This window comes from Achroia grisella, unplaced genomic scaffold (assembly GCF_030625045.1).
Source record: "Achroia grisella isolate CSIRO2021 unplaced genomic scaffold, CSIRO_AGI_Agris_v1 utg783, whole genome shotgun sequence".
Classification (NCBI taxonomy): Eukaryota; Metazoa; Arthropoda; class Insecta; order Lepidoptera; family Pyralidae; genus Achroia; species Achroia grisella.
In genome coordinates this window covers 402,323-524,218 of record NW_026713023.1, presented here as the reverse complement: position 1 = coordinate 524,218, position 121,896 = coordinate 402,323, and the positions used below count along the sequence as shown (strand labels likewise).

Below are 121,896 nucleotides of genomic sequence, written 5' to 3'. Positions count from 1 at the left end.
ACATTTTAGTGAGCATGACTACTCAAAACACTAGACTACGTCAAAGCTACTTACAATTGCCATCTGATAGTTATAGTATTCACATTTTACATAAGAATGCATGCGGCAATCAATACAAAAACCGCTACGCTTTCATGTTTCTAAAATCAATCAATTAAATCAAGAAAGCAATGAGAAAATTAAATTATAACGTTGTATGCTAATAAACTAGTTATTTACTTGAAATAAAACTTTAGGGTTTGTATATGTAATGTTTGCATATAAAATATGATTAAAGGTTACCAGTGTATTTACACTTTTACTGAACAAACAGAGTTGTTTAGTACTGAAAATATTGTGTGGAAGCCATCAATTACTTTCAGTGCACTTATAGCTTTGATCTTTTCCTAATTATTATTATTAAGTTTTAAAGTGGTTGAATTTTGCGTAGAGTGTTTTTATACGTTATTTCTAATTTACCATTTATTTTAAGTTTTTTAAACTCTATTCATCGAGACCAATCTAATGAGTCCAAACATGATATTTCTGCTGTAAGTTTTCGAAGAGTATGTTCATCATCTGATAATACTGGTGCCAGTATGAAGTCAAGGTTAACAGATAGATAGATAACTAATTACTCTTATTTCGTCAAAATCTTTAGATTACGTACAATAAATTCATAATATTGCTACCTATTCGAATCAAAACAAGTATTTTAGGTACTTCATGTACTAGTATATAAATTCATCAACACACAAGTAAATGATTTTTTAAATATATTCAGAGCCAAAAAGTTTTTGTGCATTTAAAAAAATTTGCTGATACGGAGTCACTATTGCAGGAAATTGTTGAAAAAATATATATCGAGTACAGGTACTATCGACGAATACTTTATCTAGGGAACACGCGGGAACGCGGAACGGCAACATGTTGCCGTTCCGCCACGATACCGTTATAGTGGTAGAAAGAGATAGACAGTGGAACCAGCAAATGTATCTACGGGTCGTGGCTGGATCAACAAAGTGTACAACTAAGTGCGCGTATATATATATATATATATATACACTTGTCTTTAATTCAAAGGAAATATAAATAATGAACACATCACATTTAAAACAGTAATAAGTACGTAATATTATCACATTATCAAACAGTAACTACGTAATATTATCACATGGTAACAGCACGTATTATGGCAAAAATAAACATCGGCTGATTTGAAAAGATTTATTATAGTAATAATAGTAATCTCAGGACAATTCACACAGCTTCATCTAGACCCAAGTTAAGCTAGCTGAACATTGTGTTATGGGTACCAGATAACTGATACAAATACAAAGATTTTTTTCGTAAATTAATATATATTATCTATACATAGAAAACACCCAGACCGTTACAAACAATCATACTCATGAATACAAATGTTTGCAGCGTGCGAGGAATCGAACCCTCGACCACCAAGCAGGAATCAAAGCGGTGTACTAGCTAAATCGCTAGACTACCGACAACTAGCTGTACACGCGACTTCGTTCGCGTGGAATGTAACTTCTTATATTTTAGTAAAATAAAGTTAAATTACACACGGACGAAATCCCGTGTACAGCTAGTCATCAATAAAAAAAAAACACGTAGGTATCTCTAATATATTATACATATATTCCCGCGACTTCGTCCGCGTGGTTGTTAACTTTATTTTTCTAAAATAAAAGTAGCCTAAGTTACTCCTTATTACATCAGCTACCTGTCAAAAAAGATCCCATTAAAATCGGTCCAGCTATTTCAGAGATTAGCCGGAACAAACAGACAGACAGACAGACAAAAATTGTATAAAAATAAATTTTAGTATATGTACCGTATTTATATTCATATGCAAGTAGTAAAAAACGGTTATTTCAATATTACAAACAACATGCTTCAACATTCTCAAGTACCACAAAAAAGATGTTTTTTCTATCAAATAAACCGTTTTTATTAAAAACAATCTGGGAACAGCGACTTCGTCCGCGTGGAATTTAACTTTATTTTTCTAAAATAAAAGTAGCCTAAGTTACTCCTTATAAATCAGCTACCTGCCAAAAAAAGTACCGTCAAAATCGGTCCAGCCATTTCAGAGATTAGCCGGAACAAACAGACCGATAGACAGACAGACAAAAATTATAAAAATTGTTATTTTGGTATATGTACCTTATATATATTCATATGCATGTAGTAAAAAACGGTTATTTCAATATTACAAACAGACACTCCAATTTTTATTAAATGTATAGATGTATAGATTATTATTTATTTATTTATTCATCCAAAATAATACAAATTGTGTAGGATAACGTAATAGTAACATTACAGTAAAATTTTGTCACCAACATAATAGCAACTTAAATATTAAATCTCGGTATATCTATAGACTATCTGGCCCCAGCGACTTCGTCCGCGTGAAATTTTATTTTATTTTTCTAAAATAACAGTAGCGTAAGTTACTCCTTATTACATCAGCTACTTGCCAAAAAAAGTCCCGTCAAAATCGGTCCAGCTATTTCAGAGATTAGCCGGAACAAACAGACAGACAGACAGACAAAACTTGTAAAATATGTTATTTTGGTGTATGTACCGTATTTATATTCATATGCAAGTAGTAAAAAACGGTTATTTCAATATTACAAACAGACACTCCAATTTTATTTACATGTATAGATGTATAGATTAAAAAAAAAGTAACAGTCATAAGGCTAGTCGTATGCCTAATATATATAATAATGTAATAAATTCATTTAAACAGAAATTGCGGCAACATTATTTAAATTTGTAACTTTTTTACTGTCCTTCTCCTTTTTTCACATCTTTCTGTTATATCCCTATAGTTCTCTCTATATTTTCTGTTTTTCTTACTTTCAATTTGAGACTGTACTTATAATTTGATTATCGGATCATTATGTATTTATTTATACATTTATGGGTTATATATTTATGTATGTATATTGTTATTTTTTTATAGAAATGTATATTTTGCTTTGTATTTATATATCTTTTTTTGACATTTCTTATTTATATTAGTGCACCGCCAATAATCTTTCGCTGCACCACTCATGGTTGCCTGGTAAATAACGCGGCAAAATATTAAGTCCGCCACATGTACAAATTTGTTTGTGCATTAAAGTTAAAGAAATAAAAAAAATACAATACTGTTTAATGAAAATGCGTATTGTCTAGTGCTTAGAGATGTATCAAAATAAGGTCAACAAAAAAGTCTATGATGGTATATGTCTATCTCTCTAACCAACAATAACCATTTTTTATCTTTTACATTTTACGGGAATTTTTTTTATCGTATGTTTAAAATCATGTAAACTATGTTATTATGTCATATATCTAAAGAAATAATAATATTTTATAGTGACATATCACTATAAAATACCAAAAATATATAATGTTGAATCAGGTGTTATAAGGTCAAAGGTCGATGCACCCCGCGTATTTGATAAATAGTGCTTCTCTGGATGTCTTTAAGAGAAAATGGCAGTATGTACGTGTATATGTACAAGTCCTTAAGTGTTAAGTTTTTCAAATGTACAATAAAGAATAAATATTTTTAAGTTCAGTACTTACGTACATTAATATAATACCTACTTTTTACTTGTATCTATTGTTATCAAAATTAAATTATAAGTTCTTAACTTGACCACGACTATATACCCTCTCTTGGCGCCAAAACGAGTGAAAAAATGAACAATAACGCAGTACCTATAGAGTGGAGCAAGTGCTTATTCAGTTTTATTCAACTATTTAGTCCCTCCACCGTTACAATGAATGAAGATATTACAATGTATGTAGCATTGCGAATATAAAATATCTAGATTAGGTATAATAAATTCATAATTGATAGGCCGTTACGGTATCAGAGCCAAAAAGTCTTCTTTCTTTATTTATGTACTGTTAGATGCGACATCGACTTTGTTTTATACTACACTATGTAATGATTGATATACAAAATAAATAAAATATCTGAGGTTTAGACAAAAATTCAAAAGGTTTTATTTTGAAAAAGTATTTTGAATAGTATTTTGCATTTAGTATTTGAAATACAAAACACAAAACTATTTTTGTTTTTAGAGTGACATTTCTATGAATTCACTGTCGATAGCGAGCGGTGCGATGGAAAAAGATAACCGTTTATAAAAATATAATAAATAGCCCTGGACAATTAACACAGACTGATAGTGAACTGATATAAATAGATATTTTTATATTGTAAATACATATATAATATACATATAAAACACCCAGACCGATGAAAACAATCGATGACCGATGAGTACAAATGTTTGCACCGTGCGAGAAATCGAACCCGCGACCATCGGATGTAAAGCGGTGTGACCACCGAGGCAGTCGACATATATAAATAATGTTATGAATTTAATTTGTTCTAATTTGTTTGTGTGCGCGGGGTGCGGTGTACGGTCCCCCCTGCTTCCCCCCCCCCTCCACCGTTGCTGGAGCTTGCATGTATGGAGCATTGCGAATATAAAATATCTAGATTAGTAAATTAATAAATTCATAATTGATAGACCGTTACGGTATCTATATATATTCGGATTAAAATAAGTATCGCAGTAAGGACCAGTATATAAAGTGATCAACATAATTAATTGATTTTTGAAATATATATACAGAGACAAAAAGTCTTTGTGTATTCAAAAAATATCTAATTTGTTTGTGTGCGCGGGGTGCGGTGTACGGTGCTCCCCCCTGCAACGGTGGAGTTACTATGTATGGAGCATTGCGAATATAAAATATCTACATTAGTAAATTAATAAATTCATAATTGATAGACCGTTACGGTATCTGTATATATTCGGATGAAAGTAAGTATTGCAGTAAGGACGAGTATATAAAGTGATCAACATAATTAATTGATTTTTGAAATATATTCAGAGCCAAAAAGTCTTTGTGTATACCAAAAATTTAGCCGTTCGGAGCCAGTCATGCACGAATTATTAGTAAAAAAAGTGTCGAGTATATCGTACTATCGACGAATATATATGGCCACATCGCAAAATAGAATGCGACGTTGCCATACCGCCTGAGATATACGCAATAGGAGTCAAGTTATTCAGTGCAAAAGGTGGAATCAGCAAGTGTTTAGGTTGTGGCGTGATCAACAAAGTGCCCAAAGAGGTGTTTATATATATATATATATATATATATAATAATTATTATGAATTAGGCTCATATAGGTTATTTTATAATAGTTATGTATCATACAATTATATTATTAGAATTATTTGAATATCAATAAAATCTACATGTTTTTCTTAAAAAGAGCAATAGTCAGCTTTCCGTATTGAATTGCAGCAACAGCAGGCTAGAAATAGTGATTATTCAAAGGTATATTATAGTTTAAAATAATTTATTTAATTTCTCAATAACATTTGCAGATGTATTAAGTACCTTGTTATAATTTAATATTCTTAAGCTGATTCGATCGAGTATCCAACATAAGAATTAGATACGTTTAGTTATTGGGTAGGTAGGCATTTCCACTTAACATAATGTACTTACTATGGATAAAAATATTCATTCGGGTATTTTTAAAACTATTACAAAGCCGAAAGAAAAATTATATATATATGATTAAATGAAACCTTTGACTATTTAATAAGTTAATAATATTTAAATAACATTGTGTCATTAAAGCACGGAACCTACTTTAGACAACAAAATAACTAAGTAGAAACTAAACGAAAATTATTTCCAACATAATTATATAAAAAGAAACTAGTGCTACCATCTATGAGAGAGTAGGGTACAAATCGAATCACTTTATTCCTATGATTATTATAAAACATTATAAGTATATCGTGCATACATGTTTTGTATATAGTAGTTTATTTTGAGAATATAATATGCCCTAAATCAGAAAGTATGTATACTGGTAATTATAACATAATGGTGCCATCTATCGGAACAAGTTGTTACTTGTCAATATAATGGCTGTATGAGCACAGTTCCCTTTGCTTTTGCTAAAAAGGATAAACAGTACCAAAAAAAAAAAAAACACAAAATAAACTTCAACCGCGACCGTTGAATGTTTTATTTTGTAATATTCGTCTTATTTAATATTTGAGCGATATAACTGAATTACACAAATATGAGTTGCTTAACTGATATAAGTGATGATGAATTCGTGCCGTTCCTTCATAGTTTACAAGTGGATACATTCAAGAAATCATTTGAATGGATGTTGAATGATCCCGCATTTGCTGGAGTTTTGAGGTGGCTGTACAAGAATTTGGATAATAACAATGTCTTGAGTCGAGGAGAACTGCACAGGTATTCCTTATCTAATAATATTTTGACAACTATTGGAGAATAAATAAGTTATTTCGTACTTTTCAGTCACTAACACACTTAAAAGCAGTAGTCGTTAATAAAAGTAATAACAGTTTTTCAGTAATTGCTTATCATAAGAGAATTCTCGTACGTGTACGAGTTATTGATTTATGGATACTTTTACTGCAGTCAAAATTAGGTCTCTTTTTATCAAGATATTACCACCTATGCCATTGGATTGACTGGAAGAGATCACTTCTCTCTTCTTTGTCGCTAAAATATTTTATTACTTATTATTATTATTATTTTATTTTCTTAGGGCAATAATGATAAACGATAAGATGATAAAATATATTAATAAAAAAATAGTAATTTCTACCTATTTCTGGAGCAAAGCTTGATTAAAGTGTGCAAGACACCTTAGTCCTCTACAATGGCAATATATGAGTGGTATCATGAAAGTAACAAAAGAATGTGATGTAGTGTTATTCATGTGTATAAGTGACAGTTACCATCAGGTGGACAGTTGCGAGACACAACAAGAGTTTGAGTTGCTAGTTACACAGCTTGTGAGAATAACAATTATATTATAAAAGCAATTTAGAAATACAGCAAGTTTTACATTCCTATTGACAAAAACAATGTAATAAGTTGGTTGCTCTACATGCCTGTCCATTTATCATTATTGGAATTTTAATATTACAGATGTAATATTAAAAATAATAATGACCTTTTAATTATTAATAATTTTTAGGTTTATAACATATTTATCATGTACATGACAAAAAATATGTTACAGATATACAGCTATTGAAAAAAAAGGCCTACTCCTCACTCCTGAAGACTTAGAGGTATCTATTAATTCTATATTGGAAGAATTTCCTGGTATCTGTTTACCAGGAGATAATGAGAGTAAAGAAGATGTCAAAATGGACATTGATATGCAGATAGAGAGACTAAACTTATTGGAAAAACAAATTGTAGTTGTTGAAGAGTTGGTGAAGCAAAATGAGTAAGTTTATTTTTAATGGTATATATATTTTTTATTATGGCTGCTAATGGAATGGTGCATCCGTCTGTCCAGCGGCTCACCATGGTATGGCCGTGTGCTATATGGTAGACCACAGAGGCTGTCAAATCATCAATTATATATCAGTAGTATCATAAGCCTAATGACAAGGGGAATACCAATATCTCTTTGTTTGTATTTGATTTTAGATAAAATCCTACTTATAGTTGTCCAATATCAGGTTATATTTTATTTTAATTTATTTAGGCCATAGTTTATATGACAGAATAATACATTTTACACAATATCGAAAAGTATATATTATATACTCACTAAAACACATATTTTTCAAAGAACAAATCACACTGACCAGAATGACATCTATTGATATTTTTTTACAAAGTGCCCACTTTAGTACATAACAGTATACATATATAAAGTTTATCACAAGGTACAATAATAATATATATATGTGATTTATTGTTCTTTTTATCTGGTTCTGCCATAATGTTTTTTTCTTTTATTCACTGTTCACAGTCATCACATTATTGGCCCATTTTCCTACCATATGTCCATTCATCTCTTTTCAGCCTTTCTCTGCCCTTATAACCAACCACATATGTAACACCTTCCTTAAAAAATTGTTAACCATTTCTCCTAAAGAAATAAATTTCACTGTATTTTAGATGTGAACTTCAATACTTCAGTTATATTTATTGATGTATTCTTCTCTTCTTTTGATTCATAAAGTGCAATAACATAGATAATTATAAATTTGTAAGTCATTCAACAATATCTCTTACATTTCAGGATTACAAAAGAAGAACTTAGTTTGGAAGTGACCAAGCTTCATGCTGTTGAGCAGCAGTGTACAGAAGATGAGTCCTCAGCTGCTGAGGAGTGTCTTCAGTTGTCCGAGGAGGTGGAGAATATGACTGAAGGTGTGATTGACACAATAGCAGATTCATTAGAATTGTACAGCAATTGTCATATGGATAAGGTTGGTATTGTCATATTGCGATGACAGGAGTGGTGGGGAGAGCAAATACACAGTAGAACAAATACCCATAATACAATCTCTGCTTAGTTTTGATTTAGATGGCGCTGTGTGAATTGTCCAGGGATTCTATAATATTTGTTAGTCCTTAAGGTATAATATATATAATAATAACATTGTTATATAACATTAAGTTGCCAAATAAATGAATATTTTTTTTTTCTGTGACCATCTTGCCAGTCTCTCATGGAAGACTATGAACAGATGTGTAAGAGTTGAGTCGTGGTAGAGTGTGGTTCCCAACAGAATCATTGTCTCTTTAGGTGGTCCAGATTAGTCATCGGGTTTCAGTAATCTACGCCTTTTAAGGCGACTTATGTTGTCGGGGACTATCAGTTGGTTCGCCAACGCAATAAGGATAATTTCCTAATGTATCACCAATACAAAGCAGCAATGTTTGCAAAATAAAATCTTAATAATATTACATATGTGAAAGTTTGTGAGTATGATGTTTGTTACTCTCTCACGCAAAAAGTACTGAACGGATTTTGATAAAACTTTACAGTAATATAGCTTATATATCAGAATAATACATAGGCTATAACTTAAAAAATATATAATGTAAATAGTGTAAGTGTGATGCAGATGAAGTTGCGCGGGTTAACTAGTATAATACAATATAATATTATTTTCAGGATGTAGCCCGGAAGTTTTTCACGTTCGGTCCATTTGAATCATATAGACAGTCGCAAGCATTGTTCAGATCGCATTTCGATATATACACTTCTAAGAAGTTTAACAAAAAGCAAAAGAATGCGATCACAGATGAAGATATACAAATAGCCTTAACAGAAGCTAAGAGTATGGAACAGAAGTTAGTAAACATCTTACATAGTATGAAATACAAAAAATAGTATATGTAAAAATTATTTTCCTAATTTAATAGTATGTAGTATCAAGACACGCGGTAGCGTGTCAAGCCGAGTTAGATCTTAGGCTACAGTATATTATCCTAAGTTATAAGAAGAAATGATATTATATATTGTTATAAATACATTTCAGGACATACCATTGAACTTGGCACCCATTTAGATCTCACCTCTTTTGTTGTAGAAGTCAACAATCAAGGCATATATCATAATATTAAACTCGGCTATCATTTCACATTTATGTTTTTGATGGGATATAAATATTGTAAAACGGAGTACTGTGTTTTATGTGTGAATTAAAATACTGTCTAAAGTAATATATATAAACATGTACATATTTAGTAAGAAGATAAGAGAGAACTAATTCTTTTTTTTTTTATATAAAACATGGTGTACCTTAATGTTAAGGGGAGTAATTCTCACTTACTTTCTTTCTTTTTTTTTTACTCTCAAATTTGAGTAATTGATTGTTTTAGTACTAAAATAATTCCAATTGTTTTAGACTTATAGCGGCGACGCAGTTTTACATTGACACGAAGGCTGAACTTGCAGGCGAACAAGCGAAATTAGCTCTTATCGCTAACTACAATAATGTTCATCGTAGCCAAGTAAAGTAAGTCTGCGTATTTTCATTATTTTTGAGCACAATGATTCAACATGTCAAAATTCAATTCCTAACATTTTATTTACCAATGAAAGTCATCCTAAGAGCTGGTAATTATCTAATACTAGCTGACCCGCGCAACTCATTATATTTCGCCCAATTTACATATTTTTTAAGCTACACTACTGTAAAGTTTCGTCAAAATCCGTTCAGTAGTTTTCGCATAAATAGTAACAAACATCCATCCATACTCATAAACTTTTTCGTTTATAATATTATACATTTTTATAAATTTTTACTTATGTAAAAATAAAAAAATGTCTTTCCACGTTTTATGTATTTTTATTGAGTTCCCGCGTAAACTTAGTAGTGATCATTGCAGTTGAAGCAATGCCGAAATATAAGGAACTCAATAAAAGTGAAACGTGATAAGATTCCGTGATTATTTTTAACTTTTACGTGCAAATAATGACCGCATCATATTTAAATATGTATATATAATATGGGCCAATATTTTTATTTAAATAATATTAAGTTGTTTGAAACAAATAAATAAAAAAATGTCCCATACTTCGGATTTTTCAATAGACATTTTCGTCTTTAAAATATTAAATATGGATATTATATTTGTCACTAGCTCGGCCATAGTGGAAGCACAAAGTGCCATAGACTTGCTGTTACAAGAGGAATCAATACTGGACCAGCAGATACCGGAGGCCATCAATTATTTCGCGAAGTCCCGGACTCGACTCGTCCTAGAAACCGCAGCGCAATCCGCGCTGGCTGTCAGAGAGTATGTTAGATTTTATTTAATTGGCAGTCGTTATTCCTGTCCTATAATTTTAACTAAAACAGCTTATAAAGTAAGCTGTTTGGCGGCTGCAATAGGTAGCTACACACGCAAGTGTACACACGCAGCCTTGTCTTTAATCATAGTTAAGACAAAATCTGTCACAAGACAAGTCAGCCAGTTTTTGATAAATTCAAATTTATATAGCACATTTTATTTAGATTAGATGCTTAGTATTTGCGATCGCAATATAGCCCTATACTTTATTTAAAAATAAAATTTTAAAAATTCAAATTTCGAATGTCAGGCACAGAACATCGATGTTATTTTATATGCAATTTTGCACTCCTTCTCGAACATTCCGTGGCGTCATTATTAAAATCTGTGTACAATACATTCAAAATATTCTTTTTATTCAATTTAAAACAAATCAACCACTGCAATATTCCTACAGCAAACACTTAGTAACTCCTTAAATGTAGTATTAATGTTATGAACATGGCTATTCTTTGGAAATAAGTGAAGATTTTCGGGTACATATAGAATATGTGAGCAAACATATATAGCGACACATAGGGGAGAATATTTACTTCTTTCAATTTCTTTCTTAATGAGTCACAACTCCATACAGTAAATCAATGTCAGACGGGGCTTCAGCTAATTTGCAACAGTTACTAGATAAAATATAATTTCCAAATTTACAGACAAATCCACAATGATATAACATACTTATTGGAGACGACGCAGCAAGCTTTGTCGTTGGACCGGCTTCTATACTGCGCACTGAGATACGAGCTTCGAACTCTGGAAGAACTACTGCAGTTTTCTGCCCAACTGCGACAGTATGTCGTTAGCGAAGGCGAAGCTATTGCTACTAGGATTGTAAGTTTGAGTCTGAAATAGCTAATTTATGTGCCACTAAAACTGCTACCGCATAAAATGCCTTCCTTGAATCTTTCATAAGGATAAAATTACACGCAAAAGTTCATTAACATTTGTGATCCTAGAACGTGTATCTATTTACATCAATGTACAAATTTCTTTAAATTTACGTAATATCTTATTCAAAACAATCTTCAGTCTAATTTTTATCATGAAGTCTAGAACTGCATTAAGTCCTATACTAGAACGTGCATCTAAAGCTGCACTATCTCCTACCACGTTTGGCTGAGCAGGGAGTGAAACACAAGCGGTGAAGGTAAGTGTTGACGAAGGGGCTCCCTAAACTAAACATCATGCTACGATAAATAGGACGGAGTTGCAGTTATAAATGTTGCAAAAACAGTGAAAATGTAATTCGTGAAACTGTGTGGGTTATGTAGTATAGTGTAGTGAGTTTAAAACTGGTGCTGTTCCTTTGCAGGAGTCAATGACCAGTATACGTGAAGAGCAAGAAGCTTGCGAAAGAAAACTTGAGACATCAGATGTACTTCTCGACACGCTGTGCAAAATATTGGGTGTACAGTCAACCACAGATGCACTGTTACTTGTTAAAGCGTACAGTGAGATATATAGGAGTATTGTAGAGCTGAAAGATAATATTAACGAACGTTTTGAAGATAAAGAGGCTGCTTTGCTCGAATTGTAAGTTTTCTGAATATTTTAAAATTAGATTTTGTGTGTCGTTCTACTTGCGATAATATAGATTTTTTCTATCAATTAATAGTGTACTATACAGAAGTATAATTTTTATAATGAATTTTGCATAAATTTTGCTTTATAAAAGTCACTGGCTGATTGACAACAATTGCCAGCAATCTATTGCAGCCATTTAGGAGTTTACTTACTTTCCTGTGGTCTCAGTTTGATTTCTGCACATTATTAACTTATATTAGTTTTGGCCACGTTTTCTGCGTGTATAATGGAGGTTTTGTAAAAAAAGAATGAATGAAATTATTTTTATCTTTTGCTTATTACTCGTAGTACAAACTGTTATTAGTTAGCGTTTAGTCACTTGTCCAGTAGAAATATTAATAATCTTTTTTCATTTAAACTTAATATAAACACTTGAGTAATATTTTTTTATTCTACCACTCATTCGTCACAAGAGTAACAAAAATTTGCGTGTTGCTCGTTTAAATAAATGTTGTTTAGCATCCCTATTTTTAGATTCTGTGTGAAAACATGCTGCAAATTTTACAAAAGTAAAGAAGTATAATAATTATTTGAGTAACAAAATGAATCTGACATAGTTATCAGACCAGTCCCCTGTCAGACGGATTATATTTTTAAGATTTTGTATAAATAGTATTTTTATTTATAAATACGCAGTAAATCATCAACGAGACAAATCCGTGAATACATTTGGAATGGTTGTACCAAACAACCACACTGTCAGGATACCCTGGTCGCCTCGTTGATGCACCAACTCGAGCAGAAGATGGACCAGGTCAACCAGATGGTGGCTGATGCTAGCAAGGCTTTCACCTCTGTTAAGGTAAGATGTAGACTCAAATAGTAAATATTTTAAGGAAGGTGTTTCATATGAATGTGGATGGATATAAGGGCAGAGGAAGGCCAAAAGAGAGATGGATGGACTATGTGAAAGATGATATGGTAAGAAAGGGAGTAAGTAACGAGATGTCTGCGAACAGGGATGAATGGAAGAGAAAAACATATTACGACGACCCCAAACAAAAATGATTGTATTGTATATTATTTGTAAGTGACTATTTTTTGGAAATAAATTTATCATTTAAGTAGTCGTACATACATAATATTTTCATATATATATTGAGAGGGATATATATTGTTTGAACGTTTTCAATGTATATTATGTATGTATTTAAAGTCAGTATATTACCCATAACACAAACTCTGCTTATCTTGGGACTAGATGGCGCTTTGTGAATTGTTCAAGGCTATTATTATTAATCTGAGTCAATCTGCCTATTATGGCATATAGATGCTCCCGTTCTGAAATGTGACGAATCGTCTTATATTATTATTTATATCATATTTTTTAGATTTAATAGTTGACTTCATGAAAAGTGGTAACTGTCATCCAACTATATGAATACCACATCATCATATATGCATGATTATAGTTGCCATTTTAACTGCCTGTTTTGATATTACATTTTTGATTGTTACAGAACGGAGACAAGAACCAGATGAGGAAGTTATGGCAATGGTTCCTAGCAGACCCCAATAAGCTGTTAACAGCATTAGGATTCTCCAATGTCAAGAGCTGATAACTAACAAGTTATAAGTTGTTTTTCGTATAGTCAACTTTTTTTCTCTATTTATTTAGGAGCTTAGGATGACAACAGTGAGAATGTTAGCTCCGTTTTGATTTTTAAATTAATTACATATTTTATATTTAAAATACATCTCGACTACTCTAAATACAAATATTACACTTTTATCCACAAATTTAAAATTTCTGATTAAATTCTTAGTGAGTTAATAAGTTACTAAGTATTTTATAAGTTAGTAAGTTAGTTAAGTTACTTAGAAAGTTATCAACTCTTGATGTCTCAAAATGTATAGTAATATTTTTTAATACAACAGCAATAATAAAAAGTTAAATAAATGCAATGTTTATTTATTTATTCATTTGCATTACATACCATAATGTTACAGCCGAACGTGAATGGTTGACATAATATTATTATAACAAAACTAGGAACCCTGATGGGTGCAACAACTTACGATGAAAAAGAATGGCCTCTTGAGAGAATAATTATTTTGTTCAATTTATTTTTTGACATATATTGTCATTTTGTTTGCTCATTTGTTCGCTAGTTTGGGAGTCAGAACTGCATCAAACTATATTGATAAAGGTTTAAATAAATAATATTATTTATTTTAGCCATTTAGCTAATACCACAAAAATATTTTTTCGGTATAATTGATATACTTCTATTGTACTACAGATATTCTATTTTTATTAAAACTATATTGATCTTGATATGAATATCAATATTATATAATATGATAATGAAGATCAATATATTTTTTAAAAGTATAAGCACATATCTTTTTTTTAATTCTCTTTCAAACCATCATGTTGATCTTTTAGTAGGAAGACTCAAATAAAACCAAGGTAATTATAAAAAAAAAGTTTTATATATTATTTAATCAATAATTAGAAACCTACCTACTTATGTAACAAAGTATAAAATTCTCTAAAATAAATACTAAAAATGATCACAACAATTGTACAGTCGATGAAACTATGTTCAAACTTATTGCATTGACTATACATACATAACCTAGTAAATTTTACATGTAAAAACACCTTTGCATTCTCTTCCAAATGAGAATATTTTTCACTCTCATCTTATATAATGGTCATATTCTGTCATCATCATCATCCCACTGCAGGACAAGAACATAAGCAATATGAATATATCACGCACCTAATGCAATACTGAATTAACTAAAAAATTATTGATTTTAGAAAATCCACTCTGAAGTTTTAATTTTAAGAAGAGTTTATCGTTATAATATTATAATATAGTTATTTGTCAGTATTCATCCTATCTCTATTCAGAGCACTTGTGTGATTACGTTGACATTTGTTGGCTTATCTTATGGATAAAATTACATCGAGTTTAGTTGTTCTAAAACATTTTTATACTAGGATGTTTTGTAAGGAGGTGGATAAGGGATATATAATCACAAAACCTAATTACAAATATTTTTTTTTTTTTTAGTTAATTGGGTATTGTCATGTTTGCGATATATGCATATTAGTTACCCAAAGTGAATATTCTGGTATCTATTTTAGTCCAGGTTCACGGACAGCACTACTGTTTGCACCGTGATTCAAATGTAATAAAAAAATTAAACAGCTACAGTTATTATCTTATAGAAATCCAGCCTCTATAGCGTCCATAGTGTTTTTAAACACGTTGCAATAAATAAACAATTACTGTAATGGGATCGTTTCGAGATATATTTGTTAATAAATATTTTTTTAGTAATCGGAATAGAAAACAATGTAATGGTTGTATTCTTTGTGCCATCATTTATTTTCACACCAAATATTAAGATCAGAAGTTCATTAGTTAAAAAGTTACCGACAGATAGAAGGACAGACAATGGGCCAAAAATAGGCAAATTTGTTTTTAACTTATTGAAGAAATTAAATAAGTGGTCAATACTATATTTTAATGTATTTAGGTTATATATATATATTATATAATATTATTTAGGTTAATGTTTGAAAAATAAATAAATAAATAAACAAACTGAAGAATGGCCAGAGGTAGAGCACCTGCACGAGACTGATGCCATTCGAGATGCCGTCAAGCGAAATATACACTCAGCCATCTACTTTGTACAAAATAGAGATACCTCAAGAAGTGTATTTGGTGGTCACGACCAGACCTTGAGGAATCGACTAAGATGGAAAAGATAATAAGTTTTTTTTCTGTACATTCATAGTGCTAAAATAGTTGTTAAAGATGTCTAGGATTGCTTTATATAGATGCTTTACAAAATGAGTCCCGAGTGTCCCAAAATTAGTCCCAAGTGGGACGGGGCGGTTTCCTCATCAGAGTATCCTCGGGTGCTATGTGTATGGGATTGTTGAAGTCCACCTCTATATTGTCCGGTATGACGTCATAGTAGGTCACATGCTCGCTGCCGTTGTCTGAAAATTAAAAAGTTAAAAGACATTATAAATCAATAAATATTTCTTTATTTGCTTTATTGATCAACTACCTGGTCCGGGCAACTTCGCCTGCATCACACATACTTGACATGTATCATTATAGCCTATGTGTTATTCTAAATTATAAGGTATGTTACTGTAAAGTTTCATCAAAATCCGTTCAGTAGTTTCTGTGTGAAAGAGTAACAAACATCCATACATTCAAATATATCTATCAGTTGTCTACCCATAACGCAAGCTCTGCTTAGCTGGGACTAGATGGGTTATGGCTAGCAATGTACCATATCAGGTTGCCCTCCATGCGGTTACCCATGGAATTGGTGATAAATTCCTAGTGAATTTACCAGGATGGGCTAACTGACCTGACCTCATGTTCATCCTATCATCCTCAACTGGTGCCCCACCAGCGTAAAACGTTGGCCCAGGCGGGTGCATCATTCCATTATAATCCTTAAAAAACCCCATTGCTAGCAATGTACCAAGTCAAGTTGACCTCCACGTGGTGATCCTGACCTCATACTCATCTACACTGGTGCCTCGCCAGGGTACTTATAGCACAGGTGGGTGCACCATTCCAATATCATCCAATAAAAAAACCCAACCCCTTACTAGCAAGCAATGTACAGGTTGACCTCCACGTGGATCCCTTTGCAAACCATCGATATAAATCCTTGGTAAATTTACCACGATGGGTCATCTGACTTGACCTCATACACATCTTATCTCTCCCAGTGTAAAAAGTAAGCACAGGCGGGTGCAATATTCTATTTTTATCCATTAAAAAAAATATTTGTGCTATACAACTCACTTGTAAGATTAAGTCTTGCGATCAAGTCCTCTAGATGGCGCTGTTCCAGTGTCGCCTTCACTGTGATCCTGTCGCGGTGAAGACTGCGCCGGTGTCGTGACGTCACACGTCTCATGCTCGTACTGATGCTGCTACTCGAGCTGGTACTACTTCGGCCCAGCAGTGGTAATGTGAACACCATCTCGGATAGGGGAGTATTGTCAGGACCAAATTCCTGTTAAAAAATGTAACTGGATTGGCAAAATAATTAAACGTGATGGTAGGTGGCAACCGTCGCCTTTATATGTTAACAGCATTAAGGATATCATGTGATGATGTGACAACCGTGCTACCACTCGTTCGTTGCTGGAAATAAACATGTCATATGAATAACGTCCGTGACTCACCAAGCATTTGCCGCTGATGCAGTACGAGGAGTTATTCTTCCCGCAGGCGGTGCCGAGCGGGAACTGGCCCTCAAGTGTCGAATACACATGTCATATGAACATGTTCTTCTCGCAGGCAATAACGAGCGGGAACCAGCCCTCGGGTGTCGAACACTTATGTCATATGAACATGTTCTTCTCGCAGGCAATAACGAGCGTCGCAAGAAGAGATGCAGATAATCTTTCAAATTTTATAAAGTTTGTCGAAAACTCATTCATATAAACAGAATGGGTCGATAAAATTTTACATTACTCATCAGTCAACATTTCACTTGCTACGCTGACGCAGTACGTTAAAACACATTCTTCCCCACGGGATCAAAGTGTGAGCGATGGTACCAGCCAGATTCGTGTCCGTTGATCCGTAAAATGTAGAAAACAGTATTTGTGCCTTTGACATCCTCTGTGTTCGTCCTGGCACGCGATGCGGCATGGACGGTCTGGGTCCTCTGCAAGAAGAGATGCAGATAATAATAAATAATTGGGATTAGATGATGCTGTGTGAAATGCTTAAGACATTATTGTTATCTATAAAAAAAACTAAATTACTTACCAAGTGCAGGTGATATCTGCATCCCTAAGCCGGACAGTCTCCTCACCCTCTCTTTGTATTTGCTGCACACCATTGTCGCGTACTGGTAAGGTGTCTTGCGATGAGTGCAGCCCTGTACATTTTATAAAAGGTAAGTGCCTAATATTTCCCCCGCACCTACTTCCGAAACTTAGATAATATCATCCCTTCCCCCACCTTCGGAAACTTGGATGATAACATAAAAGGTAACTGCCTAAAATAATTTCCTGTCCCCCCTCCCGAAATTTGGACGATATCATAAAAGGTATGTGCCTACCATTTCCTTCCCCCCCTTCCGAAACTTGGATGATAAGATAAAAGGTAACTGCCTAAAATTTCCTTCCCCTCCCCTTCATAAACTTGGATGATATCATAAAAGATAAGTGTCTGAGATTTCCTTCCTTACCCCCTCTTGAATCTTGAATGATGTCATAAAAGGTAAGAGCCTTACATTTCCTACAGGTTATACAGGTTTAAAATTGTCGGCCTCCGTGATCTAGCGGTTTAGCCACTAACTACCTGGCTGATTAATCCATTGGGATATAAAGAAGATGGATCTGTCAAATTACGATGATTACTGCTGAAATGCATGGCATCTCAAGCTTAGGAACCCCACATAACGGGAAGAGGCGAGGATGAAGAACAAGAATGAATAAGCTATGGCGCTGTGTGAATTTACCAGGTTTATTAGTTTTTTTGTAATGGTTGAAGAATTTACCAGATGTCGGGCTGGCACAGTTGTATGCTGCAGGAGTTCTGGGAGGCAGAACGCAGGAGCAGGGTTATCTCTTTTTTATTGAATGAATAACTTACCAGATCGGGCCTGGTGGTGTCGGGCCGGCACAGCTGTATGCTGGCGGAGTTCCTGGAGGAGGACCGCACGAGTCGCACACCAGCTCCGGGCCACACGCAGTGGTAGTGGCAGCCGCTCGTCGGCCGCCACTGGGAGCCCACGGCACGACGCCACGTGCCTGACGTTTTTGTACTGTCCACACATTAACTAGTTTCAGAATACGAGTCACAACTATACTTATCGTTAGCTACCGTTACTTAACCAAATTTGTGCTTAGCTGCTCATAAAATGCGGTTACTAAAGGTTATCTGACGCGATAAAGAAAAAGGTTGAAAAAAGTCTGTCTTTTTATTATGTAGTGTTTTTTCAATCTCTATGCTAACTACTACATAGAGAACTACTCGAATGTTGTTGGCCGCAGCTGGCATTACAGCTTGAATGGACAATAGGGGCGAGTGCAGATGGCATTACCAATGCGCGAAAGGACTTATGGAGCGGCTGAAGGCCAATTTCCGCCTGACGGATACGATTTTAGTCTGAGGGCACGGCTAGGGTTCGAACCTCGACTCAGGTCGTTGTAAATTCAATCACCGTTAAAGCGATACTTCATTCGTGTTATCCTACAAAGTAAATTAAAGTATAAAGTGCAGTACTTACGAGGTGGTGTGCGGTGTAGCAGTTTGTAACTGTAAGGCTTCCCATTCGCATTCGCTGGGCTTCAATGTGAACTCGTTGTCAGTACTTGAGGAGCATGTGAATTTCTGTAAGTATTTAATAATATTTTATAACTCGAAAGATAAAACTGACTGCCCATCTGACGATAAGTTGTAACCATGTTGCTCCTGGAACCGTACACACGTTATCCCTCCACTGTACATACAAAGCCTAAAAATGTATATTTACCTACGGGAATTTAATGAACTTAATATATTTTCGTTTTTTGTCACAATCGTTCGACTTCGTCCGAAAGACGAAACAATTGTGGCAAGAAACGACTAAGACGACGACGACGACAAGGACGAGGAAACAAAAAACGACAGGGTGAGTATTGTAGGTTAGTTACAGCGTCCGTCCATAACAAAATATTAGCGCAAAATGAACAAAAGTTTTTAAAATAACTTACAAGCAAAGTTTAACTTTATTAGAATATTACCTGGCAGACTCCGGAGATGCAGAACATAGGTGATGACCGCGAACAAGCAGTCCCATCGGGGAGGGTCCAGCCGCGAGATTTGTAGCCACCTCCTCTTGTATCGCACCATACTGCGCACGCGCTGCTCACATCTAAATGGTATTTTTAAATTCTTGAATATAGCACTAGAAAGATATGTAATCTCCCATTTTGTAGTGCCGGCCATTTTTGATTTACAATGATGATTATTTTACCGTCAGAAATAAAGGAGCACATGATATTACAAATCAATTGGACAATTCTTCTTCTCATTCAATACGTTCTTCACATAACGGTAGTGGCCGTTATGTAGTGGGGTATGAGGTTGGTGTCAGCCGTCGTACGACAGATCACCATTTGTGCCACTGACTGCCATTCTGGTACACTCATGGAGTGGCCTCTTGTTGTATTGACTTGGTCGGTCCATCACATGGGTGATCGTCCACGGGGTCTAGTACCTTCAATTCTACCTTGTAATACAGGGCTTCATGGATCGTTTCTTCGTGAGACGTGACCGAATTGTGTTATTGTTGATAGATGCCGTGTAAAGCCGAGTTCTTTGAATAGAAATTAAAAAATCATTTATTCATCTAGGACATTTTAGCCGCTTATGAACGTCAAATTTTTACATTATAATTTTATTTTTTCCCTACCGTCGTACAGAAAATATTGTCCTAAATTCGGTCTATGATACCCCAAGCATTCTTCTCCAGCACCACATTTCCAGAGCGTCTATCTTTTTCTTCTCGATTTCACGCAGAGTCCACGTCTCCGCGCCGAACAGAAACATGGGGAACACAAGTGTACGGACTGATCTAGTTTTTATATTCTTTGTTATTTTTAGGTTCCTCCATATTTTTATCAAGGTATCCATAGCACTTCTTGCCATGGTCATACGCCTCTTGACATCTTTAATTGGGCAATAGAGGAGTGTAAAATTTGAATGACTAGGTACATTTAATTTAAGCTATAGCATGGCTATGGTAACCTGTAATTTCACTGGTATAACTTTCAGGGTGGGCCGTTCAAATCAAAACCAACCCGTTTAGGTTAGAAATAGTTAAGACAGATATTGGGCACATCTCAGAGGACTTTATTATGATTATTATTAAATATCACACTGCTGAGCCATGTTTATAAGTTGTTTTCGAGAGTCATCACGAATCGTCTCGCGCGCAGGTTTGACGACTTCCAGCCTCCCGAACAAGCCGGGTTCCGAAAACACTCACCATCTGTATTCATACGCTGCGGCAGGTAATTCAGAAGACCGAAGAATACAACCTGCCACTTTGATTGGCGTTTGTGGACTATGAAAAAGCCTTTGATTCGATCGAGACGTGGGCTGTGCTACAGTCTCTCCAGCGGTGCCAAATTGACTATCGATATATCGAAGCGTTGAAATGTTTGTATGAAAACGCCACTATGTCATTCGCCTCCACGACCAGAATTGTTATCCAACTGAAAAAGGCGATTTATAATAAATTTTATTATTATAAACTAAGCTGTGGACTGGAGCGGGCGCAACATTAACGGCGAGTACATCAATCACCTTCGATTTGCCGACGATATCGTGGTCATTCTGATGGAAGACCTTAGCAAAATTATTGTAAAGTTTCACAAGGAGTTAAAATGAACATGGACAAGACGAAAATTATGTCAAACGTCCATGTCGTACCTGCTCCCGTAAAAATCGGAGATTCTACACTCGAAATTGTCGATCACTACGTATACTTAGGGCAAACTATCCAGCTAGGTAGATCCAATTTCGAGAAAGAGGTCAATCGTCGAATCCAACTCGGATGGGCAGCGTTCGGGAAGCTCCGATACATCTTTTCGTCCAAATTTCCGCAGTGTCTCAAGACGAAGGTTTACGACCAATGTGTGTTGCCAGTTATGACTTACGGAACAGAGACGTGGTCGCTAACTATCAACAAGCTCAGAGTCACTCAGAGGGCAATGGAGAGGGCTATGCTCGGAGTTTCTCTGCGTGATCAAATTAGAAATGAGGAGATCCGCAGAAGAACCAAAGTGACCGACATAGCCCGAAGAATTGCGACTTTGAAGTGGCAATGGGCAGGGCACATAGCTCGTAGGACAGATGGCCGTTGGGGCAGTAAAGTCCTCGAGTGACGACCACGGACCGAAAGACGCAGCGTGGGAAGGCCTCCAGCAAGGTGGACCGACGATCTGGTCAAGATCGCGGGAAGGCATTGGATGCGAGCAGCGCAGGACCGATCGTCGTGGAGATCTTTGGGGGAGGCCTATGTCCAGCAGTGGACGTCTTCCAGGCTGCGATGATGATGATATTAAATATCTCCATCAACCCTGTCTTGAATTACAGTCGTAATCATTTTAAAACACTCACCATCTGTATCAATCCTTTGCAGACCGGTACCAATGAGGTCAGGGTCCACTTCTCGAGCTCTGGAGCATATTTCATCGGCGAACTCCCTAACAGTCATTCGTGGCACGTTGTTACACTGAAAATTTATAATAAATTAGTATTATTATAAACTAACTGTGTCTGCAATTTCATCCGCCTGAATTTTATATCCTATGTGTTATTCTGATGTGTAAGCTATATTATTGTAAAGTTTCATTAAATTCCATTCAATAGTTTTTGCTAGAAAAAGTAACAAACTGAATGTTTGTTACTTTCTAGCAGAAACTATACTTCGATCCATCCACACTCATAAACTTCCGCGTTTAATTTTTAAGTAAGATTTATATTGATGATGATAATAACTGCAAGTAAACTGTCGGTATATTTAATTGATGTCAGATGTTTTTTAGGATAATTATTTTTAGGATCCTGAAATGTATTTATAACATATATATATTTTTTGTGGAAAATGGAATGGTGCATCCACGCTGGCATAACACCAGTGGAGGATAATATATTGTCAGCCAGTTAGGTCATTGTTACAGGGAATTTATCACGATGGTTTCTCATGGAGGTACCAATTATTACATTCCGATGGCTCAGTTACTCACTAACAATCCCCATAAAATATTGATTAGATATAATATATCTATATATTATATTTTAATATATATATATTATAATATTATCATTATATATTAAAATTAAACAATAGGTGTTTAATTCTTCATTATTTGCTTCTTCCTTATCCCATTCTTAATGTGACGTAATATGTTTTTCTCTTCCATTCCTCCCTGTTCGCAGTCATATCCTTAGTTACTCCCTTTCTTACCATATCATTTTTCACACCTTTCTGTCCATCCATCTATTTTTCCTTCCTCTACCCTTATAACCATTCATATGTAAATGTTATCTTCATTCCTACGCATTAGATGCCCAAACTACGACAGATGATTATACTTTAATCTCTCTGACAACGGCGCCACTTTCATACTTCGTCTAATGTATTCATACTTTATCTTATCCGTTTCGGTGTTTAATTCTTATTCAAAGAAAATAAGGAAATAATAATTGTTTACATTATTAAGTACGTTATTTTCATGTATAAATAAATAAATACAATATTTATTACCTGATCTGCGTGACATGTTTGATATTTCTTGTCGTGTCCCGAACAGTAGTTATTCGTGTTGTCGTGTCTGTAAATAAAATTTAAATTAATAACACACCTAAATTAATGATATACCTATGGTCTGTTAAGAATCTGACGACCACGATGGTTTAATGGTTTGGCACCCCGGTTTGCATCCAGCGGTCGCGGGTTCAATAAGTAAAAAAACTCGATTAAAGTTTGTCCATAGGATAAGCCAACTAAAATCAATCTAAAAGAACCTATCTTCAGATCATTCGTAGGAATAATCCAAAATAGTGTATAAACAGTTCTGGTACATACCTATCTATATTATTATTATTATTAATTATTAATATTATAAAGCTAAAGAGTTTGAACGCGCTAATCTTAGGAACTACAGCTTCGTATTGGAAAATTCTTTTTGTATTGGATATAAATTTGTCAAGGAAGCTTTAAGCTATATAACATTACGCTATAACCAATAGGAGCGGAGCTGCAATGAAAAATATTGCAAAAGGTGGGGAAGTGAAATGCAGACGAAGTCACGGGTCAGCTAGTGTAAAGATAGTACGATACCTGGGCCTGGTGCACCGCCGGGTGGCAACGGCAACTCCAGTAGCAGCAGGTGCTCGGCGTTCGTCCAACAAACACGCGGACGCGCACTCCGACCACCGTGACCATCGTGACCACCGCCCTGAAGCCTCCACACCACCAGCACAAGACCCGCCGCGGCAGTACTACACCACGTATATTCATCTTAATCTTAATCCTTATTAAAATTTTAAAGGTAAAAGTAGGGATGTTTGTTACGCTTTCACGTAAAAACTACTGAACCGATCATCATGAAATTTTGTACACATGTTCTTGGAGGTATTAGAATGAACATATCATACTTTTTATTTAAAAAAAAAACACAAAAGTCTTTTTATAAAAAACCAAAAAATAAGATATCGTCATTTTGTTGAACATAGCATATTTTTTATTTAAAAAAAAAAATATTTTTTTTTATAGAAAAACAAAAAATAAGATATTGTCATTTTGTTGCAGGTATTAGAATGAACATAAGATACTATTTATTAAAAAAAAACAAAAGTTTTTTTTATAAAAAACCAAAAAATAAGATATCGTCATTTTGTTGAAGGTCATTTTGTTGAACATAGCATATTTTTTATTTAAAAAAAAAAATTTTTTTTTAATAAAAAACAAAAAATAAGATATTGTCATTTTGTTGCAGGTATTAGAATGAACATAAGATACTTTTTATTAACACGTTGACGGACAGTAGGAACAAGCGAAGTTCGAAAATTGACACTATATGTTTTTGTGATTTTTAGAATGTTAGAAGTATAGTTTTACTCTTTCTGCTTAAATAAACTTATATATTATATATTATATTATATATATAATATATATTTATCATTTACATTATCATTATTTATTTATATTTCAAATGTAAAACCAAAAAATAAAGTAAACAGTATAACCTATAGTATCGTTAACCTAACCTAAAATGCTAAATTTTGTTTTTTTATTTCTGTTTAAAGTATAAAATGAATAATAAACAAATACATACCAGTATAGTTATATAAATAATAATAAATCGAATGTGCATAATGAATCTGCAACTCGTATAACAGGTGAAATATGAACTTCAACCTAAAAAAATGTTTTCAAAACACGACACTATGCTTCTACGTAAAAAGTAATTTGTGCTGCTATAGCCGTAGTGTCTAAAAACGACCGTTTCGTTTTGGACGGCTATAGTTGTTTTTTGACGACTATAGCCGCAATTGTCCGTCAACGTGTTAAAAAAATAACAAAAGTTTTTTTTATAAAAAACCAAAAAATAAGATATCGTCATTTTGTGGGAGGTATTAGAATGAACATACATAGGATACTTTTTATTAAAAAAAAAAACACAAAATTTTTTTTATAAAAAACCAAAAAATAAGATATCGTCATTTTGTTGGAGGTATTAGAATGAACATAGGATACTTTTTAATAAAAAAAAAATTTTTATAAGAAACAAAAAAATTAGAATGAATATAGGATACTTTTTATTAAAAAAAAAACAAATATTTTTTTATAAAAAAACATAAAAATAAAATATCGTCATTTTGTTGGAATTAGAATGAACATAGGATACTTTTTTATTAAAAAAAAAACACAAAAATAAAAAACCAAAAAATAAGATATCGTCATTTTGTTGGAGGTATTAGAATGAACATAGGATACTTTTTATTAAAAAAAAAACCCAAAAGTTTTTTTTATAAAAAACCAAAAAATAAGATATCGTCATTTTGTTGGAGGTATTAGAATGAACATAGGATACTTTTTATTAAAAAAAAAACACAAAAGTTTTTTTTATAAAAAACCAAAAAATAAGATATCGTCATTTTGTTGGAGGTATTAGAATGAACATAGGATACTTTTTATTAAAAAAAAAACCCAAAAGTTTTTTTTATAAAAAACCAAAAAATAAGATATCGTCATTTTGTTGGAGGTATTAGAATGAACATAGGATACTTTTTATTAAAAAAAAAAACACAAAAGTTTTTTTTATAAAAAACCAAAAAATAAGATATCGTCATTTTGTTGGAGGTATTAGAATGAACATAGGATACTTTTTATTAAAAAAAAACCCAAAAGTTTTTTTTATAAAAAACCAAAAAATAAGATATCGTCATTTTGTTGGAGGTATTAGAATGAACATAGGATACTTTTTATTAAAAAAAAAATCCAAAAGTTTTTTTTATAAAAACCAAAAAATAAGATATCGTCATTTTGTTGGAGGTATTAGAATGAACATAGGATACTTTTTATTAAAAAAAAACCCAAAAGTTTTTTTTATAAAAACCAAAAAATAAGCTATCGTCATTTTGCTACTTGAGCGCCATCTAGCAGCCAGTATTGAAGTTAGAAGTCAATTATAACTCAGCGCCATCTAGCACCAATCAATGCGAGCGAAGCCGCGGGTAAAAGCTAGTAATATTATAAATGCGAAAGTTTGTATGTATGGATGCTTGTTACTCTTTCACGCAAAAACAACTGAACAGATTTTGATGAAACTTTACAGTATTATAGCTTATATATCAGTATAACGTATAGGCTATAAACTTCATGCAGGTTAAAAACGCGAGCACAGCCAGAATAATATAAAAGAAATCATTCCTTACCATATCTTCACCGCATTTGGTCCCCTCTAGCGCAGGATGTGACGTCCACGTGTACCTCTCCCTCTGACAATGCAAATCCCTGCAGATGTCCTCTAAGTTCTGAGCAGCGGAGTGGCGACTCCCACTGCCGTACTTCAGCATGCCTGAAATAACAGATTATATTTATTAAACAGGCAAGCTTCTAGAATTAGATTCATTAGAATCTAATTCTAGAATTTCCAAGCAACTTCAAGAAGGAGATTTAACAATTCAACTATATTTTCTTCATGTATTACAAAACTTTTATCTACTTGTACTAATTTTAAAAACTCGATTAAAATCAAAATTTAAAGACTCGATTTATTTGGTAACTCGCTATTCTGGTAACACAATTTTGGTACATTTGGTAACTCGGTATTTTGGTAACTCTCTACTTAATTGGTAAGCTAGTACTTCTCGTGCGGTCGTCTATAAATTTGATCAACATCTGATCTATAGTTTTTGATCTTTAATATCGATTAAAATAATGGTTATTTCGTGGCTTGAACAAGATGTTGTTATCTCAGGACTACGGGTATTTGTGATTTATGGATTAAAACTGAGGTAGTAAATTACTACTACTGTATTATAGTCCTTTTCTCTACTGTACTATTGCAGACTCAGTAACGCATTGGAAAATTTACGGAAAATATATTGTGCTTTACATTTTGTACGTCACTACTCCTTCGTCATCATCAGAGATGTTCAGCAGTAGGGTTACTGCAACTACTCCCTCTCACTTTCTTTTACACTGATATTTAATATTTTTAGAAATAGAAATAATCTTTATTCAAATAAACTTAATATAAGCACTTTTGAATAATCAAGTTCAATTCTACCGCTTATTCGGTATGCAGATTCATCACAAGAAGAATCAGCAAGAAACTTGTGTGTTGCTCTTTTAAATAAATATTGATTTACTTATATTTAATTAATAACAAGGATTAGGCATGCGACAATCAACATAGAAACCGCTACGCACTTAATCTCTGTTTAATCAGATAACATTGTCAGCGCTAACAATTATTGTAAGTTAGATATTTTCTACAAAAAACATTATTATCATTTATAAATTCTTCAATTTTATAATAAGCTATTTTACAAAGAAAATATTTTATAGCACATTTGATTTTTTTTTCTGGTAAATTGAGTACTGACTTTGGGAGTTTATTATAAAACCTTACGCAATTTCCATAAAACGAATTACTAACTTTCGTCAAACGGCACCTAGGTAAAACTAGTTTGTAGACATTACGTAAGCCTTTATTACTTTTTTAAATTGTTAATATGTTTTCTGACATACAAATATTTTCGTAGATGTATTGAGAAGCAACGGTGAAGATAATTTTAAAATTGGATTCAAGGAAAATATTGAGAAAATTGTTTATATAACCAATTTCATGTTTAGCATTTTTAGAATCGACCATAAAAATATTAATGTACAGAGAAGAGCGGACAGTTGCGTCCATTCAATTTTGATTCCTCATGCGTGCTGCTCTGACTAGATATGATCAGGAAAACTGTTTGTACTGTCAGTGCTACTAACGAATAATGATAGTATGATAAGACTTTAATTGTCAACTGTCGCCGTTAACAAAACTAACGCAGAACTCACAATGGGAAATATGCTGATAACCGGTAACCAGTGTTTGGTCATAGACTCACAGATTTCGATGTCCTAACCATGACATTCAAATTCAAAACATTGGCAATTACTATATCGTATAACTAACATAATTTTTAATCGAATTAGATGTTATTTTGGAGAAGTGCATTATTTTGTTTAATTCCGCTACCGTTAGCATATGTGAGGCCACAAATATTCAAAGCAAACTTACCAACGTTCTGGAAGCATTTTAACCTTCCCATTAGTGATTAAATATCGACCGTTATTGGATCTTTAAGTTATTACTTTAGTGTATGAAACACCAAATAAGGAATTTACTATAATCCAGGAGTATAAAAGATACAAAATGGCAGAATCCAATGTAACTGGACTGGACTTAAATTCAAATATTCAATGCGTAAACCTGACCACCGTTATGGAAGCCTTATAATGTTACCATTAGTGAACAAATTCCCACTGTTATTGGATATAGACTCATATTGAGATACGTGTTTTGTTTCTAAACGAGGCATCATCACGGAATGTGTTTGGATATAGTTTGGAAGCCTAGAGTTTTCCGGACTATTTTGGTTGCTAACACTAGGTTTGACACCACACCGAATATTTGTGGTCGTACATGTTAATAGTAGTAGAATTAAGGAAGTAATAATAAATTCCTGTCAATGTTTTAAAATTAAATAAGAAGATACTCACATTGTTGATCAGCATCGAATCTCTCACCAGGAAGAATACCTTCAGCACTGTGATCCAACTGACCAGCAGAGTTTCCATGGTCTAACAAACACCGAGACTGAACTGTACTGTAAATAAAATATTCTAATTACTATTATGTATAAAATAATAAGAAGACTTTAGACGGTGGTCTAGCGGTTTAGCTCACCACTTTCCTTCCAATGGTCACACGTTCTATACCACTCAAATTCTCAGAAATCTGACTTAAAATAAAAATTTGATTTAATCACATTATAATAATAAAAACTCTAATTCTACGGCATATTTTCTGTTCATGCAAGCCAGCATACATTTTTTGTTTTTTTTTTCTAGAGGCCATCTGTCCATACCAGCACTGATATTTCTATATTCCGAGTTTAATCGTAGTGGCACAAAAATGGGAAGTAAACGAGATAATTCGTTGTTGGCGTCCTAGAAAAGAACAAAATCTATCACATAATTATATTTCACTTACTCTAGAAACTTCTGCAGGTAGTTTTTACTGCACTGAGACCAGGTGATCTTCCCGCTACCGAGTGTTGGGCTCATCAGGTACGCACTGGGATCACAACCGTTATCTGCTAGAGGACCATCGTGGCGCATGCCGAGACATAAATACATATTTATGTTTTTTTTATGTAAGAATAAAAAAACATACGTACATAACATACGTATATGTTATATTATTCCTTTATGACGTCATAAAGGAATAATATAACATGAACGTGAATGGGTGAAAATGGAGAGGATGCTGAAAAAAAATGGATAGATTGTGTGATGAATATAATATCTATGAAGAGTAAGCTGACAATGAAATTACTGATTCAGTTAAATCAGATTCAGAAGAATAATAATTATCTATATATATAATTTTCTATTTTGAAAAGCAACGTACTTGTGACCTATTTCATGTGCCACTACGTAAACACTTTCGAAATGTCTTCCTTCATTTACTGTACAACTGCTAGTGACCGTACACATTCCAGCCACTGGAGCTAGACCTAGAATAAATGAATTAAAACTTAATTTTGTAACATTATTGTTAATGAAAAAACACTAGTCTGTCAGAGAACAGGTTATGTGGGAAAAAATGACGCTGATAACTTTATAAAAAAATCTTGTTCTCAAGTTTGATTACCGAATTACATTACAATCGTTTAATGTGTTTTATGACTTAATCTAAGTTGTTACTATAGCAATTAGTTTCGAAGTATTAAAATTTGATTGTGTGCTTCTCAGTTCTAGGTATATACATTTTCAAAGCTAATACTATTATTTTTCAAATACTACTTACCTACGACTTGACTGCTAACTTTACCATTCTTATTGACCACATACAAGTCTAAACCAGTTAAAATCAAGGCATGATCCCAATGCAAAGGATCATTGTCACCAGGTGGATTCTCTAATCTTTGCCAGGTACAAAAATTGCTTAAAAATCTATCAATATCATGTGGTCGCTTCAAATTAACCGGGTCTTCATGAAGAATCTCCAATCTTTTCAAAATGAAATTTACAGGTCTTCCAAGAGAGGGATCATGATATAACAATTGCACTGCGTTAATCATAGCTAAAACAAATCTAACCAATTCTCTTTCTGTGTCTTTAGGAAAATTCACAGTCATATGTTTATACAAGTCTCTATCAACAAAAACAGCCGTTTCTACAAAAACCGCTGGCAAAATAGCTCTTTTCTGTCTCTTTGTATCAGTCAATAGTTTTTCTATAAACGTTCCTATAGTTTTATTTCTATGAGCTAAATTCAATTTAAATCCGTCTAAATCATTCATTTCATTTACATTAGATATTTCTCGTTTTCTTCTATGTTTTGTCCATATTCTAACTGGCTGAGGGGTGATAGATGTATCAATACTATCTCTCTCAATACAAGTATCTTCCTTTTGTTGATTAGTTTCTGTAGGTAAATTTGTTATTTGTCGTTTAACTATCACATGTGCTTTTGAATCTTCATGATGAAATCTTTCTGGTAACGGATGGATGTAATAGTAACTGTTGTTGGTTTTAATGAAACCCCTCTGAAAGTAATAAAATATACATTTGAATAAAATAAGGGGACTGTACTAGAAAAGAGGATCATCAAATAATAATACGATAATAATTATTTGATGATTTCGATCATCAAAATAATAATACGATAATAATTATTTGATGATTAGGAACATCGTACGTATACTATAGAATGCTTCGACTAGAGATATAAATTGTCATATATAATAAATTAAATAAATACTTACCACATCTTCACATGCATATATTGCTGCATCCTCACTCCTATAGTAACAGTGGTCTAATTCATCGTCAGCGAGTTGGTCCAGTACGAGTTCAGTGCTGTTGGACCATCTTCTCATAAGTAGGAACTTAGGGTCTAGGAAACTATTTCTGGGTGTCACCTTCACACCTAAATGATTCTTCAGTGAGACTAGTTCTTTATCGTCGTGTGTTAATGAGCGTTTACGACGTTTCGACTGCTTCAGATGTGCTATTTCGAATTGTGCCTCTGTAAAAGTTAAGATGTAATCTTAGACCAACTAAAAAGTACAAAACTATTGGCAAAGTAAAGATAGAAATCTTATATAATATTAAATAATGTGTAATATATGCAACGTTAACTTAAATTAAATTAAATTATTTAAGACGCCTTTGTAACTATTTATTCCACAGACAAAAAGTCCTTATGTCAATAATCTCCTATATATAGAGATAATCATAAAAATAATGTACTTGTAATACTTTATAAAGTACAGAGTTTTGAATTTCTTTAATAAAAGCAGAAACCGTTTCTGCTTCAACGTTTACTTATGAACTGAATGGAACTAACATAGTGTAATATAATAATATTTATAAATGAATAATAATAATAATAACAATAAAAGAATAATATGAGAAAATGCGACAATAGCATAAATAATAATAATAGTAATAATGAAATTTATTTATTTCATTCCATTATTAGTATTCACAAAATTGTTTTAACAATTCATCATGAACATCATGTAATTTACCCATAATATAACAGAATAGTTTATAATATTTTTTTTTAAATAATGAGTTAACTATTTTATACATTGTATAAATTTATTACCCTTGTGATTATCACCAAACAGGAACACCTTTTCCGTCTCAGACAAGTAATCGAATAGCTGCTTTGAATGTTCCTGCAACAAGTAAAATATAATATTAATTTATATATATTAAAAGTAGCTAGATTTACATAAAGTACTTATATAATATAAGTTTTAACAATTCATCATGAACATATTTTATACATTGTAAATCTAGCTATAAATTTATTACCTTGTGAATAACTTTTCCGTCTCAGACAAGTAATCGAATAGCTGCTTTGAATGTTCCTGCAACAAGTAAAATATAATATTAATTTATGAGTACTTTATGTAAATCTAGCTACAATGAATGAGATAAAAGATAGCCTATGTTCGACCTCGCGATACAATCTATCTTCACGCCAAAATTAGTTAACTTGCGTTCAGCCGTTAAATCGTTATAAGGTTGTAAACAGAAGCATAGACAGATTTTTGCTTTTTTAATAAGATCTATGGATTATCAACGTATGATACGATATGTTAATATTCTTCAGGTTTCTACTATCTAAATATATATAACTCAAAGATGACTGACATAGTGATCTATCAACGCACAGCCCAAACCACTGGACAGATGAAATGATGACTGGACGTTGAAATTAAAGAAAGGATTTTGATTAATTCTACCCCCAAGGGGATAAAATAGGGGATGGAAGTTTGTATGAAACTTTGTCAATTTGAAACCCATCGGGCTGAGATTTTGCATGCATAAAGCCATATGACATAGGCATCCCCATAGAAAGGATTTTCATAAATTCCACCCCTAAGGGGATAAATTACCGCTAGCGAAGCCGCAGGCAAAAGCTAGTATACTATATGTTTCTACGGTATAACACACGTTATTCTCCAAAATTTGAATTTATAAATTAATTTGTATTATTTTAAACATGTACAACACTATTTGAAAAGATTACGAGCTGAGTTTCTTCTCATCTCGAAATTATTCCGAACGGACGGTAGCTTTGATATATCGTAAGACATGAATAATGAATGACTTTTGATTTGATTGATTTGATTTGAATAAAAATGTATTAAATTACCATACAAATACCATACAAATTGAACAACAATAAATCATTCAAACAGATATTAAATTAACACCAAACAAACACAACTTAGTTAACCAATACACGATTACCTCCATGCGAAATGCTATTGTCAAAAATATGCCGAGGCTGTTTCTCATAATACCAATGATAACCCAAAACAATAGTGGATGCAGTAATTAGTAGAATTCAAGGTTAATAAGAATCAATGCTGACAAAGATTTCCTGGGTTCTTTAAATTCGTCAACAAAAGACTTGCAGGTCTACTACTCCGGAATCAAACTGAAAATCATTTATCCACGTAGGACCTTTCTGCATCTTGTGCACGTCATACTTTTTATCACTATCCCTACCGTCCTATCTAATCTCAAATATCCATTATCTCACATCGCCGCAGGATCTTAAGTCCTGAAAGTAGCCCCAGTGCCTGAATATCGATTTAAATCTAATGTACACAAGTACTGTTCTTTTAACATACATTCAAAATCGAATAATTTTTAAACAGGTAGAATGTAAGTAGGTGTATGGGTACATCACTTTCATCTATTACACGGCGTTTTCGGAGAGTTTCGGTTATAGGGTGCAGATTAGGCAATGATATTACTGATATTAAATTCATGATATCTTAGTCCTTTGGAATGACAACGCATAGTATGGCTGTTGAATATCATATGATATCGTGCAGCAAAAAAAGTACAAGATAAATAAAATGGTTTTGACTTTGAATTTAAATAATAAGATACTTTATTTGAAGAATCATGCAATCAAACTGAACATAATAAACAAAATATTAAAATTTTTATTGCCGAAACAAAAAATATATATTTTGGAGTGGACCAGCCTTATAAAATTTGACTACGTCTATTCTCAGACCTATTGAATAAACACACAAAATTCCATATGTATTCAAAATTCAAAACTCTTTATACTACATTCTATACAGTTATTGAAGACTCCTTTTAAACATAAAGATACCTGTGGCTGGAGGCTCCGCTCTTCCATAGCTTATATTTATCTATAATATCAGAGGAATTTTGTTACGAATATTGTGACATGAAAATTTTATATATTAAACCAGTCCTGAAGTCCTAGGCGCGACAGCGTCCTAGGGCAGGCAGATTTCAGAGGGAGGAAGGTTACCCGATTTTAGAGGATACAAGTCAAACACGTTCACTTGTTTCCTCATGGTTTTTTATACTTTAAATAAATTCCTATAGAAACTCATTCCTATATTATCGCGTGAGTGATAGATGAGAGCAGCAGTTTATTTAACTAAGGCCTTCTTTATTAGAGATGGAAAATTATTATTTTAGAAGGCTATATACACGGGGCGACGGAAATAAAGTGGCGTACACTCATAAAAATATAAATCTGGCACTGTATTAAACAGACATAAAATTGGCAGTAAGTAACGCACTCAGCGTGTCAACTGTACGAGCAATTGTTAAAATGATACAACCCATTACAAGACATCCGATCTGCTTTCTTTGATACAATTACAGTTTCCACTAATTTCCACGCCAGCGGGCTGGAAGACGAAAGTGTGTAATTGCCCATCTCAGTTTTGAACACAATGAAAGTTGCAACATCGCTTCAATTTCGGTATTACGTAAATTACAATTACTGTAATCTGTAATCGTGTTGGAATACTTGTAATTTTAGCAGCTTTATTTATGCTTGTGGTCGCCTAGTGGTCGAAATTAGATCATAACATAAAATACAAAAAGATCTTTGTTCCAGTAATAACAAAAGAGTATTATTGTATGTGTGTGTCAAACACATGGTTAAGTGTAAAGATTTTTATTGATTTAATGTATTTTTTATGCAAAATTTAAAAAAAATCATTCAGCATGTCATCACTCCTTTGCTATATAGTATATATAGCGAAGGAGTGATGAACTACCCGCCCCGGTTTCGCACGGGTGTATATGTAATATATAAACCTCCATCTTGAATCATATTATTTATTGTTTATATAGAGTTGTTAAAAACTGCATTAAAATTCATTGCGTAATTTAGTTTATATATATACATATTATCGAACGTAGTAAAGGTAGAAATCAGAGAACTTGTATCAAGCCAATCTACAAATCTAGTAAATTTGTGTCGGTTGGTTTTACCGGGAATCGAATCCATGATATTGTTCAATGTGAAAGTGATGGAAGCGTAAGATTGCGGAGTGAAAACGGAGGTGGAAATATAATGACAAGACACAGAGGATGTATATTTTATTCCGATTAAAAAAAAAGAGAGCTTAATGCGTCAGTTATTAAGTTATTATTAACAATCCCCTGATCTCATTTCTGCTGTTTTTTTATGGATGATAATGGAAAGCTGACCCTGCCTGCGCTGACGGTAAATATTGGCGGGGCACCATTGTAGGATGATAAGATGAGCGTGGGGTCAGATCAGCTAGAACATTGTGACCAATTCACCAGGGATTTTGTCATGATGATTTCCAGTGGCAACCGCGTGGAGATCAACCTGATAAGGTACATTGCTAGCAATAGGGTTCACATTAATAACAATCACCTTCCTCTCTATCCTCAGGTTTCCTCTGTCTGAGAGATCTGGCGTGAAAACAAAGATAGATAAGGTCGTTACGATTTACTTCGACCTAGACATAACTCAGACAAACCGCCTTTCAGTATACATTGACATTTTACCATTGTTCGCCTTGGCAGTCAAACTATTCACTTGATAGATGCTTGTGGCTTCGTAATTTTACAGGTTGAAACACCTTCACTGCAATCTGAGTTAAGGTAGTCAGAGGGATTATCATCGTTACATAGTATAAAACAAAGTCGCGGTCTCTGTCTGTCCGTCCCTATGTATGCTTAAATCTTTAAAACTACCCAACGGATTTTGAAGCGGTTTTTTTTAAATAGATAGAGTGATTCAAGAGGAAGGTTTATATATATAATACATGTACACCCGTGCGAAGCCGGGGCGAGTAGCTAGTTTTATATATATATATATATATATATATATATGGGCACTTTGTTGATCACGCCACAACCTAAACACTTACTGATTCCACCTTTTGCACTGAATAACTTGACTCCTATCGCGTATATCTCAGGCGGTATGGCAACGTCGCATTCTATTTTGCGATGTGGCCATATATATTCGTCGATAGTACGATATACTCGACACATTTTTTACTAATAATTCGTGCATGACTGGCTCCGAACGGCTAAATTTTTGGTATCCACAAAGACTTTTTGGCTCTGAATATATTTCAAAAATCAATTAATTATGTTGATCACTTTATATACTCGTCCTTACTGCGATACTTATTTTCATCCGAATATATATATAGATACCGTAACGGTCTATCAATTATGAATTTATTCATTTACTAATCTAGATATTTTATATTCGCAATGCTCCATACATGCAAGCTCCAGCAACGGTGGAGGCAGGGTCCCCCTGCACCGTACACCGCATCGCGCACACAAACAAATTAGATATTTTTTGAATACACAAAGACTTTTAATGTATATATATTTCAAAATCTTAATTGTGTTGATCACTTTATATACTGGTCCTTACTGCGATACTTATTTTAATCCGAATATATATAGATACCGTAACGGTTTATCAATTATGAATTTACTAATCTAGATATTTTATATTCGCAATGCTCCATACATGCAAGCTCCAGCAACGGTGGAGGTAGGGGGGAGCACCGTACACCGCACCCCGCGCACACAAACAAATTAGAATAAATTAAATTCATAAGATTATTTATATATTTCGACTGCCTCGGTGGTCACACCGCTTTACATCCGATGGTCGCGGGTTCGATTTCTCGCACGGTGCAAACATTTGTACTCATCGGTCATCGATTGTTTTCATCGGTCTGGGTGTTTTATATGTATTTACAAAATAAAAATATCTATTTATATCAGTTCAGTATCAGTCTGTGTTAATTGTCCAGGGCTATTTATTATATTTTTATAAACGGTTATCTTTTTCCATCGCACCGCTCGCTATCGACAGTGAATTCATAGAAATGTCACTCTAATAACAAAAATAGTTTTGTGTTTTGTATTTCAAATACTAAATGCAAAATAGGTATTTTCAAAATACTTTTTCAAAATAAAGTACCTTTTGAATTTTTGTCCAAACCTCAGATATTTTATTTATTTTAGGTATATCCATCATTGCATAGTGTAGTATAAAACAAAGTCGCTGTCGCATCTAAGAGTACAAAGAAAGAAGACTTTTTGGCTCTGATACCGTAACGGCCTATCAATTATGAATTTATTATACCTAATCTAGATATTTTATATTCGCAATGCTACATACATTGTAATATCCGCCTCCATTCATTGTAACGGTGGAGGGACTAAATAGTTGAATAAAACTGAATAAGCAGTTGCTCCACTCTATAGGTACTGTGTCGTCGTCGTATGCTGTTCATTTTTTCACTCGTTTTGGCGCCAAGAGAGGGTCACATAGTCGTGGTCAAGTTAAGAACTTATAATTTAATTTTAATAACAATAGATACAAGTAAAAAGTAGGTATTATATTAATGTACGTAAGTACTGTACTTAAAAATATTTATTCTTCTTTCATTTGAAAAACTTAACACTTAAGGACTTGTACATATACACGTACATACTGCCATTTTCTCTTAAAGACATCCAGAGAAGCACTATTTATCAAATACGCGGGGTGCACCGACCTTTGACCTTATAACAGCTGAGTCGCGCGTAACGAATTACATTGCTACTTTTTGGTATTTTATAGTGGATATATCACTATAAAATATTATCATTTCTTTAGATTATGACATAATAACATTGTTTACATGATTTTAAGGGAAACATACGATAAAAAAAAATCCCGTAAAATGTAAAAGATAAAAAATGGTTATTTTTGGTTATCCTTAGAGATAGACATATACTATCACGGACTTTTTTGTTGACCTTATTTTGATACATCTCAAAGCACTAGACAATACGCATTTTCATTAAACAGTAGTGTATTTTTATTTATTTATTTAACTTTAATGCACAAAAAAATTTGTACATGTGGCGGACTTAATATTTTGCCGCGTTATTTACCAGGCAACCATGAGTGGTGCAGCGAAAGATTATTGGCGGTGCACTAATATAAATAAGAAATGTCAAAAAAAGATTTATAAAGATAAGCAAAATATACATTTCTATAAAAAAATAACAATATACATACATAAATATATATGTAAATATAACCCATAAATGTATAAATATTATATATAAGTAAATACATAATGATCCGATAATCAAATTATAAGTACAGTCTCAAATTGAAAGTAAGAAAAACAGAAAATATAGAGAGAACTATAGGGATATAACAGAAAGATGTGAAAAAAGGAGAAGGACAGTAAAAAAGTTACAAATTTAAATAATGTTGCCGCAATTTCTGTTTAAATGAATTTATTACATATATATACATATATATTAGGCATACGACTAGCCTTATGACTGTTACTTTTTTTAAATCTATACATCTATACATGTAAATAAAATTGGAGTGTCTGTTTGTAATATTGAAATAACCGTTTTTTACTACTTGCATATAAATATAAATACGGTACATACACCAAAATAACATATTTTACAAGTTTTGTCTGTCTGTCTGTCTGTTTGTTCCGGCTAATCTCTGAAATAGCTGGACCGATTTTGACGGGACTTTTTTTGGCAAGTAGCTGATGTAATAAGGAGTAACTTACGCTACTGTTATTTTAGAAAAATAAAATAAAATTTCACGCGGAAGAAGTCGCTGGGGCCAGCTAGTCTATAGATATACCGAGATTTAATGTTTAAGTTACTATTATGTTGTTGACAAAAATTTTACTGTAATGTTACTATTACGTTATCCTACACAATTTGTATTATTTTGGATGAATAAATAAATAAATAAATAATAATCTATACATATAAATAAAATTGGAGTGTCTGTTTGTAATATTGAAATAACCGTTTTTTACTACATGCATATGAATATATATAAGGTACATATACCAAATTAACAATTTTTATAATTTTTGTCTGTCTGTCTGTCGGTCTGTTTGTTCCGGCTAATCTCTGAAATGGCTGGACTGATTTTGACGGTACTTTTTTTGGCAGGTAGCTGATTTATAAGGAGTAACTTAGGCTACTTTTATTTTAGAAAAATAAAGTTAAATTCCACGCGGACGAAGTCGCGGGACCAGCTTGTTTTTAATAAAAACGGTTTATTTGATAGAAAAAACATCTTTTTTGTGGTACTTGAGAATGTTGAAGCCTGTTGTTTATAATATTGAAATAATAGTTTTTGACTACGAGCATATGAATATAAATACGGTACATATACTAAATTTTATTTTTATACAATTTTTGTCTGTCTGTCTGTCTGTTTGTTCCGGCTAATCTCTGAAATGGCTGGACCGATTTTGATGGGACCTTTTTTGACAGGTAGCTGATGTAATAAGGAGTAACTTAGGCTACTTTTATTTTAGAAAAATAAAGTAAAAAACCACGTGGACGAAGTCGCCGGAATAGCTAGTGTATAATATATTAGAGATACCTACGTGTTTTTTTTTATTGATGACTAGCTGTACACGGGATTTCGTCCGTGTGGAATTTAATTTTATTTTTCTAAAATGTAAGAAGTTACATTCCACGCGAACGAAGTCGCGTGTACAAACTAGTTGTCGGTAGTCTAGCGATTTAGCTAGCACACCGCTTTGATTCCTGCTTGATGGTCGAGGGTTCGATTCCTCGCACGCTGCAAACATTTGTATTCATGAGTATGATTGTTTGTAACGGTCTGGGTGTTTTCTATGTATAGATAATATATATTAATTTACGAAAAAAATCTTTGTATTTGTATCAGTTGTCTGGTACCCATAACACAATGTTCAGCTAGCTTAACTTGGGTCTAGATGAAGCTGTGTGAATTGTCCTGAGATTACTATTATTACTATAATAAATCTTTTCAAATCAGCCGATGTTTATTTTTGCCATAATACGTGCTGTTACCATGTGATAATATTACGTACTTATTACTGTTTTAAATGTGATGCGTTCATTATTTATATTTCCTTTGAATTAAAGACAAAATATATATATATATATATATACGCGCACTTAGTTACACATTATGTTGATCCAGCCACGACCCGTAGATACATTTGCTGACTCCACTGTCTCTCTCTTTCTACCACTATAACGGTATCGTGGCGGAACGGCAACATGTTGCCGTTCCGCGTTCCCGCGTGTTCCCTAGATAAAGTATTCGTCGATAGTACCTGTACTCGATATATATTTTTTCAACAATTTCCTGCAATAGTGACTCCGTATCAGCAAAATTTTTTAAATGCAAAAACTTTTTGGCTCTGAATATATTTAGAAAATCATTTACTTGTGTGTTGATGAATTTATATACTAGTACATGAAGTACCTAAAATACTTGTTTTGATTCGAATAGGTAGCGATATTATGAATTTATTATACGTAATCTAAAGATTTTGACGAAATAAGAGTAATTAGTTATCTGTTAACCTTGACTTCATACTGGCACCAGTATTATCAGATGATGAACATACTCTTCGAAAACTTACAGCAGAAATATCGTGTTTGGACTCATTAGATTGGTCTCGATGAATAGAGTTTAAAAAACTTAAAATAAATGGTAAATTAGAAATAACGTATAAAAACACTCTACACAAAATTCAACCACTTTAAAACTTAATAATAATAATTAGGAAAAGATCAAAGCTATAAGTGCACTGAAAGTAATTGATGGATGGATTGATTGATTGATATCCACAGAATATTTTCAGTACTAAACAACTCTGTTTGTTCAGTAAAAGTGTAAATACACTGATAACCTTTAATCATATTTTATATGCAAACATTACATATGCAAACCCTAAAGTTTTATTTCAGAATGGCCAGTAGTTTTGAAGAAATAAGCCTTTGAAATTGTACGTGTAACTTATATGTATACTAGTTTTTTCACAAGAATGAACAAAAGCAGAATGGCCTAATTGGTAGTGTACCTATATATCAACTTACACACCCCGGGTTCGATTCCCACCATTGACTATTGTTATTTATTTCTTTTTGTTTTTTTTTTAAATTTAATATTTTAATAATTAAATTAATTTATACGAGAAAAACGTAGTTAAGTATTAAATTAATTTTACTAGTTAGGAGTGTACCTGTGTACCAACTTACCACACAGACACCCCGGGTTCGATTCCCACCATTGACTATTGTTATTTACTTCTTTTTGTTTTTTTTTAATTTAATATTTTAATAATTAAATTAATTTATACGAGAAAAACGTAGTTAAGTATTAAATTAATTTTACTAGTTAGGAGTGTACCTGTGTACCAACTTACCACACAGACACCCCGGGTTCGATTCCCACCATTGACTTTTTTTTTGTGAAACAAAGTAATATTTAAAATTAACTATTTTAATAATTAAATGAATTTAATCGTTAAAAACGTTGTTAAATATTAAATAAATTTTAAGTGACATTAACTATTATAGCATGCACAAAAAATATTTTGTAATAATAAAGAAAATACATTTGAAATGTTGTTGTGTTAATTATTTATAAGATCTTACTATAATTGTTAGCTGCTTTACAATTTAGAAAGTATAATAGTTAATGTAAATTAAAATTAATTTAATACTTGACAACTTTTTGTTCGATTAAATTCATTTAATTATTAAAATAGTTAATTTAAAATATAAAATAAAGTCAAAAAAAAAAAAAAAAAATATGGCGGGAATCGAACCTTGAGCGTCCGTTTGGTAAGTTGATTTGAAATTCAAAGGCTTATTTCTTCGAAATTACTGGCCATTTTGAAATAATACTTAGGGTTCGCATACCCCCCTTATCGGATACTACTACTACACGGAGTTTCGTCAAAATAACATATCTAGGTTAGGTATAATAAATTCATAATTAATAGACCGTTACGGTATCTGTATATATTCGGATCAAAACAAGTACTATGAAATAAGAACGAGTATATAAATTGATTAACACAAGTAATTGATCTTTGAAATATATTCAGAGCCAAAAAGTCTTCTTTCTTTATTTATGTACTTGTTAGATGCGACAGCGACTTTGTTTTATACTATACTATGTAATGATTGATATACCTAAAATAAATAAAATGTCTGAGGTTTGGACAAAAACTCAAAGGGTAATTTATTTTGAAAAAGTATTTTGAAAAGACTTATTTTGCTTTTAGTGTTATAGTACTTTAAGTGTTATATTTTAAGTAACAATGTTTAATTATAATTAATACCACTGTACCAACACTCCGATAGTGCAAAAAATTTAGCTGTTTCATTATTTTTTAGTTCAATTAGTGGTCTACCTAAGTCCTGGGCTAAGGGGGGGGGAGAGTCATGACCCCCCATGACTCCCAAGACCTCCATGACGCTCCCCCCTGGATCCGCCGTTACGTATTCTCTTCATTCGCTCAGTAACGTTGTTACAAAAGGAAAAATTCCCGTCCAAAAAATAACAAGTATTGAGTTTTGATCTGGAGTCACGTTACTCCAGACTGATTTTAATAAATATTTAGATTAGATAGACTATTATTCTTGAAATACTAGCTAGACATTATTAAGTTACTGTAGCCATAATGTAGTAGCCCAAACGTGCCAATGAGGAAGCCCTTGGCAAATGCTGCACCCTGATTGGCCCGTTTGAATTGGATCAAGAACTGCTCGTATGCCAAAAAGGTGAATTTGTATAAAATCGTGTATAAATCGCTTAATTATTATTATTACTCGTCGTGACAGTTGTGGCTCAAAACGGATCAACATTCATATATGGTCAGCTGGCATTAGATCAACAAAAGGCCTCCGGATCAACAAGTGAAAATGGATCAACAAAAAACTACCTATACGGCACGTCTGAGCCACAAAGTGCCCAAGGGAATATTTATATATATATATATATATTTATATATATATATATATATATATATATATAATGGATGATGATGGAATAGTGCAGCCGCCTGCGCTAACGGTAACCGCTAGCGGAACATCAATAGAAGATGATAAGATGAGCATGAGGTCAGATTGGTTAGCCCCATCGTTCTAAATTCATCAGGACTTTCATGATTGTTTCCAGGACGCCGTGGAAGTTAACCTAGCACGGAACATTGCTAACAATGGGATTATTAGTCCACATTTGGGCTACTTTATAAGATTTTGCCGATGACTATATTTAAATTCAAATATTAGTTTGTTATTTGTATTCATATCAATGAGAGAATAGTAGAAAAATACTTTTGTAAAAATCTGTAGTAAACCATTTATTTTTGGAAAAATATTTTAATGGTAATCGTAGTAAGATGATATATATCTAAAGGATTTTGTTTTATATTTTGATTAGAGAATAGAAAAAAATATATAAACATACTGCTGTTAAAAATTTTTTGAACAAAATAGAGAATTGAAACATAGAAAATAACACAAAGTAATTTGGTGTCGGCTAGATTTGAACTCTCTATCTCTGTCTTTATAAATCTAAGTCGGGGTAGTTAATCACTAGGCCCCAAACCGGAATAAGCGCTTTTTATTTATACAAAAACTTGAAAACACAAACACATACTGGGTAGGTGCGAGAAACTTTTGTACTATAATTTATGACGATCAGATAAAGTAACATACAACCAAGACAACGATTTTATATGAGAATTTTTTGAACAATTTAACGAAATAATAACAGTTCATGCAACAAGATCCAATCTGAAATAGGCTTAGCTATTATACGGAAGTAAAGAAACGGTGAAGTTAATGTATAAGTAATTTATATAAATTACAAATAGATAGGTAGGTAAGACATTTATTGGTTTGCTGCATTGGCGTATCGAGTAAGACCGTACAGTTTTTAGTTTACACGTTAAAAGAAAGGAAAAGGTAAGCTACGTAATAATATAGTTGTAAATGAGAGTGTCTGTAAATTAAGTTTGTATTTATTCATTAAATCTTCAATGCACAAACACACAAATTAAGGTTAAGTTAGGTTACGTGCAACACCGACCACGGCAATGTACCTATCCCGCCTACACTACGCTACCAAGGAACAGGACATTGTTGACTACATCCGGACTAAAAGCAACCTGACATTGAGGGTGACGCAGTTGGAATCGAGCCACAACGCGAGCTTCAAAGCGTTCGTGGCCCTGGTCCCCACCAATATGCTGCCCACCTTCATGAAGGAGGACTATTGGCCGAAGGGCGTGTATCGGCGCTATCGTGGCAGATTGCCGTCGCCAGTGCCGTGACCACACAGACAATTTTATTTTTCATATTTTATTATTATTTCTTATGTATGTTAGTCTATAAGGTATTTATAATATGGGCCATGTAGCCTGAATTTTATAAATAAATAAAAAAAAAAAATAAGCACCGTAATTTGTGTATTTGTGCATTGAAGCTTTAATTAATAAATACAAAACACACACTAACGTACCACTTTTAACACGTAACATTTTGATGCATTTTCTCCGAGTCAACCATTGGACAAACAAAGATTCCTGGCGGCGCATTATCAAAATTGAAAATTCAAGTGTAATGCAAATGCAAATATTGCGAGTGATTGTAATGTAATGTATTTCACATTACATTACAATCAGGTCAGGTTAACCTCCATGCGGTCTCTCTGAAAACAATGGTGGTTAATTCACATCAATATGTGACTTCATATGCTCATGCTAGTATCGTCTACTGTCGCCCAGTGTATACCGTTAGCACTGGCCGGTGTACCGTACTATTAAAAAAAACAAAGAAATGAGGAGACACTATGGATTTTATTGATAATAATGGAGAAATCAACGTTCAGCAGCAGAACACAAGCCTCGCCATTGTCAGGAACAATTAAAAGCAACCTGTGTTGCGATGCGAAACGAAAAATGCAATCTTGATGTGTAGACCAGGCTTGGAAACAAAGAGCGTACAGACACACACATAATTTGCTGGTAAAATCATAAATTCCGGGTATTATGCTAATGGCTTATTCTTGTTGGAGATAAAAAGGCTAGTTTTATTTTATGAGGTCATAGCACGGTAGTCGTAAATATAGTAATTCAAGGAACACATAAATTAAATGCCAGTACAGATATAAGTTCATACGTTTGCACAGATGCTGCGTGTAACCTAATGTAGATAAAATGTTTATGCTATATTTGTTACATGTGCTCGTTTATAACTGAAATGGCAAAACAAGCTCATCTTATTTGCCATTCATTTCGTCTGATAGAAAGTGATATTATAAGAGCCGTTCATATAGAACGGTCATTAAAAAACGCAAGTTATGCTACGCATGTATTTCTGAAGACTAAGATATATCCTGTATTTTTTAATGGATGATAATGATACACCCGCCTATGTGAGTAATCAATGTGAATAAACTGGCTTATAAAAAAGAAATTCATTTGAGTTCTGCATACTGAACTGGATGGCAGGAAAATTCATTCAAAAATTTAACCTTCATAAGTGGTTAAATTGTATTTTTTTTGGTCTCATTTGATTTGATTAAATGATACAGTTACAGTTCTAGTGCAATAATTTTGTTCAATATAATGACGACTATGGACCTAACAATTGACATGCCCAGATTTGGCTGAAAATACTTGCTTCAGCACCTTAGTGAAACCTTATATCAGGTTTCAAGGCCGTCCAACCATCTCTTTTTCGGCCTTCTGACTCTGCTTGCTGAAGCAAGTTTTTAGCAAATCGATGTCAATTATAAGAAATGGAGTAAATAACGAGTTGGCTGCGAACAGGGATGAATGGACGAGAAAACATATTACGACAACCCAATAACAATAAACCCAACGTCAATGGGATAAGGAAGAAGCAGATAATAATATTAAATTGGTTTATTAATTTTGTTGTTAACTGGCATTTTTATCGCAACATCTTAAAAGAATTAGTCATAAAAGTAACATATAATATATTTTAAAAGTCCATAAATAAATGTAAGAATAAAAAATATATATTTTTGGTTATTGTACTTTTTGAAACTCTCGAAGTACCTAGTAGTACGACTAGATCATAAAGGTCAGACATGGGCTTGTCTAAACTTGTTCTCGTATACCATTAGTACTCGACTGTAGTAATTATACTGTGATGCTACCCGTGTAATATCCGTGAATATCGTGAACTTTACTTGAAGAATGCATCTCTGCCTCGCAGTACGCTTATTGTATACGTTATTGTATATCTACATATATAGTACAGACAAAAATATTTTTAAAACAGAAACTGATACAAAACACAAAGAGGATAGAAAAAAAAATTCATCAATCTGAAAGTCTTTCAAATAAAAAAGAATATTTTCAATCGGTTCAAAAATAACGGAGTTATAAAGACTAAAAAAAAAACATTAAAAAATACAGCCGAGTAGAGAACCTTTCTCGTCATTTTCTGAGTTGGTTGAAAAGGATGATAATAGAATGGTCGAAGACAAAATCACTTAATGAAATGTACTCCAGCAAAATAATACCAGAAAATATAATTGAAATTACATATCATCATCATCTGTTTCTTCCTTATCCCATTTATTTGTGGTCGGCGTAATATGTTTTTCTCTTCCATTCATCCCTGTTCGCAGTCATCGCGTTATTTACTTCCTTTCTTACCACCTTTCACACAGTCCATCCATCTCTTTTTCGGCCTTCCTCTGCGCTTATAACCATCCATATTGAAATTACGATTACGATTAATTATATATATAAAATCTATTTAAAATAATTGAAAATCTATATATATATATATATATATAATTTCAGACATAATACATAACATAAGTATTGACCTGCAATATTTCAAGGTGTCTTGTAGATAGACTTTAGACATAATATTGTATCACAATAAGTGTACTAATGACCTGAGTGTTTAAACAATATTAGTGACCCTCACCTGACCTAGACAGTACAAAAACAATTGATACTCAAAGCACATAACCTACATAAGAAATAGCTTATTTGGTTCAGATTATGAGTTTGTTTTGGTTGAGATATGATCTTAGTATCTTTGTTTTATGCATCTGAATGGCAAGCAAGCTGCCAGTCTATTTGAAATAAAATGCATAGGTATATATTTTACTGAATATTTATATCAGACGGGTATCGAACCTGCGGCCAACAGAAGTCTTTAAATTGCTACATTGTCAAGGTAATCTATGAAAAATTTATAAATGTTAAACAAATAAAAATAGGATTCAGAATACTCAAAATTTTTATGGACGCCAAAAAAGTAGATGGCCAGCGATGGTAAAAAACAGCTGTAGGCATTTTCTACCATCTGACCACTCGCCATCGACAGGGAATTCATCCCCACACGCTGAAACCCCAGTGCAGTTTCAGAGGAACTTCCTACCGCGTACGCTTAGATTGTGGAATAGAATATCTGCTGAGGCATGTGTGCTGTAGCAGGTGGTTTTAAAAGTATAAGTTTAAGCATGTAGGTGGAAATTTGAACTTATTCCAGAGCACTACTGCTCTTTTTACTGTCAAATAGCACGTAGTGTTGTGGATTTCATAGTGTATTATTGGCCACTTAAAAGCTACTTTTTTACTTTAACAAGAATGTATATAAATTTGTTTTGTTAATTCTGTGTGTGTGTGTGTGACATAAGAAAATATACGATTTTATTTTACTCTTTTCTGCATCGATTTATTTTACATAGTTATAGATGCAATAGCTTTCTGCACATAAAGAACCGACATACAAACATAATACATACAAAATTATCCACCACACGTAGTATAAGAATATATATAATATAAAATGTTAATTATGATTTCAAAATAATGAGACTCATAACTGGTTATGAATTTGAATCATAATACCTATCATATTGATTGCATGTCACAAATATTCAATGGATTTACAGACAATCCATTGTTCTGATACCGGTTGAAGTGTTCTACAACACTGTACTAATTTCACAATGCTTACAAATTTGATATTGTGTAATACGATACAAAGGAATCAAATCGCCTCCGGCGTGCTGGGTGCTCGGCTTTAGGTTTTATAACTATTTGAGTACATTTACACATGTAAGTAAACATGCAATTGATAAATATCTCGTAAGAAAATCCGTTCTCTGTTTATAATATTAGTATAGATAATCTGTACTAATAGATATTATAAAGAAAATTATGTGTGAGATCAGATGACTGTTACCGTCAGAGTATGTATGATTGTCTACCGTCGTGGTAAAAAAAATGACAGTAGGGATAGATAGTCTTTAGAGATTAGATCGGACGTTAGGGTTAGTAATAAAAAATGAGGCCAAAACATGCTATGTGAATTTGAGTAAATTCCAGAGCAGTAGACATTTACCGTCATATGGTACTATCGCAGTATAAAAACCGCTCTACTATCCGATGGTCGTGGGTTCAATTCCTCGCACGGTACAAACATTTGTATTCATGAGTATGTTTGTTTGTGTCGGTCTGGGTGTTTTCTATGTATAATATGTATTTATTTATATATAAAAATGTATCCATGTATTTATATCAGAATTTAATAGAAAATCCTTTATTCAAATAAAATCTGTATATATCTGTACTAATATTATAGAGAGAGAGAGAGCGAATTTTCTTACGAGGAAAAAAAATTCTGCTATGTTAGAATAAATATTAATTAATTCAGACAAAACCAACTTTTAAGTATCGGTCAAAAAGTAAAATATTAATATATATCAATCATTAAGTATCGGTACAGCGTTTTATTATAGAGAGAGAGAGAGAGAGAGAGAGAGAGACAAAACCAACTTTTCTTACGAGGTTCACGACAAAACCAACTACAATCATTAAGCCTCGATTTAAAGAACAAATATTAATTATAGTTCACGACAAAACCAACTACAATCATTAAGTATCGGTACAGCGTTTTAAAGTAGAAATATTAATTATAGTTCACGACAAAACCAACTACAATCATTAAGTATCGGTACAGCGTTTTAAAGTACAAATATTAATTATAGTTCACGACAAAACCAACTACAATCATTAAGTATCGGTACAGCGTTTTAAAGTACAAATATTAATTATAGTTCACGACAAAACCAACTACAATCATTAAGTATCGGTACAGCGTTTTAAAGTACAAATATTAATTATAGTTCACGACAAAACCAACTACAATCATTAAGTATCGGTACAGCGTTTTAAAGTACAAATATTAATTATAGTTCACGACAAAACCAACTACAATCATTAAGTATCGGTACAGCGTTTTAAAGTACTAATATTAATTATAGTTCACGAAAAACCATCTACAATCATTAAGTATCGGTACAGCGTTTTAAAGTACAAATATTAATTATAGTTCACGACAAAACCAACTACAATCATTAAGTATCGGTACAGCGTTTTAAAGAACAAATATTAATTATAGTTCACGACAAAACCAACTACAATCATTAAGTATCGGTACAGCGTTTTAAAGTACAAATATTAATTATAGTTCACGACAAAACCATCTACAATCATTAAGTATCGGTACAGCGTTTTAAAGTACAAATATTAATTATAGTTCACGACAAAACCAACTACAATCATTAAGTATCTGTACAGCGTTTTAAAGAACAAATATTAATTATAGTTCACGACAAAACCAACTACAATCATTAAGTATCGGTACAGCGTTTTAAAGTACAAATATTAATTATAGTTCACGACAAAACCAACTACAATCATTAAGTATCGGTACAGCGTTTTAAAGTACAAATATTTATTATAGTTCACGACAAAACCATCTACAATCATTAAGTATCGGTACAGCGTTTTAAAGTACAAATATTAATTATAGTTCACGAAAAAACCAACTTTAATCATTAACTATTGGTACTTAGTTAAGTAATTTAAATATGTATTGTATAATAATATTAGGATTTTCTTTATATCCCTGAACAATTTTCCAAGCGCCATCAAATCCCAAAATAAGCAGAGCTTCTGTTATAGGTAGGAAACAAGTGATGTATTTTTATTTCTTAATATAATACATAATATAGATAGAACACACCCAGACGAATCCAAACAATCATACTCATGAATACAAACGTTTGTACCGTGCGAGGAATTAAAAACGCGACCGTCGAGAGTAAGGCGACGCGATGCGACGGACGTGTTAAACTGCTAGACCACTGTGGCTGCTGTCAATACTGTACTAGTCAGATCTTAACCAAATTTATATGAAAAACATCCGAAGAATCAGTTAATTTTAAACTTTCATGTTTCATATACATTATTTAAATTATTAACCGGGTCTTGACATGAATAATTTTATGGCAAATAAAGGTATTTATCTCTCTCGACGTTTCGACTAGGTTGCACTAGCCGTGGTCACGAGTTGACTGGAGTAACAGCGATGTCAATGTAGATAGGTGACAGCAGTTTTATCTTCATCTACCGTCACTAGATTGTTTAACGAAAGTTCGCGACACACAGCACTCACTGTATCCGTACACTTATTGACTATTGATGCTACTGAACTTTGCTTGAATTTATTTATGACTGGATTGCACGCAGATGATAATTTTAAGCCATCCTCTCTGTTGAAATTGGGATGTTTTTTAATTTCAATCGCCTAAATACCTTTGTTTGCCATAAAATTATACGTGTTAAGACCCGGTTAATAATTTAAATTCCGAAGAATCATCAAATACAGTTTACCTAGAAAAAAGTTCTCAGGTATAAAAAATACAGTACCTCCTCCTTTTTTGAAAGTTGCAAAAGTCGGGCAATTTTCATACGTCTTGAAACCTTGTGACTCTCAAGATGTAAGCGGGACTATCCTACTAAAAGCGGGACATATGTTAATAGACGAATATGATATGATACCTCGGTCTGCTCTAATGATGACATTAGAGCAGTCTCTCTACTTAGTTGTCGTTGGGATGTTAAATCTTAATCTTAATATATATAAAGTTTGTGAATATGTATGTTTGTTATTCTATCACGCAAAAACTACTGAACGGATTTTGATGAAACTTTGCAGTAATATAGCTTATGCATCAGAACTACACATCGGCTATACTTTTTATTGAAATTTAACATGGGCGAAAACGCGTGCACAGCTAGTAAGTAATACAATTGTCGTTAGAATGATAAATTGGGCGCGGTCTGTCAGATCAGTAATCCCATCGTGGCGTATTAACCACTATGATTAACAGGGTGACCGTATGAAGACATAGTATATTGCTGGCAATGGGGCAACTAGTTCCCATTACTCCCCTCCACCCCCGCTCCCGTATGGGCTCATTAGCTATACCTAGCATATATTAACATGCTAATCGAGCTTTTGACCATGATGCGCAGACGCTATTATCTAAAATTGCCAGGTCTTTTTTCATGTAAAATACAGGGTCAGAGTGATAAAATGGTATTGTATTGCTTACGTGTAGATAATTGTACTGTCATTATGTACATCGGTTGCGCGTGCGCATGAAAACATTGCTTTGTGTTGCATCTTCGATCGTTAAGCTTTGTACGATTCACTTCTATTCTCCTTATGGTTTATGACATGTGGAATGTAATTTGATGACCTCTATGGTGTCACGTGTTACCAAACTGCTTTATTCCGATTATTGCGAGTTTGATCTCCTTAATGTAAGGCAGAGATTACCAGATTTTGCAAATGGTAGATGTGACGAAAACTGTATTTTTTTGTATGGATGACTATGGAATGATGCACTCGCCTGCGCTGACAGTTTACGCTGGCGGGATAAGTTAAGCATGAGTACAGGTCAGTTGGACCATCGTGATAAAATCACTAGGAACTTATCATGATAGTTTTCAGGGGGAACCACGTGGAGGTCAACCTTGGTAGATTGCTAGCGATGGAGTAATTATTTCACATTACTATTAATGCCTTTCGCTCCAGAGAAATGTATTTATTGAATAAAAGTGAGATACTTTCCTTGGTAAGGTAAATATCCGTATTAAGATTAGCTTCAAGAGAAAAACGTAGTACAAATATAATTTAAGTATTTTCTCAGTTGTCAGAGTAGCACCCATAGAAACTGGGACTAGATGGCACTGTGTGAATTATAATATTGTCACAATATTAATATTAAATGTTGATATTACAATAATAGAAAATTACGCAATCCATGAGAATCATTACATAGTGTAAAACAAAGTCGCTGTCGCTGTCTGTCCGTCCCTATGTATGCTTAAATCTTTAAAACTACGCAACGGATTTTGAATCGGTTTTTTAATAGATAGAGTGATTCTAGAGGAAGGTTTATATATATAATACATGTACACCTGGGCAAAGCCGGGGGGAGTAGCTAGTATTATATAAACTATTGAATACAAATAGTGTTAGGTATATAATTTTGTGTGTTGATATAAATAGTATAGCATAAGTACGTAAGTGTATGAGAGGCTGAGTTTAAGACATTAATAAAGTTAGGTTCCCATGAATGTAGGTCAGGCTAGCTCGATCACTAAATATTTAAACTACGAAATTTCAAGTTACGCCTTCCTACAACTTGTTAAGTGGGACAAGTTAATAACGCTGTAGAGTAGGTATCTAAATTAATAATACTTACAATTACTTAAGCCATATTTCCATTTATAAAATCGAAAGGATTATCTGGAAGGGGACCAAAAATGGGATGAAAGTTGGAGCAGACGAAATTAATCCTTGTCTAATAATTTATAGTCGTGTATTTTGTGTGTCAATTTTATTTACTTCATTTTTCTTATTTATCATGAGATGAATGAAGTGGGGATTGTTAGTAATGTGGACTGTTGATTCCATCGCCAGCAATGTACCATGTTAGGCTAACCTCCACGCGGTTCCTTCTGGAAACCATCGCGATAAATTCTTGGTGAATTTGTCAGGATGGGCTAACTGATCATCCTTCTTTCGTTCTCCGCCTGCGTAAGCGCAGACGGGCACACCATTCCATTATCATCCATTACGAAAACTGACGTACGTTCATTCTCATCTATACATATAAATAAAATTGGAGTGTCTGTTTGTAATATTGAAATAACTGTTTTTTACTACATGCATATGAATATAAATACGGTCCATACACCAAAATTATTATTTCTATCTATCTATTATTTCTTTTTTTCAGTCTGTCTGTTAGAGATTAGCCGGAACGGCTAATATCTGAAATGGCTGGACCGATTTTGTCGGGACTCTTGTTTGGCAGGTAGCTGATGTAATAAGGATTCCACGGGGACGAAGTCGCGTGTACAGCTAGTCATTAATATAAATAATCAATTATTTATACTAAGATTAAAATTTTATATATAAGAAGAAAGAAATAAATTTAGTTATTTATATTTCAAAATTAATCCATACGCCGAATTAAAATTATGCTCTGCGGCTTGTGGGTACTTCAAATTCATTATAATGCCAACAGATTCCTCTGACTATCGTTCATTTCCCCTTTCAACCCATTATAACCTCTTTTTCTCATTACAAAATTATCCAATGCCCTTTTCTTAGGAACTAGACTATCAAATTTAAATCGGTTCAATAGTTTTGGCATGAAAGCGCGATAGACAGACAGTCATAGAGATAGAGTTACTTTCGCATTTATAATATTAGTAACAATTAATAAATAGTTGCTTTAAAAGTAAGCGAGGAAATATCGTCGCGAAATCATTAAGAAAGTATTTTAATTGTGGCTGCATATAGGTGAAGGTGAAGAGAGCGGAACTGGCGTGTTCTGTCGGTATGCTAATATGATAACGATCGCATAATTGTTGTGGATATTTGTAACATTATTATATCTTCACCACTTACATTTTATAAGTCAATAGTGTCCTTATTTATAATGTTATTGTACAATAAAGTATTACAAACAAACTTACTATTTAAGTAAAAAATAAAATAACTTTATAATAATAATAATAATTTATTCAGCATAGCATAATACGGAGTAAAAATATAGAAAAACTTAAAATATTGCGCTATGAGCTGAAAGGACCTCCACTCAGCTGGTGCTGCAGCGTGTCACTGCAGCGCTGATTTTCTGATTATAACTGATTTATTTTAGATCCAAATATATTAGGACATATTCATGCAAAAACTATCACTTCACATTATAGTCCTCCGGTCAACGCCTGAGTGGTTTTTTATAATGGATGATAATGGAATGGAGCTCCCGCGTGCACTAATGGTATACGACGGCGGGGCCTGGTGCCCCACTGACGTATAGTGATGATGAGATGAGCACAAGGCAACAGGGCCCTGAACCCTTCTGTGGCGTGGCTCGTTGCCTAAAGTTGGAACATCTCAAATTACGAGTAATCACCAAATAGGAAGCACTGAATCACTGACTCCAATAGAATAGTCTATTGGAGTACTTTTTCGAGTAGCCCGATATCAGGGGTTTTGAATATATGTCGTAATTTGAGATGCAATAGCAATAGTGCTATTGAGTAAAAACGACATATAATGCATGGACACTGCAAATTGAACAAACATATGGCAAATCTACAGATTTTGCCAAACTGAAGAGGACCACTACACATTCTATTTAGTATCAGTGTGGGCTGATACGCCTAAACGAAATATCTCCTTTGAAAAGTTTACACTTTATCCGAAGGAGATAAAAACCATTCCTCCTAAGAATGTCCTACAATTCTTGTTCCTGACGGGTCTAGATAGCGAACTCTGTAAAAGGGTGAGCAAAATAGATCTATGTAGGTCGCAGTGTTAGAGGTCCAAACACCTGACAATAGCCCAAATTCCCCAATAAAAATAAAGTAGCCCATCGTGGCTAATTCATCAGGAATTTATTACGATGATTTCCAGGGGGTACAGCGTGGATGTCCACCTAATATAGTACGTTGCTAGAAACGGTGTTATTGGTATGTAATATATATGGGAGGTATCACTGTAATCATGTGATGTCTGTAGTGTTATTCATGTAGATAGACGTCACTTACCATTTACAGTCAGCTTGTTACAAAACTAACAAATACTACTAAATAGCATAAAATCTTAAAAATAATAACATTAGCACAATTCACACAGTGCCAAGTACAAAAAGTGATCAGTAACAAACTTAGCAAAGCTACATACAATTGGTACTAAGTAAATAGGGGATTGTTTGGTAAATATTTTAATAATACAATATAATATAAGCAAAGTAGAGCTTCTGTTATGGGTACTAGACAACTGTTATAAATACTTAAATGTATTATTTTTCTAAAAGCATTTTTATATAGATAAAAACACTCAGACTAATACAAACAATCATGCTCATGAATACAAATGTTTACATCGTGAGAGAAATCGAATCCACGATTATCAGAAGTAATCCGGTGTTTCTAAACCGCTGCACTATCAATACCGTCATTCATCAGAATATTATAATACGTATGCATTTGCTATTGTATGTGTTTATGATATGCACAACCTCATTTAATGTGTAATATTGCAATGATCTACATTATGTGACATATTCTCATGACTAATCTCTCATGGTTTTTATTATAGTTATCAAATCATTCTCATGTCACTCCGATTGAATATGATATATCCTATTGTTTCTTATTATTCTACAAAATTGCCACGAGAATTATTATTTTAATTATTTAAATATGTAAATTAAAAACAACGATAAGCATGTTAAGGATAATAGGTCTACATCTAGTATATTTTATTTGTTTTTATCCTCGCTCCGAATACATAATGACTTATTTATAAATATCATAAACGTATTATGTACTTGTTTAAATTTACTTTGATAATATATTTTATTATTTTGTTATGAGAATATTCTAACTTAAAATCATTTCTTCATTCTGGACATACATTGAACACATTACGTGAAAATATTTTTTTTTATAATTAAAAAACATATACGTAAACCTTTTAACAGTAGTTTTACAGTTCCGTCTATTATTTGTATTAAGGAACATTGGCGAGAAACTTGACTGTTGTTATTTTTTCTTATTTAACTTCGTCTATTTTAACAGCCCTGGTTGTCTAGCGGTTTAGCATACCGCTTTACTTCCGATGGTTGTGGAAATTTGTATTCATGAGTACGATTGTTGGTATCGGTGTGGGCGTTTTCTATGTGTCATATGTATCAGCAGTTCCCGAGACTTGTATATATTCACAAATCCCGGGAACTGCTGGGAGGTTGCCTTTCTACCAGACCATGGACCCGGAACCCGAAAGGTGAATCCATGGTATGCTTAGAAGTTCATCTCATAACCAAGGTTAAATTTTTAACATTGTAATATTTATTTAAAGTCATTATGATAATATTATTTATTCATGCCGGTGTATATGTCTAACATTGGTTCAATTACAATGGCTGTCAGAGAAAGAATAAAGTTCTCACGCATCGCAAAAAGCAGTACGTATGTAAACGGCCTTATTTGTATGGAATGTTTTGTGTGGGACAATTGCTCAACAGTTTTGTCTATAATATTACTAATCGATCACTCAGAATGTATCTTTTTTGTTGCTTTCTTTTTTTTTATTTTTTGGCTAGTGTTTACCACAGAGAAAATATTATTAATTTATTTCATAAAATAATAATATTGTGTTTGTGGTAATCACAAGCACTATGGAAATCTGCCACAGAGCGCTGGTACACCACTCTCTTTAGCTAGTAATCTTGTTTCATGAAGGTGGACAGTATGTTGGTGGTTACGCTGGCGGGACAGCAATGGAGGATGCTGAGATAAACATGAGGTCAGTTTGTTAGCTCATTGTGATCAATTCACCAGGAATTTTTCATGAGGGTTTCTAGGGGAAACCGCATGGAGGTCAACATAACATGATCCATTGCCAGCAATGGAGTCCACATTACTAACAATCTCTTTCTCCCTTCAAATGATATAGTGTATATAACGAATACTAACGGAATATTGTATAGAAGCTGTCGGGGCATCAGGGGCGAATAATGAGTATAAAGTCAGGTTAGTTAGCACCTTGACAATTGGACAAAAATTTGGCAGGATTGTCTCCTGGGTATAATCTGCATTTAAAGGGAAAATTCGTCATGAGGGGCTAGTTATTGATTATTTAATTTCATACACAACGTCATCATATTCATGTAACTAACTATTACATTCAATTAACTATTACTTATTTCAACAAACTTATCCCCCTACACAGTTATATTGTGAGATACTGAAAGCTACCTGGTTCTCAGTACAACACAATATAATGTACACTTAATTAGTTAATTCAGAGCGATATGCCACAACTAGGGTTGTCAAATAGTTATTTAAAAAATAAATGAAAGCTGGGAGAAGAGTGAATATATGAGAAATTATAAATGAAATTAATAAAGGAGAAGAAAAAAAGTCGAAAAAGATTAGTATGGTTTTTTTTTAATTCAGCTATACAAATGATAAAAATTTAAGTGTTTGTTTGTGATTTCAAATTAACAACACTTCACTAACTACGTATGATAGTAATTTTACATCAATTAAATTATAAAAAAAAATTGTCTCCCTGTCGACTCGCCTCAACTGGACCAATTCTGACGGAACTTTCACTCATAGATGTCTAATGTTATAAGAAGTAACCTTTTTTTTCCACACTGACAACGCTGACAACGGTTAAATTCATCGTAAAGCGCGATGTAGTAAATTTAAAAACTTATAATTTTGTACATCGTAAATCATGTTGCAATGTTTGGATTTATGAGTTTATGTCAGAAACAGTATTTTTTTCCACTTTTTTGTTTTTCTGTTCAAAAAAGAAAATACCATGGAAACTTTGCAGAATCGTTTTTAGCAGAGCAGTTGGCAACCCTAGCTACCACTGAGACACAGCCTCCATACGATTATATTACTTGCATAACACTAACTAGATGCTTGGTTTATCAAACGATAATTACTACATAATAATTCTTTTCCGTACTTGTAAGCTGTATTAACAGTAAAAAAAATTGTTTTTGAATATCGACTGTAAAATTTTAGCATTAAGGTTGAATTTTCAAGAATTTTTATATTTCAGTTAATACAATTTATTATTAAGCTTGTTATATGTTTGTGTATGGTTTACAGCTTCGATTCTCTAGTTTTTAGTTCCGATGGTTGCAGATTCGAATCTCGCACGATAGAAACATTTGTATTCATGAGTATGATTGTTTGTATTTGTCTGTGTGGATGGATGGATATCATTATTATTTTTTTTCTTTTTTAATAATAATAATGATTATTATTATTATTATGATTATTATTAATATTTGATTATTTTTTAATAATAATAATATCCATGGATAATTTACACAGCACCATCTAGTCCCAAGTTAAGCTGAGCTTGTGTTATGGGTAAACAAAACAACTGATATAAATACATATATACTTCTTTTTTGTAAATACATACTTACTACATATAGAAAACACCCAGACCGATACAAACAACAATACTCATGGACACAAATGTATTGTACTGTGCAAGGAATCGAACTCGTGACCATCGTACGTAAAACGGTGTGCTACACCGCTAGACCAACGAGATCGTTAACCCTATGTTTTTTAGTACACTCAGTGGAAATTCTGCCTATTTTGGTACTAAATGATATTGTGTGAATTGTGCAATATAATAGTATTTATAATAGTTATGTAATATTTGTATGAAAAGAACAGCAGCCGAGTTTCTATCCCATTCATCTCGACTATTCAAAACCGCTTTACATTAAGTTCATTTGAATAAAGAGTTTTCTACTCTATTGTATAGGGTATAAAATCACTAGTCATTTGTCAAACCCAAAACTCATTAAGCCCACACTTTAGCTGTGTTGATATTTATAATAGAGATGAATTATTAGAAAAGTTACTTCTTTAATATAATATAGGTTTATGTAACAACTAGCTTTTGCTCGCGGCTTCGGTCGCGTTAATTTATCCCCTTAGGGATAGAATTTATCAAAACCCTATCTTAGGGGATGCCTACGTCATAGTAGCTTTATGCATGCAAAGTCTCAGCCCGATCGGTTTAAAATAGACAAAGTTTTATACAAACTTTCATCCTTTATTTTATCCCCTTGACGGTAGAATTAATCAAAATCCTTTCTTGGCGGATGCCTACGTCATAACATCTACCTGCATGCCAAATTTCCGCCCGATCCGTCCAGTGGTTTGGGCTGTCCGTTTATAGATCACTATGTCAGTCACCTTTGACTTATATATATATATATATATATATATATATATATATATATATATATAGAGTAGCACAACATATATGATGTCAAATCACGCGTCTTATATATAGGCGACGGTAGCCTCTTTCTATCAGTTTGATTGTCTTCTTATTTGCCAAACCAATCTATACCTACATATAAATAAAATTGGGGTGTCTGTTTGTAATATTGAATTAAGCGTTTTTTACTACATGCATATGAATATAAACACGGTACATACACCAAAATATCATTTTTTACAATTTTTGTCTGTCTGTCTGTTTGTTCCGACTAATCTTTGAAATGGCTGGACCGATTTCGACGGGAGGACGGGACTTTTTTTGGCAGGTAGTTGATGTAATAAAGAGTAATTTAGGCTACTTTTGTTTCAGAAAATAAAGTTAAATTCCACGCGGACGAAGTCGTGGGAACAGCTAGTATTAAATATGAAATTTATGTAAGTTATATAAATTTCATATTTTGTATTGGGTTGAAATGAATTGAAATTTATATAACTTCATTTATGGATGGCCCCTAATGCACATAAATATTGAATTGCGGTTTATTTACATGTTACATTGTAAATACAGACAGCCTATACTATAATTAATAAGTTTTGTGCATACCTATAGGTATATATTCAAATAAGGTTTTCTCCACAACTGGTCTGTTTTCTCTACAACAGCATTCCGTTATACCGATGCACAATTCGCTTACTATAGCTACCTATAACTGTAGGTAACAGCCGATGTTGATAGATGTGACATTGGTGTAACAAATATATTCTTAGTAGATAACCTGCCTTTGTAACTTTTGAAATAAACGACCCGACAGGGACAGGAATTGGAAGATATTCTTAAGAACGATGGTTTTATCTCTTCAGGATATAGTGTTTACTTTCCAATGGAGATATTTCGTCAATACATGAGTGAGCTACAACCACATAGGATGTGTAGTGGCGTTTCCTCTTCTGCTTGGAAAAATCTGCAATGCATGCAATTGTTGTTAAGCTGAGACCTAATTTTGCCATATGTTAATTAAATTTGCAGTGTCCAGTGAGGGCCCTAGTCATGATACATATGTTGTTTTTACTCAATAGCAATAGTCTATTGGAGTATTCATGAATACTAACAATGTTACCGTTCCGCTAGCTATTGCGACAGTTCCATCATGCGTACACAAAGGGAATTTTATAGTTTACACCTTTCACTGATCTATTATTATATACTTGATAACATGATGTCAATCGGAATATGTCAGTGAAAGTCGTGTTGTAGAGATTTTAAATGGTATTTTGTTGTAATTAATGTCAGATAGTTTTTATTTACACAAAGTCATAAACTTGTAAAGTTGTTAACATTTGGTTGGATAAGAGCATTGTTCCGTATTCCGAACTCTCTTAGTCTAAGCAGGTTGTATCATTGGCTTGCTTACTGGAGCAAAGGGCACTTGGTAATACTGGCCACATATAAAAACATGTGGCCACTTAAATTTCGAATATAGAAGAAAAAAAACAATTGAAAATAAGAATTGGAAGACGAAGGACGCTCCGTACTTTTAACTATATGATACAAGAAAATTATTGATTTAATTAATATAATATAATTGTTTTTATGAAAATATACACTCTAGGGTGCGTGGCCACTAAACAGTACTATACATCGCGACATTCCTAAGCAAAAGTGAGTAAGTTTGGTGTTACATTGCCTACTTTGGGGTGTTCGGAGTGTGGAAGACATTCTTTCAGGGCGAAATCGTATTTCTACTTCCTTTTCTATTAATTTTTATTTTTTAAACAATACAGTCCACTGTCTAAAATACAAAAAGCATGAACAGAGCATCTTATCCATACTTTTTTTTATACTACGTAGGTGGCAAAGTAGCCTATGGACACTTGAAACATAAGGAGTGTCAGGTGAGCGTTGCCGACCCTGTTCAGTTGAAATTAGTTAGATCTGATCTCATGCTCATCTTATCATACAGGATGTAAGTTTAAGTGTTATCACGGTTATCACATGATAACGTGATATTCGTAGTTGATGAATTGGAATGCAACAAGCTAATGGCTTACCAACGGGTAAGCGGTAACCGTCGCCACCGGGGGGAAAGGGTCTGTTAGTACTGTAGAGTGATGACCCCATTGCTAGCAATGTGCTATGTCAGGTTGACCTCCACGCGGTTCCCCTTGGAAACTATCGTGGTAAATTCCTGGTGAAATTGCCACGATACGGGCGGGCTGATTGACCTGACCTCATACTCATCCTATCATCCTCCACTAGTACCCCGCTAGCAGTTGCACCATACCATTATCAGACATTATAAAAAAACTATGAACTTGTCATAAAATGTACTCAGTAAAACATGAAGTAATATAATATTCATATGTGTCTAAGATATCGTAAAGACGGAAATATATTAAACTGCCAACAGTGACTTGACGTGAATTAGGTGACCGCGAAATGAGAAGGTCATGCCATGTTCATAATGAAGATTGATGGTACACAAACTGTATCACATTCCATATGTACTTACTTTAGTCCATATTTATTTCCTAGTTATTACAGGCTTCTTTGTCTGGACAAACTTTTATTTTTATTATATCCGGAATTGGTTATTTAGTCCATATTTATTTACTAGTTATTACGTTCTTCTTTGTCTGCACAAACTTTGGTCTTCTTTGAGTCTTTCTGTCTGGGTGTATTCTATGTATATTACTTGTTTACATTTTATTTTTCGGACTATTCTAATGCTGTTGGCCGTAGCTGGCCTTTACAACTTCACCGGATGATAGGAGGCGAGTGCAGATGGCACTCCAAACCCGCGGAAGGACGTATGGAGCAGCTGAAGGCCAACTCCCGCCTGACGGATACGACTTTTGTCTGAGAGCACCGCTAGGAGTTCGAACCACGACTCAGGCCGTCATAATTTCGATCCCCTTTTGACAGGGTATTTTTTTTATGGATGATAATGAAATGGTGCATCCGCCTGCACTAGCGGTTTACGCCGGCGGGGCACCAGTGGAAGATGACAAGATGAGCTTAGGGTCAGGTCAGTTAGCCCATCGTGACAAATTCATCAAGAATTTATCACGATTGTTTCCAGGGGGAACCGCCTGGAGGTCGACCTGACATGGTACATTGCTAGCAATGAGATCATCAGTCCACATTACTAACGTGGTGTTTACAAAAAAATATCCATTTTTGTCTAATGCCTATAACACAGGCTCTGCTTGCCCTGGGACTAGATGATTTGTGCGATTTGTCCTGAGATATTATTATTATATTATATTTTTTATTATATAATACCTACATATTATATATTATATTACTTGGGACTACGATTTTACACTTGTGTATCATAATATCTTGCAGTATGTAGGAAAGCAAACTTTCCCCTATCTTTTTTCCTCTAAAAAGGCCATACTAGTAAAGCAACAATAAACATAGTATTGGTCAATAAACAAGGTCTAATAACAATATTCATACATTTTTATTACGTTAATAATTGCTCAGTATTTGCAATTAAAAAATGCCAAGCGTACTAAAACTGTAAACGATGAGGTTCAGTAGTCATTTGTTTATTTAGGTAGGCCTTAATTATTTTTTATTTATGACGGCCTCAGTGTTCTATATATAGAAAATAAAAGATGTATATATAAATGTGTTAGTCTAATGTACAAAATATATTACTGTAAAGTTTCATCAAAGTTCCGTTTAGTAGTTTTTTCGTGAAAGAGTAACAAACATCCATACGTACTCATAAACTTTCGCGTTTATAATATTAATATATAATATAATTACGTAATAATCTATTTTCAAAAATTTTATTTCGTAAAGTCGGATATTTGTTGTTGACAATTATACACATTGCACATACCGTTTTAGTTAATTACGGATCTCTAAAACATAATGGTGAAATAATAGAGCATTTTGTTAGTTACGACACAACGTAAGCAATTTGTTATTCGTGAACCGAGTGTGCGATGAAAAGCAGTTTGAAAGGTAACCAGGAGATGATAAAATCTACGCATCAACGCTACATCAAACATAAACAAACTAATACACGTTTGCAATTACTGAGGTGATTGATTAGTAGAAGACTGAGGTTGACTTTGTAAGAAGCTGCGTACCTGTCTCTCGCCTATTTTAGCTGCCAAACAGCTTGCATTGTGAGCTGTGTTTCATTTGAGATAAGGCAGTGAAATTACAGGATGGTACCACTGTCTCAATCTGCCGATCATCTGGCAAAGTTAGGGGCAAAAACCGCCCAATTTGGCCCCGAACCCTTCTGTGGTGTGCCTCGTTGCCCAAAACTGGGACATCTCAAGTTAATAACCAAACGAGAAGCACTGAATCACTAGCAAGAAATGCCAGGATTGACGCATTCAAAAGCCCTAATATCGGGCTACTCGAACAAATACTCCAATAAACTACTGCTATTGAGTAAAAACAACATATGCACGATGACCAGGGCTCTCACAGGACACTGCAAATTAAACAAGCATCGTGCGACAAAAATCTGCAGATTCTGCCAAACTGAAGAGGAAACGCCACTACACATCCTATGTGGTTGTATCCTACTCATACATAAACGAAATATCTCCTTTGGAAAGTTTACACTCTTTCCCGAGGAGATAAAAACCATCGCTCCTAAGAATATCCTTCAATATCTAAATATTCAATATCCTGACGGGTCTAGGCAGCGAACTTTGAAAAAGGGCGAGCACAATAGATCTATGTAGGTTACAGTGCTAAAAACATCTGACAATAGCCCAAACAATCCAATAAAAAAAAACTATGTCAACAATTTCAACCGCCAAGCAGCTTGCTTTCTAAGCTATTTCCATTTAGGGGATATAAGGCATCTTAATCTTCTGGAATGGTAACGTATGAGTGGTATTTGATAACGTGAGGTCCGTCATGTTAGCCATGTAGTCGATGGTTACCACTTACCATCAGTTCATATATGACTGATTCTCCGGTGATTCATCATAATCTAAATATATATAACTCAAAGGTAACTGACTGACATAGTGATCTATCAACGCACAGCCCAAACCACTGGACGGATCGGGCTGAAATTTAGCATGCAGGTAGGTGTTATGACGTAGGCATCCGCTAAGAAATTATTTTGATTAATTCTACCCCCAAGAGGATAAAATAGGGGATGAAAGTTTGTATGAAACTTTGTCAATTTTCAAACAATTTTAAACCGATCGGGCTGAGACTTTGCATGCATAAAGCTACTATGACGTAGGTATCACCTGCACTTAGCCTTATTTTTACAATATGTGAGTAACTACTCTATATTACATAATATATACTTATATAGGACCATGAGCGCTCAGATTAATAAGTTATGTTATTATATTAATTAAAAATGTCGTGATTGTTATATAATTATTAAGTAAATCTAATAATTACCACCTCGTTAGGTAATTTGAAACATGCAATCCTAAACTACACGCGCTGAGTGGCAGTTGGATTGGCAACTTGACGTCTTGTAGTGAATATGAGAAAGAATTAGTTTTTATGTTTTTTTTTTGTAATAAGTCATTGTACGTGCATTTTTTTTTTTGCAAACATTTAGTGCAAGTGTTACACGAAATGAAAAAAAAAATAAGTCTCAGCTTCACCTTCCAGAATTATGTGAGCGTCAAACCTCTTGCTTGAAAACAATCTTTGCATATGAAGTAAGTATAGAGAGCTACGAAAGAGGCTGGTATTGGAAGTGTACATTGTACATAAAAAATAAAAATGTGTGTGTGTGTGTAAGACCTACCTGTACTACTTAGGCTTTATTTTTAAACAAAGAATTAAAATTTTAGAACATAATTATTAACTTTAATTTAAAAAAGAAAAGAAAAGAAAGTTTACAAATATAATAATATCTCAAGATAATTAACACAGCACCATCTAGTCCTGTTGTGTTGTGGGTCATTGTCTACTGATAACTGATTAAAATACTTAGATACATTCTTTTTAAATACATACGTAGAAAACACCCATAGTCATAAAACTAGTTATAGATATGAATACAAATGTATCCAAAATTGTGAGGAATCGTTTCCGCGACCACCGGAAGTGAGGCGGTGTGCTAAACATTTGATCACCAAGGCCGTCAAAATATGTGCATAGATTGCTGTTTAAGCTCTAATTTTGAAGGGTAATTAAGTTACAAAGTTTGGAGGTTATATTAGTCCTCTTGAACTGCATATTCTCGTTCACCACATGCGTTGCCATGCATAAGGCGGACCTTGCATGATTAAGTATTGTCCGTACTATGCAAAATGCTCCATTTATTAGGTTAGGTTAGGCGCCTTACTTACTTCGTACGCCGCGCCGCCTTACTTCGTTGTGACTCCGATTTCTCACACGGTACTAACATTTTTATTCATAAATATGACTATTAGCACTATTGACATTAAACTTTTAACGAATGGTCTCTTTGGACTGCATATATTAGTTTTATATAAAAAAAACGATGGTCACTGTTGGTAGACTGCATTGCATAAGTAATAATAACAAAACATAGGAAAACTGTTTTTAAAAATGTAGAAAAATATTACAATAAATAACCCTGATAAGCAGAGCTTGTGTTATGGGTACAAGACAACTGATATAAATACTTAAAAAACTAATTAAAGCTGTATGTTAAACCCCTAGACCACCGAGACCGCAAATAAGAACAGAAAAGCTTTTGATATAGATATCAATCCAGTTACCTAATATAGTCCCGTTTTTTTAATTATTATTCATATTTAGTACTAAAAGTATATTACCATTACCAAATTTGGAGTACAAGACAACGACACGACATGCAGATAATAATATGTCACGTGTCGTGAAGTCGTGAAGTCGTGATCAGGTCCCGTATCTAAAATTGCTTTTTTTTAAACTAACCAAAAAGCTATTACCACAGTTTGAATTGTAAAACATTGTTGTGTTCAAAATGAGTGACACGGTGACACCTAAGATCATGATGTAATTATATTCAGTAAGAGGATTGTTAGTAATGCGGACTGTTGACCTTATTACTAGCTATATACTCCTACTATGCTAGATTGACCTCTACTACCCTGGAAACCATTATTATAAATTCTTCATGATCGTTTCCAGGGAGTTTGTTTTCCAGGATGACTTCTTTTCGTCTGACATCACCGCTAGGGGTTCGATTCTTGGTTCAAGTCGTCATAGATGGGAGGAGGTGGATGGTATGTACTTATAACTCCTTATAAATACTTACAAAGTTCTGAATAGTCGCAATGGGCTAACTGCCCTGACCTCATGTTTATCCTATCATCCTCTACTGGTACCCCACCTGCATATAATATTAGCGCAGGCTGGTATTCTATACAAATTCTAATGAAAATAAAAAATTCTATGAGCTTGTCATAAAATGTCCTTAGTAGACTAGCGCCCTGCGCAATGCCATATTATTTGAAAAAAAATATATACTCAGTAAAACTATAATCAACTCTATGTTAGGTTTAGGTATAGTAAAGCGTCTATGTACAATGCCATATGCTAACCGATTTGTCGTTTACGTTCTAGACAATTTGGACAAAATTTGATAAAGCGATTTCTATATTGATTATCGCATGCCTCTTATTTGTACTGTAATTATTTATATAAAAAAACATCTATTAAAAAGAGCAACACACAAGTTTCTTGCACATTCTTCTTGTGATGAATCTGCATTCCAAATGAGTGGCAGACTCAAAATATGACTATTCAAAAGTGCTTGTAATGAGTTTATTTGAATAAAGTCATTGCGTCATTATAGTCTGAAGTAGGGTAGCTAGTTATTTATAAGTAACTACCCTGCTTCAGATGATTACATGTATTATACATATAAACCTTCCTCTCGAATCACTCTACCTATTGCTACAAACTGTATTAAGATCTACTACTTAGTTTAAAATATTTAAGCGAACAGAAAGCCGAAGCGACTTCATTTATATTCTATGTAAAGAAGATACATATTTAAAAAACATGTACAAAAGAAAAGAATATTTTGTTCATAAACGATTGCGTGCGCGCGACATTTTGCGTGTTTGCTCATACATCCATATCGTTATTTTCTACGGAACGGAAGAGCGAAAATATTCACAGAAATTCTGAGATTTCCTTGACGTAGGATAAGACGATTTTATCACAAAGATTTTCTGAAGATAATAAAGCAGAGAACTTTATAATGCAGAATGTGACGCCCGTGATACAGATTATGTGTTCCATTACGGAGGACTAGCATGTTATTATTCTGAAATTTCACTGCCTAATCGTTCAACTGAAACATAGCTTACATATCTAGCTAGATAAGCTAAAATAGCAGAGACTAAGTTACCTACAGAGACGTTATTTTTAATTTATCCAGAGTTGTGACTGTTAGTACAAATAATAATAACCATCTATTCTCAAGCTTGTGTTATGGTTACTAGACAACTGATATTAAATTGTAAATACATACATGATATACATAGAAAATACTACAATATATACATAGATATACATATAAATACATGGCCAGGTTGACCTCCACGCGATCCCCTCTGGACACCATCCTAATAAATTCTTGGTGAATTTATCGCAATGGCTCAACTGACCTGATCTCATTGTCATCCTATCATTCTCCACTGGTACCTCGTCAGCGTAAACCGTTAGAGCAGACAGTGCAGCATTCTATAATTATCCATAAAAAAAAATACAGACACATGAGTGTTTGTATTCATGAGTATGAATACTATAAACTAATGAGTACAAATATTTGCGAAAGGAATCGAATAAGCAAACATCGGAAGTAAAGAGTTGTACTAAACAGACCACCGTGGTCGTTAAATTACTTAAAAGTAACGATCTATCAGATAGCTCTTTAGCTTAAATAGAATTTATTACAGCGATACATAAAGCAACTACCTAAAAACTCTACCTTATGCAATATTATTATCGATACAATTGTGTGCGCAGACGCAACCGTTTACTGACCGGTAAAAAAGTTATTGAACGTCCGATTCGATCAAGCGGTCGGTCGATAAAAACTCATTACTCTGTGTACCGAGGTAGCGTAGCCGTGATGTAATATTAGTTTTTGTTGTGTTAATTTCATGAAAAAGCTATAATAGATCAGGGAAATTAGACGTATAGTAAGTAAGTTATTTATTTGCATTACAGACATATACAGTTTATATATTTATACCTAATTTACGAGTATGTATGTATATTTATTAGTATATTAAATATAGAGTCTTACATGTGCCACTTCTACCTATTCTATGTATAGTACATGAGTCCTCTCTTCTTGGTTGTGTATAAGAAATTGCTTATAGCGATAAAACCGCCTTCTATGAATTGACATACAATATAAAATATAGGTTATGCAAAATAAAGAATTCTTTATGTTTATAAATAAGTAATATATATAAATCTATCACAATAGGCATTTCATTAGTATCAGAAAGAGGATTACGAAGTAGGAAATCTTTCCTATGTAGGAAACCGTGTTCTAACGCGAGCGACGCGCGACGGGAGATAAACTATCTGTAGATCTCATCACGGAGCAAACGTTGCGTATCTTAGAAAATGGTGTTTGTGTAATTTCTAATTTACTTTTATGTATATAAGGTTTAATGGGCGCTTTTGTAATGTTTACGGGCGTACGTGATGGTAGAAATAGTTTTTTTTATTGGATTGTTTGGGATATTGTCAAGTGCTTGGACCTGTAGCACTGCGATCTACATAGATCTATTGTACTCGCCCTTTTTCAGAGTTTGTTGTCTAGACCCGTCAGGGAAAAGAATTGAAGGATATTCTTAGGAGCGATGGTTTTTATCTCCTCGGGAAAGAGAGTATACTTTCCAAAGCAGATAGAAATAAGTAACTTTCAAAGTTACTTTTATATGTAATATGAATGGTAATCAAGGTAACGAACCACGTGATGGTAAGTGGTAACCGTCACCTAATACATGAACAGCGACTATTTACAGTCTACCTTTATGTACTAACATTGTATGCACATTTTATTTACGCTTTTCAGAGTCTCTAGAGAAAACCTCGGCAGGTAATTCATTCTACAATCTGTCGGGGATCACTTAAGTTTCAAGTTGTAAGGATGAATTTTTGTCAATGGCGAACGGTGGTTGAGTGAATCTGGACTGACAAACTGATCATTGTCTGCATTTGGCTTAAATGAGAAAAACAACGTCATAGAAATCATAACAGTAATTGTTTAATTTTATTACTGTTTGCCTGTGCGTTTGTACATGCTGATCTGAGTTACAACTTAAACGATTTAGATGCGGTTATCTCTAGTGAAAAATGGTAAGTTTAACTTAAAATTTAGTTTTTAGTTTATTCCAATTGGTTTACAAACAAGAAAGTTATATGGGTACGAAGTAGGATTTAGTTTGTTACATCATATGGTAGAAACAGTTTATGTATTCAGGAATGTAATAATTTTAGTACAATTTCTAATACACTTTCCTCAGATAATTCTATTTAATTAAACTGTGTAAGTCTTGCTAATAAGACTATCCTATGATTAGTTACAAGTTTTACCTACAAATAACTATTAGTTAAACACCAATTTACTTGGAGAGTTCTGTTCACTATATAATTGTGATGAAATTTAAATATATATACGACACTTCCTAATTATAGTTTATTTGAATCACAGTAATGTTACTTTCAGTTTCCGTACATAGCTTCTCTAATAATACATATATACTCAGACAATACACGCGGCTCTATCTAGACTAAGCAGAACTTGTACTAAACAACTGATAGAATAATTATTAATTTTTTTGCGCACATATATAATTCTCAACAGAGAATTCTATCGTGGTTATAAATCTTTGTATCGTGCAAGAATCAAACTCGTGATCATCGGAAGCAAGGCGGTGTGCTAAAACGTTAAACCACCGAGACCTTCAGAGTATAAGTTCACTGAGTTAATACTTAATCTGTAAATAATAAACATCTCATAACTTTAATCTATTCCATTTACTTTTTAAAAGAATAATGCAAATACCAAATAAGATCAGCTCTTGCTACTACAAAATATTTTTTCAATTCCTACATTATGTCATGGTCTGGACGTAAGGTTGAAATTTGCAAATTATTAAATAGACTAATTATAGTTCTAGAAGCAATTTGTCACACTATTGCGAAAGTACGTTGACACTAAACACTATGCGTGCGCCGGCGCACAATTAGTGACGGCACACCCGCGAAACACTTTTTAAACAGTTTAAGATACCATTTGATGTTCAGATATGGCATATTGTGATTGTTTGGTTTGAATAATTGCACGGAAGTGTTATTCGTCGATTGTATAATTACAGGAAACATTGATTTGTGTTAAATGAGCCAAGTAACGTGTAGGCTCAGGAATAGTTCTTTATACAGCCGTATGAGTTACCAATACCTTCCCGGTTTATAATCTTGACATACATAAAAGTAGGGGTTTAGCAAACCGCCCTATTTCCGATAGTAGTTAGTTTTATTATTTATTAAACACAAAAACAATGTCAAACACATATTCATGAGTATGATTGTTTGTATCGGTCTGGGTGTTTCTTGTGTATATTATGCATGTATTTACAAAAAATACCACTTATCTAGTACCTATAGCACAAGCTCTATTTAGCTTGGGACTAGATGGCCCTGTGTGAATTGTCGTGAGATATTATTATTATTCTTATAGGTAAAGTTTACTTTTTAGTATCAAGTAAGCCATAAATTTAACTGCCATATATGTAAATAAAAAAAAATATGAATGAATATAATGTGTATAATGATAGCAATAAAATTAAATGTTTTTTTTCAAGTCTTAAACATTGAGGGCTTGTTCAACTTCACACGTCACAGTCAGTCTCTCAATGCTCTGCTTGTTAACTGGGCGTCAGATTTTGGGTCTCTATGCAGCCACAAGTAATAGTCTTAACGCGGTTTGCAATTGGAACTGTATGGCTCATGTATTTAGAGACTATTTTATCAACTTAAAAACATTATATCCCTATTTGACTATATTTTATTCACTATGTTTTAGTGCTCTCTTTTCATCTTTTTTGAAACTACATTCCGAATGAGAGATAGATTAAAAAATGTGCCTATTAAAACCTAAGTAGATTTAATTTATGTTTTGAACATTTGAATTAAGAATTTTTATTTTTTCTTTTTGTCGAGATTATGTAGACAGTAGTAGTATAGTCTAATTTAATTCCTAATTAATGACGATTATTTCTTATAAATGACGTGCCTTTTAGTATATGTAATGTGCCAGCAATATCAAAACCATGAAAATTTACAAGATATCGTGTTAACTGTTTATAAAATATATGTAGGTGATAATGTAATTATATAGCGTTGAGTTTTTACATAGTGTATGTATTTTACAACTGAACTGAACGCTATGGTTAAACGTAATTCAAACCGGCCCACCACGCCGCCACAAGTTTGAACTTTATAGCGAGCATGACTGGTTTAATAACAATGTCGTCTTGCATAATTGACTAAAAATTTTATATATTATTCATATTCCACAAACGCCTGGTAAATTATCGCTTACTTTTATCACTTGGGCAGCAATATTAAGACGCTTCTCAGCAATCACGACGTGACTTTGTCAAGTCTTCGAGGCATGTCGTGTGCTTTTTGTGTCTGATTTGTAATTTTGGATAATTTTGTTGATTCCGCGCACTTCGTGACTTGACGGTTTGCTGCGCGGGAAAATCTGTTTGGTTTTCATGATTCTTTTATAACTGGAATGACAAAGAAGCTGACGGTCCACCAAAAGGAATGTAGCAAACGCGGTCTATATATGTACATGAACAGCATCAAAAATGTTACGACGTCATGTGACAGTTTCTGTTACGCTCATGCATTGACATTTTCCAGTGTTAGTTCTTTTAGTACTTTGTTAATTTTATACTACATAATATTTTTATACTTACCTCTGTTCAGTTCTCAAGCAACTTACATTTATAAGCCGTGTTTCGTTTGTAATATGTGATATAAGATATATGACATTTTAGTCCTCTAAAGTGGCATCGAAAGAGTCGTAACTATCACACGATAACGTGATGTCCGTGATGCTGTTCATTACCTACCATTAAGCCCACCGTCAGCTTGTTAACTATTTCAATTTCTTAAAAAATGATCATATTTATGTTCATAATTAAAAGTAGAAACAATGTTAAATTTAATTGTTCAAGTATTTTTCATCTCAGTTACATATATTATTAAGTTAGTAGGATGATAAACAGACAAACGGACAGATAAATCTCTCGTTGGAACTAAACTACTATATTCGCAACACTTGGTGGATTAATTGGAATAAAATAGCAATAAAAGCAACTGACTTGTGACTGAGAGCAGTTTGCGTGACACCTGTATCGAGTTCAAAATACGTACGGCAGAAATTTAATTGTGGTTGCCAGTGTAAAAAATATTAATGATTTCCTGGTGAGTAGGTATAATAAGTACTATACTTTCACGGCTATTATCCCTGATGGGGTAGTCATAGGTATTGTCAACAGTCGAGAGCTGCTCCACCAATATACAGTTGACATCTCTGTTGTTCGCACCAAACGATTAGCATCATCTTTCCTTATGCGAGCAGCTAAGGAGTGGAACTCTCTTTCAGCGTTGTTGTTTCCTGCCTCTTACATCATTGAGTCTTTCAAACCAAGACTGAATAGGCAGTATTTGAGCTTACGTGTAACAGCTTACACGCATCATCAGTTAACATTATTTAAGATTGCGTTCAAACGCCCTCAAATTTCGTAATAAAAAAAGCACTTCAAAGTTCAAGTATGACATGCTCACGTTCCGCTGGTTACATCGGAATCTACATAGAAAGAGCACAGCCTAAAGCAGTCCCGGATTAATATAAGGGTTGAAAGAAGAAGGGAAGGGAAGGGAAGGATGTATATAATAATCTCAGGACAATTTACACAGCGCCATCTAGACCCAAGTTAAGCTAGCTAAAGCTTGTGTTATGGGTACTAGACAACTGATACAAATACATAGATAATTTTTTTTTCGTAAATACATACATATTATACATAGAAAATACCCAGACCGATACAAACAGTCATACTCATGAATACAAATGTTTGTGCCGTGCGAGGAATCGAACCCGCGACCATCGGACGTAAAGCGGTGTGCTAGACCGCTAGACCACCGAGGTCGTCAAAATTGTTTATTGTCGCTCCCTGTCACGTTGGATACAAATATATCTACCCAGCGACATGCGGGCATAGCAAATGACTTCACCATGTAGTCATCAGTCGGCAGTGCCTATAACTTGCCCATCTGGAATAATAATCTTCACTGTTATTCCAGATGAATGGATGAATATGATAGATGATGAATGTTATTCTGATCTGTAAGCTATATTCTTGTAAAGTTTCACTACAATCCATCCATCTATACTCACAAATTTCCGCATTTATAATATTATTAAGATAGTAGACTTTAAAAAAAATAACTTAACATACATAGAAAACACCCAGACCGATGATACAAACAATCATACCTACTTAAGGATACAAATGTTTGCGAGGAATCGAACTCGCGACCATAGGAAGTAAAGCGGTGTGCCAAACCGTTAGACCTCATCAAGACCGTCACTTAGATTGTACTTATTCGTTAGTTTAATAAATTTAAAAAGTACTGCAATTTTGAGTTTTATATCTATGTCTAATCTACAAAGTCCGGAACAGTCTATTGAGTTACGTGCCCGTATGTGTAAGACTTTAGTTGCTCCATGCACGTGATAGATAATTATTAAATTGTACTGGTTTTCTTTATACAAGTGTTGTGTCAAAATGTGTTTTTTATATTCTGATTACTAAAATAAGTAAATATTTTAAGTTATTTAATTATATTAATAAATAATTTACATAATACCTAAAAATGTAATACCTATAGTAAGTTTATAATAAGTTATTGTGATCATAATTATATTAAAAAGTAAGAAAAACTGTAAAATCACGTGGTCTTGCCGATTTGTTTGTTACGGATGTGTAGGGTATATAAAAGGCGTTGTTCGGTGGAAGGATTTACTGTTGATCTAACTGTTAACTAGAACAGAGCTCTCTGCACAAATAATAAGTATTATACTGCGGACCACGTGATCACTGGATTTACTTATTGTTAGTGCTTTTAATATATTAGAGGTCTAAGGATTAAAGAGAAGTTAAGTACCTTTTATTTTGTTATTATTTATATATGATTATTTACTTATATCTACAAATATTCAAATAAACGAATTAAAAGTATACATCTGATATTTCTCTTTCTGCTTTTGGAAAATTTAGATTACTATTATTTAAAACTATTTTATGGTTCTAAGTTTGATTTTAAAACCGAATAGGTTGTATAATCTATATTTGTTTGTGTATATGTGTATGTATACGTATAAATATATATGTATATGTATACATCTATATAATTTGTTATTATCAGAAGTGGGATCAGAATCTGATCAGACCAATAGACAATTTGTTTGTATTTTTAGATAATCGTGGACGTGGTTTCTAATGGATCCCACACTTATAGAAGGCCTACTAAAAGCCATTCGTGATGCAGTATCTGGCACACATCGTAGTGACGATGTAGTGCTACCGCCATTTGATCCTGACAAGAACGACAATGGAGCTGAAAATTGGTGCAGTACGATCAATTCGATCGCGGCGGATCTCGGATGGAGTAGTGTCACGACAGTAGCAAAAGCTGGTAAGGCCTTAAAAGGCTCTGCTTTATTGTGGTATGAAACTTGGGAACCAGATGAGGGTAGAACATGGGAAAAGTTTCAAACTACAATTAAAGATTTATATCCAGAAAAACGAAATTTATCTGATAAATTAACAAAAGCCGTGTTATTAACATCTGAAAGCGCAGAATCCTATTGTGAATATGCTAGGGAGAAAATCAGACTACTTAAATTAACTAAAATCTCTTTTACTGAGGAACAATTGGTTGAGCTTGTTTGCGGGGGTATATGTGATATAAATGTACGAATGGCCTCTCATAATAGTCTTATTAAAACTACCGCCGAACTAATGTCATTATTTACGACTTACGTCAAACATTCTAGGAAACGACCCTTTGATTTAGTTAGTAAGACTGACAAATATGTTTCTACTTCAATGAATACAGTCAATAAACAAACTAAAATCGAAGGACCACAAGAAAATCGGTGTTTTCTATGCAACAAATTAGGTCATCACAAGGTGCAATGTTTTAAAAACCCGAACAAACGCGACCTTCCAGACTCCAATACAATCGCACCCACAAATGATATTAGGTCGCCCAATAGTATAATCCAATGTTCCTATTGTAAAAAAATTGGACACAAAGAATCTTCTTGTTTTTTTAAACAACGTGCTAATACTACAGGCTCCACGTCTGGCACTAATAACAATAATAGTTAGTATCTCGCTAACTAAGTTCTTTTTTTATCAAAGACATGATAGTGTAAAGGAAGAAATTTAAGTTGTAACTGCAGTCTATACTCATTAACCATTGATAGACTAGTGGGAAAATTACACACTGGCTAAAGTACATTACTCTTAATATTTGAATATTATGTTTAATATTGTTAAAAAAATATATATACGAATTTATTTTTTTATTTATTTTAATTGATTTTAAAGTGATTATGTATCAAGAAGTTCCAATTATGACTAGACTCTACAGGTTGTAGATTACAAAGTAATGAGAAAGATTTTATTTTTATCTAAGCCTGCTGGTGTATATCGTAAATGCTGAACCTGAACCATTTATATTCCATATAATAAATTAAAAAAAAAAAAAAAAAGTAGTCTAACATTATTATAAGTACATGTACAGGTGAACAGGGCGTACATAATTACCGGCCCCTTTACAATATCTGAGAGATTCAAACATGTTTTTATAATCAGGAATTAGTTGTCGCTTACAGGAAACCATTACTTTATTCGGTACAAGTGTGGTTATAGATAGAGGAACCAATTTTTCATACAACTTTACACAGTTGTTATTTATAGAAATGCAAATTACATACCACGTTATATCTAAGGGAACTTCACGTTATGTTCAGGTGGAAAAATATGTCGGCACCATAATAAACATGATAAATGATTCGTCAGAATGACCAAACGTATTTTCGAAAGTTCCGTTTTGGAAACATGGTATATGTAGGACCACAGTCATGATAATTTAAGCTCAAAATACAAAGTCCATACAAGCTAATGGAAATAGTAACAACGTTGTATCAAATGGACCGTGATAGATTGTGATGTATACAATTATTATATTATTAATTATAATTCATTAATGTTGATTTTAACTTTAGTTCAAACTGATATTTGTTAGTACTACACAATTTAAATATTACATAATAAGTGTACTAATTAGATTTTATTGTGACATAAAAACATACATTTGATTAATATGTGCAAATAACATAATGTTTACATCTGGTATCCGCTGGTCAGTCACTGTTCTGATGTTAGTCTAGATGTCACTGGCAGCGGGTGGCAGGACTAATATGTCAAGAGCAGGGGCTATTATATATTGTACACATTATAAACGGTTAGTATATCCGCTGGTCAGTCACTGTTCTGATATTAGTCTAGGTGTCACTGGCAGCGGGTGGCAGGACTAATATGTCAAGAGCAGGGGCTATTATATATTGTACACATTATAAACAGTTATATCCGCTGGTCAGTCACTGTTCTGATATTAGTCTAGGTGTCACTGGCAGCGGGTGGCAGGACTAATATGTCAAGAGCAGGGGCTATTATATATTGTACACATTATAAACAGTTATATCCGCTGGTCAGTCACTGTTCTGATGTTAGTCTAGATGTCACTGGCAGCGGGTGGCAGGACTAATATGTCAAGAGCAGGGGCTATTATATATTGTACACATTATAAACGGTTATATCCGCTGGTCAGTCACTGTTCTGATGTTAGTCTAGATGTCACTGGCAGCGGGTGGCAGGACTAATATGTCAAGAGCAGGGGCTATTATATATTGTACACATTATAAACGGTTATATCCGCTGGTCAGTCACTGTTCTGATATTAGTCTAGGTGTCACTGGCAGCGGGTGGCAGGACTAATATGTCAAGGACAGAGGCTATTATTATATGTATTTTAATTATATTTACGTATATTCGCTGATCGGTTGTGGTCCTGGTATTAGTCTATATGTCACTGCAGCGGGTGGCAGGACTGATACGCCAAGGATATAGCCAAAATTTCTATATAACATACGGTGTACTTCGAGAGCGAAGTACCGTTCAGCATGGCCGTGATAGATAATTATTAAATTGTACTGGTTTTCTTTATACAAGTGTTGTGTCAAAATGTGTTTTTTATATTCTGATTACTAAAATAAGTAAATATTTTAAGTTATTTAATTATATTAATAAATAATTTACATAATACCTAAAAATGTAATACCTATAGTAAGTTTATAATAAGTTATTGTGATCATAATTATATTAAAAAGTAAGAAAAACTGTAAAATCACGTGGTCTTGCCGATTTGTTTGTTACGGATGTGTAGGGTATATAAAAGGCGTTGTTCGGTGGAAGGATTTACTGTTGATCTAACTGTTAACTAGAACAGAGCTCTCTGCACAAATAATAAGTATTATACTGCGGACCACGTGATCACTGGATTTACTTATTGTTAGTGCTTTTAATATATTAGAGGTCTAAGGATTAAAGAGAAGTTAAGTACCTTTTATTTTGTTATTATTTATATATGATTATTTACTTATATCTACAAATATTCAAATAAACGAATTAAAAGTATACATCTGATATTTCTCTTTCTGCTTTTGGAAAATTTAGATTACTATTATTTAAAACTATTTTATGGTTCTAAGTTTGATTTTAAAACCGAATAGGTTGTATAATCTATATTTGTTTGTGTATATGAGTATGTATACGTATAAATATATATGTATATGTATACATCTATATAATTTGTTATTACACGCGTGTTACGAATCAAAGCTTGCGTATATCCTTCAACTTTGCTATAATAGAAGGGCTGCATGATACGACACCTACGAGAAACTATTTTGAGAGCACGCCAACTGGTCACGATGTGTAAAGCCAGACATCGACGATACGATGAAACGGATGTCGTGCAGATTTGCAATCGCGCATGATTTATAAATCCTTTTTTTTGCCCAACTGACATGGTACTAACATGCAACGGAGGTTGATAACTGTAGGCATATAGATACATGTTACACATAAAAGGAAATCGAGGAGTTTCTTTTTATTTAATTGGAATAGCAAATAAGCTGGTGGAAAACCACGTGGTAAAAATATTCTTTTATTAACTCTTTAACCATGATCCGATTATTAGTTCATCTAAAAAAAAACTGAGTCTTTCTAAGAATACTGCGTTCGTTTATAAGCACCGTTGATGTCAGGCTTAAGAATGTTGGTATAGAACTTGCTGTATATTATGGACTAAACACGGACCATAGACAAAGTAACATTCTATTAACGACGTCGTTGATGGAAGAGTGGTAAATTTACGGTACATTAAATGGTAATAAATTAAATACTAACATTTAAACTAAGCTTGTGTTTTACCTACAGTCACAAAAGATTCGAAGTGAAAGCATTTCAAACAGTTGTAAATATTATCCAAACTGGATATTTCCTGTGAAAATATTATTTATCAGCTCCAGATATTTGGACGTCCTGATTACGGGTCGACTTGAGATGGTGGTGGATATAAACAATGATTACGAGCAGACATGTGTCTACCCGCTAATAGCATTCTTTACCACCCAATCTTAAAAATGTCTCTATATATTTATGTCAGTTGTCTATTACCTATTACACAAGCTACACTTAACCTGGTGGCGCTGTGTAAATTAAATTGAGTTATTATTATTATTCTATACGCTTTGGTTTCTTTTTATTGATGAGAATAGAATAGTGCACCTGCCTGCGCTAACGGTTTGCACTGGCGGGGTATCAGTGGGGGATAATAAGATGAATATGAGGTCAGGTCGTTTAGCTCATACTCATCAAGAATTCGTCATGATGGTTTCCAATGGAAACAGGTCAGTTAGCGCATCATGACACATTTATCAAGAATTTATCTTAATAGTTTCAGAGGGATGCAAGGGGAAGATATCAACCTGATATGGTACATTGGTAGCAATGGGGTCATCAGTCCACGTTACTAACAATCCCCTTTGTACCCCATAGGTTATGGTTAAATTGACGGCTCTAATAGTAAATGCCATTGGAGTGTAAATATAGTATAGTAAATGCAATTTGGACTACATAAATAAAAGCAATAGTAATCTCGCTTAGAAACAGCATGAATCGTTGATAATCCGTCACTGCAGTTACCAAGCGGTTCAAATTTCGGTTCAAGGCTCCTTAAGTAGGTAATTTAAGTATTAACTCCACATATTGCTTTGATTGTTTAAATTTTTAAATTATTCTAAGGTCTGAGACAGTGGGCCGACCTCGCTGTCATGTTGAATGGACCAGCACACCGATTACTATCATTTCGCTCCATTTGAACTAGATTCCTTGGGAGTTTAATATTACGGATGACGATAAAATTTTAAAATAATGCGCGTATTTGTAACTTTGTTTTTAACTAGTGAATTGCCATGGATTTACTCGAGTGCAATTGTTGTAGTGATCTCTTATTAGAGGTATGTATATACATATAATATTATCTTATATGTGCTATAGATGAACTGTAGGGGATTTTTTAGACTTAGACTTTCTACAAAGTATTTTGTGTTCCATTTTCTGCATGGTCCCCACTAAATATTTACTTTTTATATCCCTGAACAATTTACACAGCGTCATCTAGTCCCAAGTTAAGTAAAGCTTGTGTTATAGGTACTCGACAACAGATATATATATATATATATATATATACATAGATATTTTTGTATATTGTAAACATCTAAACCTATACAAAAACGACGACCTTTGTAGTCTAGCGGTTTAGCACACCGCTTTACGTCCGATGGTCGCAGGTTCGATTCCGCGCACGGCACAAACATTTGTATTCATGAATATGATTGTTTATATCGGTCTGGGTGTTTTCTAAGTAAAATATGTATGTATTTACGAAAAAAAATTATCTATGTATTTGTATCAGTTATCTAGTACCCATAACACAAGCTTTAGCTAGCTTAATTTGGGTGTAGATGGCGCTGTGTGAATTGTCCTGAGATTATTATTATTATTATTATTCGAAACAATCATACTTATGAATAAAAAAATATGTATCGTTTTAGGAATAGATTCCGCGACCATCGGAAGTAAAGCGGCGTGCTAAATCGCTAGTCCACCATGGCCGTTAAGCATTTAAGTGAAACGCATGGAGATAGCGAAAAATACTCAGACAACGTCACGGGTTCTGCTTAGTGGTACAGAATTAAAGAAATAAAAGGCAATTTGCAAGTGCAATTAACCTTGGTGGGTGTAAATATTTCACCCATAGCGGTATCCAGACCAGAACATTGCCAACCGTGGAGCAATGCCCATTTACTTATCAATTTTATTTATTGTCTATCTCACATTTTTATCTGAGAATTTTCGTAACGTTTTACATTAGTTTACTTGTTGTATGGGAAACATTAAATGATTGTTGACCAGTTAATGAAAATATGATGCTATTATATAATTTAATTGTTTTTTTATGTGGTATCACAAAAAAATTGAGACTAAATAAAAAAAATAGTCCAAAAAAGAAGAATTAATCAAATTAAAAAAAATATATTTTGGATGAGATAATATTTCCAATATCGGAACATTGGATATGATTAACTATCATAAATAAATAAATGCACATGATAATATTCAATTATAATTCAGTACCTATCCCTAAAAGGCAAAGAGTCGAATAATCAACTAATATTATTTTTTCTGGTAAGCATAATTCTTTTATTGCATTCTAGCTGACTACATCATACTTACTCAATATTTATATATATATTTCGCCCAATATACATAATATCTTTTTAAATTATAGCCTATGTGTTAGTCTGATGTATAAACTATATTATTGTAAAGTTTCATCCGTTCTGTAGTTATTGCGGGAAAGATAAATAAACATCCATTCATATATCCATCCATACTCACAAACATTCGCGTTTATAATATGAATTTCGTTGCACCAAAAAGAGTTATTAAAGAACAATATGCATGTTCAATTAACCTTGGTGGGTGTAAACATTTCACCCATGCATGGGTATCCAGACCAGAACATTGCCAACCGTGGAGCAATCCCCGTTTACTTATCAATTTTATTTATTGTCTATCTCACATTTTATCTAAGAATTTTCGCAATGATTTTCGTCACTTTACTTGTTGCATGGGAAACGTTAAGTTCAACGTAATGTTCACCAATTAAATGTTTAATATTTTTATGGTGACGGCCAAAATAAGAAACAATTTCATAATGCAATGGTATTTTTTGTGTATCATGTGAAATATTATAAGAATAAAAAAAATGTACTGAACTGAATTATTACTATTAAAAAATTAAATACTTTTTAATATCGTCAGAGTTCGGATAACATAATAATTTCGTTCAATACAAGTAATTCCAGAAAGACAAAGAGTTCACAGTGTGAACTTTTAGTGCAGACGGGTTCACCATACCAATAGCATCGTTCTACCGTCTAATTCAAAGGGGATGGAAATTACTACGGCCTGAGTTTAGTTTCGAACCCTTAGCGGTGCCCTCAGACTAACGTCGTATCCATCAGGCAGGAGTTAGCCTTCACCAGATCTATAAATCCTTCCGCGGGTTTGGAGTGGAGGAGTACTCACCTCTCTATCTACGGTGAAGCTGTAGAGGCCAAATGTAGCTAAGAAAAATGGTATATATTCGAAAAAAAATCTATGAAGAATATTCTCTTATTTATCTGTCTGTTTTTTTTATGTTTATTAATGGAATAGTGCAAACGCCTCGCCACGCGCTATCGGTTTACGCTCACGAGGCATCAGTGGAGAGCATGAGGTCAGATCAGTAGCCCATCGTAGTAAAATTCACGAGTAATTTATCACGACGCTTTCTAGGAGGAACCGCGAGAAGGTCAAACTGACAGGGTACTTTGTTAGCAATAGGGTTATTAGTCCACATTACTAAAACCTCCTTACTCTTTTTTCTGTCTGTTAAACATATGTAATTATTAATGTACTAGTTTGATGTTATGTATCATTAAAACTAAAAACGGATGGAGAAATGTAAAAGTACGGAGAGATCTGTGATGACTTGCCAATGATATTATTACACACTGGTCATATTATTATATCGAACTCCATTGATACAGAATTATATTAAATTATGATTACCAATATGCTATTACCCTTTCAAATGCCATGCATCTAATGACTCAAGCTTGATTAAAAATAAAAAGTTAGATACATATATGATTTGTTGAAAGTTTAGAATTATTACTATAACATAATTTTTAGTTACAAGTTTTTTTTTATAAAATGACTAGCTTCAGTTGAAAAAGAATAATATATTATTGGGATAGGTTGTATACTATATATATACTATATATATGTATATATATAGGATATTATAAGTCATAGAAATTGGTTTACATAACCAATTTCCATGAATTATAATATGCTAAATGTCTTCTGTAAAATAATAGCGAAAATTTCAGAAAACGTAAAAAAATTCTTACTTCTTCTTTATACTGTAATAAATTCAAAAGTGTGTCTGTCGGTCTGTTACCTATTTACGTCTAAACGGCTGAACGGATGTTAAATAAATTTGATATAAATCACGAGAATTACTATAGGCTAAAAGATAACCTGTTCAATAAAACAGACAAAGTAGAGAGTAGCAGCTAACTTGTAATTAGACGGCCTCGGTGGTCTAGTTTACCACACCACCTTACTTCCAATGGTAGCGAGTTCGTTTCCTCGCAAGGTACAAACATTTGTGTGTTTGTTAGTTGAGTTGACTATGATTGTTTAGTTTGGGCTGGATGTTTTCTATGTATATTATGTATTCATTTAGAAAAAATATATTTATGTATGTACATATATCAGTTGGACATATAATACACGCTCTGCTTAGTTTGGGACAAGATGGCGCTGTGTAGAAAGTCCTAGATAATTATTATTACTTTCCTCCTCCTTCAAATAGAAGTTAAGTAACTTTAAAGTTTAAACGTAATTTATGTATATTGTAGGTTTCCTTGTGAGTAGAAAATAAAGATTATTATCATAGAAGTTGACTAATAGCAATAAATCAAAATGTATGCACAGTTTTAGGTTTTAATCATTTGTGTATGTTGTAAAAATTGTACAAATTTATATTTTTAATATTTGTTTATTTTTAATATTTAAATAGACAGATTTAAAGATTTATTGATATTTTTCAATTCATAAATTATATGATGTTTTTTTTTATTTGATTGCTCTTTGTATATGTCTCTCAATAACTCAGAAACGACTCGTACCAAACTGATTTACATTTTTTTGTACAGTCATAAAGAAAGTAAATCAGAAGTGTCATTACTAGGCATATTAGCCGCTTGTTTAAATATATTAGTGATGATGTTTAATATGAAATTGCTTGGGAATTCACTCTTGACTTCGAGTGTTAACAATAGGAAGTTGTTTCACTCTCTTCTATTAACGTAACGTAACGTTTGTTTTCACCAAATATATACATAATGCTTTAAGGTGTCAAATCCACCATATACATCTTTATTTGTGTATTTGTTCATTAAAGTTTTAATAAATAAATAATTACTAGCCGAACCGGCAAACGTTTGTGATATAAATTAATAATAGAGGCGCAACTACATCGCTTTTATCATATAAATTAGTATCTTAATTAAAAAATAGGGGTTGATGGTAGAAGGGTGAGAATTTAGGGTTAAAATATATAGACATAATATTTTAACCCTAAATTCTCACCCTTATATAAACAAAAATTGTGTGTATATATTATAAAAACAAATCAGAAAAAAAATAGAAATTGTGTATATTGTGTGTTCTGAGAATAGATATATATCAAATATCAAGTCAATCAAATCGGTTAGGCCGTTTTGGAGAAGTATGGACTATGGTAACTAACACATAACTCTCGTATCACGAGAGTTTTATGTATTAGATTTAGTTGCTTTGAAGTAGCTGTATTTAATTTTTTTGCCATTTCAAATGCATTTGAAATTACCGAAGAAGAGGCATGAAATATTAGTCCTGTGGAGACGCAACGCATGATTGGTATCATGAGTTTCACATGTGATTTTATCATCACTTGACGATGTACTGTTGTTCATGTACCTATATCATTTCAATAAAAAAAAATCGATGTCGAGACCCTTGGTCCGTGGGGTCCTAGCGCTATAAGACTTTTCAAAGAAATAACGAAAAGGTTAGTCGACATCACAGAAGACCGAAGAGCTGGCAGCTACCTTGGACAAAGAATTAGTCTAGCTATTCAAAGAGGGAACGCTGCCAGTATCTTCGGAACGTGCAACGTTCCGAAGATACTGGCAGCGTTCCCTCTTTGAATAATATATTTTAGTCATCATATTATATTTTTTTTAAGCTTTTTAATTTTAGGTTCTTAGTTGTACAATGAGGTTATGTAAATATTAGTAATAAATACGATCAAAATAAGAAAAATAAAAACTAATTTTACTTAGTCATAATCCAATTCCATAATTTAAAAACATCGTGTTGTTTTTCAAAGAAAATTATTTTTCTCTATTGTTTCCATATTAATCTTGTCACGATTTCGTTAGTGCTTTAATATATATGTTTAAATCACAGTGAAAGTAGTTTTAATTGCAATTTTCTTAATTGTATTCCTTTATTGCAGTTTACATGAAAAACTGCGACTTTCACGGTCTTAATGGTCATTGTGTAATGATCCAAGCAGATTGTAACCTCTTATCTAACAGAAATAAGTATTTTTATTGTGGTTAACCACTATAAAAATACTAAATTCTGTAAGATTGAACAAAAAAATAGAATTTAAATTCTATTTTTTTTTTTATGTTCTTAATGAATAAATTAAATTAATTAATTATATTTATTTATTAATTAATTATATTCTTAATAAATTAATTAATTATATTTCTTATGTTTTTGACATAATAGTAATAATGTTCTAGTTATCTTTTATTTTTAGATTTGACATCCTGTTGTGTCAAATCATACTATCATTTTATTTACACAATTTTTTGTAATCCAAAATAAGATTTTTTTTATAATATTGTATACACGTTATAGGAATTACAATTGCATTATTAATTATATCAAATCAATAACTATGGGTAGGATCGTCGAGGAATCGAATCCGCGACCACCGGAAGTTGTTTGTTGATAGTTTTATATGAATCTTATTAAATGATTATCCATTCTATTTAGCTACTAGAGAAGCATATATCATAGTATTAATTTGTAATGTATTTAGTTTGTTACATGGTGTTTAGAAATATTTTTTTTACATAGTAACTCTATATAGGTACACTACTTGTTGCGACCTATTTTTATACCTTATTTATTATCTATGTTTTTTATAATATTATATTGTTTTTATATGACATAAGTCATTAATACATAATTATTTTACGGCTATACCAGCGCCGTTTTCTTTTCTCGTCGTCTTGGTCTCCATCCTACACACTACTCTATATCTATACATAGTATAAAGGGAAGTCGCTTCCGCTATCTGTTCGCTTAGATTTTTTAAACTACGCAACGGATTTTAATGCAGTTTTTAACAATACATAGAGTGATTCAAGAGGAACGTTTATATGTATAATACATCCGTCCGAAACCGGGGCGGATCGCAATGAATAATTATATTCATTCAATTGTTTTTATAAACATGTTATATTTGTGTACTTGCATTAATTTTAGCATATATTTATTATACTATAGATGACTCTGTATGCGCATAAAGCTATTCTCATTTTTAGAACAAAATAATTAATTAAATTTATTTTCAGCAATAAGACCGCCTTATTGTAATTTAACATGTGTCCCTTATAATTCATATATTTTCTTTTTATCACATACAATTTACAAAAAATATATATTATATCTAATTAATTAACTTCTAAAATCTCTTTGATGTTGCATTTTGAATAAATATTGCAAAATCGACGGAAAATGTTGACTAAATTTTCTGTCGAGTACGAGATATCCGCAGTGAAAGCACAGAGCAATTAACGCGATGTTTTATGAGCGTTGGCACTGCATTTGCGATAAGGAAACCAAAATGAAAATGTAAAATAAAACAAACTGTAATTTCTTCTGGTTCTAAAAAAAACCTTATACAGTTACTCACTAAAATTGTCCAGAATTAAGTGAAGCGGGCTTACATTTGAATACAAAGCGCTCAAAATTAGTTTATGCAGAGAGCTGCTTGCAAATATGCCATGCTAAATGAATTGATATCATAGTTTCATACAAATTTTGGTGTACAGTGAAGTGAAACCTACTCTATCAAATGAATGAAAGTGCACGAAATTAAAAAAAGAACTTACATCATTTCCGAACAGTTCGCTATTGACATCCAAGATTGAAGTTAGAATAAATGCCAAAAGCACTTTCTGCCAATAAACCACCATATTAACTCAAATGCACTATTTCTAGTAGAAATCTATATTAATGTCACATTTTCTTCTACTGTTAAAGATATTTCAACTAAAATAATAATGGACAATTTTTGCTGTCATGTTATTGGCGCGCGATTTTGAATTTCGAATTGCAGGCATGTGGTTATGCCTACTGTTTATTTTTTTCGCGCAAAGGAAAATCAGCGTACAGCCTTTCCCCGTGATCTGTTCGCAGGCGGCAGACCGCGGTGTTTCGCAGCCTGCGACTGTGCGGTTTTGTGCAACTGATATGGAACAAACACGGTTAGAATGGATAGTGCTGTGATTCCATCGATGGATTTTGTCTATTGTATACAACAATAGATTTTTTTTCATTGAATAGTCTGTCTGCTGTGTGATTTTTTATGACCTAATAATTATCTACTTATAAAATATTTTTTCTAGTTGTATATATTATAATTTTATTATCTATAAAGTTATTAAAATAATTAAGTACTCATTATGTCTTTTTTTATTGTAGTATGTAAAATATTTACATACTATAATTGAGGAGCTAATTATGATGTACATTTTTTATGCATGTTGTGGTTGTACCTGTATATTATATTATTAATTAATTTCTATTTTATTAATCGCCTAATGTTTGTATGTAGCGAAGGGGTATGTAAGAAATGTTAGTAATGTGGAATAATGATCCCATTGTAATGTACCATGCCAGGTTAAACTGCACGCGTTTTCCTCTGGAAACCATCGTAATAAATTTCTAGTGAAGCTCATCTTATCAACTGGTATCTCGCCAGCGTAAACTATTAGCGCAGAAAGGGACGCATCATTCCATTATCACCCAAAAAATTGTATTTCCATATACACAATTTCTTTGGCTTCAAATTGTATATATAATTTCTATATTCATATTCATTCGGCATGTACAGAGATATTAGATGTTAAGCCACCATCTAATATCTCTGTACATGCCGAAGGTTGTCTGGGAAAGAATGCTTATGCCCTCAGTTCGCCTTTTGTACCCTATTTTGTCTGATCAGTAAAATTCATCATTGCCTTACCTTTAATCCATCATTTAGAGTCGGTCCCTATTGGCTATTATACTTGAATTTACTCTCCTTCTATACATATCTTCTATCATATCATGTCATAATCCATCCATCATTTTTTTTAGTCGTCTTCTTCCTTTACACCCACCATACTATCTTCAAATTCTTTAAATATATAAATGTAAATAAATAGATTTATATAAAAATATTTTTTTCCTGGACTCTTTTCTTCTAGACTTTTCTGCACTTAGATTATGTAGATTTATAGCTATGTCTTCAGAACAATTATTGTTCCGTAGTTATATCACAGATAACACAATACTATACTAGTAGTCTTGTCACGTCACCTCCCATTCCATGTACAGAGATATTTAAGTAGATATCTTAACACACATCTCTACAGACCTGCATCTGTGGAATATAATTAAATTTAGTGCCTTTGCGAGATTTCAGCTTCAAAAGTTATATATATTATGTAAGTGAGTTAAAACCATAAAACACTAATGAAAGTGTACTTAATGGCGTCCATAGATATGGTATTCTATGTAATCTTATTGCAAGACTAATGCCGTAGTAAATATAATTTGCATTAGTTTATATAAATAAAGTATGCTGCTGTGTCTGCGACTTCTTTCACGTGGAATACTGAATAGTGACAGTTTCATCATTCTACTCAAAAAATTAAGATATTTTTCATACAACCATTAATTTCCGCTTTCAACCCCTTACAACCCTTTTTTGCACTTAAAAATAGTGTACGTCCTTTCTCAGGTTCTAGACTATGTATGTACTAAAATCTAAATCGGTTTAGTAGATTTGCCCATATTCTTCCGTATACGCGAATATAATTTGCATTAAATAAATAATAATAAAGTCTCTTGCGCTAACGGTATACGCTGCAGGGTTACGAATGAAGTAGATTAGAACAACCATGAAATCAGTTGGTCCATCGTAGCGAAGTTAATCCCAGTCCCAGGGAGATGATGTGGAGACTGTGTGGAGGTCAGATTGAGACGATTTATTCCGGTCCCAGGGAACCGATGTGGAGACTGTGTGATCATCCTGATCTCCTGACCTCCTGACCGCCTGACCGGAGTACCCTGGGATGTCAGGTCAGGATGACCTCCACACAGTTTCCCTTGAGATCATAATACATTACTAACAATGGGATTACTAGTTCACATAACTAGCAAATAGGATTGTTTCCTTCTCACCACTAATTTACATTCCAGTGCACAATTCCACTATCACAAATTAAAATGGTAGAAAAAATATATAATTATTCAAAAGTGCTTACTGCTTATATTAAGTCTATTTGAATAAAGATTATTTCCATTCTAAAAGAATAGGAAATGAATATCACAATGCATATTAGTGTAAGAATTATACGATTTTAACTAAAACAGTGAAAACGTGTTTAGTGTAGTATGAATCAAGAGTTCCGCTTCGATTGCCTCTCTCGTTTGAGAACAAGGATTGTGTGGAGTCGTCAATTCACTGTTACTTTTACTTCCTATGCTATAGATCTACTTTATACCAGCGGTGTAGTTAAGTGGACTTTTTAAACAAATCTTTGTTAATAATAAAATGAGTAGATTAAATATATAATTTCTAAATTAATATAGACAAACAAAATATTAAATTTCCTGTTCTTAAATATTAGGTGAGATATACGTAGATATTGTATCCTTTACACTGTGAATAGTGCAGACGGCATTTGATATGTCACACATATGTGGTCCATTGTTATAACCACAGATAATATTGGTTAGACACCTTTCTCAGGAAATATATATTATTGCGGGACCTCGTGGAAAGACAATTAAATAATATGACATGAAGTATATGCAACAAATGTTTATTAATGTATAGAGCATAAATAGATTACAACCTAAAAACTATGATAATTACAATCCATATTATTCTATTTATAGTAATGTACCTTACTATTTGTGAAAGAATTTTTAAATCGGTCAATCTAAGAAATTGTTTGAATGTATTCTCATACAACCATACAAATTCATATTACTATACATATAAAGGATTTGCTCTTTGAAAATTTTTAGTTAAAAAACTATAGCATGTCCACATATTGCTGTATTCCCCGTTGAATAGTACAGATCGCATTCGATATGTCACACATGTATGGTCCATTGTTGTAGCCTTTCTCTGCAGATAACTGTCTGTATTGTTGCAATACCACGCGGAAAGTTTATTAGAAAATGTGACATTAATTTAGTTATCATTATCTAGAAAATATCGAGCATATCTAATTCATAAAAACTATAACCACGAATATTTCACCACTAGATAGTTGTGTCACTTTCTTACTAATCAAGAAAAATGAGACAAAACAGTTTAATAGCTAATATAGGTACAATTTTTTATTAACAGTAAGCTGACAGCGCCTGTTTGGTGGTAAGTGGCAACGATCAAATATTATATGTATATACATGAAGAGCGCCACGGACATCACGTCGTACAACATTTTTTTATTTCCTCATTATAGTACGTATAGATAGCATCATATACACACATTACCAACATACACACAGCCAGACAGATAAAGTTTTATTTTATAGTTACATATGTATAGATTATACGTGCAGAGACCACGAATATACCGTCTTTAATCGTATTATTACGGATAATATAAAAACTACTCACATGTTAATTAAATTTATATGAGATAATAGAGAAAGCAACAGATTTCAAATAAAACAATCTAAATCAGCCCTCAAGTGCAGGTTCTACAACAATAGACATTATTACAAAAATAGTCTAAATGAGAACCTCCTCCTTTTTGAAAGGAGGTTGAAAACTACAACTTTAGAATAATTTCACTAGCAAGCAACACGCAAGTTTCTTGCTCATTCTCCTTGGGATGAGTCTGCGCTCCGAACTCTACCATTAATTTGGGTGATCGTCCAAGATTTTATGATCCATACATTAGGTCGTGTGGACCCAAATGACTATGGTCTAATAATTCTGGAGACCCATACCATCAATTTGGGTACTCGTCCAAGATTTTCTGATTTCTTAAAACGTTAAATGACACGATATTGCTAAAGACACAAATAAAATGGGTCGTGTGGATCCAAATAACTGTGGTCTAATAATTCTGGAGACTCTACCATTAATTTGGGTGATCGTCCAAGATTTTCTGATCCATACATTAGATCGTGTGGACCCAAATAACTATGGTCTAATAATTCTGGAGACCATACCATCAATTTGGGTGCTCGTCCAAGATTTTCTAAGCTGTTAACACGTTAAACGACTCGATTGTTGGGTACACATGACGCCTTGTGGGGTGCCCGACCATGACCGTGTACCGTAAGCCTTTTGTCTCCATTTTATTATCATTACACTAATTGTATCCAGGAATGCATTCATTAGCACCGAATAACTGTGCGGCTTTGTTTTAGGTTAGGTCACTGGGTCGTTAATAGAATTTGGGTTTAGACTGAGTTGAGAGGGCTAAACTTGCTACAATAATTTGAATATATTCTATATTTATTATTATTTATTCCTCTTAAGTTCTCTAAATTATTCGATATTATAATTTAGAGCAGAGGTTCCACAAACTTTTTTGTGTTCTAGACTCCTTGCCATATTTTTCGGTTTACGGTAGACCCCCCATACTTACCTGGTACTGATTTTTTGTAAATTTCTAACTGTAGTAAAGTTTAGTGTTAAAAACATAAAGTAAAAACAACAAGATGATCGCTGTCGTAGACCCCTTTTAGTTTGTTATAGACTCCTGGCGTCGGAATAGACCACTTTGGGAATCACTGATTTAGAGCTTTGGTTGAAAGGACTAAGTTTGCTGAAATAATTTGAGTTGGTATCTTCTTTATTTTTTTTTATTTATTAATTAATTTACGTTCTCAATATTCGGATAATTAAGTATTATAATTTAGAGTTTTAGTTGAAATGGCTAAGGTTACTTACTAAAATAACTTTATTTTATTTCTTACAATTATTTATTTTATACTCTCGAAATTCACACATCTTTATTTAACTATTTCCTGTATCTGTCTGTAATAACTTAAACACAATATTATATGTATTTGATATTGTAGCTTTTTGCATTGTGGTATCTATATATATTTGACAGTAGATTTTAGGCACGAAGGCTGTGTTGTAGATTAATATATAATAAAAGAATAATCTTGAATAATTCATACATCGCCGTTTATTCCCAAACTAAAGCAGATCTAGTATTGTGGTAAATATATATAGAAACGCCCAGACAATATATACAATCAAACTCAAAAATACAAATGTTTGCACACATGACTCGAATTAGCTACCAAGGAAGTAAAGTTATGTGTTAAACCACTAGACTACCGATTGTTGATTTAATCACAAATAGATAGACTACAGATTTGAAGAAGTTATATATGTATAATTCATTTATAAAATCATTAAATAGTTGCGAATACATGTTGCGTAGATATTAGTTATATTAATTTACAGTACAGCAATCAATGTAACGATTAAAAGTAATGTATAATTAATAAATCACGGGACCTTACGACGTTTTATTTTTTATTGATATTTCGGTCCCGATATTTCGGCAGTGTTTCAACTGCCATGATGACGGGTAAACTGAAGAGCAGCGGGTAGATAAAAAATTTTATGGGCAGACATATTCGTCTACCTTCACACGTCTCCGTTTGTTGCTACTATTGAGACAGTATACAAAAGTAACTTATTCCAAACGCATATTACATAAGTAATGCTCCAAATGAAATTGTAAGTGATCACGCAATGACTAAAAAAATTTCACCCGAAACAAAACTTTCAATTGTTTTCGAGAAACTTCCTATAACGTTTGAATACAAATATAGAGTTTTACACGAGATGGACGGACGGACGCGTCCCGAATTAATATATATTGTTTGTTATTTCACATTTTATACAGTGAAAGTGTTAGAGGGCGTACGCGTCGCTCTAATTGTTATACCTACTTTCATTTTGTTAATGTCTAAATACACATTGTTAAGTGAATTAATGTAAACAAATACAACAATAAGAGACAACGTCAATGGTCTGGTGGAGAGCATAACTCGTTTCTTTCTATGGTCGCGGGTTCGATTTAAACATTAATATTCATGAGAATGATTGTTTCTATTTGTGTGTTTTCTATATATTATGTATTTGCAAAAAAATGTGCCGCCTGGTTCAAGTCGTCCTTCGTGCATGACGCTGGTCACAAAAGGTACGACAGAAGGTGGGACATGGTTTTCGATGAAGCCCCACAGCTGCAAGCCTCATTAGTACTTATCTATTAGTCTATATTAATTTAATAAGTTTAAATTACTTAGAGTTCTTAAGGGTTGGTAACGCGCATATGACACCCCTGGTGTTTCAGGCGTCCATAGGCTACGGTAACCGTTTACCGTCAGATGGGCCGTATGCTTGTTTGCCACCTACGTGGTATAAAAAAAAGTAAACCGGCGTTTTAATACTCCCTGATCATTATGTAGTAGCAAATATTATTATCAGCAATATTGCCGCATTATAAATACAGGGGCACTCCTGTCATAAATTCGATCTATCTACAAATAAACTGATGTTTATCAATTTATAATTTTTTAATCAAAGAAGCGGTGCTAGGCATTTGCGTTTGATTCTATATATCCCACGACATAACGCGAAGTACCCAATCTAGAATAATCTAATATAATCATTAAATGCAACCCATTTATACATATATAACATATATATATTTATCTGTTATACTTAGACTTATACAATACTAGCTGTTACTTGTCTGCATGAATATTAGCATTTATTCCATCTCCTAGATATTTTTTTGAGATAATATATATAACCATCCTGCTGACAATCTATATATCTTCACATCAATTTCATTAGGATTCAGTCATTTAGTCGAGTAAAATTAACAAACCGACAGAAAAACATTTTTGTCATTATAATGTATTTCTATACATTATAATGACGAAAATGTTTTGATGTGAAAATGAAAATGTGATCGAAATAGTGTTCTTATAAATTCTGATATTACTACAATAGTTTCAAGTAAATAATTATTAGAAATAACTTTATTTGAATAAATTAATTTGTAAAATAATATTCAGTGAGTAAAAAGATGGCTGATCAATAAGTGTTTTTACTCTGTTGATGAGTACTTTAATTCATGAAGTAGGTAATCGTAGTACTTTGCCCAGAAATTTAAATTTAGTTTAATAATGATGAAAATAAAAATGAAACTGAGAAATATGTATAATCTTATAATAATAAATGGACACTATTAATTTTTGCATGCCAGTTTCTGGTGAAAAGTGTGATACATAAATTATAATTTTTAAAATCCTGTAAACCACCAAATAAAGATATTTGTATTTGTATTTGAGAATTAGTAATTAATTTATTAAATAAATGAGTTTGCGTAAATAAATATTATAATCGAGGTTTATATTTAGCTCCATTTACTTGTAACTTCACATCATAACCTGGCCGTAGACACCATGACCTTTTACTCCTGAAATAAGGAAAGCAGAAATATAATTTTGAACTGAACTTTGTACGATTTTATTGAGAATCGAAGTGTTCTTAAAAAGTTACATATTTTTATTATTAAACATATAATTGTATACCTAATATTGTTACTATAAAATGGAAATTTAGTAACAATGCATTGTTTGTGTTATAAATTAACCTAAACATAAACTGTTAATAATTATGATGTCATACTATCATCAGAAATGTTATTATCTTATTTAGGGATATTCGATATTAAAAAAACATCGATGTCGACATGTCTACACAGAAGTACCGATGTCGATAAATTTCTAATAAAAACATCGATGAAACATGGTTCGGCTTATAACTATCGATATCGATAAACTTCGGCTCCCATTGATCACTCCCCCGTCCAAGTCAAACGAGGATCGAAATTAGGATGGCCTGAGCCGAGGCTTGAACTGATATGCCCTTAAACTGAAGTCGTATTTGTCAGGCAGTTGGCCTTCAGTCGCTTCCTCCTGAGATTCCTCCACATTTTTTGATACTATCTGCATTCGGCCCCTATCATTTGGCGAGGATATAAGGGCATTAGAGTACTTCGATAAAATGACATTTTACATTTCGAATGACCCTTTTTTTAGGTCTTAAATCAGATCTGAGATTAATTGAATGACAATCGTGCATAGCAGTAGTTGTCCATGCATAAGATTTTCATTTAAGGTTAGACATAGACACCTGTATACATATTCATTGTAAATAAAGTGGCTTTTTAAAAAAAAATATTCAATTGAGTTTCTTGCCAGTTCTTTTCAATTGGATCTATATACTGACTGGACGGTAGGGAAAAATTATAATATACGAAATTTGACATTTATAAACGGCTAAAATGTCCTAAATGAATAAATGATTCTTGAATTTGAATTTTAATTTGATCTTATATGTATATACCGTCCTTTCATTTTACGTTTTAAATTACTTTCTTCAGATTATCATATATCCGTTAGTATTTCAAATAACCTTTTTTGATTATATTGTCGATTATTTAATATCGATATATCCATGTTCTCGAAGACATCGATGAATCGATCATTCCTAATCTCGCCGGGCATCGAACCCGTAGTGCAACACATGGCAAGTCCGCAATAATTGAATTCGCAGACACCAGCTGTGTTTATGTGTAAAGTGCATTGTACTATTCATATTCTGCTTAATAACTCTTTTATTAAAGACGCTTGCTGTTATACCATTCATGAAAACGATAAAATAAAACTAATTTTAGATACTGAACTATTTTATGCTTTGAATCGAATTTGTTGTTATTTTGCGGAAGTCCTTTTCATTACTTAGTGTATTTATATGATTTTGTTTAATTCCTATACCATTAGCATGTGCGAGACCACAATTTCTATATTATTAATATATATTTCTATAATATTATTACACAGAATATTTGTGGTCTCACACATGCAAAAGGTAGCAAAATTGGTGGTCGCCAAATGGTCGAAATAAGACCAAAATAAAAAATAGGTAAAAATATTTGAACCAGCAATAACAATAAACAAATATATAATAAGTAGATGTGCGTATAATGTTTTTTTTTTATAGATTTAATGTATCATTTATTCATAATTTAAAAAAATATTAGCATTCTGAAAACATAAACTATTGCAACGTCACACGATTATTGAATTAACCTTAAAAGGTGTTATTCGCGAAAACTTTTAAAGGAAAACAATTCCGTCACACGTATTATTTTTGTAACTTTAGCTGTTTACGCAACCTAAGTAGCGGAAACTCTCAAAATGATTTTTTTTTTGCCAAATTTTTTATTACTCCTCCGCTCCTATTAGTCGTAGCGTGATATTATATAGCCTATATAGTATTCGAGTATAATACACCTTTCTAACCGTGAAAGAATTTTTAAAATCGGTCAGCAGAACCGGAGATTAAATCGATCAAACAAAATTTACCTCTTTAGTAGACACAGATAAGATTTTAGATTACACAGTATTACTATGTAATATTCTTTTATCTGTGGTATTAGATAGCCCATTTATTAAAAAAGGCTACATAACATCATGCTACGAACCATTAGAGCAGAGTATAAATAAAAAAAAAATCAAAAATGCGCAAGCGCACTAGTAAATATGTATAATATATTTTTTTTATAGCATACAGGACAAATAAGTTTGCGGCTCATTTGATAGTAAGTAACTATGAGCAGGTGCTCATGTGTACTTATGTACCATCATCAACCGGCAACGCACTTGCAATTCCCCTAGAATTGCAAGTGCGTTGCCGGCCCCTTAAGAAGGAATATACTCAATCTTGAAGGTTTTAATACCGTATTGGTTCGGAAATACCATTTCATATGTTGTCTATATATGTATAAATAATATTTACCTAAGAAACATATCCAGATCTCTCCTGCTGCAGGTGGACCAAGTCTTCGGGTGGTTGTGTGGGTTGTACTTAGGAGTCATTATATGTTTGTTGTGTCGACAGCTACGTGATTGACCATCATGTGATATACCAAGACTAGAAATGAGATATTTTTTTTATTATTACAAAATTTGAACGCGTTTGACCGCAATCTCACCTGATGGTAAGTGATTATGTGGTCTATGCTGTTTATTTTTTATGGAGGATAATGGAATTGTGCACCAGCCTCTTTTAGCGGTGTACACTGGCGGGTCACCATTGGAGAATGATAAGATGAACATGAGATCAGGTTAGTTAGTCCATTGTGACAAATTCACCAGAATTTTATGATGATGGTTTCCAGGGGGAAGCGCGTGGAGGTCAACCTGACATGGTACATTGGTAGTAATGGTATCATCAGTCCACATTACTGATAATGCTCTTTGCTGCTGCTGTAAAGCTTTGCTGTAAGCTGTTACACCCAAGCTCAAATAGTCCCTATTCACTCCTGACTGAAAGACCCAATGTCATAAGAGGCAGGAAACACTAACGCTGGAAGAGTTGCACGCCTTAGCTGCTCGCTTAAGGAAAGATAATGCAAATGTGATAATGGTTGGGATTCCTGCTGTTTTGAAATGAAATGAATATTTATTGCTTAAAATGTGGTACATGTGTCGTTTTTAAGATCTTTAGAACTAGTTTCACATATTTTGTCATTTCTGACATGCAACAGACAAAACAGATGTCAATTTTGGTTATTATTCGTTAGTCAATATTAAGTACGTACATTATTTATAATATGAGTATGTCAACTTCGTATTAATGAAATATTTATAAATTATACATGTCAATGTTTTTAATTAAGTAAGTACTCCTGAACACTGTAGTAAGATTTGCTGATTAGCCATCTATGTAGTTCTTTCTTGAATTTATTTCGTAAATACAATTTCACTTGGCAATTTATTATATATTTTAATCGCCATGGCGAGACAGTTTGAACTGCATAATGACGTCTTTATAGATGGTAACATCAATTTGTCTAAGTGTTTTGTACTGTATTTACTAGGAATAACTATATGTATTTACTTGTCTCCGTTTGAACAGTTCAGGATGCAGTCTTACAAACTGGCATATTTCATAGATATACATACAAGGCAAAGTCAATATAAAACAATGGCTTACAACTTGTTCTATATATATAAATATATATATATTTTTTTGACAGACAAAGGCTCTGTTTATTTCTACAGAGTTACCCCACAAAATCAATCCATATCTTAGTCTGGAAGCAACATAGCCGTATATATATAGTTTGTTTGCCATGTTAACTGTATATGGGTAGAGCCGCTATCTACATCTTATTGTACCATGGTAGAACGATACTGGTTCGATCATCGAAATTAAAGCGAAGTGCTACGCTTTAATTTCGATGATCGTGTTTTTTTCCTTACATAATTAAAGCTTAGTAATTATTATTAAAAATGAACTGTGTTATCTGATAATAAATTATTATTATTATTACCTGTGTCCAATCTCATGAGCTAGTAAATAGTCCAGGTTCTTTGGTTTCCATTCAAGTAAAGTACAACTGTTGTATATACTGCACACACTCCGCATATAACTGCGACCTGTATTAAGATATAAAAGAAGATATAGTGCCTATACATATATTTTGCGCAGCATCCAACAGAATATCAGCGCTGCAGATTTATTTGTAGCTTTATGCTGAATTGGTTGCCACTGTAATTTCATTGTCTTATCTCACATTCGGTTGTAGAGTTAGGTAAGGCAGTGAAATCACACCCATTTAATCTATACTAATGAATAAAATTGGGGTGTCTGTTTGTAATATTGAAATAACCATTTTTTACTACATGCATATGAATATAAATACGATACATACACCAAAATAATACTTTTTACAATTTTTGTCTGTCTGTCTGTTTGTTCCGGCTAATCTCTGAAATGGCTAGACTGATTTTAACGGGATTTTCATTGGTAGGTAGCTGAACTCCACGCGGACAAAGTCGCGGGTACAGATAGTACATAATATATAACAATACCTGTGCTGCTTCTCATAATTCTACCATTGTGTGTATAGTAAAGATCTAGTCCTGTCAACAATACAGAATAATACCATTTCTTCTTCAGAATCTTCATCTGCCCTTGCCATTTGCAGTAGTTTAGCAGATAGTTCGATGCGTTCCCGTCCATTGTAATTTTCTTCATCTTACTGCCCAAAAACCTTGTATCCAATAACTTAAATTTCAATACTTGGTTCAAGTTGGCTCTTTTGAATATTCTTTCCACTTCTTTCAGTAAACGTTTTGATATGTCTTTCATGTTATTTCTTATTTTTGTCTTATATTCTTTTATCAATATTTTGAACAGTGCTTTGTCTATATGTATCATTACTGGTACAGTTATGTTTTGTGATTGTTTCGTAATGTATTTCATTGAGGAATCCTTCTTGGTATGTTTCTGTAAAAATTAACACCAATTGTTAATCTATACATATAAATAAAATTGGAGTGTCTGTTTGTAATATTAAAATAACCGTTTTTTACTACATGCATATGAATATAAATACGATACATACATCAAAATAATACTTTTTACAATTTTTGTCTGTCTGTCTGTATGTCTGTTTGTTCCGGCTAATCTCTGAAATGGCTAGACCGATTTTGACGGGACTTTTATTGGCAGGTAACTGATGTAATAATGATTTGGCTACTTTTGTTTTAGAAAAATAAAGTTAATTTCCACGAGGACGAAGTCGCGGGTACAGCTAGTATTATATAAACGTGATATTTACCATGATAGTATAAGTAATGAATATACTATAGTTAACATTATGATTTCTTTAGCATTTCAATAAATAAAAACAAAATATCTTTTTTCATATAAGTATATTACAGACTTTTAATGATATGTCAAAACTATCGTCAGTTCATTGGTCAAAGAGAGTCTTTAAATCTATTCAAATAAGTAAAATTGAAGTGTGTGTTTGCCTTTTTTAATTAAGAGCTTTTCACTAAGTGCATATGTAAGTATATACGGTACTTAAATATTAAATAAACAACTCTTTTGTGTTGTTTTTGCTAATCTTTGAAATGGTTGGACCAATTTTTATGGGTATTTTACTCGCATATAGCTAATGTTCTAAGAAGTAACATAGAATGTTTTTACTTTTGATATTTGACATAATAAGTTTAATTCCTCGCAGATAAAGTCCGTTTGTCTGTATGTTCTTGCTAATCTCTGAAACGAATTTAACGTGAATTTCACTCGCAGACTGCTAATATTATAATGAGAAATATAGGATATAGGATACTTTTACTTTAAATATTTGAATACTATGATAAAAAAAAGTTCTCGAACGATTTCCTTTCATGTAATTGAATGAGAATTTTCTCTAATATTGGCATATTATGCGAGGACGTGTAGAAATTTCTAGAACACAGTCCCTATAAATTCTATTAAGCAACCGAAGATTGAATAATTTACTGAAAGGTTACACTAACAATTTAGATTATTGATTGCAAAATAGTGATCGACATCTAAACTTCCCAGACACATTCCACAAAGGTCAGAGTGGGTACCTCCGTTGCATTGAAATTCTGCACACGCAACTAGTTTTACAGGCTGTGATCCGGTTTCAATGTTGAGATATGGCAGTGAAATTGTACTGTACGCTGCCAAAACATATTAATCAGACAACGTAATCATTTTACAGTATGTAGGTGATAGTATGTAGATTTTTATTAAATCTAGACACGCGGTAACGTGTCAAGCCGAGTTTCAAGTACTGGCGAGCAGCACCGTGTGTATATTTACACGAACTATTTGGAGCCACTTTTGACCCCCTCATAACTCAATACTGTAGCCTAAGGTCTAACTTGGCTAGTTTTCATATACGAAATATACTGTAGCCTTCGCAAGTTCTAAACATGTTACTTGTCGGTTCCTATTTTATTATTAGTAGTAACTAGCAATCGAAAGTAATAATTGGTATATGAGAACTGGCTAAGTCAGACCTTAGGCTACAGTATATTATCCTAAGTTATAAGAAGAAAATATATTTTATATTGTTATAAATACATTTTAGGACAGACCATTGAACTTGGCACTCATTTAGATCTCACCTCTTTTGTCGTAGAAGTCTACAATCAAGGCATATATCATAATATTAAACTCGGCTATCATTTCACATTTATGTTTTTGATGGGATTATTATTTACACAATTTCACCCATTCAACACTTCCTATACCACGCTGTATTGGGTTGACTGGAAGAGATCTCTTTTATAGATAAGTCCTCCTTTTTTAACATTATTTCATGTATTTAAGTGCAATAAAAAATATGTAATAGTAACAACCGTCATTAGACAGATCAATAAAAATAGGTCCTTTAAAAAAACAGATACCATTAGAGAAACAGGCGTTATGAAGAAAGAATCTTGAATTTATTTTTAAAGTGAATTAAAATCAATAAAATCATATCAGATTTTTTTTATTAATTTATAACATTTTAGCCGCGTATGAACGGATAAAATTCCCTACATGAATAAATGATTTTTGAATTTGAATTTACTTTATACCGGTGTACACATACACCTTCCACTCGAATATATCTATCTATTACTATAAACTGCATAAAATCCGTTGCTTAGTAAAAAGATCTAAGCGAACAGACAGCGGATACGACTTTATTTTATACTATATAATGATATAGTATAATCTATATCATTATATAGTATATTTTATTTTATACTATATATGTAATATATATCTTTACATTTACCGCCATTTTAAATTGGATCTAATAGAATATCTTTCTAATAGCAAATTGTTACGGAACTCAGTTGTACAAACATTACTCATACTTATTAACACGACGTTGTCTACACTGTTGGCAGGGTCAAGTCTATGATGACGAATTTTTAAACTGAATAACAGATTTTAACGAACACTTTACATAAATGTTTTATGACAAAGTTAAGATTTAATGCGTGACTAAAAAATGATACCAAATCTTCCCTTTATGGTACTAATATATCACTAGCTTTTTCCCGCGGCTTCGCTTGCGATTATTTATCCTCTTAGGGGTGGAATTTATCAAAATACTTTCTTAGGGGACGCCTACGTCATAGTAGCTTTATGTATGTAAAGTCTCAGCCCGATCGGTTTAAAATTGACAAAGTTTCATACAAACTTTTATCCCCTATTTTATTCCCTTGGGGGTAGAATTAATCAAAATCCTTTCTTAGCGGATGCCTATGTCATAACATCTACCTGCATGCCAAATTTCAACCCGATCCGACCAGTGGTGTGGGCTGTGCGTTGATAGATCACTATGTCAGTCACCTTTGAGTTATATATATTTAGATTTATACAAAATTAAAATATATCATTATATAGTATAAAAAAAAAGTCTCGTCTGTCCGTGCCTATGTATGCTTAAATCTTTAAAACTACGCGACGGATTATGAAGCGGTTTTTTTTAATAGATAGAGTGATTCAAGAAACAGATTTTTATATGTATAATACCTGCACACCCGGGTGAAGCCGGGGCGAATAGTTTAATTATAATTCCTTAAATGTGCTTTTACTTTAGCTTAGACGCCAAGGTAGTTTAGCGGTTTAGCACGGCCTACTTCTGATGGTTGCAGGTTCTGTGTAAATTAGGGTAAAATCGGTCGGTATATAAATTATCCTAGGATATTATTTATGCAATGCAATGAAGATTGATAAACAGTACAACATAACAATTTTGGCTCTAATTAAAAAAAAGACAAGTTTATATAAAACCGACGTGAAAAAAATTATTGTAACCAAACAGAAAAAGTTTTTCAGTATCTAATAGCTATGCTAATAGTCTTATTACATCCACAGACGTTCTTTAGCCCTCATTTACAAAAATTAAAAACTATTAAAGGAAATTAAATACAATACATATTATGTACGTATTTACAATTTGTTTTTATGTATTTTTATTTGTAGTTCAATACCCAAATTAACCTTGTAGGTTAATTTAAGATTAGATGGTGTTCTGTGTATTATAACACACACATCCTGTTTTGTCACATTCATTCAAGTTAAGAAAATAGCGCGATAGACAAAGAGAAAATATAACTCAATAACTATTATTTGATTCTTGGCCGTTATATAAATAACGGTATATAAGTTTAGTAAGTAATGATGTAATTAGAAACATAAACATAAACATATATTAACCTATATTTATTCAAGTAAATATACCTATATTTAATCAAATAAAATATGTATATGTATAGGTTTAAAATTAACGTATTTCTAAGATAGACATAATAAATACAACTGCAATACTTTTTATAGTAAGTTTAAAATAAATCAATATTCACTACTACCAATAAATTGTAAAAATATCAAAGTATTATTTTACAAGAATAATTCATTATATAGTATAAAAATAATATAACACACAAACACAGACACATATATATTGTGTATAGTTACAATTTTTTTTTATTTATTATAATATTTTTTTTTATAAATAAAACTTCAACTTACAACGAAATTGCCATATCTGAAAATTAGCACTAAACACAACAACACAAAAAACAGTTTCATATCAACTAACGTACACTAACAGTGCTTAAATGGTACTAAGCTTCGAGCTAGATCTATGGTGCAAAACTGTCTAGACACTATGCATTTCACCCGACATCGTTTGTGCATTTGCAATATAATTGTATCACGGTAAAACTCCAGTATTATCGAATTTGTAATAAGAAAACATGACTTTATCTGTAATGATATTATAAATAATATATTAAATTGATTGTATGTTTATAATTAATATATACAAGGAATAATGAAGCGATTTTATAAAGTATTTCACCTATAAATAGCAAAGTAAGTCAATTTTATTTCCTGTGTACAACAGTATGGAATTCAGCTAATTCAATAGAAAACTCTTTATTCAAATAAACTTACATTTAAGCACTTTTGAATAGTCATACATATATTTTTTAAGCACCACATTTTTTAAAAGCTGTTTCATCACAAGAAGAATGTGCAAGAAACTTGCGTGTTGCTCTTTTAAATAATTGTTGTAACATTCTATTTTTAAATTAAAATGTGGGAATACAAAAATAGTGTACTGAACTCAATGAATGGTCTAGATCGGGTCGGTTTAGCACATCACTTTATTTCCGATGGTCCTGGGTTAGATTCCTCACACGATGCAAATATTTATAATCATGAGTATAATTGCAATGTATATTATATATGTCTTTATTAATAAATTGCATGTAGATGTGTCCATCTGTTGTCTAGTACCCATAACACAGGCTGTCCTTAGCTTGGGACCAGATGGCTGTGGGAATTGTCCATCGTTATTCCTTTTTCTTATTTATGTACGAAATGGGATGATGTATCCATATTTTATTTGATAAATATTTATATGGTGCACTCATCTGCACTGACGATTTACGGCACCAGTGAAAAATGATAGGATGAGCATGAAGTTAGCTCAGTCATACCATACTGTCAAATTTACTACGAGGGTTTTAAGAGGGACAGTGTAATGGTATATCAGACACTGCTACCAATGGTCCCACAAGTCTCCATTACTAGTAACCTCATTTACCCTCCTTTAAAGAGGGAATAGTTATGTTTTCGTACCAACTATGTAATTATATATTGAAAAAACTGTGCCAGCGGTTTCTTCCGCGATAAATTTCTGTGTATAAATTTCATTAAAAAGTATAACTGATATGTTATTCTGATGCGTCAGCTATATTACTGTAAAGTTCCATCAATATCCGTTCACTAGATTTTGCGTGAAAGAGTAACAAACATTCATACTTACAAACTTACTATATAATATTATTAAGATGTACAAACTGACAGAACAAAGTTTGTTATAGCGTATTAAGTCTGTATATTGGTCATATAACTGTACTAATATAGCTAATGTATAATGATAGGTAGGTAGACGCTGTAGGCTAAATAAAAGCTTATTACTGTACTACAATACTCACTTGTAGTATAATCTTTACATTGTATACAATGAAATCGCTTCCGTCGTCTGTTCGCTTAGATCTTTTAAACTACGCAACGGATTTTAATGTCGTTTTTAGCAATAGATAGAGTGATTCAAGAGGATGGGTTATATGTACTCGTATAATACAATACACCAGTGAGAAATTGGGATGGGGCTAATAAATATATAAAGCAAATGTTCATATATATTTGGTACTATAAATGGTGATATATTATGTGTTTTCAGATATCAGAAAACAGTTTTTTATTGAATTACAATTATGGATTCGGTGGTCTTGCGGTTTAAGACACGGCTTGACGCCTCATGGTTGCGGATTCGATTCCTTGCACGGTACAAACTTTTGTATTTATGATTGTGATTGTTATATCGGTCTGGGTGTTTTCTGTGTATATTAAGTATGTATTTAGAAAATATTTATTTGTGAATTTTTATCAGTTATATAGTACCCATAACATAAGTTCTGCTAAATTTAGGACTATGTGGCATTGTATGAGTTGTTCAGGGATATTATAAATATTTGTACGAATATGTGCAGCAAATACTATCTTTGTAACGAGGAATAGGTAATTATTTCAAAGTTTTATATTTGTGTCGTTGTGAACCTGACCTTATGTTCTAAGAAATGTTTAATATCTCCTCTGTGAGATTGGAAATGATGTAAGCTTTAAGGAGCATGCCTATTGCAATAGGTGACGTATACAATAGGGGAGGGGATTGTAGTAATGGGTAAAATTCTTTCTCTTCTCTTCATTACATAGTATAAAATAAAGACGCTGTCGCTGTCTGTCCGTCCCTATGTATGATTTAATCTTTAAAACTACACAACGGATTTTGAAGCGGTTTTTTAATAGATAAAGTTATTCAAGAGGAAGGTTTATATATATATATATATATATATATATCCATTTTAGCGAATGTACTCAAGAACTGCACAACCTCATTCCTCCAGCACCGTTCCATCAACGTACAAAAAGACAGAGAGCGGCTCCACCCATAGACTGCTGACATCCCAGCGGCTCGCGCCAACCGTTTTGCATCATCTTTCCTTATGCGAGCAGCTAAGGAGTGGAACTCTCTACTAGCGTCTATTTTTACTGCCTCTTACAACATTGGGTCTTTCAAGTCAAGAGTGAATAAGCACTATTTGAGCTTATAGCATGCATCCTTATGTAAAGTGCGAATACTGTAACTACCATATAGTAATTTTTGTAGCTGTGACGTGGTCGTGTGGAATGAGTAGTCATGCTCACTAAAATGTCCAGACATGTGGCGGCGTGGTGGGCCGGGTCAATGGGCTCCCTAAAATATGGTCGAGCGCAGTGATGGCTGGCTCATCCGTCATACTCGTGAACGGATGCTGCTTGTAGGGACTGGTCTGCTCTTATCACTACGACCTGATGTAATCTTATTGCATGATTATATTTGACCCAAAAAATTAGTGCTTGTTGGTAGTTTGTATTCACACGTTTCGACTTGTAAATGTAAACTTACAAGGATTATTTAAAAGAGCAACACACAAGTTTCTTGCTCGTTCTTCTTGTGATGAGACATTTTCCGAACGAGTGGTAGATAAAAAACAAATTGTTATGACTATTCAAAAGTGCTTAAATTAAGTTTATTTGAATAAATGATTTTCTATTCTATTCTATTCTTGCGTCTAACAGCTTAGACCACGCCGTCACTTAACATCAGGTGAGATTGCAGTCAAACGCGCTCAAATTTTAATATATAATACAGGTACACCCGTGCGAAGCAGGAGCGAGTAGCTAGTTCAGTATAAACTAGTCCACTGCTAGACGTATGCCTCTAATATAATTTTCCACTTAGTTCTATCTGTGGCGCATCTTGTCCAGGCCGGCTCTGCCGTCTTCCTGATGCCATCAGACCATCTGGGTATCTGGTACCATAGTAATGGGTACTATTGGCCCCAATGGTGGTGACTAGTACAGTCTCCAGTTCCTCAATCCTTATGTATAATTAGGATCATGGAATCTTACCACTTTTTAGTTATTTTTATTGAGGTATTTCGGCAGTTTCAGCCGCGGATCACGGGTAAACTGAAGAAGAGCGGATAGATGGTAAATAAAATCTTTTATAGGCAGACATAACGTCCTCTTTTACATGTCTTCGTTTGTTGTTACTATTGAAACTAAATTTACTAGTAAAACTCAACCCAATGGGTCTATATTTATTCTTCATTCGCATATTATTTTAATTCATGATGAAATAAATAAAATAGTACCACTTCAGGACTCTTATCCTAGAATGTCACAGATGGGGTAGGCACATACATTTAAATATTTGACTTCCCTCGTTGTGAACGCAACGCTTGACATGGCAAAATTTTTCCCCTAAGGGGGAGCAAGAGGATTGTTAAAAATGTGGACTGATGATCTTAATGCTAGCAATATACCATGTCAGGTTGACTTCCACGCGGTTCCGTCTGGAAACCATCGTGATAAATTCTTAATGAAATTGTCACGACGGGCACTGACTTAATCTGATGCTCATTTTATCATCCTCCAATGGTAATGGTAAACGGTTAGCGCAGGTGGGTGCACCATTCCATTAAAATCCATAAAAAAAATTACCTATAACAGAAACTCTCCTTGGAACTAGATGGCAGTGTGTGAATTTTCCAGGGATATTATTATTGTTATATGGTATACATTGGGGGGCCACTGTTACATGATGATAAAATGAAGACGACGTCAGATCAGTCAGCCCAGTGTTAGTGGTAGCTAGTTACCAGCAATTAGCCATAATGCTTTCCACACGGTTTCTGCGTGGAGATCCACCTGTTAGGGTATATAAAGTTACTTATAGCTTTGAATATAATTACATTGCTCCCGACTGTTCATCGCCCGCTTCAATATGAATACTCCTTTACAATTACCTACTTTAAATATTGCAATGAATATTTATTGAACCGTGACCGAATATGAGGTAATAAACGTTGTCATAAAGACATACATGTATATATATGTATGTATATACATTATAGAACATAATTGCAGACAATCAGTTCAATTGATATAGCAGAGAAGTAGTTTTTCAGGACACACAGGGCAGATAGATACATAAATTGACATACGTTTTTTTATATATCGGCCAGATTTGAACTCACGACCTCTTAGGTATAATTCAGGGTCTACTGACCACTGACCGCGACGCTCTCTATTTTTATAAGCATGTGTGGAAATTTGAACTTAGAATGATTGTGTCTTATGATATCTATGAATACGGTTACCTACTGAAAAAAATTACACACCTTTGATGTAGCATACGAAAGTCAACAAAAAATTGTAAACATCTTATGACCTGTATTTGTAAATGAAATATTTATTACTATATGTGCCCATGGTTTAACTCGCGTTAAAATTCAGTAAAAAATGTGTTATTCAGATGCATAAGCTATAATATAAAGTTTCGTCAAAATCCTTTCAGTAGTTTTTGCGTGAAAGAGTAACAAACATCCATACTTACAAACTTTCACATTGTTAAATAATAATAAGATTAAGATTATCAACAAGTTCATACCTTCTACCCGTAACCTAACCCTCGTATTATCCATCCTGCCTTGTCATTCCAGAGAAGTAAGTTCATACCTTCTTACCCTGTAATTTCACTGCCTTAGACAGGTATCCCACTCTTTAGACAGGTATTAAGCTTGACTGTAGAAATAGTCAGACGAACAATATGGAATCATCCATATTGTTCGTCTGACTCATTTACGATCATTTTAGAACAAATAATTTTATACCTACCTGCTCTCTTATAGTGCATTGTTATTTCACAGGAAAATAAATTTCAGAGAATTAACTAAAATGTATTCACATTGTTTATTGTTTCTTCTTACCAACCTAAAGTAAGTATTATTAGAGCTGTTATTTAAATTGCATATCCTTGTTTGGAAGGTGTTATTATTAATACTAGGTATTACTGACTGTTTGTTACAACCTCTGTGTAGATATATACTAATACTAGCTGTGTCCGCGACTTCGTCTGCGTGGAATAATGTTCTTGACCAAATAAACAAAAAAGAAATATTTTCTACGGGTATTTTATTTTACACCCTTAAGAACAAAATTTTGATAAATTTCTATAACAATCAACAGCCTAAAAATAAGTTTCAAGCTTCTAGGTTTAAAAATGACTATACTTTCATACAACATTTCATTTCCCCTTTCAGCCCTTTAGAACCCTTTTTTCGCGTTAAATTTAATACATAGATAGCTAAACCAATTGTGTATCAAATTTCATCTAAATTGGTTCAGTAATTTTGGCGTGAAAGCGCGTCAGATAGTTACAGACAAAGTTACTTTCGCATTTATAATGTGAGTAAGAATTATAATAAGGAAAGATGTGATTGTCTTGTTTATTTGCTTGGAATAGGCGTTGTAACTGGACCGATTTGAAGAATTGCGCTACCATTAGGATCTCACATTATTCATGTTGAACATAGGCGATAGAATATTTTGAAAAACTTCAGGGATCCGTACGAAAATATTGCAATCCAACGTATGAAAAAAACACCAAATCCTTACATCGCGTACGTTGTGGAAATTATTGTCAATAGAGCAAAATCATATATTATAGTGAACATTAATATGTCGGTGTATGTTTTGAATATAATATAGTAGATAAATAGAGTAAGTTTGGGCACATGTATCCCTACATATAAATAAAATTGTAGTGTCTGTTTGTAATATTTATATAACCGTTTTTTTACTACATGCATATGTATATAATACGGTACATATACGAAAATAACATTTTATTAAATTTTTGTCTGTCTGTCTGTCGGTCTGTTTGTTCCGGCTAATCTCTGAAATCGTTGGACCGATTTTGACGGGACTTTTTTTGGCAGGTAGCTGATGTAATAAGAAGTAACTTAGGCTACTTTTATTTTAGAAATATATATTAAATTCCACGCGGACGAAGTCGCGGATACGCTAGTATATGTATATATATATATATATATATATATATATATATATATATATATATATATATATATATATATATATATATATATATTTGATGCATTAATTAATTAAGCTGTAGGTGGATTTCATTCAAATATTTCTTTCTATTTACAAGTTGTTATTAATATGAACGCTGTCCATATGTCTTTTTTTCGTCTACCACAGGAGATTTTAATGTGATTATTACTGTAAAATTTTTATGATGACAATATTAGTTGTGTTACAAAGTTTTCACTCTGTATATTATTTACTCCTGTGGTATACCACGAATGTTAGAGAACATTTTGATGACAACGCATACTTATACTACTACTACATTTATATATAGATATATTGCTTTTTTTTATTGTGCCTGTATCCACCACTCCACAATTCCTTTCAGTCACTCAAAGGTTGACTGGAAGAAATCCCTCTGTTGGGATAAGTCCGCCATTGTACCATTATTATTTCTTTAACATATATATATATTATTATTTTGAACAATAAATAATTACATACAAACAAACTTATCATCAGATGCCAAATTGATCAGATTTAATTAAATGCTTCATCAAAATTGTTATTTTAATTAACATCAAACAACAATCTCGAGATCGTTCAATATTGAATTGTTTTTATTACAAATCGATTGCAGTCTATAACATAGTGTATTCATTGAGACTCAGAGCTGAGTCATCTAGAATGATCGTGACGAATTTGAAATGTTCGGTTACGACGAGGCTGTCTGTTTAATTATACTAATTTAATGTCAGTGCTTTAATTTAGTTCCTGAAGGTACTTATTAGAAGTATCTAAGAGGCAATGCTGGGTTATATATGAATATATGTATACAAATAAATAAAATTGTAGTGTCTGTTTGTAACTTCAAATTAACAGCTTTTGAATAGATGCATGTTTCCGCATTAAATATTTATGGTCTCAGACATGCATGCTTTAACATAATAATATATGTAGATCCATTTACTTAACGGATCTATATTTTTTGGTTTAATTTCGCTAACATTCGGCTACTTTCAACTATATTTCTATTAGCCCTAAGAGGTATAAAATAAAGGAATCATAAAAAACATATTTACAATTTTATTTATAAAAACAACATTAACTAATAACTGTACACATACTGACCATATCGTCCAATTATATCATAACATCATTCGAATTCGTAAGACATAGTATCGTTGCATTTATTTATAAATTAATAAATAAATATACATAGGTTATTTCCTGATATACGATCCTAAATATTAGTGTCAGCTTCTTTATATGACGTAAAATTAATATTTTTAGTGTATTTCTTTTGTTTGACTCTAAAAAACTAGTAAAGTAATAACTAACACAAAGACCAGCTGTTAAGCATTGTTTTATATAAATTACAATGAATATTATAATTTCAGTCCTCAAATTCATCAGGAAAAATGATTAAATTATTTATATTATTTTACTGGTAGCATTGTTACATTAAACAAACATTGCTATAATTTTTCTACAGGCGTTTGAAATACCATATCTAATAATCATATATTTTAAATGTAACAATACTATGCGAATATTGGTGGTTTCGACATCAACAATTTATATTATAAAAATAAAAAAAAAAGTATTAAATTATTATTTCCTGTGAACAGGTGGCAGTGACTATAGCTTAAATTAATCGTTTTATAACTAGATATCTTCAATAGCCGGCGTCGGCATCGTAACTATTTATTTTTCGGTCGTAAAGTCCTGAAACATGAAAACATATATCAATTTCTACTTTATCTAAACGGGATAAAATTTCGGGTCGGACATATATTTTTTTCTTATCCATATGATTTTTAAGCTACGCAGAATTTGTATTATGGGTACTAGACAACTGATAGAAATACTTAGATACATCTTTTTGTAAATACAAATGTAATATACATAGATAGAGAGAAGGGGATTGTTAGTAATGTGGACTAATAACCCCATTACTACCATTATAACATATCAGTATAACCTCCACGGGGCTCTCCTGGAAACCTGACTTTAAACTCACTTTATCATCCACCAATGGTGCCCCGCCATCGTAAATCATTAGTGTAGGCGGTGGAACATTCCATTAGTATACATAAAAAAATACGTACGTAGTAATAGTACGTAGATAAAGACCAATACAAATAATTAAACTTGAATACAAATATTTGTATCGTGCCAGGATTCGAATCCACGATCATCAGAAGTAAAGCGATATGCTAAACCGCTAGGCCACCGTGGCCGTCAATATATGTAGATTACAGCTATCAATATCCATCAGGTAGGTTGTTTGGTTGTGAACTATTCCTATTTAACTAAAACAAGATACCTTGAGAACCAGCAGTAAGCTGCAAACTCCTCAAGATGGCTTCAGGGATCGGCGGTGGTGTTGGTAAATGTGCACCTTCCGCTCGGAAGCCGTTCTCATCAGCAGTGTATGTGATGGAGTACGTTTGGCCATCATCACCTATGTAGGAGTAAGAACCAGCGACTTGTAGGGAACCCTCCTCTGGCACTGCTCCGGGAATGACGCGCCCTGTAAGTGGAAGATACATGAACTGTATAAATAATCACTCCTACAGAACTGACACAAACTTAAAAAAAGTTCTTTTTAAAAAATATACATAGAAATAAAAATAATTATACTCATGAATACAAACGTTCATATTGTGTAAGAATTGAAGTAGCGACTGTTAGCAAAAAAAATCTAAAGAGTTAAATCTAAAGACAACCGAACCTTTCTTAAATCTTATAATATTTAAATAAGTATACCTATTTCATCGTTTGAAGTAATTAAAAAAAATAAAATATGTCCCATAATAGTGGAAAAATGTAGCCCTGTCCCAAAAATGGCACCATCTATGTGACTAATTGTGTTTTTAAACATCCAGGTATTAAAACTCATACAAAAATTATTAATAACAGGTTAAGTGTAAATATAATGTCTCTAGTTTTTGTTAAGTTTATAATTAGCTATTACCAGCCCTTGTAATAACTAATTATAAACGTAAAAAATGAGTTAAAACCCAGTTTTTTAGGGATTGACCCTACCAGGGAAAAGGGGCTTCCCCCCAATCTCACCCTCCTAGAGAGACAAAATATAATCTAATTCCATCCAAACGTTTAAGAAGAGTTAAATGACAAAGACACACTGAAGAATCAGAAATACAAAATATATACTAAGAAATATTGACGTCAATGAAGAAGGAAGCAACCAAAGTGAGAACAGCAGCATCACTTTACACTTCCGTATATTCGCGTTAAAAAGCAAACAGCCAGAGGTAACGTATCAATTCAACTCACTTGATTAATTCCATCGTTAACCTTTGTGTTATTGCATTGTTTGAATTCACATAAACAATTTAAATTACATAAGATGATTATGATGTCTGATAATCAACGCGCGGACGTGATGTAAATAATCATTTTGTAAGATTTATGGCGATCTGGGAGAAGGTCGAATTGAAGGCATGGGTTATAGGTTAGTCCGGGTCCGAATTGCATAAAATTCTAATATTTTTTAAAGCATTATCTATCATGGACATGTGAGTATTTAGAATTATGATTTATGTTACTACCGAGGCGAACATTGTACAATATAGCCTGAGAATTTCTGTTGCTAAGCTACTTGCTCTATATGTTAGTAGCAGATATTCTCATAAACCCTCTGACTGAAGATAAGTTTGATAAAGTTATGTGTCAATTGCTAGAGATATTCTCAAAAAGCCTATGATTAAAGACAATAATAATAATAATCTTTATTTTACTGTTATAATATTCGGGTTTCTATAATTATACTTATCATAATAATAATACGTGAACCAAACTCTTTGTACTATTTATGAAAATTCGGAGTACGAAAGTAAACGGAGAAGTATGAAATTTCGCAGAATTATAGTTTATATAAATCTAATTCAATCTCCTACAGACAACTTTTGAAATGAGAATATATAACTAATAATAAAATAGGCGTCACGTGAGTGAAATAACAATTAAAAGAATTATGAGAATCTTTATTTTTTTCAGTTAAACTGTCTAATATATACATATATACTTAATGTGCCGTGTCATGATATTTGTGGTACTTTCATGTATATACACGACAGATACCACTTACCATCAGGTTGACCAGCTTATTTGCCATTCTATTTATATAAAAAAATGTTTTCATAATTCTATTAAAGTATTTAGGATTCTCCTTTCACTGTAACAAGTGATAAACATTTTAGCACTTTGTGAAATGTCAGCGCTTGTTGGGAATTGAACTGGTGTCCTCATAGGATGTCGAGGTCACACGACGAAGCTATAGGTAAGGTGTGTCGTAGATATAGTACTAAAATAGATATTTTATTCTTCAAGTTTTTTTTATGTAACTGTAGTGGTTAACAGACTGATAGATAACGTGATGTTAAGTGATAACTGTCGTCTATATGACTACTAGCTGTGCCCGCGGTTTCAAGCGCGTGAAATTTATAAATAAAGCATAAAGCGTAAAGTTTCATCAAAATCCGTTCAGTAGTTTTTGCGTGAAACAGTAACAAATATCTCACAAACTTTCACGTTTATAATATTACTAAGATTATGTACGTATTTATGAAAAATGTATCTATGTATTTATATCAATTGCCTAGTACCTATAACACAAGCTAGGACTAGATGTCGCAGTGTGAGTTTATTTTAATGAATGATAATGGAATGATGCACCAGTCTGCACTAACAGTTTGAGCGAACGGGGCACCAGTGGAGGATGCATTGCTAGCAATGGAATCAACAGTCCATATTAATACTAACAATCTTCTTTCATTATTTAAATTATTAACCTAGTCGAGATGTCGAGAGAGGTAAATACCTATATTTGCCATAAAATGATTCGTGTTACCCGGTTAATAATATAAATAATGCATATTAAACACAAAAGTTTAAAAATAACTATTTTCTTTCAATTCTCTTTAATATAAGGAATATTTCTCTTTATAATATAAGTAGGTATCTACATATCATACCTTACCAAAATCGTATATCCCTTTTTACAAAAATTAAACGAATGGAGAAGTATGATGAATAGAGAAAGAGTGCAGAATGTATTAGCATTCTGCACTCCTTCTCTATTTCATTTATTCTTCTTATATTCATTATTTTTAATTATGCATAAAAAAATATATTCAATCAATAAAAAAAAGGAGTAGCGTGTGTTGACTTGTTAAATGTATTTACCATACATACACATATATAAATATTTGTTATTATTCGTTCAAAGATATTTTTTAACTTTAAATATTTTATGGTCAAATTTTGACCACGGGGCTACCACTAGTTAGTGTAGATGTATATTAGTATGGATAACTTACCATCCTGTTCCACTTTGGTGCCATCGCTGGTTTCATAGGCGTAGTGATATCCTTGTTCATCAAGCTGATTATCAATCTTCAAGATTGTGGCCTGACTGCCCCCCTGACTGCTCCTCTGACTGCCAGATCCAAAACCTTGGCTGCCTTGACTATAGTTTTCTGCATCAGATCCTGATTCAAACGGTGTTTGAAGACCAGCGCTGGATCCACTCGAGGAGTCGGAGTTGGCTGGTAGGTATACATTATCAAGGCGGGCTGCTGTAGCCGCTGATGCCAATACGAGTATGATGAACTGGAAATTTCAAAGGAATACATATCTTAAAAGAATTTTTAAAATATTGTAGATGTTAGTGTAGTTTTGCAGATTCAGTTTGATTTGTTATCGGTGTTGCCACGATACGAAATGTAATTAACAATACAAGGCATGACACATTACATGACGGTCTCCATGGTTTAGCGTCTTAAGCGTGTTACTATTAGATTGTACGCGGCTTCGATTCCGCGCACAATATACATTAACTTTCAAAAAAATATTTCATTTCGTAGCTACATTTGAATTTAAGACAGTAAATATTAATGAAAATAAAGAGATATTTTGTAGACGTATATTATAGCAGAGAGCAGTGATAGAAGTGTATAAAAACAAAATGTATTAAAAGATCTCTCATATTTTAAATATGGATAAACGAATATAAAAACTGTCAGTGATTCTCATTGTAGGGATTCTAACAGACATTGATTCTAACAGAGCTTTAAGTGATAGATTCAGGTAACGACTAGGTGGCTACACTCTCTTTGAAATTAGAAGAATTTTTTCATTATTTACGTTAATATCGTTTATTTATTTATATATAATGACATCAACTTAAAGTGGAATTGGTTAATGCATAGTTATTTTGCTCAATTCAACAATACACGACGGCCTTCGTAGGAAAAACTTAGCTGGAATCAAGTTCCTGATTCGATTCTCGATCGGCACCTATTTCATGTATTAAATATGTTAAACATATATCCAAAGAACGATGATATTAAAGACTCATTAAAAGAACAATAAAAAAATATCAGTTCAGTTTCATGTCAGTTCTTCTCAATTGAAATAGCTAGCCAAACTGCTTACTGATAAAAAAATACATGCATAAGTGACCAAAAGAGTCGTACATATTGTTCGTTGCAAACACAGCTAGTTATATATATATAATATATAACTAGCTGTGTTTGCAACGAATATAGGACGAATGTGGAATTTCCATTTCATCCCCATTTATTTTACCCCCTTTAGGGATAATATTCGTACAAACTTTTGAATGTCATATTGATTGATGATTGAGCAAAAGCTTAAAAAATAAGTTTCAAGCTTGTAGCTTTAAAAATTATGATACTTCCATAGAACGTTTCATCTCCCCTTTCAACCCCTTACAACCCTTTCTTCGCATTAAAAAGTAGCCTATGTCCTTTCTCAGGGTCTAGACTATCTGTATAACAAATTTTATTTAAATCGGTGCAGTAGTTTTGGCGTTAAAGCGAGACATATAGACAGAGTTACTTTTGCATTTATAATATTGGTAAGGATTTTGATTTTATTGAATAATGTTCAATTATATAACATAGCAATATTATATGTTATTATTTCAGGCTACACTCATCGTTTACCATCAGATGGGCCGTATGCTTGTTTGCCACAATCTTAGTGTAAAAAATTGATTATTCAATTAACAATTATCCCATAATTCCATTTTGAAGTATTTGGTTAACACAATTTTTAATAACATAAAAAAATGAACAAATTAATAAATTTGGTGTATGTATCATTACAATTTAGAAATATATATTACACAGCATTTTTCGATATGAACGTAATTATTGTAATTAAGCAGCAGAATAAATGCGCTTTTTATTTTAATTACTCAATACATACGTCAATATTATGCAGAAGTGTATATTTTTTTGTAAAGTTTCAAAAATAAATGAAATATCTGTTAACCTTTAAGTTTTTTTTTTTATAATTCATGATATTAATGTTTCCTTAGTTACTGGAAAATCTTGTTTTTAGAATCGAGTCTAATTAAATTTGCGATAAAGTTTTTTTTTCAATTAACTGACCTATTAACTAGTAATAAGGATGTTTGTATAATTAACGAAAACGGATTAAACCAAAAGTATGTTGCATACCTATTTGTGTGAATAAAAAGAGTTATTTTTATAATATATATAATACTATTTATCCGCCCCGGTATCGCTCGGGTGTACATGTATTACACATATGAACCTTCCTATTGAATCACTCTATCTACTGCTAAAAACTACATTAAAATACATTGCTTAGTTTAAAAGATCTAAGCGAACAGACAGCGAAAGCGACTTCTTTTTATACTAAATAATCTGACATAAAAAAAATACATAAATATCAGAAAGTATTATTAAATAAAATATTCAAGTTTTAATTGCATTCTGCAAATAATGATTTTTGATTTCTTTTCATCTGTAGAGATAGTATTTATGCGTACAGATCATAATTATTTTGATGATAAATTATTTGTAACATATTATTATATGGATTCTGAATAATTTTGTGACACTATATAGCATAAATATAGTAATAATAATAATAATTTCTCAGGACAATTTATACAGCGCCATCTAGTCCCAAGATAAGCAGAGCTTCTGTAATAATAGTTGTGTTAAGGGTAATAGACAACTTTGCTTTTTAGTAATCATATTCATGAATACAAATGTTTGTACCGTGCGAGGAATTGAACTCGCGACTGTCGGATAGCAAAGCGGTATACTAAACTACTAGACCACCGATTAATAGTCATAGATATTAAGTAAAAAGAAATGGAAACAGATATATAAATTCAATTAAATTCCTTTACAAAATATGGGAATAGTTATATGGTATAGGTAAACAAACATAGCGGTTACAACCTTTTGTTAAATATATTTAACAATATTTTTTATAAGAAACGATGAACGTTATAGCCTACGCATATCATTACATAGTATAAAACAAAGTCGCTGTCGCTGTCTCTCCATCCCTATGTATGCTTAAATCTTTAAAACTACGTAACGGATTTCGAAACGGTTTTTTTTAATAGATAGAGTGATTCTAGAGGAAGGTTTGTATATATAATACACGTACACCCGGGCGAAGCTGGGGCAAGTAGCTAGTTTAAAATAAAACAAGACTATATTCTTGCCTTAATTGTTACGCCAGTAAATTATTTTCTAACAAACAATTACGGTAACAACAAATTAATCAGGTTAGGTAATATGGGCCACTATTTAGGAAAATATCTTTTTTTATGCATAATAAATATATATACATAAATAAATCAATAAAACATCTTCATGAAGTTAATTAACAAATAGTTACGACATCGATCACAATTCGATAACTCAATCACTCGTAAAGTTAAATCGATTAGTTAACGATTCCTATATTCACCAATCGCGATTGCAAACACTGACACAAATATAACACTTGATACATCGAATTGTAAATAGAAAGGTAAATATTATATCACATTTTTAGATATATATATATATATATATGAGAACTAAAATAGATAGGTAAACACTATGTCACATATTTATCGATATATATAAAAAAGTGCTAAAATTTAATTGTAAACACTATGTCACTTATTTATCGACTTTATAAAAAAGTAATAAATAGATAGGTAAACACTATATCACACATTTATCGATATATATAAATAAGTACTAACGTATTTCATATTGGTGAGCGAATCGTATGCAAGATGTTGGTGAAATGTGTTTGTGAAGTACATCTGCCTCGTTATATAGCAATGCCTAGTCGAATATCTGAATGATATAGGATCGGAATGCGACGCTCGATTTTTACTATCCCTTCACGATTTGTAAACTTTATTTCTATATGCGTAAGGTGCATAATACGTTTCGATTGAAACTATATCATTCACAAGGACTAAAATATCGAGTATTTGTTGTTGATAGTGTTTTTGTATTCACTACCTGTTTGAGATGTGTAAACTGTGTTGGATATAGTATGTTCTAGTGCTTCTTCTTTTTATATAGTAGATGTTTGCTCTAGAAAAAAAAAATTGTGCATAACAATATGTATTCCACAGAATTTGCTGAGTCAGCGGTTCCATTCTATAGATGGCGAAAGGAAAAAGGAAAAAAGAAAAGAAAGAAAGAAAAGGAAAAAGGAAGAACAAAAAGAAAACTTTTTGTTCATATACATCTTTTTCTTATTTTTCTTACTCTATTAATCCTTACTACTTATTTGAAATTACATTAAATTAAACTCTGATTTAGATTAAAAGTTTCCACTATAATAACTGTTATATTAAACACTAACGAAGTAACACATCGCATATACAGTTAGTGCAAATTTTTTTATAGTTATTTTCACGTATCTTCATATCAGTTGAAGATGAAAAGTGCTTTATTCTCTGAACAATCGTCGACTCTGAGCTTATATATTTTAGTGCTGCTGCGGGTCACATTTAAAGACACAAATATCACTTATTACTCTTAAGTTCAACAATGTGCATCATGACGACACATAACAACCTGGGCGGATAACCATGCCAGGTTGACCTCCACGCGGTTCCCCTGGAAACCATCATAATAACGATGTCACGATGGACTAACTGACCTGACCTCATGTTCATCTTATCATCCTCCACTGGTGCCCCGCTAGCGTAAACCATTAGCGCAGGCGGGTGCATCATTCCATTATCATACATAAAAAAACCTGGGCGGATATTCATACTTTGTTGCATATGACGGTCTCTATGCAATGTAGCAAACCATTGCCTAATGGCAAACAAGATGATGAGGAGTTTGCCATTATAATAACTATAACTGTAATTCATACAGTAGATCTAGTCCCCAGCTAGAAGAGCTTGTGTTATTGGTACTAGCCAACTGATATAAATACTGAAAATAAATGTATATATAAAATATACAGAAAAGACCAATACGAAGAATGGTATTCATGAATACAAATGTTTGCATTATGCGAGGAATCGAATCCGCGACCATCGGAAATAAAGCAGTGTACTAAATCGCTAGACCACCGGGGCAGTCGAATATTTTCAATATTCTATGTATACAAGTTTTTATTGCATATTAAAATGCTTACAACGTCATGTAACAGAATTAGTATCATAACCAAATATACGCAGACCTACCCGCGAGATTCTACTAGTATTAAAATATGTAAAGTAACTCCCTGTTATAGGCATCTTTGCAATAAAGGCTATATCTAAAACAAAGGCTATCAGAGTTAGATCAAATGTTTGCGCATTGCGGACTAGTGACTGATGTTGAAATATAAATGTACGAAAAATATTGGATATCCAACAAGAATTTATACTATTTATATATTTACTAGCTGTGGCCGCGACTTCGTCCACGTGGAACTTTGAAATTAAGAAAAAATATTAAATAATTTTACCTAAAAAAAGCGAAAAAAGTTTAATCATTGTAGCTTTAAAATGACGAATTTCCATACAAACTTTCGTTTCCGATTTTATTTTAACCCTTTATCATTTTACTTAAGTACCCTTAAGTAAAATGATAAAGGGTTAAATATTTTTACAAAATTTGAATGTCATATTTATTTATATTTAATCAACAGCTTAAAAAATAAGTCACATGATTCTAACTTTAATAATGAAAATACTTCCTTCTTAGGGTCTAGATTATCTGTGTACCAAATTTCGTTTAATTCAGTTCAGTAGTTTTGGCTTGAAAGTGAGAGAGACAGATAGAGTTACTTTCGCATTTATAATATTAGTAATAATTTATTTTAATATTATTTGTGTAACAATATTGTCCCCTAGTACCAACTGCTGAATTTCACTAAAACACTATCCTGATCATATGGATGAATGGTGGTCCTTCATAGTGCATTTTACCAGCAACTTTTTGCCACATGTAAGCACATTATACAGCCACCTTCCAGCAATGGTTTTTCTAAACCAATATTACATTGAAATCATAAAGAAATGAGTATTTTTCTTCTTGAAAGTCCGGCAACGAACTTGAAATTACCGTGGTGTTGCAGGTGCCCATGGGCGGCGGTATTCACTTACTCAGGTGAGCCGCAAGCGCCTCTTCTACATGTAGATCTGAGAAATGGTTGTATTTATTTTTATACCTTTAAGTAATAATGGTGGCCCATCCCATTAAAGTCTTCCTTTTTTTGGACACAATTTTTTATTTAATGTTCTTATCATTCGTCATTAAAAAATACATACAACACAACATTTTCACCCTTCTACCATCAGCCCCTATTTTTTAATTCAGTTATACAGCAGAACAAAGGTCAGCTAGTATTAATATAATAACGTTTGTTATTGTTTAGTCGTTAAATTTAAAATATTACTATTAAAGTATCCTATAAGTATTCTAATCCAACTACAAGTATGTTTGACGTGAAATAGTTTTTATCTTACATTCAAATATGGTCACCACTCACCATCAAGAGGTCCGTATGTCTGTTTATCCTCATCTGCAAAACTTTACGCAATAAACAAACATAGCG

General features: G+C 32.8%; 4 protein-coding genes across 4 annotated transcripts; 1 reads left to right on the top strand and 3 right to left on the bottom strand.

Moving 5' to 3' along the window:
* Positions 1-6,043: 6,043 nt before the first annotated feature.
* LOC131851456 (uncharacterized) lies at positions 6,044-14,165 on the top strand. Its single transcript, XM_059201959.1, has 10 exons — positions 6,044-6,306; positions 7,106-7,318; positions 8,126-8,315; positions 9,008-9,186; positions 9,744-9,854; positions 10,483-10,638; positions 11,340-11,517; positions 11,999-12,219; positions 12,907-13,072; positions 13,731-14,165. Exons 1-10 carry the CDS (start codon positions 6,125-6,127, stop codon positions 13,827-13,829), a joined length of 1,695 nt encoding a protein of 564 aa, XP_059057942.1. The 5' UTR covers positions 6,044-6,124; the 3' UTR covers positions 13,830-14,165.
* A 1,623-nt stretch (positions 14,166-15,788) lies between these two features.
* Positions 15,789-87,257, bottom strand: LOC131851449 (A disintegrin and metalloproteinase with thrombospondin motifs 16-like). Its single transcript, XM_059201951.1, has 19 exons — positions 86,933-87,257; positions 32,177-32,249; positions 31,329-31,591; positions 30,368-31,109; positions 29,969-30,074; positions 29,549-29,683; positions 29,056-29,162; positions 26,718-26,860; positions 24,118-24,278; positions 23,542-23,608; positions 22,392-22,506; positions 20,009-20,139; positions 19,513-19,616; positions 18,876-19,047; positions 18,045-18,156; positions 17,872-17,940; positions 17,453-17,541; positions 17,067-17,280; positions 15,789-16,237 (listed from the first exon to the last, which is right to left on the bottom strand). The coding sequence occupies exons 1-19, from the start codon at positions 87,014-87,016 to the stop codon at positions 16,107-16,109; spliced, it is 3,018 nt and encodes a 1,005-aa protein (XP_059057934.1). The 5' UTR covers positions 87,017-87,257; the 3' UTR covers positions 15,789-16,106.
* A 7,220-nt stretch (positions 87,258-94,477) lies between these two features.
* Positions 94,478-103,618, bottom strand: LOC131851457 (A disintegrin and metalloproteinase with thrombospondin motifs adt-2-like). The gene is made up of 5 exons (XM_059201960.1): positions 103,528-103,618; positions 99,039-99,456; positions 98,498-98,603; positions 96,958-97,092; positions 94,478-94,570 (listed from the first exon to the last, which is right to left on the bottom strand). The coding sequence occupies exons 1-5, from the start codon at positions 103,585-103,587 to the stop codon at positions 94,489-94,491; spliced, it is 801 nt and encodes a 266-aa protein (XP_059057943.1). The 5' UTR covers positions 103,588-103,618; the 3' UTR covers positions 94,478-94,488.
* Positions 103,619-111,440: 7,822 nt separating this feature from the next.
* On the bottom strand, positions 111,441-119,133 carry LOC131851438 (endocuticle structural glycoprotein SgAbd-3-like). Its single transcript, XM_059201937.1, has 4 exons — positions 119,084-119,133; positions 115,356-115,647; positions 112,337-112,543; positions 111,441-111,735 (listed from the first exon to the last, which is right to left on the bottom strand). Exons 1-4 carry the CDS (start codon positions 119,090-119,092, stop codon positions 111,686-111,688), a joined length of 558 nt encoding a protein of 185 aa, XP_059057920.1. The 5' UTR covers positions 119,093-119,133; the 3' UTR covers positions 111,441-111,685.
* Between the last annotated feature and the right edge of the window lie 2,763 nt (positions 119,134-121,896).

Bases quoted from the DNA above. Each gene is read 5' to 3' on its own strand.
- LOC131851449 (XM_059201951.1), bottom strand. From the start codon at position 87,016: ATGGTGGTTTATTGGCAGAAAGTGCTTTTGGCATTTATTCTAACTTCA. The intron at 29,684-29,968 runs GTACGTTGCTTT...TATGTATTTATG, and splicing joins GCACATGAAATAGGTCACAA to TCTCGGCATGCGCCACGATG. The intron at 17,542-17,871 runs GTTTTCTACATT...TGTTCATATGAC, and splicing joins ATGTCAAAGGCACAAATACT to ATGTGTATTCGACACTTGAG.
- LOC131851456 (XM_059201959.1), top strand. From the start codon at position 6,125: ATGAGTTGCTTAACTGATATAAGTGATGATGAATTCGTGCCGTTCCTT. The intron at 9,855-10,482 runs GTAAGTCTGCGT...ATTTGTCACTAG, and splicing joins GTTCATCGTAGCCAAGTAAA to CTCGGCCATAGTGGAAGCAC. The intron at 11,518-11,998 runs GTAAGTTTGAGT...GTTCCTTTGCAG, and splicing joins AAGCTATTGCTACTAGGATT to GAGTCAATGACCAGTATACG.
- LOC131851438 (XM_059201937.1), bottom strand. The intron at 112,544-115,355 runs GTAAGTTATCCA...TTCCACTTACAG, and splicing joins CACCAAAGTGGAACAGGATG to GGCGCGTCATTCCCGGAGCA. The intron at 111,736-112,336 runs GTATCTTGTTTT...TTCATGTTTCAG, and splicing joins GCTTACTGCTGGTTCTCAAG to GACTTTACGACCGAAAAATA.
- LOC131851457 (XM_059201960.1), bottom strand. From the start codon at position 103,587: ATGAAACTGTTTTTTGTGTTGTTGTGTTTAGTGCTAATTTTCAGATAT. The intron at 99,457-103,527 runs GTAAGTTGAAGT...TAATTTTTACAG, and splicing joins TCAGATATGGCAATTTCGTT to AAACATACCAAGAAGGATTC. The intron at 94,571-96,957 runs GTAAATATTATT...TCCTTATTTCAG, and splicing joins GATCTGGATATGTTTCTTAG to GAGTAAAAGGTCATGGTGTC.